This window comes from Lissotriton vulgaris, unplaced genomic scaffold (assembly GCF_964263255.1).
Source record: "Lissotriton vulgaris unplaced genomic scaffold, aLisVul1.2 SCAFFOLD_624, whole genome shotgun sequence".
NCBI classification, from domain to species: Eukaryota; Metazoa; Chordata; class Amphibia; order Caudata; family Salamandridae; genus Lissotriton; species Lissotriton vulgaris.
In genome coordinates this window covers 1-144,179 of record NW_028255427.1, presented here as the reverse complement: position 1 = coordinate 144,179, position 144,179 = coordinate 1, and the positions used below count along the sequence as shown (strand labels likewise).

General features: G+C 43.2%; 1 long non-coding RNA gene across 1 annotated transcript; it reads right to left on the bottom strand.

Annotated features, from left to right (window-relative positions):
- Positions 1-62,951: 62,951 nt before the first annotated feature.
- Positions 62,952-139,462, bottom strand: LOC147659129 (uncharacterized). The gene is made up of 2 exons (XR_015307312.1): positions 139,361-139,462; positions 62,952-65,014 (listed from the first exon to the last, which is right to left on the bottom strand). It is a non-coding gene; the product is annotated as an uncharacterized LOC147659129 (long non-coding RNA).
- Between the last annotated feature and the right edge of the window lie 4,717 nt (positions 139,463-144,179).

The following is a 144,179-nucleotide window of genomic DNA, read 5'->3' as shown; positions in this document are numbered from 1 at the left end:
TCTTCAGATTACCACTTTTCAGTAACAAAAGAAAGACAAGATAGAGAGAAGTAATCAGTTCTTGAATTTCAATGCTATGTTTACTGAGGGAATGCGCAATTAATAACACACAATTAATTTGAGGACAGATAATAGAATCCATTTTCATACTTTTAAGATCCCCTATAGGAAGAGAGTGGGTAGAAGCATCTATCAGGCGATTAAGCTTAAAAAAGCAGGAGGGGCAACTAACATTTATTTTCTTAAGTAAATCAGACCTAATACAGCCTGTAACCTCACCTCGATGTCAGACCTCAAGAAAATGCTCCCTAGGGTTGCTCACTAAGGAGGAAGTGCAATTTTCCAGGTGTGTATGAGTGCAGACGGTCTTGCCTTTGCCCACTGCACGTCCGCACACACATGGTCCTTAAGGGGTGGCTTTCAATTAAGAGCAAGTCCCTGGACCGCTAACCCTTTAAATGGTGGCTGGGAATCAACCAGGAAGGGAGGCAGAGTGAGAAACACTCTGCTCAAATGGCAACAGCCGCAGTGGAAAAGTGAGTAATGGCCCGGAAGAAGATCAAGTGCTTGTGCTTTGAACAAAAGATAACACCAATTAAAAACACACATACATCTATTAGCATAAAACAGCCAAGGTAAGTAAAGAAATCAATTAGGACGCTTGCCTGCTATCGGCACTGCATCTGCACATACATGGTCCTGAAGTAGGCAGCTCTCAATGAAGAGCAAGTAGTTGGACCGCTAACCTTTCAAAATGGCGGCCCACAATCAACTAGAAAGTGGGACAGAGCGAGAAACTCTCTCCACTCTAACTGCAACAGCCACAGTGGACCTGAGAGTAAAGTCCCTGAATAAATAAAGTGCTTGTGCTTTAAACAAAAGGAAGCATAAATTAACCACCACCCCCTAAAATGTATATAACAGGCTAAGCAGGTAGTGAAAACAAAATGTTTGCTTGCTTCCTATTTTATAAGTATGGGCGAAATTTGAGAATTTGCGATCCGCGAATTCGTGCGAAAGCGAACTCGCAATTCGCAAAATTCGCGAATTCGTGCGAATTTGCGAATTTGCTGTTTTTGCCAGTTCGCGAGGGTTTTTTACAAGTTCGGGAACGCGAACTTACTTTTGTGGTCGCAACGGTCGCGACCATGTTGTTTCTACGTGTCCAGCCTGTTTGCGACCCTGTGGTTCATCGCAGCCACCCTCCGGTTCATCACTGCCACCCTCTGGTTCACCAATGCCACACACTGGTTTGCCACTGCCACCCTCTGGTTCATCACTGCCACCCTCTGGTTTGCCACTGCCACCCTCTGGATCATCACTGCCACCCTCTGGTTCACCAGTGCCACCCTCTGGTTGATCACTGCCACCCTCTGGTTGATCACTGCCACCCTCTGATTCTAGGCTGCCACCCTCTGGTTGTTCACTGCCATCCTCTGGTTCATCCCTGCCACCCTCTAGTTCATCACTGCCACCCTCTGGTTCTGCACTGCCACCCTCTGGTTCACCAGTGCCACCCTCTGGATTATCACTGCCACCCTCTGGTTCATCACTGCCACCCTCTGGTTTGCCACTGCCACCCTCTGGATCATCACTGCCACCCTCTGGTTCACCAGTGCCACCCACTGGTTGATCACTGCCACCCTCTGGTTGATCACTGCCACCCTCTGGATCAAGGCTGCCACCCTCTGGTTCATAACTGCTATCCTCTGGTTCATCACCTTGTGGTTCATCACTGCCACCCTCTGGTTCATCACTGCCACCCTCTAGTTCATTATCTCCACCCTCTGGTTTCCCACTGCCACCCTCTGGATCATCACTGCCACCCTCTGGTTCATCACTGCCACCCTCTGGTTTGCCACTGCCAGTCTCTGGATCATCACTGCCACCCTCTGGTTCACCAGTGCCACCCTCTGGTTCATCACTGCCACCCTCTGGTTGATCACTGCCACCCTCTGGTTCCGCACTGCCACCCTCTGGATTATCACTGCCACCCTCTGGATCATCACTGCCACCCTCTGGTTCATCACTGCCTCCCTCTGGTTTGCCACTGCCACCCTCTGGATCATCACTGCCACCCTCTGGTTCATCACTGCCACCCTCTGGTTCATCACAGCACCCTCTAGTTCACGACTGCCACCCTCTGGTTGATCACTGCCACCCTCTGGTTCATCACTGCCACCCTCTGGTTTGCCACTGCCACCCTCTGAATCATCACTACCACCCTCTGGTTCACCAGTGCCACCCTCTAGTTCATCGCTGCCACCCTCTGGTTGATGAATGCCACCCTCTGATATAAGGCTGCCACCCTCTGGTTGATCACCGACATCCTCTGGTTCATCCCTGCCACCCTCTGTTTCATCACTGCCACCCTCTGGTTCCGCACTGCCACCCTCTGGCTCACCAGTGCCACCGTCTGGATTATCACTGCCACCCTCTGGATCATCACTGCCACCCTCTGGTTCATCACTGCCACCCTCTGGTTTGCCACTGCCACCCTCTGGATCATCACTGCCACCCTCTGGTTCACCAGTGCCACCCTCTGGTTCATCACTGCCACCCTCTGGTTGATGACTGCCACCCTCTGATTCAAGGCTACCACCCTCTGGATGATCACTGCCATCCTCTGGTTCATCCCTGCCACCCTCTGTTTCATCACTGCCACCCTCTGGTTTCGCACTGCCACCCTCTGGTTCACCAGTGCCACCCTCTGGATTATCACTGCCACCCTCTGGATCATCACTGCCACCCTCTGGTTTGCCACTGCCACCCTCTGGATCATCACTGCCACCCTCTGGTTCACCAGTGCCACCCTATGGTTCATCACTGCCACCCTCTGGTTGATGACTGCAACCCTCTGATTCAAGGCTGCCACCCTCTGGTTGATCACTGCCATCCTCTAGTTCATCCCTGCCACCCTCTGGTTCATCACTGCCACCCTCTGGTTTGCCACTGCCACCCTCTGGATCATCACTGCCACCCTCTGGTTCATCACTGCCACCCTCTGGTTTACCACTGCCACCCTCTGGATCATCACTGCCCCCCTCTGGTTTATCACAGCACCCTCTGGTTCACCACTACCACCCACTTGTTCACCACTGTAGATTATGGGGGGAAAGCAAAGCACACCTTCCCAGCCTCAACTGAGATGAATTCATTTGGGGCTGGTTAATGTGTCACTGAATTTGAGCTTCAAGTCTGGCACCTGCTTACTTAGCTGTAAGTGCTTCCTGTTGCAGTTTATTTTTTTTTACAGGAGCATTGTGCCATACTTGTAACTTTTCACTGACCCTGCTTTGAGGGTCAGAGCAGAGTCAGAGAATAGTTGCAAGTAGGCAACTGAACTCTGGAGGGGCCCCTCAGGAAGCACTACAGGGAATGGTTACAAATTAGCTTGAACTTTTGCACCTGCTAAGTGCTTTCAGTTTTCCAAAATTCGTTTTTCTGCCATTTCGCTAGATTCCCGGGGCGCAAATTTGTGCGAAATCGAACTTATAATCCGCAAGTTCTTGCGAATTTGCAGATTTTTTATTTTTTGCGTGTTCGCGCGTTTTTTTGCTTATTCCCGGACCTCTTGCAGCGCACCGACCCCGAGGTTGCCCATGCGGTTGTGTATGGGCGTGGCCATCTTTTTTGCGTGACGTGTTTCCGTTTCCGGGCGCTAGTTGCATGCTCGCTTCGTATGCGGCGCGCGATTACGTGTTCGTAGGCGTTTTTGCGTGCTCGCGAGGGAAATATCGCGCAAACTTCCCCACGGGCACGGCCATCTTGTTTTTCATTCACTGCTATGGTTTTGGGCATGCTACCTTTCTATCCATCTTACATCTTTGTAATCCTATGTTTTTCTGAATTTTTTTTGTTTTTTTTTGCTTATTATCTCTTTCTTCAATTTCCTACATCTATATTTTGTGTTTTTTTTACTTTTTGTTACTTTATTACCTACTTTATTTCTTTCGCTCTCTCTCTTATTTTTATTCACACCTATTCTTCTTTCCTTCTTCTTTTGACCAGGACCATGGCTAAGGGAGGCGACAAGGGCAAGGGGAAGGGCCCAGCACCCCGTACCCGGCTCCCTTGCGGGCATTTGACGGGGGAGGAAGTCCAGGCCAGGGAGATCTTCTCTGCGGTGGAGGTGGCCGCCTTGATCGTATTTGTCCAAGTACACCTCCCTAAGACCGTGGCAGCAGGTGGGCGGATTGCTTCCAGTTACGGCCTCCGGAAACGTCGCCAGCTGTGGGAGAAGGTGTGCCGGCGCATGTATAAGGAGTCTGGGGTCCAACGCACCTACCAGCAAGTGACGCACCGGTGGAGTGACATCCTGGACCGGGAACATGACATGCTCGACCTGCTAGGATTGGAGATCCCTTGCCTTGGTAAATAGTTATTTAATAACTACTTATTTTCCTTCTGCTCTGTTATATTGCTAATCAATTTTTTTCCTGAAGAGTACGAATGCTGCTGATTTGATTACATTGCAGTTAAATTAATGTTTAAATAGCTTCTGTCATGCAGGTGCTCGCCTGGTTATTGGCGTTGCAACTATGCTTACTTGTTTGCAACTTTTAAGTCATTTGAGAGCATTACTGCGTAATGCTAGAGACAGCAGACTCAAGTCTAGTCCTTCTGTGTACTCCTGCTGCTGCCACTTTGAAGAGATAGTGGTGGATTGATACGTTGAGTATATTATTTAATACTTGTTATAGGACATTTGTTAGTGGTCTGCAATCATGATGACGGACTGTGTCTGTCACGCGAGGTCTCGTGCTGCTGACTGATGGCAGCCGTAGTAGAACCTTTTTGTTGTTGGTGTAGTTAGTGAATTACATAACTGTCCTATTAGACGGTCTGCGAATCCTGCAATACTGTACTACTATCCTCCTAGTTGACCAGATCAGATGCAATTGTTGTTAATTGGTTTCCCCGACATAATTTTAGATTGTGTTCAAAGAAATCAAATATTTCCAAAAATCCATGTTGTGTTTCTTTATTTCATGTTCACCAGCAACTCCCAGGGGCAAGGCGCCGGCGGCGACTGAGACTCCAGTGGCAGAAGGTGGACAGGAGCAGTCCCTTGCAGGCTCTTCTGCTGGCCCCAGTAAGTTGTTCTATTGTTATATTAATACTTATACTTCCCTAACCTTTACAGCTCCTATTCATTACAAACTGGTTCCTAATAATTCTATGTTTTACAAAATAGTTTTTGATCTTCTTCTAATGTAGACTACTTTCTACATTCTTATCCTGCTTCTACCATCACTCTCTGTGCTACAACTATTTACAATTATGAGTCGGTCTGTGTAGGTATCTAAGCTTGCCCATTTGGCAAACAGTGTGAAACAAAACTCTGATACAGCAATAGCTCTAGACACTGAGTGCAGTCCTCTGGGTTGCCCTTGCTGTCTATTCCAGTCTTCTTAATGTAAGTGCTTTGACAATTTCCAACAACAAAATGTCATTGTTTATACCAAGTAAAAGGTAGCAGTTGCCTTTTTGATTTGAGAGGAGCACATCCCATACCGCTAGTGTTTCAGGGACTATTCTGCACACAAAGAAGTATGAACAAGATAAATAGGACATTGTTGATGATTGGTGCAGTTCGACTTTCGACATACCTCAGTCCGAACAGAAGTTGAACCCCCAATCCCCTGACCGACTATCTAGAATGTCTGACCAATGATTTTACGACCCAGAAGAACAGAAGAAGACTACCTCCGAGTCCCGGCCTATCTGAGTCACTGAAACATGACTGCCAAGTGCAGTAGTTCAAACCTTTCCGCTCACTCACTCGTAAACAAAAACCACACAGTGTTTGTTAGTTTTAAAATTTTATTTTCAATTAAGAAATGAAAACATTATTTCTTTATTTTTATTAGCGTAGTATTATGATGGATGAAGATGACGTTAAAGTTTAAACAACATTCCCATGAATGAAATTAGTATGACTCAAACTTAATGATAGTTAACAGATACATGAAATTATTAGAATAACTGTGCGGGAGCCCCCACCTTCTTTAAAGTACTTAAAGTACTGCTGGTGATGACTTAGTAGTAGTTGGTGAATCATCTGGCAGAAGGGCAATGGAATCTTCTTTCTCTAATGAGAAAAATTGTGCACGTTAAGCAAGCATTCATCAGTTGTCATAAGAAGGAGTGTAGCATTTAATGGGATAAGCATATAAAAGGTTAACACCCTCCCCAAAAGGGTTACTTTTTTTCAATCCCAGTAATAAAAAATGTGTTATGTAACATTTTCTTCCATTACAAGACAAAATAGGGGGATTTGTATGGCATCTGAACATATGACATGTTTTTCCTAGACGTCACAACATCTGATGAGGCACAGATGACCATAGTGCCAGGGCCAGCAGTGCGGAGGGGTCCACTCTGGATGCGGCGGCGCCAACAGGAGGAGCTGTGGGGGAAGACTCAGCGGCCACGGATGGTGGTAGGTTATTATACTCCTTACTTATTGAAATTTTTTTGAGTAGGCTCGCAAAGGAGTGTATAATGTACTGTGTAAGGTTAAACAGGGACCCCCTGAATATAATAAATTTCCTGGGTCAGGGCAAAGCAGTTTATGACAAAGGTATATACCCAGGAAAAAACAACGTAAATATCTGGCAAAAATACAATACAATAAGGTAATGCAAACACAAGAAGGGAGATAAAACAACAACGTGCTATGATGACATAAAATTTTGTATTATATTTATAAAAATTGATATGGACATGTTCAATTATACAAAAGAATTGTGTTTAAAATACATTAAAAGAAAATTAAATATTCAATCACAATAATATATAGTCTTCAGGTAAAGGTTAGAACATTGATAATTCCCAGAACTGATTAAAGAAGCTGATGTCTGTCAACGCGTTTCGACACATACAATGTGTCTTCATCAGGACAATTTCAGCATAGTTCTATAAACATATAAAAGAAAGGATTTATCAATCATTTGAAATTCAGATTCGTGGATTTAGATAATACCTACCTGCCTTTCGTATGCTTCGTAAAAATTATTTTATTCAGAATGTAAAATAATTGTGCACGATATCTTCAAATGTGGACAACTTGCTGTCTTGTAACCTTTGATTCGGCGGAAACGTATGCCTAGTTTTCAAATGCGAAGGACTTAATTGGTAGAAGAAACCCATCTTGTTTAAAGCATTCTTTAGAAAATACAATTTACTCATTTGGTGAAGGTACAGCACAACTTTCGGTTAAAATGGTCACATAGAAGCAAATCGGGCAGCAGGATTCACAATTTTGCTGTTCTGATAGCAAGGAAATGATTGAGTGCGCTGTCCGTTCACGTTTATATATCCTGTTAATTCGTGAAATCAGGAAAACTCCACCCGCATCAGCGCACGCTTATTTGAGTTACACGAGGGCTTTTTCCAAAGTTGTAAACCGGCGTCGTCAATGGCGTCTAATGAATCGTCTGAAAGGAAGGGTATGATGTACTGTACAGTAGTACACAGTACACTAGTATAAGTACACTGTACTGTCAAGAACATTTACTAATTTAGAACTAGTTTTTGGGCTATCACGGAGAAGACAGTCAACCTTGACTTTTAATAGCATTAGCGGCGGTACTTTTCTGGTAACCAATGGCCTCCTCTATTTCACGTCATCTCAGCTGGCAAATTTTTATTGTGAAGCCAATTCATATCAGTTGAAGTTTAGGGATGTGAAGAACAAAAAGTTAAAGAAGGGTGAAACGAAGGACGAGCGAGTCTTAATATTTGTGACTGTAAAGAATGGTTTCGTTGAATGCAATTTAACATAAGACGGCGGTTTCCAAAATATAATGAAAAGGGTGTTAGTTGGTTTTTGACAAAAAGAAATTTTGGTACATTTGAGACATTAGGAAGAATCATAGACGTACTTTGGAAGCCTGTGTGTTATCTTCTTTATCCTCCTCGTCGATAGCAGAAGTGTATGATGTAGTAGAGCAGACGCTGAGTGGATAAAGTATGGCCAGTGGCAGTGCCACCCCTATAGAAAAGTAAGACATTCAGATCCCCACTTGCATGTACTGCTTAAAGTACTGTGAGTCTGCATCATCATGGCCTGTGTCTTTATTTCTTGGGTGAAAGCTGAGTGAGCTGCCATTATGGCGGCTACCACAAGTTCACGTACCAGTAATTTCTTTTGTAACACAAGAGAAAAAAAGTAAAAAAGGCCTTTTTTTAGTACTCCCTGACTATGTATGTAGTAGTGAGATGAATCAGCAAGAACCTCTACAGTACCCGGTAGCTGGGTCGGAATTAGAAGCGGCTGAGAGCACCTAGCCATTGTGGCAATAGCTTTGGAACCGCTGCCCGCGGGAGCCCTGATGAAGTCGTGGGCTACTAGCCCTGACGAAACACGTGTTGGCTGGGCGTGGTGAATAAAATCTGAATTGAAGAAAAACTTCCATCAAGACTACTTCCACATTGTTTGTCTATTGGTTGTGTTGTTTGATTACCTACAGCATTTACTCTGTAAAAGGCGACGTGTGCACAGATACCTGTTGTATCAATTATTTTTGGATCTTGGTCCTAATTGGAGGTTTAATTTCTTCCTCCTATCTGGGACACCCCCAAAATAGTGGTTAGAAATTATAAATAACGTCACACACGGGAGGCGCCAGTTGTGGATCGACAATCAAAAAAAACCTGATCCGTTATCTTCAAAATGTTATACTGTGTTTGCTACTTGCTGGTGTTACTGATGCTGGTGTTACTGAGTGTCAACTTTCTGTTGAATTATTTTGACTTTATGTTAAAGACTATTGGCTACAGTATTTTTCTTTCTTTCTTCATAGATGCTACTCCAAAAAAGCTCACCCGTAAGGAGACGGCTGTCCATGCCAGGGCCCGTAAGCTGGAAGCTATTTGTGTCGAGTATCGCCGGTTGTGGGCTAGGGAGCACCACCTCCGAAAGCGAGTGGACTACCTGGAGCGGTTGTGCGAAAAACATCAGCGCCAGCTCCGGGACCTCCGCAAAGAGCAGCGGGACATGCAGCAACAGCTTGCCAAACTACGCCACCGGAGGAAGTGACTGTCCCTTGCCCCTTTTTTAAAGACTGTTGGGGGGGTGGGAATTGGGTGTTTGGGAAAGGGGACTTTTGGACTTTTTGATATTGGTTGGGTTAGGGAGGGGGGGTGAGTTCGGGTAATTTATTTTATTGTTGTGCTGAAAACAACACGAAGATATATTTCTTAATAATTATTTTCTTACAAAAAACACAGTATACGCGTTCATATATTATTTTGTGTGGGGGTTGGCGGTGGTTACTGGATGTTTGTTTTCTTCAAACTTACCAGCATGAATGAAACATCTAGTCCTGAAATCTACCAAAATGCAAGTAACCGAGTTAGTAAATTTAGTAGCCCTACTACTGTACTTTACTAGTAGTACTGTCAGTCTCTGCTCTCCTCCCAACTTAGTCCTCCTAGCCCATTATTCTACTACCTATCCAATATGCTTATCTTACCTGTGATTTGTGTTTGACAATTGGGGTAGCCCCAGGGCTGGCTGCATTGCAAATGGTGATTAAGGTTGGTTGTTGACTTGAATCCTCAACGGATGCAATATTTGTTGCGCTGGTAGCAGTAGTGGTACACATTGGCAGTATCACCATATGAAAAAAAGAGGAAATTAAACATTGAGTGGCCTGAGCGTAGCATTAGAAACAGTACAATAGATAATACGGTACAGAACAGTGCCCTTAATTGTAGCCTAAGCAGTGCCAACGTAAGGTAAGCATTAAGCATTTGATTGTTCATGTCGTGTAGGAGGAGGATGTTCTTATCAATCCACGATGGCGCACATGAACTTCTGGTTGCTTTGACCTTATCCTCCCCAGCAAGTGTGTAGAATTTATTGTTGTTGTCAGTCACACCTCAATGAAATACCACACAGCCCGGGGGAAGAGGGTTAGGGTTTGAAAATTGGATGGGAATGGGGGTTTTTGGGAAAGTTTGGTAGAGAGGAAAAAAAACACAGCATGGACAGTCAAACAACAAATGAAGAGAAACAAATCTTTGGATTAGAAGATATTGATAAATCTTTAAAGGGACATAAAGGAAGTGCCCTACTGCATGCCAGAAGTTGTTTACCAAATGGATGGTTAGGTTACTGAAAAGTAGTACTACTACTTACTGCAACTTACTAGTAACTACGAAGAAACAAGTTGACAGTACAGGGCTGCAGTAATTACGCAATTTCACTTGCCTCTCTGCCCTCAGAGAGAATAAACACTTAGAACATTAAATTAGTGTTAAACATAGCAAAGACGCATCAACTAGCTCGAGGGATGAATTTGAAGCAGAGATCAAACAAACGCATAGAGTCACACTCGTAGAAGTAAGTTCAAGTTCACAAGAATATCATTTTTTTTTTTTTTTTTTTTAAATATTTTTATTGATAAATTTTTTCCCCACATTTTATTCCCCCCCCTCCCCCATTACATGGACAAGGCACAATAAGTTTCATAAGGCAGCCACATACTCAACTACATATTCAAAAGAAAAATGGAAAGTGAAATATTACAATATACATACTACATACAGATCCTATCATAATATATACGGATACAAATAATATATGTTAACATTCCATAATACATACATTCCTCAAAATACCTTATTCAGTTCCAGCCTTCCATTGAATCAAAGGACCCCAGATTTGTATACCCAGCTTTTTACCCTTTCTCCCTTTCCTAGAGTAAATAGCTGTTTCCAATTTTTGTATTGACAAAGTTTTTCCTAGCCATTGATGATACGTGGGAGGATTTGGATCTAACCAAGTTGAGGCCACAAGCAGTCTAAAAATCGACATTGCTACAAACAGAAAATATTTACAATTAATTTGTCCGTTGGGGGATATTCCCAACAAAATAGTTGCTGAGTCCAACTCTATTGTTGTGTCTAAGGCATTCCGGAAAAAATTCCCGATATCTTGTTTTATCTTATCTAAGTGTGGACAAGTAGAGAAAATATGTAACAAATTGGCCTCCATACTGCCACATCTAAAACACGTGATGCCCGTCACAGCCCCCCATTGAGCAATTTTCCATGGCGTATAATACAGGTGATACAGGCTCTTGTAGTGCTGGGCCTGAAGAGACGCTGAGCATAGTAATTTACATCCCATCTCAAGTGATTCAGAGAAAATATCTCTTTCTCTAGCTATATCTAAATCTGAGGACCATTTAATTATCCATTTGTCAAGATCATCCTTTTTTAACTTTGTCATTTCTAAATAAAATCTTTTTATAGTACAGTCATTACCTTTTTGTATGAGATCCATCATTATACTCCTCCCAAAGCCTAGAGCTCCTCCTTTTTTATTTAATATACAACTCCTTATTTGAAGGTATTTAAAGAAATGATTTGTGTTTAACATATACTTGTTTTTCAAATCTATAAATTGTAAGATGCCATTATCATCCCACATATCACCAATCATTCTTATACCTTGACTCTCCCATTCCTCATATACCATTCCTGAGAACACAGCCCTAGGTAATGAGGGATTATTTTTGAATCTAGTATATACACTATATTTCCCTATTCCAACTTTTTTGGAAAATCCTTTCCATATGCTGTAGGCCGCCATAATTATCTTGAAACGTGTTCTTTTAAAGTAACTTCCATCAGTAAATCTTAAAAAAATATTTTCAGCATTTGTACCCAGAGCTAAACCATATATAGCCAGCGAGCCTGTCTTATCCCATCCATCCATCTCAGCCCCCCCAATTAATCCAACCATTCCTTGTATTGCTGCAGCCCAATAATATACCTTTAGATCCGGCAGTGACCACCCTCCTCTCTCCCTGGGAAGGGACATATACCTCAATGCCCTCCGGGTTTTACCTCTAGCCCAAATAAAACGATTTACCATACTTTCGCAAATTTTAAACCACTTATTTTCAATTAGAAGAGGGATTGCCCTAAAAAGATACAACAGTTTGGGTAAGATCAGCATTTTAATAATATTAACTCGCCCAACTAATGATAAATGTAAGTTCTCATAACGATCCAAATCTTTTCTTTGGAAGAAGAATATCATTTTAAAGATAAGGAGAATTGTGGATACTGTTACTGTTTTTTGTAGTTGTCCCGTTGAATTTGTGAAGTTGATGCATCCAGCCATTCCTCTTATTCGCGGTACTCCTTCATTCCATTGGATGCTCCGTCGATCAATCTTGGTGACCAGACACACTGTCCACTGCCTGCCTGATGCGGATTTGCAGATCGCTAATTGTAAGCCTGAGTAGTACATCGATGGCACAGGGTAAAAGCCTGCTTGTAGTTGATGATGGAAAAACACAACAGTAAGTGTTAAAGACACCTCGGAGAAAAAAATATATAAGGCACGCTGTGTAGTGCAAAAATTATACTTTCACTTTCAGAGATGACAATCCCCAAAATCTAGAACACCCCACATTACCCTCCCAAAAACGTGCAGAATACTGCTTCCACCCTGCAGAGGCCTAATTTAAAATCGTGCCAAAACGCACTCAGAAAGTATGCCCAAAACCCCCCTTTCCCACCATGGATTTTCTTCAAACTACTTGCAATCAAAATTAGACATTCCAACAAGTGTTCCAAGACCCCACCCAGTCGTAAAAATCTAAAACCCCAGCCCAAACACATGCAATACAATACTGCTAACCCTAACGAGCCCTAAGTTAAGAATAGTGGCAAACGCTGTCTTTAACTAGGCCGAATCCCCCCTTTCCCAACACGGATTTTCTTCAAACCACTTGCAACCAAAATTACACATTCCCACGAGTGCTCTAAGACCCCAGAACCCAGTTGCACAAATCTAGAACACCCCCAAACACATGCAATACTGCTGCTAACCCTAATGAGCCCTAACTTAAAAAAAGTGCCAAAACGCTTTTCAGCATGGATTTTCTCCAAACCACTTTTATTCGTTATTAGACCTTCCCAGCAATGCCCCAAGACCTGCCAACCCACCCGCAAAAAAACAGAACACCCCCAAGCAGGCAAAAGCAAAAATGGAAAATCTCATACTTAGAATATTTTCGGCCTTCTTTCAATTCTGTCCAAACGCACTGTGCAGCTAGGTCATAACTCCACTTTTCCACCATGGATTTCCTGAAAAACAAATGCAATCATAATTAGACTGTGCCAGCAGTGCTCAAAGACCCCAAAACCCACCTCCAAACACCAGGAACCCCCCAAACAGCACCCCAGAGACAAGCAAGTGAGCAACAAGGCAAAAACGTTTTCACCTCCTATTTTTTCCAAATCACTTTTATCCGGTATTAGACCTTCCCAGCAATGCCCCCAGACCCGTCAACCCAGGTGAAAACAAGTAGAAGACCCCCAAACAGCCAAAAAGCAAAAATACAAAAATGGGCACTTAGAATTATTTTGGCCTCATTCCAAAATCACTCCATGCGAGCTCTACAGCTAGGCCCTAACTCCCCTTTGCCACCATGGACTTGCTTCAAACCTCTTGCAATCAAAAGTATCCATACCCAGCGTTGCTCCAAGACCCCAAAACCTACCCACAAAAACCAGGAACCCCCCAAACAGCACCCCAAATACGCTAAAGTGAGCGAAATTCCTGAAAATGGAAAAACTTTTTCACCTCCGATTTTCTCCAAACCACTTTTATCCGGTATTAGACCTTCACAGCAATGCCCCCAGACCCGTCAACCCAGGTGGAAACAAGTTTAACACCCGCAAACAGGCAAATATAAAAAGTACAAAAACGGGGACTTAGAAATATTTTGCCCTACTTCCAAAATCACTCCGTGCGCGCTCTGCAGCTAGGCCCTAACTCCACTTTGCCACTATGGATTTTTTCCAAACTACTTGCAATCAAAAGTATCCATACCCAGCGTTGCTCCAAGACCCCAAAACCCACCCACAAACACCAGGAACCCCCCAAACAGCCCCCCGAAAACGCTAAAGTGAGCGAAATTCCTGAAAATGGAAAAACTTTTTCACCTCCGATTTTCTCCAAACCACTTTTATCCGGTATTAGACCATCACAGCAATGCCCCCAGACCCGTCAACCCAGGTGGAAACAAGTTTTACACCCCCAAACAGGCAAAAAGCAAAAGTACAAAAAAACGGGGACTTAGAAATATTTTGCCCTACTTCCAAAATTACTCCATGCGCGCTCTGCAGCTAGGCCCTAACTCTCCTTTGCCACCATGGATTTTCTCCAAACCACTTGCAATCAAAAGTATCCATACCCAGCGTTGCTCCAAGACCCCAAAACCCCCCCACAAACTCCAGGAACCCCCCAAACAGCCCCCCGAAAATGCTAAAGTGAGAAAAATTCCTGAAAATGGAAAAACTTTTTCACCTGATTTTCTCCAAACCACTTTTATCCCGTATTAGACCATCACAGCAATGCCCCCAGACCCGTCAACCCAGGCGGAAACAATTTTAACCCCCCGCACAGCCAAAAAGCAAAAACGGAAAAATGGTCACAGACAAATTTCTGCAAATTTCCCACATCACTCCGTGAGCGCTCTGCAGCTAGGCCCTAACTCCCCTTTGCCACAATGGATTTTCTCCAAACCACTTGCAATCAAAAGTATCCATACCCAGCGTTGCTCCGAGACCCCCCAACTCCCCCCAAACAACAGGAACCCCCCTAAGCAGGCCCCCGAAAACGCTAAAGTGAGCTAAATTCTTGAAAATGGAAAACATTTTTCACCTCCGATTTGGTCCAAAACACTTGATTCCGATATTAGACCTTCCGAGCTATGCTCCCAGACCCCTGCAGCCACCCGCTCAAAAGCAGAACACCCCCAAACAGGGAAAAAGCAAAAATGGGCCTACCTTCAATTCAGTCCAAATACGCTGTGCAGCTAGATCATAACTCCACTTTTCCACCATGGATTTCCTGAAAAACAAATGCAATAAACTTTAGACTGTGCCAGCAGTGCTCCCAGACCCCAAAACCCACCCACAAAAACCTAGAAGCCCCCCAAACAGACCCCCAAAGACAGGCAAGTGAGCAAAAACGCAAACACTTTTTCACCTCCGATTTGGACCAAAACACTTGATTTCGATATTAGACCTTCCGAGCTATGCCCCCAGACCCTGCAGCCACCCGCCCAAAAGCAGAACACCCCCAAAAAGGGAAAAAACAAAAATGGGCCTACCTTCAATTCAGTCCAAATACGCACTGCAGCTAGGCCCTAACTCCCCTTTTCCACCATGGATTGCATGAAAAACAAATGCAATCAACATTAGACTGTGCCAGCAGTGCTCCCAGACCCCAAAACCCACCCACAGAAACCTAGAAGCCCCCCAAACAGCCGACCAAAAACATGCAATACTGGTATATTCAAAACATGGCAAATTGCGCTGTTTACAAAACATTGCTGTTTTCAGCACTTCCACTACTTCGATCCTCCTGAAACTCACATGGACAGTCACTTGTTCCAGCGATTCACAAGAATCTCAGCAAGGCAGAAAAAAATCAAACCACTGCGCTCTTTGAAGAAGAAGAAGAAGGAGGAAGGTCTACGACTAGTTTTCACTTAGATTTCACCCAAACACACGCGCCCGCAAAACACCCAAAAACACCACAATTCTACCAATTCTGGACTAAAGAACACCAAACCCCCTAAAACATTGCCAACATCATTATGAACGAGACAGTGTTAGAAATGGGATCCTTGGCTGGCCAAGGCTTGCGCCAAAGTTAGTCAGAGACCACCACTTCCACGTCAGGGAAAGGGAATTACGCGCCAAGATACCCCCTGCTCACCCCCTTGGTAACGTAGCACGAGCAGTAAGGCTAAACTCGGAGGCAATGTGAGTTAAGTGTTTGCGCATGCACCCCCAGCAACAACACCCAAGGTCCACCACAAAGGAAACTCCACACAAGGTTATGTATAAAAATAGCCTTTGTATTACACCAAAAAACATTAGATAAAAACACACACTTCACAATGTGCCAACAGGCACAGGCAGAATTTACAGGGAATATGTACAAGAGAGGGCCACCTGTACCACTGTCAGGAATCAGCACTTTTATAATTAGAAATACTGTTAGAATTAGCACTTAGAACATAGTGTATAAATCACTTTAGCACACAACCAGTAACTACTGGTAACCGGTAAGTACTACCTACGCAACCCTAACCATCCTTAGGAGAATATTACGCAGGGAACCAGGACCTCACAGGGAACACCTGTAGTAGGAGAAAACAACCAACTAAATATGACCATACATTTAGGGGTATAGGCCTGGGAACAAAACACATGATGCATAAACATACATTCAGCGGTGTAAGAACAAGGCACATGATGCATAAAACACATTCAGAGGTGCAGCACAGGAGAACACATGATGCATAAACAGCACATTCAGAGGTGTAAGAACAAGGCACATGATGCATCAAAACACATTCAGAGGTGCAGCACAGGAGAATTCGCAGAAATGACCTTAGCACAGAACTTACATCAAAGTACAGGTTGTGCCACTGCACCAAAACCTAAGAGTAGCAGCTGGCCACTACTTGCTGGGCAGCTGAGGACAGGGACAGAGCAGGGCCTAAACGCTGAGGAAAATGGGTAGGGGGAGTCTGGAGGAGGAGTATAAAGGAGCATGATTGAGTTGTGAACTTGTGAACCTCAGGAATGCAGACTGAGGCACCTTCAAATCAATAAGGAATATAAGATGAAGACAGTGCTGCTGATGGACTTGTGAATAGGTGGTTATAGTTTTGTTGTGGTAAAAGTTGCAAAACAAATAAAGACACACAGCAATAAAAGTGAATAAGGACGAAATAAAGGAAGTAATTTTCAGGGCTCGGTGTCAGGGAAGTAGAGCTCCTCCTCCAACTCCATGATTTGAGATGGGAGTAGGTCAGGTAACAGAGAAGAACTTCCGTCACCCAAGTCGGTGTCCTCTTCTCCCTGTGTGCATTCCCGTACTTTGTAATCTGGTGGTATCAAGGGTTGATTCATCTTGATCAGTGTTAACCTCTCCACATTTTTGGCCGTGAGCCGGGACCTTTTTGAAGTTACAATGGCACCAGCAGCACTGAAAACACGTTCAGAAGACACGCTTGCGAGTGGGCAAGACAAATAATTTAGAGCCAGGTTGGCGATCAGTGGCCATAGAGCCATTTTCCTGTACCAATACAGCAATGGGTTCGTATGAACAAAGACCTGTGTTGGCTCATCCAGATAGGCCTGCACCATCAACTCAAGGTTCTCCACGGTTGCTCCACTTTGCGTACCATTTGTGGCCTTCTCAGCACTGGAACCAACAAACCCTTGATGAGTTAGCCAATCCCCTTCCGACAATATTATGTCTGGGCCTGGTGCAGGTGAGGATGATGATAGGATTGCTGCTGGTGTCGTTAACGGCTGTGAGGGAAAGTGACTCCCTTCGGCCACAGATTCAGAAGTGGAACTTGACGCTGGATCGCCTGCTGATTCAGTTGGACTTCTGACGACTCCTTGAATTCTCTGCCGATCTTTTTCAAACCGTCTGGCTGACACAGCTATCCAATGTTTGTACTTTGAAACATCTGCCTCATCAAAAGAAATTAATGCTTTGCTGGCCACTGCCTTTTTGTACTATGGATCCAGAATAGTGGTACAAATGTAATGTTGTTCTTTATGTACCTTTTGAAGCCTTTCATTGGCAACTAGGGGGCTTAATAAGTTCTCCGCCAACAGATATGCAGCTTGCTTTCCACCATCATCTCTCAACGTTGAAGACACCGCCTTCAGTTGGTGCTCTAGCATGCGCAACAATGGGATAGCTTTGCTCAAAGAACAGTCCTCCCTGCTGACTTCACACGTGAAGACCTCAAAAGGACGAAGCATGTCTGTCAGGCTTTTAACTAGCTGCCATGCCTCCAACTCTAGCCTCAGGTCAATAGAACCTACTATAAAGATATAGTCATTGATTACCATGCACTGCTCATACAGACGCTCAAGCATGTAAAAGGTTGAGTTCCAACGTGTTGCCACCTCCTGGATGAGTCCTTTGACTGGCACTTTACGTACATGTTGTATGCTCCTCAGCTGCTTCCGGGCCTTAAAAGAATGGCTGAAATGTGTGCAGATTCTTCGGCACATAGACAGTAACTTCTTGACTTGGGGTTCAGTTTTCAAGAAATCTTGAACAACCAGGTTTATACAGTGCGCCAAACACACCACTCTGAAATAGTCACCGTCCTGCTTGGCCCTAACTATATTACTGCCATTATCTGTGGAAACATAACCAACTATGCGATTTCTTGGTTCCAGCCATTCAGAGACCTTACTTTTGAACTCATCCAAAATGTTTTTTGCAGTATGACTTTTCTCCATGGCAAACATGGCTAATGTTGCATGTTTCCGAGAAGCTTGATAAACTGTGTCCAGGTCAGCAACTGCACTAGACTTGTCTCTAACCCCTGCAAAAGACCCTGCAAAAGAGACCCAGTGTGCAGTGATGCACATGTAATCAAGGTCTGTTGTCAAGTGGATAGTGTGAACAGCACTCTTCTGCAAAGCTGCCCCAATCACCTCCAGCACATCTTGATGTAGTGCTGGAACCGCAACTCTGGCAAAATAGGACCGGCTAGGAACCTTCCGTTTAGGGCAGACTGTTGCCACTAATTCTAGAAACCCCCCCCCCTTCCACGAAAGAAAAAGGGAGAAGGTCCAGCGCTAGCATTTTAGCCAGCTTTGGGTTATACAGACGTACCGTTAGGTGGTTGCGTTCAAATGGCGCCTCCGACCAAAGCATGCTTCTAACGGTGGGCTGGATCATTTTATGTGATGATGATGATGATGACCTCTTCAAACCAGTTAGGCCCATTGATGTAGTTTTTTGCATTGGTGTCTCTCCAAAACTCTTAGTGCGCCTCATAGATGTTGCAGGGGTAGAGTGTGTGGAGATACCACTGCAGTGCTGCTGCCAGGGGTACTGGGTGTACCAGAAAAATGTCTGTCGCTTCTTCACTTCCTTCCTGCACAATCAGATTCTCGTCATTATCAGATTCAACATCAAGGGATACATTTGGTTTTTTTTTACTTTTGGCTTCCTCGATCTTCCTCATGTGTGCTTCCCACTGGATAGGGTGGTGTTGTTTGAGATGACCTCTCTGGCCTCCGGTACCATAGTTGGTACCAAGCTTACCCCGACCAACTAATATTTTACAAATCGAACAAACAACTATGTTTTCCGCCTTTGCGCTAACAGTAAAGAAGTCCCCAACTGGGGATGGGTGATGTCTCCTGGTGGTGGAGGTGCTACTTTGACTTTCAATACCAGATGAAGTGGAGGATGGGCATGGCTGAATTTGTTTCTGTTGATCACTTACAGCACCACTACTTGAGGTCGAGCTGAATGGAGGTCCATGCCGGCCCTTCTGAATAAAAAAGATGGAAGCTGTAGGTCGTGTTTGTGTTGTAGTTAACGCTGGTGGTACCAGTGCCACGCCGCCCATATCCCGCTCAGCAGCCATTCGGGCTAGGGTTAAAATGTCTGTCTGCTGCATGCCTGCTGGGGCTGGAGTGACGACTGTGATGACTGGGTGATTGTCAGACTGTTCATCAGCAGCAGAAGATACCACTTCTTGTTCGTCGTCATCACCCATAAGTGGAAGCTTTGCGGGAGCCTTCCTTTAAGGCATAGCTACCTTGGTTGGCTCATCATGGGGTGACTCACTCTCAGACTGTATTGTTGGGTTCCAATCAACATCAGCATCATCAGAAGCAAGGGGGCTTGAAGAAGAACTTCTAGTATCCCTCCTTGACCTTTTTCTTGCTGGGGATCTGGAAGACAATGGATAATCATCATCAGGAGGAGTGGCTTCGTCGGATACCTTCTCTTGAATAGCAATTTCCTGATGTGCCCCTACTTCTGGAGGAACAAGCGTTGTAGGCAGTTGTGCCGCTCCATGAACCTCTAGTTGCACCTCTCCATGCACCTGTCCATGCGCCTCTCCTTGCGGCTCTCCTTGCGGCTGTACTTGCGCCTCTACTTGCGCCTCTCCTTGCGGCTGTACTTGCGCCTCTCCTTGCCCATGTACTTGCGCTTGTACTACTTGCACCTGTGTTTGTGGCTGTGGTTGTTGAACACTCGTCAGCTGAGTTACACCCGGCGTTGATTGGATGGTACTTTCTTGTGATAAGCCAAGATCACTGGTCGATGGTGATTCAACAACCAAAGTGGCTGCCGCAGCAGCACTCATGGTGGTTTTGGACCTAACTTGGCGTGATGGCACTGAGCCCAATGAAGCGGAGGTGCTGCTTCCAGCTTGGTCCCCGGCGGACACCGGTGCTGCTGCAGGCGTAGTTTTTTTTCTCCCAAAAAAGAGGTCGGTGGGCACACCAATCTCCTTGGTAGGTGATGCCACTTGCTTCTTCTGCTCCTTCTTACTGGCAGTGGCACTGGCGACTTTTTTCGCTGAGGCATTACGGCCAACTTTCTTTGGGGCCATCTTCTTGAGATGTCAGAACAGCAGGCCGCAGTTGCACGAGTTGCAGAGTTGTCTTGTCTGTGGCCACACGTGACGTCACGTGACGTTGTGCTGCACACACCGCTGCAGGACTTCCTCCTGGCACTGGTGGTTCTCTTGTGCACCTAAAAGCAATGGAAGCCAGACGAACATCAGTTATACACCCCAAAAAGTCGAAAAACACTCAAAAATCCCCACAATCCCATGCCATCCATGCCCTCAATGATGTTTAAATTCAAGATACCCCAGAGAAATACTAGGCCGATGCACCACTGAGTACCCCTGGGCATAATGGTTGAAAGCAAGGCAAACTGGGTACAGGCCTGAGCACACTGCCTGGCTTAACAATGGCCCCTTGACCCTCACCACATGGCCAGGCCCTGCCTGTCCCAGGCCTCAAAATGGCCCCCACCCACATGTCCAGGCCCCAACACCACCCCAAAAAGTAAAAAAACACTCAAAAATCACCACAATCCCATGCCATCCATGCCTTCAATGATGTTTAAATTCGAGACACCCCAGAGAAAGACTAGGCCCATGCACCACTGAGTACCCCTGGCATAATGGTTGAAAGCAAGGCAAACTGGGTACAGGCCCGAGCACACTGCCTGGCTTAAAAATGGCACCTTGACCCCCACCACATGGCCAGGCCCTGCCTGTCCCAGGCCTCAAACTGGCCCCCACCCACATGGCCAGGCCCCAACACCACCCCAAAAAGTCGAAAACCACTCAAAAATCACCACAATCCCATGCCATCCATGCCCTCAATGATATTTAAATTCAAGACACCCCAGAGAAAGACTAGGCCCATGCACCACTGAGTACCCCTGGGCATAATGGTTGAAAGCAAGGCAAACTGGGTGCAGGCCTGAGCGCACTGCCTGGCTTAAAAATGGCCCCTTGACCCCCACCACATGGCCAGGCCCTGCCTGTCTCAGGCCTCAAAATGGCCCCCACCAACATGGCCAGGCCCCAACACCACCCCAAAAAGTCGAAAAACACTCAAAAATCACCACAATCCCATGCCATCCATGCCCTCAATGATGTTTAAATTCAAGACACCCCTGAGAAAGACCAGGCCCCTGCACCACTGAGTACCCCTGGGCATAATGGTTGAAAGCAAGGCAAACTGGGTGCAGGCCTGATCACACTGCCTGGCTTAAAAATGGCCCCTTGACCCCCACCACATGGCCAGGCCCTGCCTGTCCCAGGCCTCAACATGGACCCCACCCACATGGCCAGGCCCCAACACCACCCCCAAAAGTTGAAAAACACTCAACAATCACCACAATCCCATGCCCTCAATGATGTTTAAATTCAAGACACCCCAGAGAAAAACTAGGCCCATGCACCACTGAATACCCCTGGGCATAGTGGTTATAAGCAAGGCAAACTGGGTGCAGGCCTGAGCACACTGCCTGGCTTAAAAATGGCCCCTTGACCCCCACCACATGGCCAGGTCCTGCCTCTACCAGGCCTCAAAATGGCCCCCACCCACATGGCCAGGCCCCCACACCACCCCCAAAAGTTGGAAAACACTCAAAAATCACCACAATCCCATGCCATCCATGCCCTCAATGATGTTTAAATTCAAGACACCCCACAGAAAGACTAGGCCCATGCACCACTCACTATACCTGGGCCTACTGGCTAGTGAGGCTTTACAAGCACCCCAATATTTTTTTAAAAAATCAACATATAACAGTGAGCTAAAATTCCATGACATAAATGAAAATTAAGTTAAAAAACAAATCACAGAAACAGTTGTATCATGCACCCATGACTAACCCTGGGCCTACTGGATACTGTGGCTACAGTACCCACCACAATATATATTTTGTTAAAGTTGTGAAAAAAGTTTTAGAACTGTAGTTGCCTCAACTGCAATGCCCCAAACAAACAACACAAACTTACTTGTAAAATCTCAAGTCCAAAAGTGATCCAAACTCCAAAGTCCAAAAAGTCCTCAAATACAAATCCAGCAGCAGTCACAGAAAGTAATCCTTCCAGCTCAACAGCCGAATGAAAAGTGACCAGGACATGCACAAAGCACTGGGAAGAGTCTGCTGGACAGGAACAGGAAGTTGGAGACTCTGAGGCACTTCCTTCATCCCACCCCACCCCAAAAAATTGACTCCTGCACCAAAAAGTGCAGTCAAATGTCAACCTGAGGAGTTATTTTGATCAAAATCATCATTTTCACAAGGTCCATGCTTCCTGAGGTGGATTTCTTGTGCAGAATTGCAATTTTTGCAATTTCGGGAACGCAAGCTGTTCGAATCTCCCGCCGGAAGTCAGCTGCGCGCCGTCGCAGGCTTTTATGTCGTACTCACGTTGTCAAACTCTCGTCGTGCAAGATGGCAAGCCGCGATAACATAATTGCGTTCGAAAAACTCTCGCTCGATCACGCACCAAGATCGAAAATAGCGCCGCACACGCAAAACGTGAAGAAAAACAACTCGGCGGACTCTGAATCACGGTAAGACAACGCGGCGAGCACGATATTGTAATTTTTCAAGCGGACAAAGCAAAATAATTCTTAGCTTGCGAATTTGCGGATTATTGGGTAAATTTGCACGATTCGCGGATCGTGAAATCGTCAAACATCAGCAAATTCGCCCGCGAAGCAGATTTTTTGCCCATGCTTACTATTTTACTAGACTTATTATTTATGAACTAGCTGTAAAATTCCACTATGCCCAGAAATGATACCACCTCCTCCTTATTGCTAGGAGAAGTGCAAATATGTTCTTACAAATTCTTTCTTAGGTTTAAACCTTAACTCATCAAAATGTGGCTTAGATATGAAATGTCATTGTTTCCAAATGTAAGTTTTTTTTAAATTCAGAGTAAACCCTGCAGATTTGAAGTTTTCTAAAACTGTAACAACCCATTCATTATCTGCTTTCCACGTTTTACCATAAATTAAAACATTGTTCTGGAAACAACAGACTCTATCCATGTTGTCTAGCATAGAATCCATAACCCTCTGTAAGACGGAGGTTGCCAATGCCAACCTGAGCTGCATTCTTAAAAACTTGTCAGCCCTCATAAGAGTTATGAAAGAAGTCAGTTTGTGTGATGATAGATGCAATCAAATCTGATGATAGGCAGATGCAGGATCAAGGGAGGTAACAAATCTTGCATCTACGAATGTGGCCATCAAATCAGAAATGTTGGGTTAGGATTTTTTGTCTACCACAATCTTTTGTTCAGCCCCCATAAGTCCACACATAATCTAATAACCTCAGATGGTTTGCGTGCTAATAAAATTGGCACAAGTTCCTTAGTAGGTTCAATGGGTCTGATAACACCCATTGACTCAAATGAGTTCAATTCCTTGCAGACCTCTTCTTGAACACTTTAAGATGTTTTCCTTACTTTAGCCATAAACAGGTTACCTCCTGGTTTAGTTTAATTAAGTGCACATATTTTTTCAGACAACCCAACTTTTCTGTATACACTTCTGGGAAAAAAACAAATAAAATCTGCATGTTTGTTCATCTTCTCTTATTATCACCTGTGCTTTTACATTTTGATCAAGTAAGATCACCAATTCCAACTAATGTGGCCACCCTAGCATATTATCTCTTTTAACAGCCACATAACATTTCCCAGGAATGATACAACTCCCATATTCCACCCTCCCCATGAAATACCCTCTCTTTCTATTTTCCTGACCACCATACCTACCAAACCTAATGTCCATGTGATAGAAAGGACTACTTCCCTGAAACAGTTTTTTATACACCATATCCTAACCAATGTGAGTTTGAAACATGAGTCAAACAACATCTGTATTTCTACTTCGTTCACTTTGACCTTCTACTCAGGGTAAATTATAGTCTTCTCTTCCACTTGTAGAATTTTGTTTTCTCCACTCTCCAACACAGAATCATTTACTTGTAATACCATCTCTTCCATAACTTCATACACTTCTTTTGTTTGATCTTTAGTGAGATTCTACCTGTTTATCAGTACTATGACACCAAATTGGATAATGTTGCTTGTACTCACATTGGTTACAAATGGACTTAAGAATGCGGTCAATGCTGTTGTTTGCCATGTGTCCAAACTGACCACATCAAAAACATTTTCCTTTTAATTTCACCATTTATTTATTTTGAGGATTACTCTCTATGGCTCCCACCATTTCTTTCACACTATTTTATTTCCACAATTCCTCAACACAATTCATTGTGTTGTCTACTCTTTTTGTTGTAGAAAGAGCGCCCTCCAGCGGCAGTTCATCCTTCTTCCATATCTCTTCTCTTATTTTGTCACTATTATAGCGTATCAAAAAATTTGTCTCTGATTCGTTCTTCTAGTAAAGTTCTAAATTTGCATGATGCAGCCAACTTTCTTAACTCTGTCACATACTCTTCAATGGATTCCTCATCTTTTTGTATGCATTTTCCAAAATGATAGAGTTCTAAAATAGTGCTTGTGCGAAGTAAACAATATAGGTCTATTCTTTTACTAGACAATCCCAAATTTATTGACATTGCGGGCATCCTCTTGTCACAATTCTGAAAGGTGCTCCACTAGATCTTTTCCCTCAGCCCTTAGAGTATGCATTATTAGTGCTAATTGTCAGTCAGTACTTAAACTCAAATCACATACCCTTGAATAATTAAAGAAAAAAGTTTTCAGTTTTTTCCACTTCTTTGGTGGCTCTCCTGGACTGTTAAAATGAAATTGGGGGTATTATGTTCTGCATGATATTTTTTATATATATCTTTAACTTCCCCCTTAAAACCTGAAATATTGATCAGTAGAAAGAAAAAAAAATACACACACACCACTCTCTCCTCCAAAGATTTTCCTAAGCTCTTCAAAATCTAATCTGTATTTCAACGCAAACTAGTCACTTGTAATATCCAGCACACCTTTAGTCACTTATGCTTCAGAGATGTATTCCAATGCTGAAGACAGAGGTAGCTTGTCGAATAGACAGACAATATTCTCTGAGGCAATTTAAAAAAAAAATAAACAGAGATGTTCTGAGTACTTTCCCACCTTACTGCGCTTTTCTGCCCAATTTGATACAATGTCTACTGGCTCACTGTGTGCATATTCTATTAAATAATCCCTATTGAGGTCTGTTGGGGACTTCCACCATTGAGTACACACTAATTCCTATTGACCACAATAGTTTTCTTTTCATTTACTCAAAATGGTTGATTGTGTGCTGTGAGAGGTTTTCAATGGATTTTTTGCCTTTTTTATTGATTTTTGTGCCCTGCCACTTATAGTGGATGCCAATGTGCTTCATGCAATTTTCTAAGGGTGCTAGGGCTTGGAGCATGCTTCTTTCCTCAGCATCTGCATGAACAATGAGGAAAGCTATTACACTCTCACCTCTATTTCTGAAAGGAGTGCGGCTCACCAATTGTCCCTACGCACAGTGTAAGTTGTTTTCCAAATGTGCTTTTCCCATACTAAGTTTTAATGCTTACATGTCAAAGTTTTCTTGTCAGAAACATTTTTTTCAGGCTGATAACTGAAATGATATGCACCAATCCTCCTGGCAACGGTCTCACTGACACCCTTAACTCTTGTGTCGAACTGCTCTGCTTGGTCTGCTGAGTGTATAGAGGCAATTTCACACATTGTCTTACATGAATCTGTGGTTGACCGTTGCCAGTGTAAACTGTGGTAATGACACCGACTTGAGAATGGAGGTAAGTGCAGTCTTTATTACTGCATCAGTGGCCTCCCAGCTCCAACTGCCAGCCTCATGACTTCACAACACATTCCAACTCCAGAATCCCATGAAGTCCTGAGCCCTGTGGAATGTTCATAGCATGCACAATGGCACTGTGTTCATAACAGGTAAATAAATGTAAGACAGGACATTATAGCAAGTCAGTAGCCCTCTGCAGGACATCCCTTTTGCTTCCCAATAGGATTGAATAGATGGGCATTCCCAAAGGTGTATTGAATGTCCTTTGGCATGACCACACCTCCAACATTAGCAATGGTAGCTAGCTTTGCTCTACAAAGCTTGCGGGCGACCAATGCCAATCATCTAACACCTTGATATTACAGAATCTTTGCCTAGCTTCTCATAGGCTTTTATCATGTGAGTGCAGAACGCCTTCCCAGTCCCTCTCATCCAGGGATGCTTGGAAATGGAGCTCCCATATTTTATAAAGATAGTTCATTGTGAACTTTGAGTATAAGTGATCAATGAGAGTTTCATAATGCCAGAAACAAGCCATCATTTGGACAGATAGCAGTGCGAAATGTAGTCCCCCACCTTTTGTGGACAACCACTCAGTATCTGGAGTGCAAAAAATTTCAGTTGTCGATAGCAAAGAAATTGCACAAGTTCCAAGTGGAATTCGAGTTTAAGATCCAGAAATGTTGCAAACATTAAATGGCCAAGTGCTAAGATACCCTTCCTTGACCATTGTGGATGAAATATTTTTAATTCCATCTTCCATCTTTAGAAAGGGCGCTGTTGCCTGATAGTTTACCAAAAGTATGTTTTCTGTCTGCTCATCAAAGACTCCAACAGAAACAGAAATCATGCCTCTTAATAGCATATATCATAAAAACCATGTTTTCAATGCAGTTCTAAGGCCCCCAACACATCGGGCCTGATTCCGATTCAGGAAAAAAAAAGGCCGTCCGAATCGTATCCGGAGCCCTCTCCGTACGAATCGTACACGTCCGTCCGAATCGCGTGGTACGGTCCGTATCTCGTCAATCCGTCCGAATCATCGTGACCATACGAATTGCAAGGGTGAAACCGTACAGCACGTACCCTCACAGTGAACTGTACGATTTGTAAACATGCTGTACGACCCGACGAGTACGATCCGGACCGGGGTATGATGAGGCGATTGGTACGGTCCACATCAGGTAAGTGCGATTCGTACGGACAACCACACAATCACATTCACACCGTAGGGTAAGTACACCCCATGTCTGCAGGGGTATGGTGCGTACCCCTGCGATCATGGGGTGTACGCACCGTACCCTATGATCACAGGGTATACGCACCATACACCCTGTGATCATGGGGTATGGTGCGTTCACCTCATGATCATGGGGTACGGTGCGTACACCCCATTATCGCAGGGGTACGCACCGTACCCCTGCAGACATGGGGTGTACGCACCATACCCGGGGAGGCGTTCTGTACCTGTTTCAAGGCCAACTCTGCTTCTCCGGACGGTTTGGGCTCCCGTAAAAAAAGCGGCGTACAGTGCGTACTCGACACGAATCGTACTTGCTGGGTCGGGAAAACCGGCTTCGGACCGTACGGATGTGGGTTAGGTGGGACAATTGTGCAGAGATTAGAGTTGTACGGACTTTGTACAAGTCATACGAAGTCCTGCTCCTGGTATGAATCGTACTTCATCGTACATACGGGGACGTTGCAGGGTTCGATTCGTATGGGAAAAACGCTCCGTACGGCTATTCGGAGTTGTTTTTCCCGAATCTGAATTGGCCCCATAATGTGTTGAATCCACAAAAATATTGATGTTGTTTATAAATCCTCCAGGGAAGATTTGCACCATAATATGCAACATTTGTTATAAATGTCTCCAGAATACCTTTGAGAAGTATGACCCTTTTTCTACAATGGTTTTTTCTAAACGTTGATATTAATTATAGCAATTAGACTTATATGGGTAGTGATAAGGACACCCTTGAATGGGGAACATCTAGATCCCGCCAGAGTATCGAGCGCAGGCAAAAACACACCAACTGTTGGGGGACCATCAGGGGACACGCAAGCAGGCCGGATGTTGGGGGAAGACCCGACAGCCTGGGAGCACCCTTCTGCTGGATGGCAATCTGATATAACAGGGGCAGCAGACTGGATCAGGCAAGTGCGTCTGCTTGGGAGCTTCCTTGTGGTGGGGAGGTGCCGAGGAGGGCTTTGAGCCCGCTCTGACCCGAAGTGCCCTATAGGGAGAACTCACGGCATGGAGCCTCCTGGGAGTGGCTGGTGGCGGGGAGGGCTGAGCACTTGTCAGTGACTGCATAGACCCTACAGTGCTCTAGCTCGCTTGCCTTCCTGATAGGTAAATCGTAGGCACCAGGTGCTGAGAGGAAGGCAGACATTTTAATACAGGGTGTCCCCAGAAGTGGGCTGTTGGAGTGTGGTTGGGGGCCTGGTCCTCTCAAAGCTTCCTTAGACTTGGTGGTGGTGCGCTATGTCCTCCTCCAGGGGACGCAAAGACAAGACCCTGAAGGATTTGTTTGCGAAAGCACAGGCAGGACAACCGGCTTCCAACATGGCGGCAGGTGCTTCTGGCCCAGCATCAGAGCGAGACGATTGTGCGGAGCCCATCACTTAAGCATTTATAGAGTCTATGTTTGTCACACTCAGAGAAGATATTTAAAGACTCAAGCAGGAGTTCACGGTGGACATTAAGGAGGTCCGCCGAGACATGGATGGCATCGGTGAAAGAGTCGCCGAGTTGGAGGACAAGAGCGACTGGAGGGACACAGAGTTGGTGGCACTTCAGCAGGAGGTCCTCAGGATACATGATCAGCAGCTCGATATCCAAACCCACGTCAAATATCTGGAGAACGGCTCCCGGCGCCATAATATACGGATCTGTGGAGTGAAGTTAGAGGACTACTCGAAAGACCTTTTTACCTACACGAGGGAGCTCTTCATCCGCATCCTGGGTAGACCTCTCGAGACGGAACTGCGTATAGATTGCGCACACAGAGTGGGCCCTTCGAGTGCCCTATTGGCTACGCTGTCGTACATCCTGGTATGCAGCCAAGACTACGGCACCAAAGAAGATATCCTCAAAAAGGCGCGTCAGATGCATCCCCTGAAGTTTCGCGACCAGATGCCGGTTCTGTACCAGGACTTATACGCACTCACCTTGCAAAAACGCAGAACCTTCAAGCCTGCTACTGCAAATCTTCAGCAACGCAATATTCCATACAGCTGGGGCCATCCATTCAGATTGGTGTTTCGCGTGGATAACAAACTGTTTCAGTTACGCTCCTTATCAGAGGCTTGTAGGCTGCTGGGCGTGGAAACCCCAACGGAAGAGAGCGGGGACGAGATCCGCAAAGCGGATGTGGATGATTCTAAGCCCCGATGGTGCCAACAAGGTCGTAGATGTCGTCCGAGAAAACCTCCTGCTGCGGAAATAACAAAAGGCCAACAGTCGACTCTTGAGACTGCATCCACGGAACTGTCCAAATCCTAACCTGGCTGACTCTAGTAACTGCAATTAGACGGCTGGCTGACTTGTTAGTGCCCAGGTCATGGGCGGGAGGGGGGCCTTTCAACTGTTGGTAGTTTTACAGCTAACTGCTTTATTTCCTATCACCGATGGATGATAGACAATATGTTACTGTTTATTCTCTTCAATTGTTATTAACTTTGCTTTTTTTGAGGGATTTTGAGGGGGGGACCCGATGCTCCATGATCCCTTTCCTCTCAGCCTTAGAGTAGCTCCATAAACCCACAGGGCCCGCTGTCAGCTGTTCACCCCGCAATCCGGAGGCACCGGATACAGCACTTTACCTATGCTTATGGTCCTCTTATGTACCGAACACGCCCGCTACTACGTCTCAATAATCTGGTGAAGCGCAGAGTAGTGCTGTCATGCCTAGAAAATTCCCAAGCAGATCTTTGCCTACTGCAAGAAACTCACCTCTTAGCCAGGGATTGTCACCGCCTCAGGTCCCGGAAATTTCCCACCCAATTTTTTTTCCTTAGGCCCTACTAAAGCAGCTGGGGTGGTGATCTTAGTGACTCAGCAGTTTAGGGGGGAGGTCCTATACAAAGAAGCCGAGATTAAGGGGAGGATCTTGACCTATAGATTCACGCTAGGTAGCTTAACATTCACTATTGGCTCCATATACGCCCCAAACGATGGCCAGGAACGGTTCCTACACTCTGCCTTCACGGAAGCCACAGCCACGACAGACCACAATGTTATTCTGGGGGGGGGGGGGCCTGAACCTAGTTTTTGACAACAACAAGGATAGATCTAGTCAGCGCACTCATCAATCGGGCGCACTCTCTGCGGAAGAACTGGCCCGACTGCACGATTTGGGGTTGTGTGACCTGTGGCGAAGCTTCCACCCTCAGGATCAGGAATACTCCTATTACTCCAACACACATAAGACTTACGCTAGGTTAGATAATTTTTTGGTATCTGCACCTGTACACACGCTCACAACAGAGGTAGAAATAGGACTTGCCTCCCTCTCAGACCACGCACCAGTACTCGCCTAGTAGCATGGCCCTCCAGGGTATGGCGTCTCAGAGACACTCTCCTGCACCGCAAGGAAGTAGTAAAGCATATACAGCGCTCCGTCACTGATTACCTCTCACATAATGTCAACACTGACACAACACTTGCAATACAGTGGGCAGCACTGAAGGCAGTTGTTAGGGAGGAATTCATAGCCATTTCGGCCGCAGATAACGTGGAGCGCAGGCGCAAATGGAGCCAGAGCAGATGAACCAGAGGACAGGTGCCCCCCTGGTGTGGCGACAGCTTAAGGCGGTGTGCCATCAACTCGCGGCGCTCGATCAGGATAGGGCAGAGTTTGCATCATTGTGATTGAGACATGCCTACTATACTGGGAGTGACAGGTGCGGGCGCCTCCTCACCCACAAGTTACGGGAAGCCCGACAAAAACAGGGGGTCCGGGAAATCTGCCGAGGAGATGGTAAACGCGTCTCGGAAGATGGAGACATTGCAGAGGCGTTTCGAGATTTCTATTCTACCCTTTACGCTAGCACCCCGTTAGAGAGCTCCGATGGAGCTACCTTCCTTGACTTTGTCACCCTGTCAGCTCTGAGTAAAGTCCAGGCTGACCACCTCGACAGAAACATTTAAACGGAGGAGGTCATTGCCGCCATATCTCAACTCAAGCCGGCAAAAGCCCCTGGACCGGATGGCTTTTCTGCTATTTTTTATAAGAAGTTTTGTGGCCTAATCGCCCCTCTTCTAACACAGCTTTTTAATTCGTTTGCCGAACCTAGAGCGATCCCGAGAGATCCCCTAGAGGCCACCATAGCGGGTATCCCTAAGCCCCGGGAAGGATAAGACCAAGTGTGGGGCATACCGCCCCATCTCTCTCCTTAATATAGATCTTAAACTGTATACAGGGATCCTAGCCACCTGCCTTGCCCCGCTTATGCCCGGTCTTATTGATTTGGACCAAGCGGGCTTTATTCCTGAGTGCCACACTACAGACAACACCAAATGTGCCCCACACCTCATCGAGAAAGCCACACGTCTGGGGGAGAGTATATTATGCTTGCTATTGATGCCGAAAAGGCTTTCGATCGAGTCCACTGGCCTTACTTAGAGCAGGTTTTAGAACGCATGGGGATAGGGGAATAATTTCGCACTTACATTCTGAATGGCTATAAGTTCCCAATAGTTATGGTCCGGGTGAACGGTTACACATCCTTCTAATTTCCCATAGAGAGAGGCAAGAGACAGGGGTACCCTCTGTCACCCCTTCTTTTTGCCATCTATATGGAAGCTCTGGCTCAGAGGATGCGACAGAACCCAGCGATTACCGGGATCAAATTTGGTGGCTATATACATACAATCAGCCTATATGCTGATGATGTTTTACTATCACTTTCTAACCTGAGGAGTGCGTTGCCGGCCTGCCTCTCTGACTTAGATATCTTCGCAAATGCTGCAGGGTTTAAGGTGAATGCAGTTAAATCGTGACCTCTCTCTGTCACGAACCACCCATGAATGAATATCTGCAAAGCAAAGGCGATGGACACGATCTGGTATTTGGGAATTCAGCTGGCTTCCTCTGAATCCTCCAAGGGATAAGAGTGCCATCTTCTCTGCTTTGCTTATATTGAACTTGGTGTAGGTTTTTTCTTCCACCGTCATGCGACATGAGTATTGTGAATTGTGGCACTATTAATGTTTACACACATTATACATAATTCCTTGCACCAGTTCAGGTCTTTTCCATGGCCTTTGACAGTACTCATTATGGTATTTTATTTACATTGGGCATATTTGTTATTTATGTGTATGTGGATAATATTTTTATTCTGCCGTCAATTTGAGCTTTATACAGCGCACAACTTACGCTTTTTCCCAAAAAAAAGGCATGCTGCAATTCAATTCATTCCGGGGAGCCCCACTGCCCGCCCTTCCAGTCTTTTTCCCTTTTCCATTGTTTAAGCTAGTCGTCAGCAGTCACGTGTTCCAGTTACCATGGTTATACAGTAATCAGGAAGAAGCCGGTCTCCATTGCTGACCGCGCTTCGTACATAGACGGATTACCTCCAGCCTCTCCTGGTATGTACACGTTCTCAGGTCTGCCTGCCTTCAGCTGTCTCAACCATCATTCCTCTTCAAAATTATGACCCTGGTAATTTATTTCACAGACGTTGTACCAATTCACGACGGTCTACGTTGCAGCGGTATCACCGCGATGTGCCCGACCTGCGGGCAGATTCTGAACGCTCCTGCCATTACTACCACAGTAAGCCTCCTCCAGTCCCTCTTTTGAAATCTCCTGTTAGGTGGCTCTTTTTAGACACAGAGCATGCACAGGAGTAATGTCTTGTTGATTTGCTTTCTTTCAGATCTGATGGCCGATCTACCATCATCAACTTTTATGAGTCTCTTTTTAAACCAACCACTCTCCCCTTCCTTTTGACCAAGTCACTCCAGTTGGGTCCTTATTCATAATTCCTCCTCTTCTTCACAGGATTTGAAGTTTCCTCTCTGAAAAGCGTTCCTCTCTTCCAACCTTACCTGAGACAAACAACCCTTCGGTATGTCTTGTCTAACACACTCATGTGCTTAATAGTTTAATTACTTTGATTCATGCAATATATTAAATTATATATTCGTTACTTACCAAATAGGTCTTCGGCCCCGTCACCGTCCTGATGAAGACCCCATTGCAAGGAAATAATTAGCGCCTGCCATTTTCAGGGGGTCGAAACGTCGACAGCTTTGTGTGTTTTCTCAGCTCTACCCCATGAATGTGACATTGATTGTATTATGTGGAGCATGATATGTACTTAATTAATTTTTGCACTGATGGTCTTTATGTCTATGTTTGACTGAAAATACATAGTACAGTGAGGCCGCTTGGCCGTTTTTTATGTCACTATCCTATACCCGCACTACCCTTCACTATACGAATTCCCTTCCTCCCAGGGGCACTTTTGAACATTTTTTGAATATATATTTATAAAACTTTTGTGGTAATCAATACATGTCTACATTGTAAATAAACAACAATGTACGTCAATTGATTGTTCTCTTACTAATTTTCTATTATTATTGCTATCTATTTTGATTATATTCTTCCTTTATTGCTGGGACCCCTCTACTCAGTACTACAGGCTTGGTACAGCAGATGCAATCAGATCTTGCTCAGTTAATCTGGAGCGGTCGAAAACCACTATTAAGGCAGACCCTGGCGACGCTCTCTCCCCAAGTGGGTGGACTTGGATCCCCAATCTCCAGCTCTACTTCCAGTCGGCACAGTTGCGGCACCTGGTTGAGTGGAGTCGCTTGGAATCAGAGAAACACTGGTTGTTTCAAGACCAGGCGGTTGCAGCAAGACCTTAGCAGGAAGTCCCCTTTTTGCGCAAGTGCCATAGACCCCCCAACTTATATGCCTCGTATATTACGTGAGTTCCCCTTGAAGTGTGGGACGCTACTAATCTTAAACATAAACTTACTACCTTCCCGTCTCTGATCACCCCATTGAGAGACAACCCCGACTTTACCCCAGATACGGACACGGTTGCCTTTCCAGGATGGAGGCCAGCCGGATGCCTATTCCTGTATCATATGTATGATACCGAAGTAGTCATCCCCTTTCAACAATTTAAGCAGAAATACGGGCTCCCAGAAACGTAGAGACTTCGGTATCTCCAAGCAAGGCACTGGGCACTCCAGGATCAGGTACGCTCCGAGGCAGAGAGGCGTCTTTCCCCTTACGAGTGGTGGCTTATTACGTGCATGTCAGAAAAAAAGCTCATATCTGACTTCTACAAGATGCTACAGGCCAGACATGCTCATGGATTACTACGAGTCTCAAGAATCCGTCTGACCCGAACGGCTGGTCGAGCATTCTCTCATTTAGCTCCCAGATACTGGAACCAACTTCCACAGGCCCTACGAGCTATCTCAAATTATGGTACCTTCAGGAAACAGCTGAAAGCCTTCCTCTTCAATGACTAGTTCTGCGCGACTCCCGCCATCTGTAGATAAACCTTCTAGTCAGTGCCGAGATGCCCCAGGGGGGTGATTTGAGCGCTTAATACAATTTTAACCTAACCTAACACATAAAATCCCGGCAAAGTGCGATGGGAGAGGGAACTGGGCAGGACACTCAGTCATAAAGAATGGGAGGGGATATATTATAGGGTCCGACACTCAGCATACCACATGAGGATCACTGAAACTCTTAAAAAGGTAGTAACATATTGGTATTATACCCCGGAAAGTCTTCATGCTATGGACTGCACTCAGGAGGCGACGTGTTGGCGGGGCTGCAACCAGGTAGGCACTTTGGTACACCTATTGTGGGAGTGTGAGCAAGTCCAACCTTACTGGACTCAGGTGATCCACAAGGTGGATAAGCATTTTAACACAGAAATTCCACGCTTTCCAGCATATATCCTGTTAGGTTTCCCCAACCCCCTGACATACCCACTGAGATACCGTAGAGGCCAACAGATGGCAATCGCGCTAGGGTCGGCTATACAAAATATACTCGCACACTGGCGCATCCCCACTATCCCAACTTTCACAGGCTGGCTATACCGCCTGTGGCATGTTCTCGGAATGGAGAAACTGACACTCACAATGGCAGGGGAGGAATCCAAATATATTGAGCTGTTGCAACCTTTTCTGTCACTCTTAGGCTCCGAATTTCGGGAGTTCACCTGTCCCCGATACCTTAGCTTACTGCGCCTCGTGGATACACGGCTGGCAGACTGACGAGGAAGGACACCTATGTTCACACTTAGCTCAGGTAGTGTACATGGAACACAGGGAGGGGGTGGGGATGGATGGGTGGGGGTGCTCAAGGATCCTTTCTCTTTGTTAAATTTTTATTTTTAGGTATGGGTTTTCCGCCTCACACACGCCCACTGCTCTTGAATTGCCTGTTAAGTCGTATGATCCACAGTAACAGTGGATTGATAGCTAAACATACATGATTGTATTTGTGTGTTGCAAATTTAATGAAGAAATTTAAACCATAAAAAACAATTGCTGTTTATTTGGCAATTCTCTGTGTTCACTTTAGCACTGTATACCATATGCTGGCAGATTCAAGGCACTAGGTCCAAAGCTAGATTAGAAACTAAGGGCCTCATTTAGGGTTTAGTGGAGCAGGAGCACTACCATAACTCTGTGGTGCCTCTGCCCTCACAAACGCGCTATTACACCGGTGGAGACTCTGCTGGCTCTACTGGTGTAACCTCTGACCCGGTTGCCCATCTGTCAAGGGATTGCCAAGTAACAATGATGGTTGTCCCAAACTTTTGAGGGCTGGGGAACGATCACCTATTTCCCTTGCCTGAGGAAAGTCGGATACAGACTAGAAGAGTTGGGGGACCTCCGTTGACACTTTCGGGGCCGAGGCAGGGTCGAGGCAGACCTACCTCTCTTCACTCGCTCCTGGGGCCCAGACGCTGCTTGTTCCTCCCGCCGCCATTGCTTGTCACCCTGCACGGCCGCTGAGGGGGGAACTACAGCTCCCAGCAAGCTCAGGGACATTGACCAGCACCGCCCACTTCCTAGCTCTGCGCGCCCGGAGGCGCTTATACTGCGGCAGCTCCCTCCGCGTCGCAGACGCGCGTGGGCGGCCCGTCTGTGGCCGTCCGGGGCCGGTAGAGGCCGGGCTGGGCCGCCCCCCCTGATCTTCCGGTAAAAGGAGGTAAAGAGATCTAACATTACACCTAGAGACTACTGGCACTGTGCACTTTGACTCTCCTTAGGGGACTTAACATTGGCTTTTAAGCTACACGCTCCAGATGTTTGTTGTGGTAATACGTCCTGTGCTAAACATATAAAAGCTAGCCACACTATGTCCTGCAAAGGGTTTCTTAAAAACACTATCTCTCAGGGGGCCTGCTTAAGGGAACATTGGACCACTACCTAACTAGGGCTACAATGGTAATTGATCAAGAAATAGAGAGAGCAGAACGACGTCTCTCTATAGAAATTACATCTAGCAAACGATCCCCTTTGATGCCAGCTGATGTAGTAGAACCTTTTTCTTTATTGGAGGAATTAAATAAGATATGTAACACCAGGTACGATCCTGTGGAACAGGGAAACGCGCAAAGTTGTGTTCCCACCTGCCCTAAGGGAAATATAAGTCCCCAGCCTAGCATACCATCTCAATTAAACGAAAGTCTCCTGGGTATTCCCCTCTCACCATCAGTTAAAGATATCACGCAAGCGATAGTGCAACCTCAGGCTTCTTCTGCTAAGAGAAAGCGAAAGGGTGTTAAACAGTCGGGGAGACTATCGAAACATCAAAAACTACATTCAATCCCCCCACTGGACTATGCCACCACCCCCAAAGCATCTAAGGCATGTCCAATACTGGAAATTCCTTTATCTCCCCCAGAGGCTACTATATTGGCGCAGATCGAACATTTGGTTAATTCGTTAATATCCCCATTGGAAGAAAGAATGAAGAGTATAGGGGAAACGCTGACGGGCATTGAGGAATCTACCAAGGCAAACGCGCTACTTATAAAAAGAATAGCAGAATATAAGTACACACAGACCCTAGCTCCTACTAATGCGCCAAAAACTTCTGCCCAAAATATTGCTGTCCAAAACCAACCAGTAGCTCTAAAAATGCCAGCCTCAAATACTCAGAAAGTAACCCCAAAACCTGCTATAGTACAGAGTCCCGCCCCTAGAGTAAATCCTAACAAAGAAGCTACGAGCCAGAATGGGATAGTCGTTAACAAATTTATGATTCAAAGGAAAACTAATAACATACACTTACCACCGGAGGCCGCACCATTTGTGTGCGTCCTCTCGGGAGTGCCTATGCTGACAAAGGGTAAAACTGAAGGCCAACAGGAACTAAAAGACAAGGTATCATTCTGGTTAACTAAAAACAGACCCCTTACACCAAACATCGACGGAAGAATATTAAACGTCAGAAGGGTGGGCTGGTTAGGATCTCTTCCAAAGGATATAGTTGGAGACCTGGTAATAGTAAACTTCAGGGATAACCACGTCGTCCCTTATCTCCAAAGCTGGCAGTCACAAATAGGAGACGGCCCTATTGTAACCTGGGAACTAGCTGACTTCTACCCTAGAACATCCTATCTCCCACCGCCAAGAACGAATGCAGAAAATAACTACTTGGTGGGTAGTAGAGCCCTCGTATCGAGCAGCTATAACATACTCACTTACAATCGCTTTGATTTATTTTCTGGTTTACATTAGTTGGATTGATTGGATATGGACACTACTTCGTAGGATATCTTTATTCTTTTATTTTGTCCCTAACAGTTAATGAACTATAAATTGTTGTTTTTTTAGAACTATTGAGATTGGATACAATTTTACTTGCTGTAATCAGTTTCATCATTTTTAAAGTATGTTTTTATTCGCGAAAATTGATTAGCTTTGGATGAATTGTAATTCTTTGATCACAAGGAAAATATGTTATATATACGAAACTCTGTCTAAATTTTCAATGTAAATGAAATTTTTATGTCTTATGCTTTTATGGTTATACTTTCTAACCGAATAAAGTACTTTGAACTGATCTGACTAGAAGAGTTGAGAATGGCCCTCACAAACATGAAGAAATATCCTTGTGTATTAGGCAACCTGTGTTTTTTACTGAGAACATAAATTCCTGCTTTGAGGTTTTTTTTTCAAGACAAAGAAGTTTGCTGAATGGCGTGCTTTAAAAATAGTGCCAGCCCGAGGCTGTAGTAATAGTATGCAGGGTAAGTAAGTAAGTTTACTATGCATGATTAATAACAACCGTGGCATATGTGTATCATTGTACAAATTAATTTACAGAAGTTAGACATGGTTTTAAAAGGGATAAAAACACCATATAATACAAACCCCTTAAGATAAAACTTTGAGCTTTCAAGCAATGAGTGAAAATCATTTTTTTTTAACAGATGATCCTCCATGGATTCATCTTGTGATGTCGTAAAAATCCAGGGCCTCATTTATGAGGCCTTGCGTCAGTTTTGCGCTGCTAATGCGTCACTTTTTGTGACGCATCGGAGGCGTAAAACATGCCTCCTGTTGCGCACTATTTACAAAGTGACGCATCTAAGCAGATGCGTCACTTTGTAAACCCCTGCGCTACATTATACCTGCGTCAGGTATAATGTATGCTGGGGGGGGCATTCCCCCGCAAAAAGCCTCGTAGAAGTAACGCAGTGAAATCTATGAGATTTCACTGCGTCACTTTTAGGACACCGTTGCGTCAAAATCTTGCGCCTGCCTCACAGCAGGCGTAAGACTGACGCAGGCCCTTTCACATGGGGCTTGCCCCATGTGAAAGTACGCATTGCTGGAGTTGCGTCACTTTTGTGGAACACTCCAGCAATGCGTCACTTTTGCGCTTACAGATGCGTCAGAAATACTAACCTATCTGTAACTCCTTGCGACATGATGCGTCATACAGTAAATATGACGCATCAGATATGTCGCAAGGAGTGCGCACTGAGAAGTGACGCACCGCTGCTTTCACGCAGCGATTCGTCATTTCTCATAAATGAGGCCCCCAGAGAGAAATGCATTTAAAACACGATTGTAAAAAGAATCCATTTTCTCATAAATGTGTGTTCAGTTCTCTAGGAGGGGGTTGTCAGTTAGACCGTAGATTGAATAAAGCTGCAGCTTTCTACTGGTTAAAGTGGCAGTGCATCAGGTGTAAACCTATGTACTACAATTTTCGCTGTGCAAAATTCACTATGCAAAGCAATCCTTTAAATGCATATGTATAGGTCTGTGTAAGATGTCGTGACCCGACAGTGTGGGCGACGGACAGTAGGGCGTTAGGACCCTGTGGGTCCTCAGGCAGAGTGACCAAGTCACCGGACACCAGATCCGGTGACGACACAGGAAAGGGGACAGACACTGACCGGGACATGGACGGGGACAAATATGCTGACCAGCAGCTGCACGAGATGCTACCCAGCAGTTGTGAGAGATGCAAATAAAGAAATGTGAAACTAACCTGCGTCCAATGTATGGTGTACTTCCCGGCGCACACGAAGAACACGACAACTGGCGACGAGGGAAAGTGACGAACGACGCGTGGAAAATAGAGCGAACAAGAGATGACTGGAGACACATCAGGAGCCCACCCTGGATGTGTAGGAGACACGAGAAAGACTGCCCGTTGAGCAGCGACGCGGGAGCTCACCCCGACTGCCACCGGTGAAGACGAGCGTGGATGCGGTAAGCGCTGAGGAATAAGGGAATGAGTTGGAAAGGCTGGCGCGAGCCATCGCGAGAACATCGAGAGTCTCGGCGGCCATATTAGAAGGAGGCGAGCTGAGCCAATGGGCATTGAGAACAGCGGTGGCGGCCATCTTAGCCAGAGAAGGCTAAATAAAAGACAGAAAAGAGAAACAACAAAGAAAAGAAAAGAAAACAAAAGGAAACAAAGCAGAACAACAAAGAGAAACAAAAGAACAAAGAAAAAGAGAGGACAAAGAAAGAGCAAAGGAGAAGTTACAAGGCAATAAAGAAAAGAAGATAGAAGAAAGAGGAGTAAAATAACGAGGAAAGAAGGGACCAAAGAAACAGAAAGAGGAAAGGAGAACACGACAGAAAAGAAAACAAAAAGGAAAGACATAACTATAAGAAATAAGTCGCAGGAAAGATGCAAACATGAGAAAACAAGGAAATAAAGAAGAAAAAGACTAGAAAAGCCCAGAAGAGGCCAAATAAGAATTTTGTAAAAATAAAGAAAAGAAAGGAAAAGCCAGAGATAAGGCTAAATAAAGGACAGAAAAGAGAAATAACAAAGAAGAAAAGGACAAAAGCCCACAAAGAAACGGGAAAGAGAAAAGGAGAACATAAAAGAAAAAGAAAAGAAAAGAAAAGCCACAAAGACAAAAGAAACAAAATGGGTAAAAAGGAGTAACACAAGAGGACTTTGGCGCAGGAGAAACAGCAGCAAAAAGAAAGGACAAAGACATACAATGAGCAGAGCGGACAGGCGCCACCAAGGAAATAAAGGCAAGAGGCACCGCATGGCCAGGACCAAAGGTGTTGAGACAGAAACAACATAGATAATAAGACAACAAGTTCTCCAAAGAGTCACTGGCGGTGACGAAAGTGAAAGGATCGATGACAACGGCTGCCTACGACCAACAACGAATAACAAGAAATAGATAGCAGTTCAAGGACAAAGAAGGCGGAGAAAAAAGAAATGGCAGCGACAACTGCAGCCACATGGAAGGTATAAGATAGAGGACAAGGAAGCGATGGAGGCACTAGATTCACGACGGACATGCAGTAAACAACAAAGACTCATTGAAGAAATGTAGAATGACAAATACTCTCTCCTCTCTCTCTCTCTCTCTTTCTCTCTCTCTCTCCATATCTCTCTCTCTCTCTCTCTCTCTCATTCGTTCACCTCCATCAATATAACTGTGAATGAGGACTATGATAAATGTGTCACGAACATTTGTTTGCAACAAGGGGGGAGATGTCGTGACCCGACAGTGTGGGCGACGGACAGTAGGGCGTTAGATCCCTGTGGGTCCTCAGGCAGAGTGACCAAGTCACCGGACACCAGATCCGGTGACGACACAGGAAAGGGGACAGACACTGACCGGGACATGGACGGGGACGAATATGCGGACCAGCAGCTGCACGAGATGCTACCCAGCAGTTGTGAGAGATGCAAATAAAGAAATGTGAAACTAACCTGCGTCCAATGTATGGTGTACTTCCCGGCGCACACGAAGAACACGGCATAAATAATAGTCGCATGTGCAGCTTGCCAATTGTAACAGAATGTTGTAGTACTCTGATTGAAAGTGCGATGTACATCTTGCATAAAAAAGCATGGTTTTCAGGGTTTTTGAAGTAGTTGTAACAGCTTGTTCAGGTTCAGCATAGTGGAATATATCTTGGTGTTAAGCTGTGCGTAGTGATGTTAAATTGTGTCAGTTTTTGTTAATTTACTCACCGGTTCTTTCATTGCAGGGAGGCAGCTGGGCCAGTCTCCATTCTACTGCATTAAGAAATTGTGTAAAACAGCAGTTTAATTACATGCTGTTCGATCAAAACAGGCCAGTCTGCAAGTCGGGATGCTTTTTTGATTGAAGGTGGGGCAGAGCATTGAGCGTCGAACATTCAGTAGGCCAGTAAGCTTGTGCAGGTGCAAATTATGTGAATAAGAGCTTCTTTTCCATTACCATATAGATGACAATTGTTGACTCCAGGTTTCCTCTTCCATGGTGGTAGGTGAGTAAGAAACAGAAGTATGCCCAGGTGGTGTCTTAGGAATTTCTCCTTCACCAATATGTTGAATTCAGCACTCAGATATAGTTGGGGTTTGAAAAAAACCCAGCTGTGCACCCTTTCTGCCAATGGAAGATTTGCCGTAAATTAAAGAAATCGTTTTGGGGGCTTTCAATCCTACTTTTGGAAGCTCAAGTGGATTCATGCCTAGCTTCGATAAGGAGTCTTGGAGATTCGCTCTGGCCTGTAAGTTTTCCCGAAGTGACAGTTCAGCCTAGAGATCAGAATTTAGTGTGCCCTGCTCGGCTCCTTTTATCTTATGCCACCTTTTTAAATCTGCCCCCTCTCTGGCCAAGACCAGTTTCTCTCAACCACATTCTAACTGTATTTGTGCAGGGTAAGTGTAGCTTGGGAGGTGAAAGATCATTCTGTAGGCCCTGGGGATGATTTTATCCAACTATTGCACCCCTCCCTCGCATTGGCTCACTTCCATAAGTTAATATTGAGAGGAGTATGTTTGGAGAACCTGAAGTATAGGGGCTGAAGCAGGGCCTCATAATGCCTTTTTTTTAAACTTTCTGAGTTTCAGGGCATGCGATGTGCATTTATCCAATATCCAATATCGTGGGTAAATCCACCATAAAGAGGATGAAAAGGTTGACAGCAAGGTCGCAACCTTGTTTTAGACCTTTAGTGGTGTTAATGCGCCTGGAGAGGTCTGTCCTGTCTCCCAGCTTGATTTTGACCCAAGTGTTAACTGTTTTAGGAGGGGTGGAGGATTGTTCCATCTTTTCAGCTTCTGCCATAGTCTTGCTCGGTCAACTTGATAAAATGCTGAGCTGAAATCGATGAAGCATAAACATACCAATTGCTTAGCTTCCTTTACAGCATAAATCAAAATTGATATGGCCATGATACTAGTTGTTGTTCCCATATGTTTGCAGAAGCCAGTTTGGTTTGTTGTTATGATGGATTTAGTTGTAGCTCAAATTGTGATTTCTTCCAGGATTACTCTGGGCAGTATTTCGTCTCATTGTCGATCAGGGCAACAAGGCAATTTTTTTTGTGTTGCCCTTGCCATTCTGCTCATAGATAGAAGAGATTGTTGATCCCTTTCAGGAACCCAGTATTGTTTCCTTCTTCAGTATCTGTTTGTAAGCCAGTGCCAAGACTTTGCTCCAATAGAAGGGGTCTTGCTTATACAGAATTGGTGGAATCCCATTGGGTCCTGGGGCACCTTTTAACCTCCCTTTGGCTATTTGCCTCTTGATTTGCTGTGGCGTGATGCTGAAAGGTTATTACCCAGTAATTTGAGGTGCACCGATTTCCGATGTTTCTTTTCCTGCATTAGTTCTAATATTGCTGCATGTAATACCTATATGTGCATCATCCCCTGATATTGCACAGATATCTTTCTTGTTATATTTTCCAGCTTGATCAGGGCTGTTGAAGTGGTCATGATAGAACTTTGCCCAGCCTTCCTCTGATATGTGGAAGTTTATTCCTTGATGGGATGGGTGCTTTAGGGTATTAATTGTTCACCAAAACTGCGCGTAGTTCCTTACTCTGAATCTTGTATCAGTCTTGCCCACAATGCTTCATTCTCTTGCTTCATTTTGTTCCATGTATCTTTTTTAGTCTTACCTTAAGTTTTCTCAGATCTCCTTACAAAGTTAGCTCTTGTTGGTTCGGGCGGAGATTCCTTAAGGTTTGATTTCAGAGGCGCTTAAGTCTTTGGTCTTGAGGAGTGTTAGTATTTGCTGATGATCTTCATGCTAGTAATCTCTTTTTGGTGCCTGCATCGGCAGCAAATGTATCTCTGATAGTCTTGGTAAAATGTTGCCAAGCAGCTAAGGGGGTTTGTCTTTGAGTTATGGTCTTGAAGGAGTAGGTTTTTAGCAATGTCTCGAAGTTTCTGTACTGAAGCAGAGCTGAACTTAAACCTTTTATAGTTTGTGGTGTATTGTGTGCCAATTGATTTAATAGATGGGATAAAAAAAAATGTAAAAAAACTTACCTGAACGTTGCTGCTGCCGTCAACACCGCCATCTCCTGTTGAATCGCGGTCTTTCTGCTTCTGGGCGCAGGCTCGCAGAATGCACTGCAGCCAATCCTGAAGCTGCATGAAAGTAGCATCAGGATTGGCCTGAGCTCTGGCATCTTGCGCTCACAGGCAGACTGGGAGCCTGTGCCCTCTCTCTCCAGCACCAGAAAGGCAGCTGGGGCATCGGAAAGCTTCATTGCGCATGAGGTTTTGGCCGCACACCAGTAGTGTTGTCACTTGGACCCACCCCAAGACTCATCAGAGTCCTGGGGGTGGGTCCCGGGGATTAAAATAAACTGGGTTTAAAGCCCATATTTCTGAGGATGGTGGCAGGGGAGGCAGCACTCCTTCACACTGATGGAAGGGCTGCTGCTGCATAGCATGTCTAAACAACAACACAACTGCCAGTACTGGGTATATTTTAAATGATTTTTAGAATAACCCCTAGGGGCAAAACATAAGGGTCCGGCGTTTCTTCCAGGAAAATCAAGGCAGATCCCGTAATAAGTTTGTGACATTCTCAGATACCTCTTCGTCTTCATCTGGGGGAGAGCCGGAAACGAACGACAATAGAGGCAATCAAAATCAAAATTCCAGGGGTAATCAACAAAATCAACCACAACCTTTTTTATCCAGAGGCCAACGGAGAGGCAGAGGCCGTACCCGCCCAAATTACCAACCATGGAAAATGCGGACACGGCATCAGTACTACAGGAGTTAGATCAATCACCTGTATTTAACTTATCAGACCGAATTTTAACAACATCTGAAACAGCTATCCTAAGAAAGGGATTATCCTACGTTCCAGTGCGACCTACTGATTTCATTAAAATTAAACTAGAAGCTTTGGAATTTTGCAGAAAAATTTGGTTAAAACATTTTTTTCTGATACAATGGTGCAAATACCGACTGAAGTAACAGGCCTCCGTAACAAGTCCTCATTTAGTCCACCTGGTTCAAAAATCCCCAGAGAAGTCATCACATTCGAAAAAACATTACTATCAGGGATAACGGCCTTAGAGAATAAAAAACAGTATGTAAATTACAATATATCGAGAGAAGAAAAGGATGCTATTTTTTCTTTAAAGAACGACCGGTCTCTAGTAAAAGGAGGCAGATAAAGGTGGTGCAATTTTCCTCTGGGATATAAATAAATACAAGGAGGAAGTCAAACGCCAATTGGATGATCCAAGATGCTACAGGGTGCTCAATAAAAATCCAACCGATGATCTCCAAAAGAAACTCTTTTCGATCCTCCAGGAAGGTTTTGAAATAGGTATCCTTGGCCCCAAGGAATTTTCATTCTTGCAAAATAAACATCCAAGAACACCTTTGTTCTACGTCCTACCTAAGTTACATAAGGACCAAAACAAACCCCCGGGCCGCCCGATTATTTCGGGATGTGCATCATTGATTGAGCCTGTCTCGAAATACATTGATTACTTCCTTAAACCGCTTGTTGCTAAGGTTCCGGCACATCTACGGGATACCACGGATTTCTTAAACCAAATAACATCGGTTGCTTTTGATGACTCAAGACAGCTATTGGTAACCATGGATGTGACCACATTATACACTCAAATACCGCAAGAACAAGCATTGGAAACCTTTACTTATTTTCTGGACCAAAGCTATACAAAAATAAATATAACATAACATAACATAACAAAAAGAACAGCCTACACAAGTCCCTACATCCTTCATCATTCAGTTAGACAAATTTGCTCTACAAAAGAATTATTTTATGTTTGACAAGGACTTTTATTTCCAGATCAAGGGGGTGGCCATGGGCTGCCCCTTTGCTCCGGAATTAGCTGTTTTGTTCATGGGGTTGTATGAAAACAAATTTATTTACAACAATAACTCTTACGCTGAGTACATCACAAAGTATCTTCGATACATTGATGACGTATTTATTATTTGGACAGGCACACAGGTGAAATTGGAGGAATTCATGACTTGGATAAACCATAGGATGGAAGACATAAAGTTTAGCCATTGTTCATCTAATAAGGCCATCACATTCCTGGATGTCAAAGTGTATGCTCTAGATGGTGGATTAAGTACCACGCTATTTAGGAAAGCCACTGATCGGAACAAGGCTTTACACTTCAACAGTCACCACCCAAGAAGCTTAAAGGAAAACCTCCCATTTGGGCAGTTTCTCCGCATCAGGAGGAATTGCTCAAACAGGGAGGAATATTTCTTTCATGCTAATGAATTATTATTGAGATTAACAACAAGAGGTTACCCAAAAAAACTTTTGAAGCATACCTTGAAACGTGTGTGGTGGATTCCACGTGAATCTTTGCTTCAGAAGAAAGTGCACCCAGAACAGAAAAGAATTGTTTGTGTGTCCACTTTTAGTCCTCATGCAAATTCATTACGCAGGCTGGTGACTCAAAATTGGCACTTTGTCAAGGACCTAAGCATCGAGCTTAATGCACCTCCGCTCTTTGCATTTAAGAAAGAGAAAAGCATCTCACACCACATTATTAGAGCGGCTTTGCCCCAGGATCCAAAAACATCACTAAGAGGCATGCTTGGCCTTCCTCCAATTCAAGGACACCACAAGTGTGGAAATTGTTCTTGTTGTCCGCAAACAAATGAAGGATCTGTATTTGTTTTTAATGGAATATATTGGAAACATAATACATTCACAAACTGTCTGACTAAAAATGTGGTCTATGGGGTCACATGTCCCTGCCCTAAGTTGTATATAGGGAAAACCACCCAAGAGATCCAACATCGGATCACACAACACAAGTCCAGGATCAGGAAGGAGACACTGAATTCACCCTTGGTTCACCATTGGTTGGCAAATCATCACAAGGAAGAAGACCTACAATGGACCATTATCTCAAAAATTGAGAATGATGCACGCGGAGGGGATGTGGAAGGCAGACTAAATCAACGTGAGGCTTTCCTCATAATGAAATTTAATACTGCAATTACAGGGCTCAATGAAATCTCTGAAATTCTGAGGATGGATACTTGAAGCCTATATCATACTTTAGACACTGTCAAGCCTCTAGAAGTAGTAAGCGTAGCTCACTCGCAAGTAACCTGTTAACTGACATGTTACAGGAATGAAATACATCGTTTGTGGCAACTGCTTGATACTGGTTCCGTTATCTGCCCCACAGATCTCTAATTGCTCCTTGACTAGTTGAGCCTTTGCATATTAAGTACCAACTTGGTATACCATTAGGGAGGGATGGAGCCTGAATATTGCCACATTGGTCCTAATAAGAAGGCTTCAGCTCGAACATTGCGTTTGATCGCATATGCAGTTGTCGTGTTAATTTATACATCCCTGAGACACTTTCAAACATGCACAGGTTCACTGTAATGAACCTGAATTGAAGCATTCAGACATTCCGAATTGTTTCTCCCAATAAAGTTTTGGTTACAAGTTGAACCTGCACTGTCCCTTTAAATCTCTACCAACAATCGGCATATCACGATCATGTGATATCGTCACTCACACTGGCCTTATTCACCGAGCTGCAGTGACATTATGGATTCATTAGGCTCACTCCAATATACCGGGACTTAAACATCACGACATTCTAACTGATGTTTTTCAACTTAAGCTTCGGTTCCTTACAGCATCTGCACTGCCCCTTTAACTTTTTAACAACAATCGGAGCATCGCGATCACGTGACGTCGTGAGCTTCCAATCAAATCACTTGGCTGTCCGGTGAGGCTCTGAACGCGGTTTCTCGAGGAAGTGAGTGAAGACGATTCAAATGGAATTGCTGGTGAGAATTTGTATCTCCCCCTCGGTCTGCCTTTTGAACTCTGGTACGTGGGCTTTACATTAATCGGGCGACGTTCTGCTCTTTAATTTTAGAACTTCAGCAGCACACCAGCGGCATAGGGGAGCCCTACCACAACCTGTTGAGGCTGATACAATTTAAAATACCGGTAAGCTGATTCAAACAGTTGATATAGCATGCTAAAATGCACATGTAATGTCCCTCCTTGGTTAGTTATACCTCATGCTTTCATTATCCTTTCCTTCAGATTAAATACATCATGAGTCTCCACAGAGGTAAGCGTCCCCTTTTGGACCCACTGGTTAACATATGTCTTCGGTGTAACATGTATGTGTTGTGGACTAATTACACACTGCTTGTCCTCATTTACAGTGGCTGTTTGGCTGCACGCCATCCTTTAGGAAGATTGATTTTGGTCTATTGATAAGGTATGGACAGAGGTGTTTGACTTGGTGTGTCACTGTTAGTAAGAGTTTTTAGGACAGAATTTCTTACTGTATTTTTTGTTTGTTCTTGTAGATTGTTGGTCCTGAGGAGAAATCCGCATTGGGGATTTCGAAACGCGTCAACCTGTTCTTTTGGGTCCTTGTGTCAAAACTAAAATTAATATACAAATAGTGTTTATTAAATAGGATCATTATTAATGCATAGGTGCCCAGTATATTGATTATTATTTGTATTCATTGCTTATAAACTTGTATGAAGCTATATTGTTTGACAATTGGCCCTTAGTATTTTTTACGTTGTAGTATGATTGTAGATGGATGAATGTGTTTGGCCAAAGTGAAAGTGTGGATGTGTTGTAAATATTGTATAAACTGTTTTGTAGAAGTATATTGTCATTGTAATGTTCTTCAACGCTTTTTGTATATACACATGCAAATCATTTTGTTTATGAAAAGAATTGTTTCTACTAGTGCTAAAACAAATGAATAAACTAGTGATGCAAATAAAAATCCGTACCCTTATGTTTTGCCCATAGGGGTTATCCAAAAAATCATTTAAAATATACCCAGTACTGGCAGTTGTGTTGTTGTTTAGGTAACTTGGACTCAGCCTTACTGGTTCGGAGTCACGACCCTGTGTCGTTTTCAGGCTGCATAGCATGTCGTCATCACTTTTGGTACCCAAAATGTGAAGATTAAAATCACCTGGTATCATAATGTTGTCTACTAGCTCTTCTTCGAAGATCCTCAATAGTTCTCTTGTCAGTAAACTTTCATAATTATGATTGGTAATTCTTCTTAGTTAAACCTGATTGTTGTACTTATTGCTTGAATTTAAACTAGGTTACCTAAATGCTTTGATGATTCTTGTTGTTAATATTGAGGCGTACATTCTCAAGCCACCCATTTGGTTGCTGTATCTGGCTCCCCTCCATTTGGGGACTAGTCAGGATGTGACCCCCTGTAACTCTGTAGCTTGTTCTTCCAAGGTTTCTTGGAGAAATATAAAACTGAAAGCCAGAAAGTAATCTAGGAGCTGTTGATCTGATGCTTTGCTAGCCAGTGCTTTAATGTTCCAGGTGCACATACAAATGAGTCTGGGCCCTTCCGGTTTAGAGCAAGTATGGCAATTTGTCTGTCATTGCATATTGCCAAAATTGATTGTTCGTGTTAGTCGACTCTAGTTCTTACCCATGCTTCTTCCCTTGGTTAATTTCTGCCCCATTGGTTGTTGTTATTTTTTGTGTTCGGAGGAGAGGAGCTTCTTGCACCCTTTAATACTGAGTGGGTGGTGTGTTGTGGTTGCGGCTAAGTTCTAGAAAGATTTCCAATTATCAGGGGGTAGGGTAGCCAAGTTGGAGATGGTTTATATTTAGGCTTTCCTGTTTTCAGGTTCTATTTTTGGTAAATTCTGGTGTTTTTTTTCCAGGTTTTTAAATACCTTAAAAAAAAGTGGTTATCAGTGGTTAAACATTTACGCGCCATTAAAAACAACAGAGACAGTGTTTTTCCCGGTGTCTATGGAATTTTAATTTAATTTTAATAGTTTGCTTTCTGCACTGATAGTGCATATGTATAGACAGCATATGCACAGGGTATATGAGGTGCAATAAATGTTTACTGCACCAGAATGGACTACAAAGTCAATAGCAATATTCATTAACTCTGAAGATTGTAAGCATGCTTTCAGCATACCATCTAGCAAATGACAAGGATCTCTTACAGAGAAGCACTTCAGCTAAGTTATCGATTTTGACAGACCATCATGTAACATTTTCACATACATAGCTCAATTACTGCAAATACAAACAATATCAGTCCAACCTTTATTGAACTTGGTAGGAAATTTCTGATGGCCGATCTACCATCATCAACTTTTGTCTTTTTTTAAACCAACCACTCTCCCCTTCCTTTTGACCTAGTCACTCCAGTTAGGTCCTTATTCATAATCCCTCCTCTTCTTCATAGGATTTGAAGTTTCCTCTCTGAAAAGCGTTCCTCTCTTCCAACCTTACCTGAGACAAACAACCCTTCGTATGTCTTGTCTAACACACTCATGTGCTTAATAGTTTAATTACTTTGTTTCATGCAATATATTAAATTATATATTCGTTACTTACCAAATAGGTCTTCTGCCCCGTCACCGTCCTGATGAAGACCCCATTGCAAGGAAATAATTAGCGCCTGCCATTTTCAGGGGGTCGAAACGTCCACAGCTTTGTGTGTTTTCTCAGCTCTACCCCATGAATGTGACATTGATTGTATTATGTGGAGCATGATATGTACTTAATGAATCAGGGACGTCAAAGCCCCCTGCTGCATCTGGCCTGATGAGTACATTCCACTGCAAACGTGGCTGTTTGCCCCCCCTCCAAACCAGTCTGATCATTTCTGACCGCGGTACCTTAAACAAATGCCTGCCTGGGTGGTATGGAACATTATGAAAGAGATATAACAGCAGCGGGAGTACAACCATCTTGATCAGAGAGACTCAACCTGCCATAGAAAGGGGCAGAGTGATCCATCTAGTCATGCTGCCAGCTATGCAGTCGAGGGCAGTGCCATAGTTGGCAGTGCCATTCCTCGCGATCTCTGGAGATACGTATCCCCAGGTACCTCAAGTCCGAGTCACACCACTTCAATGGGAAGTCCAGAGGGAATTGCCCAACAGCGGGTGTAAGGGGGAAGACTTCCGACTTATCCCAGTTTATCTGTACGCCAGAAAGCTTCCCAAATACAATAAATTCTCGCAGGAGGGGGTTTAAATTGGTTTGTGGGTCTCGAACATATATGGTAACATTGTCAGCCTAGAGGGATATCAGTTTTTTGCCCAAGTTGCAACATAGCGCCTTTTCTTGATGATGTTGATAAAGCTTAGTGGCCAGGGGTTCAATCACAAGGGCAAAAAGGGGGAAAGAGGGCATCCATGTCTGGTACCCCTGGTTAAATGGAAAGCCTTGTGTCCATTGAGCATAACCCTGGAGGAAGGGAGATTATAGAGCAAACGGTTCCATGAGAAAAACAATGGAGGGTAACCCATGCGTTGCAGAACCTCCAATAAAAAGCCCCATTCGACCGAGTCGAATGCCTTGGTGGCATCTACAAAGACCGCCGCCAGGGTCCACATTATTTAATATAGCATCCCAGGATGAATCCCGACTGGTCGGGGAGGATCAGCTTTTCCATAAGCAAGCTGAGTCGCAGGTGGTGGGCGGCTTTCCAGGTTTAAGTAGTGAGATAATAAGAGCCTCTCTCATGGAGGGGGGGAGACTTCCCTGCTCTAGGGCATCCTCATATACTTCCTGGAGAATGGGAACGAGGAGATCAATGTACGCTTTGCAGAATTCAATGAGGAGCCCATCCAACCCAGGGGCCTTCCCTGACCTCATTTGCATAAAAGCTTCTGTGTTCTCATCCAGCTCAAATGGGGTGCACAAGAATTCCCTCTGTGACTCTCCCAGCCATCCCAGAGCCACATCAGAAAGGTAAGTGTCAAGATCAAGAACATCCCCTCTACCCGCGGTGTATAAGCTGTAGTAGTGGGTGCGAAAAATGGTAGGATGTCAGTTGTATCACTGTATACCACCGTCCCAGGTCCCTCAACTTCCAGTATATATTTGGAAAATCTAGGTGTTCGTATGGTCTCTGCCAAAGTCTTGCCCGGTCTTTCTCCCTCACCATAGCGCCTAGCCGCCCAATACTTTCCCCTGAATTTTGCCTCCCTGTCTGTCATGTCTGCATAGTCCGAAAGTTTATACCTAAGTTCGCTCTGTAGTGTGCTATCAGTGCCGTGTGAAAGCTGAGTCCCTATGTCCTTAAGTTCCCTCTCCAGTGTCTGTAAGGTGTGCCGAATGTCCCATAAGACGCCACAACTCTTTGAGATGCAGAATCCCCGTATTGTAACTTTAAAAGCCTCCCAAACTGCCTCAACACTTTCTACAGAGCCCTGATTCCTCTGCAGGAAGTCAATAATTTCTTGACCTAATTCATCGGGAAACACGGCATCAAGCAGCGTAAGGGGTGACAACCTCCAGCGTGTGCGTGGTAGATCCCCTCCAAGAGGGGAAATCGCCATTCTTACAGGAGAGTGATCAGAGAAGGTGCGGGCCAATTGTGTAACCGAAAGCAGTGTGGGTACAAGGCCTCGGGATATGTGACAATAATCTAATCGAGCCCAGGAGGCAGAGTGTGCTGTGTAATGTGTGCCCTCCTCAGTGTGAGTATGCAGTTGACGCCACACATCTATCAACTCGACATCTGCCATGGTTTCTTGCAATACTTTTCGTGCTCTAGTATAGTGATGTGGTGCGGGATTAGACCTGTCTCTTCCAGGGTTCAGAGCAACGTTGAAATCCCCGCCCCATAGTATTTGAGTGGAGCCAATTTCTAGTATTTTTCCCCACAGCACAGTAAAGAACTCTGGGGCATCAATGTTGGGGCCATTACAGCACACCAGAGTGACCAATTCAGGGCCCAGTCTCCCTCACACTATGCAGTAGCATCCCTGTTGATCGCTTGCCGTGCAAGCAACCACAAAAGGAGTGTTCTTCTTTAGGAGTATGGCAATCCCCCTAGAGTAGGAGGCGTAGGATAAAATTGTTCAGTAATCCGCCCATTTGGATACAAAGGTGTGATTATGGTGAGGGTTAAAATGGGTTTCTTGGAGCATCACAATGTGTGCCTGGTGGCGGTCTAGATATGCCAAAACCCTCCCGCACTTTCCTGGGTCATCCAGCCCCCTAACATTCCAGGTGATGACATTTAGCCCATGGGGATGTGATGAGTTAAGCATTCAAAAACGTAAAAAATTAATTTTTGTCTCATTGAGATCTAAGCCTTGTCTGTCTGATGTAGCCTGTCTTATGTACTAACATAACCCCCATTAACAAACCTTTCCCCCCCTCCTCCCACTGCAGCATCCCAAACATGCCAGTAAGTACATTCCCTCCCCCCTTTCAACATCCCATAACCCGCAAGTAACTTTTGTAGATAAATCTGCGACAAGAGCCAAGGGGGTGTACTTCCAGGGGCAAGCACGATTCCTCCTCGCCTTTTGGGGTGTACTTCCAGGGGCAAGCACGATTCCTCCTCGCCCTCAGAGAGGTAGGACAGCCATATTTTCTTTCCTGTGAATAAAGATTTTCAATGTAGTAATGAACATGATGCTGAATATGATGGGCTATGTAGTGGGAGCTGGTGTTTGATTTTTTTCAGGTAGGAGTGAACAGTATCAATGGTTTTATCTTTTTGATTACTACTTATGCAAAAGGAGAGTCTTCTAAGTATCCACAATTATATCCCTCTATAATTGGCATATATCGAAAGAAAAATTGGCAGGTCAAATTTTGATTGTAGTGAAGTATTCAGGTTTATCCAGAAATATCACAAACAGCAACATCTGTTCAATATCAAATAGTCTTGATAGCCTAAGCGTTTCGTCCTTTGCCAGACGTCATCAGGGCTAGAATTATAATGCAAACAATCCCTTGTCTTGAATTGAATCTTCCTGAATATGTTCCTTAGTCTTGAGATTGAAATTCTAGTTAATTGCAAAATCCATTTAGTATTATGTATCTTGTAGATTTAATTTATCATTAGCCGATGATAAATTAAATCTACAAGATACATAATACTAAATGGATTTTGAAATTGACTAGAATTTGAATCTCAAGACTAAGGAACATATTCAGGAAGATTCAGTTCAAGACAAAGGATTATTTGCATTATAATTTTAGCTCTGAAGACTTCCGGCAAAGGACGAAATGCGTAGGCTGTCAAGACTATTTGATATTGAACAGCTGTTGCTGTTTGTGATATTTCTGGAATAAACCCGAATACTTCTCTACAATCAAAATTTGGTCTGCCGATTTTTCTTTGGATATATGTCAATTATGGATTGATATAATTGTGGATGCTTAGAAGACGCTTCTTTTCCATAAGAAGTAGTTGTTTTGTGAATAGTGGCCTTGAACGTTGGACCACGGAGAGCAGAGCGTCAACGCCGAACTGTGATTGAATAGTTTGAACAGTGACTAGTGCACACTGATGTATGCCCTCATTGCTTGTACTTTGTTGTGTCATTGTTTTATCTTTTTGGTTACAAATTATTTGTATTTTGTTATGAGTTAGTAATTTGTACTGTTTGCAACCTTCATCTCTAGATACACGTAAAACAAGGCAGGAAAAAGCAAAAACAAGGGTCGATGATTGATAATGTACATTGTAAACTGCAAAGAAGGAGGAGACAGTGTCTAATGTTTGAAGAATGCATTTACTGCCTACAAGAAGATACCCTATTTTTTGGGTTTAGATCCATAGTGTTAGTCACACAAAATAGTAACAGCTTCCTATGCCATGGCCTTGGAGACTTCACGTCCATTACACTTCTAATGAGGGGAAGAAACGTGGTGATTACTTTGGGGCAGGAGGAAAGACCACTGCCTGGCTTGCAGGAAGCAATGCTCAAAGACTTAAAGGGTGTCTCACAAGCCACATAACACACATGCAGAACTTATACAATAACACCAGGTGTGGTACGGGGGTAGTGTGATTGCCAGATTGACCCCTCAGCTCACCATCACTTATAATATTCCAGTTTATAGAAGCAGCATTCTGACAATGAACACATTCCCTGGGACTGCTTTGGGGTAACCCTTGTAAATCCCCTCCAGACAACTCTGGATACAGAGAACAACAGAGGAGAAGGAGAAGGAATGTGATCGAAACCACAACAAATTAAATGTGTGCAAATGCTCCAATGATTGCAATCAGTTATTAAAAAGGTTACACAAATATTGTTTGCAAACAACTTAAACTTTACAAAATAAGTATTAGGAAGTGGCCATTGTATGTCCTATTCCTCTGGGTACACTGTAGTACCAGGTATCTCCCTTGGGTCACGCTCCATTAATATTTCTTAACCAGAAAGGGATTTTACTGAGGGGATAATTAGGACACCTTGTTTACACAAAAGGGAAGGGAGACCAATTTAAGGTCTTTCCTCTTAGGGGCGCTCCAAAGGGGTAACCCCAAAGGCCAATAGGTTGCAATTGGAGGAACACAACATGTTTAGAGGTCTACCCTGATCTGTTTCCAAAAAGCACAAATAACAGGTTTAATGTGCATGTCTCCTGAAAATAGAACCTGGTATAGATGACTATTTTTTGTCTGATGACCCTATTTCGGACAAATACAGGTTCTCTTTTTTTAGTGTCTGTGAGAGAATGGGTTGTTGGTTGGGTGACGTGTTAAACTGCTCAAGTAACAACCACAATCCCTGTCAGAGTGAACCACAATGGTCACTAAATCATCCTATGCTTAACTCTCTGGTAGCTTAGCAAAGCAAAGCAGAAAGGCCTAAAATAGAGGTAATATGTAAAATATTTATTCATCACAAAAAAGTGAAATCACAACACCAGTTTAGAAAAATAGAGTAAAGTCAAATACATTATTTGACTGGAAAATGACAAAACTCCAATCAGTAGAACTAGAGATATGAACATTTAAAGTGTATTGTAAAAACTAGCACCTGAAAGATCAAAGAGCAAGCCCCGGACATCTAGTCACGTACGTCTGGGGCAAAGCAAAAAAATATGGCCGACTGTGACAGAGAGCGGTTCCGATAGAAAAAGTAGATTGGACCCAGTCTGTACTTATCTTCAGATTAAGAAGAAATTCCAGCACAAAGTCTCTAGGAAGATCAGCAGGGCAAGGCTGCAGACAGTGATTCATTGAGGAGGTGTCATTGTCGGGGAGCCACCGGACGATGTTGCTGTGAAGATTTCTTCATTCGGACTTAAGGCCTGCTTTCTATCTTAGCGGATGGATTACTTCGCCACAACTTCAACAGATATCCCATCCACTGAAATATAGATCCCATTATGTCCTATGGGATTTACATTTCAGAGGATGGGATATATGTCATCATTGTAATGGTAAGATCTAAATCAGGCCCTAAGTCTCTTTTTTGGAAGTTGAACATTTCTAGTGAGATAAGGCTGGAGGCTGTAGGTGATGAAAGTTCCACGAGGAAGGATACCCCTTTGGCAAATGACTGTTGAACTGAAAGTGCTACTATGGAGAAGTACATAACTGGAGCTACCGCGAAGACAGGCCGACCAGCAATCCACCATGGGCAGATAGCTGGACAGGTTGTTCCTGGTCTGCTCTTGGTTCTGAGAGCAGTTTTTTGCCAAAAATCTTATGTCCCAAAGTTTGGCTTTTGGCATTCTGGGCGACTTTTGCACAACCACCAAGGGTTCAGGATTAGAGGGGCATCTCTTGGAGGGTTAGGACTCACTCAGGCTGAGTCCCAGTTCATGGCTGGAGCCTTTCTATCCCTGAGGCTCTGATCAGGAGGCAGCCAGCTAGCCCTTGGAGTCACTCTAGTAGTCCTGGGTTCAGCAGTAGGACATGGCTCAAGCACCATGGTAGGCCTCTGAGGACTCAAGGCAGGCTTCAGGCAGCAAAGCAGTCTTTTGGAGTACACAGCAGGCCACAGCAGCAGTGAGTCCTCTGAAAGTCCTTCTGCTGGTCTCAAAAGTGAACTGAAGAGTGGTTCAGACCCTTCTTTGAAGTAGGAGTAGTTTCTAGGGAATCCCCTTAGAAGAGATTGAGGTTTCCTGCTTACCCTACCATTGCTATCAGCATGAACAATGCTGGGGTGACAAGTCCTTAGCATGAAGGCAGCGAACAGCCTATTGAGTTGCAAGTGGGGCTGTGTCCATCTCAACCCCCCATCCGGCCAGTTGATGGCTCATCCTGCCACAACTAACCCCACTATTCTGTGTTATCTGGATGAATAAACAAAGTCCAACTGCCACGTACACCCAGTCATGTGATTTAGGAGTAGGCTGCAGCTATCAAATAGTTTGTACAGAATAATGCTAGCTTTCTAAAAATAGCAATTTCTAAATGTTAACTCAAAATACTACTTTACAACTAAAAAGGGTTTTAAATGACATTTTTTCAGACACCAAACAGGAACTTTTCACCTGTTTCCAATCCAAAGTTAACACTTAATTAATGTAATAAGGCAACTCAATCTTATCCAATAGGAGACTTAGACCTCACGTTAGTAAAAAAATAAATTTACAATGTTTTTTTTACTACCAGGTTATATAAAACTCAAAAATACATGTCCAACCTTTTAATTAAAATGCACTCTGCCCCATGGGCTACCTAGGGCCTACCGTAGAGGTGACATCTATGTAATAAAAGGTGAGTTTAAAGCTTGGGAGTTATTCAGGCACATTGAATAGGCAATTCAAAACTGCATTCAGGCTGCAACGGCATAACTAGAACATGTTTTAAGGGGGTACTTAAGTGGGTGGCCCAATATGTGTTGCAGGCCCACTAGTAGCATTTAGTGTACAAGCTCTCGGTTTAAGGCAGGCCACTTAACTAGGGACTTATAGGTAAATTAATATACCAATCAGGTGTAGCCCAATTTTATCATATGTTAGGGAGTGAGCATAAACACTTTAGCACGGCTAGCAGTGTCCCATGGCCAACAAAAATGAATTCAGCAAAAATAGGAGGTTTAAAGACAAAATGTTTGGGGGTGACCCTGCAGTGAAGGCTAAGTCCAACATTGTCCCTTCAAACAATAGTTCATCGTGGTGTACATAATCATATTTGAATTCACAAGTGTTTATTGGACCATGTTCCAATCAATGTTTTATTCATTTTAACATAGAATTAGTCAGCTATATAATTAGATAGACAAGTATCCAATTTGTTCTGTTTCCTTTAGTTTGAATGTGTGCTTTCTCTCATGTTCTATAAGCATACTTAAGAAGTGCACTAATAATCTGCATAGAAGCCTCAACTAAGCCCACTATCATTCTTCCAATAGGTCTGAATTTTCACCAAGATCCTCTATCTCAAGAATTGATGCAATGGGCCTTGTGAGAAAAGAAGTGGGTTGGTCCAAAATAGCCGCTATCAAACCCTGCTTTCAATAGGGCTTGTGTACAACAAGGGCAGTATCTGGTAATGCTACATTAAAACTGATGGAATTAAAATGTCTTCACAGAGTGTACCTTACACCTGTGGTGCTGTATAAGATATATCTTACCGATGCAAACGGTTGACCGAGGAGCCACAACGATGCAGGAGGTTTCTTTCATGTGATGTGGTCCAGCTCGAAGAGCAATGCACACTTGGACAAAGCGGTAAATAAGGAGCACAAGGTGGTTGGGTTTATTGTGGAATGCTCTTTGGAATTATTTTTGCTGGGTTTACATTTTTTGCAGGAAAAACTATAATACAGATCCAGCATCAGCATTTTGCAACATCACCATACACTGCCTGTCTAACCAAACAAAATAGAATATGGGCTGTGTTGGCGCGGGGGGAGTAGAAGAACTGCATATCATACACCAAAATGGATAATGCTGCATGAAAAAATGTGAAGTGGGTCCCAGATTTACTATACTTTGATGCAAGGAAATGATGCACCAGAGTTGCAGCACTGCCTTGCGTCAAAGTAAGAGAGAAAGAATTATGCCATGAATACTAGGAAACAGTTCATCTTTTGTCCCCCATGCTTTGGCGGACAGTTGGAAGCCAAACGCCAATGCATGTAACATTTCCTGTAGTACATGGGTGTGCACATTCTCTGATGATTAATGAGCATATTTATCAAATTATGACACTGTGCAGAAAGCCACCTTGCTACTCCTTGATGATAGGGTAACGGTCACCTTATTCAACATTATATGGTGCATTCCTGACATTTCACAGTGCTGGTGCACAATGTGCTGCCTAACGCCAATGCAGGCACCCTTGCACTGTAAACAGGATTGTTTATGTGCAGAAAGGGACACCTTCTGCACATAAACAATCCCCTGAGGCACATACCTCTTTCTATGTGTGCTGCAGAATGCAGCACACATTGAAAGAGAAACAAATGACGAGATAAAGATATTTCATGTCATTATCTTACCCCTGGGTATACGTAGCATTTTGATGCATTGCCAGGTTTAACAGTAAGGGAAATCTAGGAATGTACCAAAATCCATGGATGGATGCATGGGAACACCCACTTTCCAGCCATGGAAGGCCTCCCTGGTGCAGAGTAATGCAATGCAGCAGTTTGCGCTGCGTTGTGTTACTCTACACGTATCAAGTCACACTGGGCCATGTAAGTTGGCCTTGTGTGGCATGATAACTCTTACTTAAGAGTTGCATCACTCATGCGCCCCAACGAAAGGCGCAATAGCCACGCAACTTGTTGACAAATTTGCTGCTAGGTTTTATACTGAAAGAGGTACCTTCCACTGCAAACCCTGTGCCTTAAGGCTTTTCACACTTTGTTTGTGAACCGTACAATGCAGCACCATGTAAAGTTGAAAAAACGAGGAGGAGTTAAACATTTCTCCTCATTACGCCTGCCTCAAAGAGACATAAGACTTGGTGCAAATGCCTGTCTGCCAATGTTTGTAGATAGGGGCTTGCATCAAAACCCATGGTGATTGCATCAGAACACCCATACACAAACCATGGACTGTTTACTTGACACAAAGGAAAGCAAAGCACGGCATCGTACAACTTTGTTTTACTTTGTGATACCATCCAACATAACTTCTGATTAGCGCTGGATAGTAAATTCCACCATAGCACTTTGTGGCAGATTTTGTATCACAAAAGTGACGCTAAGGTGGTGCAAAGCATTAGTAAATATGGGCGTTGGCGTATGTTGGTGCATGATCAGTATACTCAAATAATGCACCTTTCTCCATCATTACCCTCGATGTGTACATTACTTTGAAAAGTCAGCAGTTTTTTTTTTTAAATGTGCAGAATTTTTATTGACATTCATTTCAAATGTAATGGATGCATGTTATCCTAGGGATGATGTTAATGTCTACATAATTGACAAAGACGTTACTTCCCGCCATATCAAGATCTCAAAACATTATAATTTTTCTAACACTGAAAATTGGCTTTTCAAGTCCAATCTGTCATTTTTCTCAGCATACTGTGCCTCATTCACTTTGATGATATCAAACAGGCTTTTACTGAAATGCCACACAACCAAGAAGGTTGTCACAGATATTGTATGAGTTGTGCAATCCAATTTTGCAGTTACAAACACTGCGCTTCACAACATAGGCCCGTTTGCACCAGCAAAATGGGTTTTTACTGTGTACTCTCCCCATTATTTGTTTTTACTACATTATTCCCATTTTAGGAGTCAGCAAACTGTTACCGACTCCTAAATTGGGATTGTGAATGAATACCTATTCTCGATATGTCAATATGGAACGGGCGTGTTGAAGGGATCCCTTCCAAGTTGAGAATCAGTATATGATATATTAATGTTTTGTGACCGTAACCTAGTTTCCTGACTCCTGAGTTGTGGAGCTACTTATAAATTAAGTGGGTGCTGGGGAGTAGGCAGTGGTCCAGGGGACCACCGCCAAGTTTCAAACTTTTTTTTTAAATTAAACATTTTTTTAAACAACTCTATTTCCCTTAAGAAAAAAGGGCTGTGTTTAAAAATAAAAAGCTTACTTTATTTATATGCGATCACAGACATGGTAGCCTGCTGATTGAGATGGCATCCAGTTGGAGTAATTCACAATTTGTGAACTACCTCATTAATATTGGTGAATTAAGTAAGATTGAGACCCTGTCTGGGAATTTGCAAATTTTGTGAACTGACCTATTAGTACATAGATTGGTTCCCATAATTCAATATTGGTCGCAAAAATATTGATTTCAATTATTGACCAGTATATTGCAACCAGTGTTTTGTAATCAAGCCCATAATTCTTTAGCCCTTTGGGATCATTCAGCCACTTCACTCACTTTGACTTTCATCTGTGGTTCCAAGTCATTTCTCAGCATAGGAATAATGCTTTTTCATTGCCACCAATCTGGATTTTGGCAATTGATCAACAAGCCTATTAACGCAGAGTCTGATTCTCAGCCACACTTGGAGCTAGTTGCCTGCTCTGTGATAACCATAAGGAGAGCCCAAGTTAAAACTTTTTTATTAAGTACTATTTTGTGATTCTCAGACTCAGTAGGCCGGAATAAGAAACCTGGAAGGACAGTATGTCCTATATGACCTGCTGCTGTCTCTGGAAAGCGTCAACTGTCTCTTTCGCCCAGAATTCCCTAAGTCTCCCTATGCATTCCACTTAGACATTACAGCATATTGTCCACTTTGCTCCCAGTATAAACTAAATTATGAAAATTACCTATATGCAAACTGCAGGTAGTGCATGTTGCAAGGACACCAGCATTTCTATTCTAGATTCTAGTACAAATAACCACAGGATCTCCCGAAGAACATCTTCACGCCGGTCTCTGGGTGATCTTGGTAATCTCTATCTTAGTACTCGGTTGGCGGGATGACAATTTGGTATGTAACATCCAGTACGCATGTTCATGAGTGGATCTACTCTGATTCATCTGTAATTACACTGGGGGTATTTTATGTCTGTAATGATTGGGGACTATTGAGTCAAGGCAGATCAAGAAACTATAAGGTCAGCTTGGTGATCTGGAGGCACATGTTCAGTCCTCTATGAATTTTAGTCAGTGAGAGCGTTATTCCCCTTTACAGAGTTAATCATTGAAGTGCCTCAAATGTCACAGAATCCATTTTCTCTAATGTGTCACTACGAAATGACCTCTTTTCTACTCTGCCTCATGTAAGATTGGCCCTCTGCCTCATGTAAGATTGGCCCTGTTGCCCCATGAATAGTTAGTTTAGCAAAGCCACACGCCACGTCGCACGGTACACCATGTGCCAGATGGCTACATTGCCTCAAATTCTTCTTAGTCACTTTGAGCTATCCTCTTATTCAACTCCTAGCCCAGCATGCCCCACTTTCGTCCATTTTCCAATTGTTCATCCTGAAGCTTGCATTTATGAACTTCTTGCGTCATTGGGCCATCAGGCCATCCGCCATTTTAGTCTATGCGACCACTAGATTTTTAATTCCATGTATCCAGTAGTTTGGTTCTTCACTGGAGTGACGATGTAACACTGTTGAAAAAACTAAAAAAATCCTATTAAATCGAGATATGTCACTGTATATTCTCTTTACATAATAATAAAAAAACAATTTTTTTATCATTTTACATAAAATGGCACACTTTAATATACATAAACTCATGCGGTAATGCAGTACGATTTTAAAATGATGTAATATACCTCAAAAGCTCCCCTTTCTGTAACCAACGCCTCCACATCCCCAACGTCCTCTATTTTGCCACCTATTTCCCCCCTCATCTCTCCCATAAAAATGAAAGCACTACATTGTAGCTCATGCAAGCTTTGCCTTTTTCATGTTACATCTTGCAAACTCTATCGAAATTTAGACTTGATAGCGCATCTCGAATTGCCTGCTCACAGAAGATATTAAGCCATATATGATATCAGGCGCAAAGATCAAAAGAATAATCATTGATACAACAAAAAAATCTGTTTATGCAACTATTACCTATAAATCATTAGCTAGTCATGCCAAATTTGTCATGATAGTCAAGGAAGATACAGCCTGGAGCTACCAAAAGAAAAGAAGACCTCGCTGGGAATACAGATATTAGTGGTATGGCCATCAGGAAGAGTAAAATTGTGTACTTTTTCACACTTTCATGACAATTAAAAAAAATGCCCTTTTAGAATATGGTGACTTTTTCACACGAGGACACACCTCACATAAAAAGCCAAACACAACATGTTATGTGGCTCTAGCCTTCTACTGGCAAAAATTACCTGCAATTCCATAACACAGAATTACGAGGCACTTCATGCAACACGAAAATCTGAAATTTTACATTTGCAGACATAATTCAAATTAATCACAGGCCTAATCTCTATGTTTTAATTGTGTTAGTTTTCAGGTTTGTGTCAGTCAAACACACTGTTCTTCTCACCTTGGTGTGACGACAACTCTTTACACATTATTACTTAATGAGAAAGGTTTTACAAAAGGTTTGTAAAATTGCCTCAATGCACGTATACATGTGAAGAAATCCATAATAGGTCTCACATTGGCATACATGGAAGACTGAGTACACTAAGTAGTAGAAAAATATGTGCTTTTAACAGTAAGCCCGGAGGCAGTAATACATCTTGTTCAATAGGCTTGATTTTAGTTGAAGTCAATGTTGTTAGGTTTGAGTGTCCTCCAGGAGGACTCAGTCACCTTTTCAAATGTATGTTCTGTTTTTGTCCCTTTAGCAGTATTGACTTTACATTGGTTATTGTCCTCCTCAGATTTGAGTGAATAACGTACGTTTCAACCCTCAAATTCGACATTATTTGGTGCTTCATCCGGATGGATTTCTTAAAGAGTCTGGAAAGAGGTGAAGTTTATCACTGGTTGTAACCTAATGGATGAATTATAGTGCCAAAAGGAAAGGCACTTTTGTTCTTGGTACTTTTAAATGGTTACTGATGCCAAGTAGAATGAAGAAATGAGATAAAAAGTGAGAGAAAGTTGAAAATAAATTTAGTTTGATAACGTTTGAGAGTGCTCAGTGTAGAGATGCAATCGCATACAGAATCATTTCAAGCACACCATGCATGCAACGCTCTTACGTTTCCACGGAGCATGCTAACTCAATAATCCAAGGGGCATATTAACAAGGGCCTTATCTCCGCATTTTTTGGCTTTAAAAGCCAAAAAAGCGGAGATAATCTTATCGCCCTATTTGCAAGCCGGTGCTAACATTCATTAGCGCATGTTAGCAGCCGTTTTGCCGACGCCTCGCTTTACATCTGAAATGAGATGCAAAGTTGGCGTCACTGGGCATACCCCTGACGGACTACCTTGTAAATTATTGCGAAATGCACATCACAATATTTACAAGGTGGCCCTCAGGAATTTAGCAGACGTTAGTTTTTGGCGAAAACCTCGAGTTTTGCCAAAATCTAACGTCTGCTAAAATCCTGACTTACCTATTCACAACATAGGGGGTGAATTATGCTGATACGACCACAGGATTGTATCAGCAAGGTTATCGCCGTTTTCAATGGAACATCTCTGGAAAACCAGTGATATTCCAGGACAAAAACACAGCTATCGCAGGAATAGTTATCGTCATTGTTCTATGCGTTGTTGATACAGCGCTAGCATGGCAATAATTTTTTGTGGTAGCCTGCGATAAAAAATCTATCGCTAAGCGCGGCCAACAATAAATATCGCTGTCCGTTGATAATATGCCCTCAAGTTTTTCTTTGCACGTTTGGACTATAAATCCAAGAATGCAAGGAAAAGCATGTCCTGGATGAAATACTTCAATGGGGAACTGGAAATCTTGAGAGCTTTAGCCTGATGAAAAGTGGTGCAAAAGATCAGTGCATTGATTGTTTCAATAAATGATATTTTACGAAAAGTAATTTAGATTTAGTGATCGTTCTTCAAAAACAGAAATTCCCCAAAACCGGAAATTTCAATGAACCTTTTGTGAAATGAAGATTCAGTAAAATACAGCTCTGGTGCTCAGCAGATAAGGAAAACTAATGCTTGCAGTGTACCAAAGATGAACATATCATGAATTCAAGCGCTTAGAGACCCCTGGGTGATAAGGCGCTCTATAAATCCAAATCCAAATACAAATACAAAATGACTGCGCTGTGGGGCTGAAAGTGGACAATCTGTGGTGCTGCACTGTCCCGCATCAATTTTTAACGTGGGGTGATGTAGAGCTGGTATGCCTGCGGGAAATTTCCGAAGCCGCTTGTTACTGGTGTGATGTCAATTTCTTCCTGGTTAACAACAGGCTTGATGTCAAAGTTCTGCAGAAGGGCAGTGAGGAGGAGGAACAGTTCCATGCGTGCCAGTCCCTCTCCAATGCAAATCCGCTTACCTAAAATGCAGAGGGGAAAAGAATAGCCAATTATACAGTTGATTTATCAACTAAAGTATCACAACTGAATTACTCACGTTTTATAATGTTTTTTGGTAGTCCTGTTGCACACTGGGACATCTAGGGGCTTATTTACAAGCCCCTTGTGCCACTTATGCGTCATTTTCAAAGTGGGAAAAGTGACATACGGGTGGCCCAAGGGGCTTATAAATCTGCCCAGTAGTCCACAAAATTAGTGCAGGCAGTGCAGTGCTCAAAGGTGCAGTGATGTGAAACATTTACAGTGATACATATACACAGATAGGATGACTCAAAGTTCCATAAAAATGACAGTTCAATATGTATTCACTGATTTATGTGTTCAACTGATTGAATAACAGACTATCCCCTTTAAAAATATTGATGTTTCAACCCTACATACAATTTACGTGCGTCTCTTCAGGACGGTCTCCATGGTGGACGATGAGGGAGGAAGGGGTCCCTGCTAGGGGCCTCCAAAGTCACTTTTCGACATTCTTTCCATACCCATGGAAGGGCTGTGGGAAAGTGACATTGTAATCCCGACTGCAAAGCGGAGGCTGGCTCTGCCATCATTCATGGGATTACAATGCAACTCCTTTCCCAAGGGAAACGCTCGATGTCGGGCGGCAAGCCTCAGACAGTCTGTCAGATGGCTTTCAGCCCCACACCGAAATCAGGCCCTTAGTCTGACAATGTTGGTGTTGCATTAGTAGTTTTGCATTGTGTAATTGTATGTGTTCAATTATCTGTCTTCTGTTACATATGAGAAGTGTTTTTCCACATTTGTGAATACAAAATGTAATATTAGGTAGCAGGCGTGAAAATAATTTGCATGACATGCTTTCCTGCAAAGCTGTCAATGCCCCCCATGTGGGCATTGAGTACATTATACAGCAACACCTAAAAACACAGAGACATACATGCACACTCCTACATGCATTGTGCATTTGTGATTTTTATAGCTAGTGGAATTGTAATATTTTACAAAAATAAACACAAAGGAAAGATGTTTATATTGTCATTGAAGGTGTGGGAAGGTGGAATGTTAGTTGGGATGGCTTGGAGACCTCACCAAGTAATACTATCACTAGTGGGTATCAGGTCTAGTTAGTTTACATGCATGTAAACTTTAGCTCAGTCCTTGGTAACTGTGGCACAGAGCAGCCAGGCGTAAATCAAGAGAAACAATTGTAAAACGTGTACCTGTAACAAAAAAGTTAAAAAGTAGAAAGAACAAGACAATAAAAATCCCACTCTAATTTACAAAACTAGTATATATTTAACCCGTTCGACGCACATGACGAGCTCAGCTCGTAATGCACTGTGGCGCTGTGCTCATGACGAGCTGAGCTTGTCATAACAGCCGTGGAATGCCGACGCGGGGCTAATTTCCCTCCTGTGCGGGGCGTTCCATTGAGTGGGCGGAGTCCTTACGAGCTCAGCTCGTCATGAGCACAGCTCCACTGTGCAGCACGACGAGCTGAGCTCATCACGAGCACCACGCGCGGCCCCCCTCCCCCGCACCGCGGGGGAATTAGCCCCGCGTGGAAGGGGTTAAATCTTTATATAGACAACAAAATGACAAACATCTAGTGCATTGACCCGGAGTTATGATTTTTCAAAGGATTTCATAAATCACTGCATTTTCAATCAAAAAGTTTCATAAACTACTGCTTTTCAATCATAATGGTAGTCTGTGAGCCTTGAATGTGGGGGTCATGCCGACCGCGATGGAGCAACTTTGAATGCAGAGGTCAGGTTTGTCTCTGTCAAGCATTTACCTTTGCGAGTTGATGGAGCGAGCTTTTGAAATAAGCTCGCGAAATTAATCCCTGTAACATGAACTAATATATTAATGAGTTATTGCATGATTTATTGAATTAAATCAATCTAGATTAAGTTTTTACATTACACTACACGTGGGATTAACATTATTGTGCTCATGTTGCATTTGCGAGTATGTTTTATAACACGTAATTAATGTTGTTTGTCTGTCCTATTGTCTTTGTCAACACTAATGCGGCTGAATAAAGAATTGCATGTGCTCATTTATGTGCATTATGTGTGTGTCTATGTCTTCGTTTATGTTGTGTTTGTCATCTTTTTACCTCTTTCAGATTCATGAAGATTGATTCCTGCTGGACACTATGAAGAATGGTAGATTATAAATGTGCTGCTTTATTTGTGCGCTTCTGCTAGGTGACATATATTAATGGGTTAAGCATTAGCAATGGAGGGTGGGTAACAGAAGGGTTTACATTGCTTGAATTAATTACTCTTTTATGTTTGTTTAAACACTAGCCCGTGTGAAAGGCTTGAGGCCTAGTTTTGGAGAATCTCGGTTGACCTGACTGAAAGGAGCCAAGCACAGCTATGTTAAAGCATTTTCGTGGATTAATTTTTACTTTCTTGAAATGAACTGAAGCTCAAACAAAGACTTTGTGCAAAGCGTGCTCCAAAAGTATATATGTCAAGGTCGAGGAAGCGAGAAGAGGCGTTTTGGCTAAAGTCCTGGAGGACATCGTGAACTTTTAGTATACATGTTGCGATCTTGCGGAAACCGTGTCGCTGATGCCATAGTATTCTGATGCGGTGGCCTCTCGGTGGTCAGATGGACAGCAACCAATCAGGTTGCTGTATTTAGTAAAATTATATCGTATAGTTAGATTAGTGAGTCAGAAAAGGTATAAGAACCTAGCCCTTTGAGGGGAGCGGGGCTGACTGTTCCTGAGGGCGAAGTGCTGTCCGTTTTTCCTTGGACACGTAAGGGCTATGCAAAATTATGTCTTTTTCTTTACAGGTCAGAAAGCTTAATTTAGGGAACTAGGGTTATGTTTTCTTTAATTCATTGATTTTGAGCAATTATGATGTCTCAGACCTTTGTGCCAATAAACTAATTGATGATTCTGAAATAATGAAAATGTTTGCTTTAATAAAGAACTAATAAAGAATATGATACTGAAGCTTTAACTTTGAAATTTTAAAAATAAAGGACTTAAAACGTCAAGCTGGTCTTGATTAATTTAGTTGTTACCATTAGCAAAATTCATCGGCCATAGTGGTCTGATTAAATGTTTTCTTTATTATGTTTATGATTAAAATGTTATACTGCAGTTGTATATAATGTACATAATATTATTTAGCTAGTGTGATTAATTAGGCCACATGATTCAGCTCCATGATTTTCTGTCTCAGTCTCATGGGCCTTGGTATTAAATAGTTTGGTGAGTATTAGGTAGTGAATGGTGGTGTAGAGATAGAATTTCTTTAGTGACGCTGGATCAAATCTCTGGTAGCAGAGGATGGTTGCTATGGTAACTGACATGTTACAAGCTAATTACATAGGATTCATGTCTAAAAAATGTTGTTAGGTTTGTTCACTTGTTGTATGTAGTCGAAAGGATTTTTCCAGCAGTGTGAAAAATTCCTGGTTGTTTGCCGGCAAAAGAGTAGTGTGGCTAGAAAAGTTACACAGTGCATTTTTTCTGTTTCAAAATTGTGGTATAGAATATATCGCAAAGTGTTGCGGACGTACAACACAAGTTTAGGGACCTTAGATGTGACTGGTTAAATGTATAGTGAGGATTGTCTATGAAATCGTAGCATTAAGCATAGGGACCTGGTGAGCCCGTTTTAAAACTTTTTGTGAAAAGAGTAATAGATTTATTCTAGCTTGAGTGAAGGGTAAGATGGCGTCGTCTATTCTTATTAATGTCTGACGATTTCTGTGGTTGGTTAAAGTCCTGCCAAGACTTCGTGTGTGCATGGTTAGGGATTTCCGTTTGAATGCGTGAATAATTTGTGAAAATAGAGTCGTCTATTTCATGCGAAAAGAATTCTGAATGTTTGTAAAACTATAACTTTATTTAGCGAAACAGACAGGTGGTTTGTTTATTTGTAGTTACTAATTGAAATTCATTGGAAACGCATTGTTTAAAATGGGGCTGTGAAAATTTTTTGTAAAGGATGGATGAGTTTACGGAGTAACACACAGCAAAGCTGCAGCGGCAGTGTACGTCATTTTGGTTCGCGCTGTGATTGGCTAACATACGTCACAGCAAGCGCACTGATTGGTTCACATGACAGTGACGAGCTGATACCAGATTGGTCAGTTCTGAATACTGTATTTCTATTGGTTGAGCAAGGTGGTGACGTAGCTTAACCTGATTGGACTGTTGGTGTCTTTCGCGCACGGATTGGCTGGAGTAGCGGAACACCGAGAAAACATTTCGAACTTTTCGGAATAAACGATTTTGACGTAAATCATGAGTTATTGGTACGATTGTGAGAAAAAGAAGCCTTCATGGTTTCAGAAAATGAAAAATTTATTTAAACCTGACAAGAAAATTGAAACACGTGGTGGAAAATTACTTCATAAGTACAAAACACCCGCAGCCTATATGGAAGGCGAATATGGTTATCATACTGTAATTTGGTTTGAAAATTGGATGCATTATACACAAAAGGATGGTGTATTAGCATGGCCGGAGGATGGGTCATTTAATACCAAGGTTTTGAGAAACCTGAGAGAAAAAATTATGGATCTTGTGCCGAAGCCTAGACCTACACAATTTGAGGCTTTAGTTGAATGGGAAGTTGAGATGATGGAACTTGAACGTGAAAGCAAATGCTCAGCACCTAGAAATTCAAAGCAGATTCTAAATAGAGAAACACATGAGGACAAAGTGAGGCGCTGGAGGAAAGCAGACATGTATGATGGTCTGTACCCGGTGAGAATAATGATCACTGGAGATCCAGGTCAAAAGAAAAACGAAGAAAAAGGTGAACTTGATGAGGAATTAGATGATGCAATTTTAGAAGACATTTATGTTACTAAACGCAAACCGCCACCTTATCAGGCAAATTCTCAATCGACACTGAGGAGCGAGACCTGTGCTGACCTGAGCAGGAGAGGGAAACGCCATCGGGCGGTGCCGTGAGGGAAACGGCTGTGTGCCTGGCAGTAGCAGAGCCCCAGGAAGCGGAGCACCGGGAGACTCCCTCCCGTCACAAACTACATTGCCCAGCAGCCTTAGGGGCGCCCGTGACGCGAGGATAGCGCACGGAGGTGCTAGAAAAACCGACGCGCCCAGGAGCCCCTGGGGGAGCGAGACCTGTGCTGACCTGAGCAGGAGAGGGAAACGCCATCGGGCGGTGCCGTGAGGGAAACGGCTGTGTGCCTGGCAGTAGCGGAGCCCCAGGAAGCGGAGCGCCGGGAGACTCCCTCCCATCACAAACTACATTGCCCAGCAGCCTTAGGGGCGCCCATGACGCGAGGATAGCGCACGGAGGCGCTAGAAAAACCGACGCGCCCAGGAGCCACTGGGGGAGCGAGACCTGTGCTGACCTGAGCAGGAGAGGGAAACGCCATTGGGCGGTGCCGTGAGGGAAACGGCTGTGTGCCTGGCAGTAGCGGAGCCCCAGGAAGCGGAGCACCGGGAGACTCTCTCCCGTCACAAACTACATTGCCCAGCAGCCTTAGGGGCGCCCCTGACGCGAGTGGATAGCGCACAGAGGCGCTAGAAAAACCGACGCGCCCTATCGCCCCGCAAGTCGCGCGCGGGAAGCGCAAGGGAGAAACCCGGGACAAGGGCGGGGCCGTCTGTGGCCGTCCGGGGCAGGAAGAGGCAGGGCAGGGCCATGACCCCTGGCTGATTGGATAACGGACCCTGAACTGATTCATCCTGTAGTGAGTGCTTTATTTTCTTATACACCAGTGGTGATACTGATACTGTTAATCGATCAAATGGCCAAATTGCGCTCTGGTAAAACTCCTGTACTAGCTGGGACCTTGGATAAGTATATGGTTAAAATGGTCACAAAAATTAACTCTGACCGCCGCCAGTCTCTGAGTCGGATTAGTCCCCCCTCTTCTCCTTTGCCTGTAGTCGACCCTGTTGTTGTTGTCCTAGATAATCCTGAGGATATGGTCATGAATGAGGGAGCCCTATCTGTCGCCCCTTCTGCAGTGTCTGATTTGGATTTTGCTTCTACATTGGCGGATATTCCTGTCAACAATGATGTATCGCCACCTTCTCCCACTGTTGTTTCACCCGTTGTCCGCCGTTCAGTTAGGGCTTGTAGAAGACCGATCAACAAACGTGGGGGGCAACGTAAGACCAAGAATACTGTAAGCTCTCAGCCAGTCCGGGTGGAGGCAATGAATGACAATAGTATGAGGGGAATCAATGAAGTTGTAAATGGTGAACACCTTCAACTACTTGCAGACATGCTGTCCTCTAAATTGGAGTTAATGATCAAACCCTTAATGGCAAAAGTAGATATGGTGTCAAAAGAAGTAGCTAGACTAAGTTCACTCTTCTCCCCTCCAGCGCAAGTAGCTGCTGAAAATATCACAAATGCACATCAAAATGCCATTCCTGAGGGTGTTGTAGCGATGGGGGTTGACTATAAATTAGACCAAGTCTCAAAGGATGTTTCCAGACTCGGGTGTCTTTTGTCCACACATTTGTTAGGGACGAAGACGCCCCAGACTGTAGGCTCAGGTACATCTGCCAGAGCAGCTACAGCAGTGGCTTCTGGATCAAATAGTAGTAGGGGGGCAGTAAGCAGTAAAGGGGCCAAAGGTACACTCACAGGGCCATCTATCATTCCCGTAAGCTCCGCCCAACCTCTGTTAACACCTGATATTATAGCTCCTACCCCACTGAAGCCATTAGATGCTAACAAGACCTGCGTAAATAATACGGGGGGGGTCAATGGGGAGGAAAAAACCTGTAGTGAACCTACCTCCTGACTGTGCACCATATATTGTGGTCCTGACAAACGTCCCGACAGTAGACCCAAACTCATTTGAACCCCGGGATGAGTTAACCAGTTCTCTAGGAAACAAAGTCCTTGCTTGGCTAAACAAGTATTGTGGGTTTCCCATGGCTTTCTGCAATGACATCGTGTCAGTGCGCAGAGCTGAATGGATTGGCACCTCAAGAAAATCCTGCAGAGGCGACTGCGTTATTGTAAATTTAAGACACCCGCAGCACGTCGCAACTGTACTATTAAGGGCGGCCTCCTTACCGGTCACCGAGGATAATATAAGTGTACGCCCGTTGGGGTATTTCTATAATCACCTGAGCATGACCCCTACCTCTAACTCTCATGTCGGTCATCATACTCCTACTTATCCCCCAAATAGACAGGCCTTTCTTCCTGGATTACCACAAGTTCCTCAACCATCTATGAACATGGACTCATATTGTTATAACTTGTGTAGACCTAATCCTCAAGCATTGCCACTTGTGCCTTTGTTTAATCGGTTTGCACCTCTATCATCTTTAAGTGAAAACGATTGACTGCCTACTATTGAGGGTTCCCAAAGTGCATGTTGCCGAATAACGACTTGGAACATCGCCGGTATCAGGGCCAAGGCTGGGATTAATGATTGGATTAATTTCCTAAAGACCTTTGACGTTATTGCACTTCAGGAAACCTGGGACCCTTTGAATAGTTTCTCCTTGGATGGTTACACACATTTTTCTGTGCCTGCCTCCAGTGGAGGGGCTGGAAGACCAAAGGGGGGCTTGTTAATTTTGCTTAAAACGTCTTTAAAGGGGGTGTTAACACAACATAATTCTGGTTCTCAAAACTGTTTGATTGTCGAACTCAATCCCCCTTCTTTTTCGAATATTTTGTTTATTAATTTTTATAATTCTAGTCCTAATGAAGACACTAGGCAGAATTTAGATATTATTGATTCTTTTTTGTCAGTCTACAGAACCAAGGTTAAGGAGTTCGCAGTCATTCTTCCAGGTGACTTTAATATCCATCCCTGCATCCAGACATGTACAGGCTCTTTAGAAGAGGGGCCTCCGTACTTTTCATTAACACACTTTGAGCACTCTACTAGAGGGGAAACTCTTGAGACTTATCTGAATGCTTGGAACTTGTACGAGTCTGGTTGTGGGGAATTAGATAATAGAACTCCCACCTTCAAAGGTAACGATGACGGTACTGTAATCGATTATATATTTATGTCTTGTCAGATTTTAGAAAGGGTGGTTCACTACGGTGCCATGGTCTCAGTATTTAGCGACCATAACCCCGTTGTAGTGGAGGTATTGTCAACTGCCTTTTTAACCTATTGTGGGCCTGATGGGAATAGAGATCAGGATGTGGTGCTAAAGGATCAGGGTCGTAGACTCAAGTGGTCTTCTGTTGTTCCTGAGGACGTCCTTTATGCGGTCCTTGACAGTACTGGAAATGATGTTTTAACATGTCTGGACGCAAGGGCGTCAAATGACCAAGTAATGTCTGCCTTTGGGAACATCTGTAACTCCATTGACACTAGCCTGACAAACAATAAAAAACTGTCAAAGCCAAGAGAGAAAAAGTGGTTTGATCATGCGTGTTCAAGAGCTCACACCGACTTGCTTAAGGCCCTTAAAGCTGTCCCTAAAGACCGTCCATTAATAACCATATTAAGATCTTCGTATAAGAAAGCCATTGAGAATAGAAAGAAGGAGATCAGGGAATTAGCTTGGTCAGAATTGTCTGACCCTGAGATTGTTAAAAACAGTGCTGATTTTTGGAGGGTAGTTAATCAGCCTTTTTTCTCAGATAAGAATCAGGCCTCCCTTGAACTAAACATCTCGGATAGTGAATGGATTATTCATTTTGAGACGATATACTCGAGCAACTTAGTTGAAGATTTGGTAGATAGTCTTTCCTTTTCTCAGGAGATACAGGGTGTTGTTTTTGAGGCCTCTGAAGTTGAAACTGCTATTGACCAGACTCTAAAAAATAAGGCCCCTATGCCAGATGGAGTCCCAGCTGACTTTTTTAAAACTGACACAAAGCTTTGGTCGAGGGTGCTGTGTGGTGTTTTTAATGCTATAACAAGAAACAGTATACCAGCTTCCTGGAAGGAGTCCGTAATTATCCCCGTCTTTAAGAAGGGAAGTAGGGTAGACCCAGCATGTTATCGCCCAATATCCTTAATTGATTCTTCAGTAAAATTTTTGGGTAGGGTCATCCTACTTAGACTCCAGGCTTGGCTCGACGATAGAGGGGTCCTATCCAATCTGCAGTACGGTTTTAGAACTAAACGGGGTACTATGGACCAGTGCCTTAATCTGCAGATGTTAATAGATAAATACACTAGGGCGAAAGATGGGTCGTTATATTTAGGGTTCATGGACCTATCTTCGGCCTTTGACCTTGTGAACCGCACCAAACTGTGGCACATCCTTGCCGATCTGGGTCTCGATTGTGCGCTTGTTAATCTTTTAGCCGATCTTCACTCAGACCTTCAGACCTCTGTTAGGGTTGACTCAGGGGGACGACGCACTAGTCGATTCAAGTCCAAAAGAGGGGTGAGACAGGGGTGCATTTTGGCACCCCTGCTCTTTACAGTTTATATTAACGCCCTCGAATCCGAGCTGAAGACTGCAACGCTGGACACAATTGTTTCTGTCCTCCTGTACGCGGACGACGCAGTGCTTTTGTCCCGCACAGGCCTGGGTCTTCAGCGGTTATTGGATGCTTTTGGCCGTTTCATGACATCTTTAGACCTTAAGATAAATGCCAAAAAGTCTCAAGTAATGATGGTGGGTAAAGGTTCACGCTGCAAGAAAGCTAAAACTTTCTATTGTAGCAAGGCAGAAATGCATAGAGTATCAACATTCCCGTATCTAGGAGTTACGTTTGAAGATAAAGGGAGCTGGGGCCCTCAAATAAGAAACAGACACAGTTCCCTAGTAAGAACATCTTCTGCTATTTTGAGTTTCAGCAGAAGGTTGGGGGCTAGGCCAATCCCAGCCCTCATGACTATCTATAACGCCAAGTGCGTGTCTGTTGCAACTTATGGCTGCTCTTTATGGGGATATGGGTCGATAGACTGCCTCCAGGCTTCTGAAAATAAATTTTTTAGATCAGTCTTGTCTGTACCTCAGTCAACACCTTCTTATTCTGTTCACACTGAATTGGGGGCTGATTTTATAACAGACAAAATTCGAGTGGCCCCCCTAATTATGTGGCTTAATAGCGAACTATCTCTAAATCAGGCCATTTTGAGGGATTGTCTCCTACTTGACAACGTCCAAAAAATTAAGTGGCTAACTTATGTTAGAAATGGTTTTAGCGCTCTGGGACGACCTAACCTCTTTTCCTCACCGGAGTCTATATCCCGGGCTGACATCGTTAAAACTAAAAGCGACATGCTATTGAGGCTATCGCTAATAAGAGAGGAAAAGGAATTAATAAAACCTTTGGTCAGAGCACACCTTTTGGTCGCAAACCCACCGGGTCCTGAATTCTACCTCACTCTGGTTAACCGGCCCTTTCATAGGTTTTTATTAACTTGTTTTCGCCTGAACATGATTCACCTGATATTAGGCCAGTACACATCCTGGTGTAAACCTGATAAATTTCTTCCTTGTTCTTGTGATAGCTTTTCTATCCAAGATACTATGCATTTTACCATGTTTTGTGGGCATTTTATAGTGGAAAGGAGGAAGTATCTTGTGCCAATCTTAAAAAAGGCAGGGTTTCTGCAAGTTAGACCTGCACTTCTTTACTTGCAGCTGCTAAATGACCCTAGCATTGTCTTTCATTAGCCAATTATCTGGTATCTGCGGTGCGCACTAAGAAAGGACTTATGGTGAAAGAGAGATTGGACACATTATTATGATGTACTGCACCTTGCACTTTACTGGTCAAATATCATTTCAATTATATATCAGGATCACGGGGATGGCGGCACGACGCTTTTTAACCTTTTTATGACAAAGTTAACAGTGATGATTTTTAAAATTCCTGGAATTTTGTTTTTAATAAATCATGATATGTGGCTCTTAATTCTAAAATTTTATGTTTTTTAATATTGTATAATGTATGTTTCTTTATTATGAATGTATGTTTCTTTTTGTACCGTGCCTTTTTTTATATTGATTTATCGAATAAAAGATTTTTGACTGACTGACTGACACTGAGAGTTTCTACAGGAACTTCTCCAAGTGCACCTCCTAGGGAAGTTGATGAAGGTTCACCCAGATTTTTAAAATTACCTGAAAGAGTAGGGTCAATAAATAATTCTAGTACACCCAGAGAAAGTAGAATTCCAGAACAGAGAAATAATTTTCAAAGAAATCCAGAAAGAACCCTTGCTGATATGCAAGAAATTTCCAGTTATAATAGAGCAAAGGAAGATTTAATTCATCAATTAACAAAAAGCATGGAAGCCGTGACAGTGCCAGTAACAATTGGTCCTGTTGTACCAGTTTTTGATCAGGGAGAAAATAGACATTCTGCCTTGACAGTTCCATTAAATGCGGAAATTCAAAAAGTGGCTGAAAAATTTTATTCAGAACTTTCAGAGATTCATAGAGAAAAATCTATGATGGCAAATTTAACTTTAAATCGAAGCTTAACAGATTCTCAGACACCATCTGTTGCAAAATCAGATCCAGGCCCTTCAGAAAGAAGCCTGAATAGAATAGATTTAACGCAAAATGCATTGTCTCCAGAAGCTCCTGAATTTAAAAAGCTTGATGTTGCAAAATTAAAAGCTGATTTGGAGGAATTAATTATTGGCACAATTGGTACTGACAGTCTGAAGTTGTATCAGGATGATGAATTACTTTTTATTTGCAAGAGTATCCAGTGGAAAACGAAAAACAGGTATGAGCAATTGGAAGAAATGGCTGCTGAATTAGAAATTGATTTGAGCAAACAGAAACATTTGCAGAAACATTACAGAGTGGATTTTTCCGAGAAGGATATTGGTAATCTCAATATTTCTGGAAGAATGACCCATATTAAAGAATTGATTGCTTTCCTGAAAAGATTATTTGAATTAGGCAAATGGAGAATAAAATGGTCAAAGAATAAAGAACAGGACAAAAAGGTCAGAAGTGAAACAGTTTCAGAATTTCCAATGAGGGAAATAGCAGGTGGAGCGTATGTGCATGTCCCTTGGTCAAGACAAAATATACTATTGTTCACTAATGATTTTCCTCGCCTGAGAGAGAAACCAGTTGAGTTGTATCGACAGGTAGATAGGTTCATTAAGGTGTCAAAAGTTCTGTGGATTGATCTGGATGGATTCTTTGACTTTGTTGTCCCATCAGATCTTTGGACAGAATGCAAAATTTCTGTGGATTGGCCAAAAGAAGAACCTGCCCGAGACACAATTACAGGTGCCCCATCAAAAGATGTTACGGATTTATACAATAAAGTAAACTATTGGCTGAAAGGAAAAATTCCCCCGAAAGAAGGTGATTGGGTTAAAATTGACAGAACAAATCAGGAGCCGAAAGAATCAGTACATTCATTTTATGAAAGGTTACTGTTAGTCTTCAAACAGTACAGTGGCTATGAAAAATTAAGTGAAAAGGACATGAGCCACTTTATTTACAGATTTGTCTATGGCCTGAGACCTGAAATAGGTGAAATGATTAAAAATGGAATTGTGTGCTGGCAAGCACTTTCAGTTGATGACATCCTGAGAAAGGCAAAATACTGTAGTGACGAGATAGACGCCAAGCAAAAGAACCTTAAGGAGAAAGAAATGTGGGCACAAGTGAAAGTAGCTGAGCAACAGCAGATGACTTTTGAAAATAAAAATGTGCAGCAGAATCAAGGCAAATTTAAAAATAATTTTAATAATAAGTCTAAATTTAATGTAAATGTTGAAGAGCTGAAACAAAAGCTCCAATGTTTTAATTGCGGCGAGATTGGACACTGGAAGCGAGAGTGTAAAAACCCGCCCAGAAATTTTAAAAATACTTCATTGAATCCAGAGATGCAGAGTGAGTTAAATCAGCAGCAACAGCAACAGCTACAGCAGCAGTTAAACGAGTTAAGTGAGCAGCGACAGCTACAGCGACAAGTAGCGAATCAGCAAAGCCAGATTCAGCAAAGCCAGATTCAACAGAGCCAGATTCCACAAGCACCATTCCCAAATTGTGTAAATGCTCAAAGGTTTACACCTGAAACAGGTTTCTGTGGTGGTAATCAGGTAAATAATGTGTCAAAGGTAAATTTGTCAAATGCCTCACAACAGTTTTGGCTGAAAAATAAGGAAGAAAGTGATTCATCTGATGATTACTCATGACGGTGCCTGAGAGAGGAAGAAGAGTGTTTGCTTGGACCCACTCTTGAGGTAGATCAGTCGGGTCCATTTGTTAATGGTAAAGTGAATGATGTAGATGTCACTTTTCTTGTGGACACAGGTGCTACTCGCTCTACTGTTAGATCAACAGAAATAGAGAACCTTCCTCTCTCTGGAAAGAGAAAAGGAAACTCTTAAACAGAATAATATGTATAAAAGGTGCCACTGAGCAGCTTTGTCTGTGTCAGACAAATTGAACAAACAAGTTACTGATCTAACACAAAGGGTGAGATTCCTGGAGTACAGAGGGATACACTCAAGGGAAAGCAATAGACAAAATAATAGCAAAGTAGTGCGCCTGGATGCAGGTGCTGAGGTGTATGATTCGGTGGCCTTCTAGGAAAAATGGCTGAGAGAGGTGCTCGTTTCTACCGGACTGGCAAAGATCTCTGCTTTGGAAAGGATCATAGAATGCCAGCTCTGCAGCCCACATGCAGGTTGGCACCCAGACCAGACTTTTCTTGTGGACACAGGTGCTACTCGCTCTACTGTTAGATCAACAGAAATAGAGAACCTTCCTCTCTCTGGTGAGCCCATCCAAGTTGTAGGTGTGGCTAATCAGCAAATCAAGACAAATCTGACAGAGCCTGTAAAAGTTGAAATTGGGAATTACAAAGATAAACACAGGTTTCTAGTTTGTGACAGCAGGCCTGTAAATCTGTTGGGTCGTGATATATTGTGCAAGATGAATTGCAAAATATATTGCTCACCAGATGGCATTGAATTACAAACTTCAGAAGTAGATGGTCTTTACAAATTGACAATGTTGATGGTCGAAGAAGAAAGGAAATTATTAATTCCTGTCTTTGACAAAAATAATTTGCCAGAAGAGCTCAAAAAGCCAGTCAAACCAGAAATTTGGGACCTAACTGGTAATGATATGGGTCTTATGAAAAATGTGGATCCAGTGAAAATTACTGTGAAACAAGGAATAGATTTCCCGAATGTTCCTCAATACAAAATGAAAGCTGAGACAATTGAAGGTGTCATTCCAGTGATTGAAAAATTCATAAGTCAAGGTGTGCTAAAAGAGATTGAGAGTAGCCCATGTAACTCACCGATTATGGGTATCAAAAAGCCAAACGGAACTTACAGAATTGTTCAGGATTTAAGAAAAATTAACCAAATTGTTGTTCCATGTTGCCCAATGGTTCCAAACCCTGCGGTAATTCTTTATCAGATTCCGCATGATGCAGAATGGTATACGGTCATTGACCTATGTAACGCCTTCTTTACAGTTCCACTGCATCCAAAGAGCCAACAAATTTTTGCATTCAGGTTCCAGAACCGTATTTTAGCATGGTGTCGTATCCCACAGGGGTATACTGAGAGTCCATCTATCTTTAATCAGTTATTAAAGAAATCCCTGGAAGATTTGATTTTGCCTGGAAATTCAACATTGGTGCAGTATATTGATGACTTGCTCGTGGCAGCAAAGACACGAGAAAACTGTGTAACTGACACCATTACTCTTTTAAATAGTTTGGCAGATGAGGGTCATAAAGTGTCACCTGCAAAATTACAGTTTTGCAAACAAGAGGTAAAGTACCTTGGTCACAGAATTGCAAAGGGAATCAGACAAGTGACTATTGAGAGAATTAAAATGATTAGAGCAATACAGCCCCCGACAACACAAAGACACGTCAGAATGTTTCTGGGTATGGTTGGATACTGTCGTCAGTGGATTAGTGGATTTTCAGTAATTGCAAAACCACCGCAGAAATTAACAAAAGCAGACATAAAAGATCCGATTAAATTGTCAGAAACTGAGTTAGAAGCTTTTGAACAGTTAAAAAGAAGTTTGTGTGAAGCACCTGCTTTAGGTATGCCAGATTATGAAAGGGAAGGTTGTGCACTGTCAGTCCTGATCCAGAGACATGGGAAACTGAGAAAGCCAATTGCCTATTTCTCAGCTGTTTTAGATCCTGTTGCAAAAGCTTTGCCAGGTTGCTTAAAAGCAGTGGCTGCAACAAGTGTAAGTCTTGAACAGAGTGAGGGTATCAATATGGGATTTCCTGTAAAAGTATATGTACCTCATTCAGTTGAAATTCTACTTACCGGAAGCAAAACCCAGCATCTAACCAGTAACAGATTGACAAAATATGAGAAAACAATTCTGGGATCAGATAATGTTTCAATTGCAAGATGTGTGAATTTAAATCCTTCTACATTATTGCCGCATGGTGTTGTTACTGAGGTAAGTAACAAAATTGATATTGATCATGAGTGTCTGGATGTTGTAGATTATTGCACCAAACCTCGACAGGACATAAAAGATGTTCCTTTACCTGAATCTGATTTGGTCTACTTTGTTGATGGTTCCTGTCTAAGAACAGACGAGGGAATTCTGAGGGCAGCATACTCAGTATGCACAGTTTCAGATGTTGTAGAGGGTTCACCTCTTGACGGAAATCGATCAGCCCAGATAGCTGAATTACTTGGTTTAATTCGAGCTTGTGAAAGAACAGCTGGTAAAAAGGTAACCATAGTGACTGATAGTCAATATGGATATGGCGTAGTTCATGACTATGGTCAACTCTGGTCTCAAAGGGGTTATTTAACCTCTGCGGGAACGCCAATCAGAAATGCAAAATTGATCAAGAGATTGATCGATGGCATTCATTTACCAGAACAAATTGCTTTCGTGAAATGTGCAGCTCATAAAAAGGGAGAGGATTACATTACCAAAGGAAACGCATACGCAGATGAGATTGCAAGGTATTGCGCAAAGAACAATTATTCAATCAATCGGGAAAAAGACAAAAGTCACATGTTGAACTCTCTCATGCTAATATCTGTAGTGGAAACATGGCAAGGAGTAAAAGAATTACAAGATGAGGCGAATGATGAAGAGAAAAACACATGGTTAAAAGCAGAATGTAGACAGCGAGAGAAAGATGGAGTTTGGGTCTACAAAGATGGCAGACCTGTTTTACCAAATAGCATGATTGCTGACATGGCACGGATGTACCATGGTCCAGGGCAGTTAGGGAGAGATTCCATGATTAGAGTATTCAGAGAAACATGGTAAAGTCCAAAATTCAGAATCATTGCAGAGTCACTTTGCCAAAGATGTTTGATCTGTCAACAAATGAATCCAAACAGGAGAACTGTTGTAAGCACGGGAACCATAGGTCGGGAGGGTGGTCCTTTTACAAGGTTGCAAATGGATTTCATTGACATGCCAAAGCACAACAAGCTGAAATATGTGCTTGTGTTTGTTTGTCTGTTTTCAAGATGGGTGGAAGCTTTCCCAACTCGTCATAATGACTCAGTCACTGTGGCAAAATTGCTTTTGAGGGAGATCATACCTAGGTACGGATTTCCAGTAACTATTGAAAGTGATCGCGGAACGCATTTTGAAAACAGATTGTTAAAAATGATTTGTGAAGCTCTGAACATTGAACAAAAACTACACTGTGCATACAGACCAGAAGCATCAGGTGTTGTAGAACAAATAAATGGAACAATCAAGAACAGAATTTCAAAAATGTGTCTAGCCACAGGAGTGAAGTGGACAGATGCTCTTCCACTTGTTCTGATGTCTTTGAGAAGTACACCAGAGAAAAAGACAGGACTTAGTCCTCATGATATCTTAATGGGTAGAGTAATGAGGCAAGCATTTGTTCCTGTTGGCAAACTTTTGAGTATTAATGATAGTGCAATCATTGAATACTGCCAGAATCTCTCTGATGTAGTTAATTCTGTATTTCACCAGGTGGGAACAGATGTTATAACAAAAGAGAAAGAACAAGCACATGATCTGTTGCCTGGAGACTGGGTAAGAACAAAGGTACATCGAAGGAGAAACTGTTTAGTACCTAGATGGCAAAAGCCCAGACGAGTATTTCTTGTCACAACGAATGCTGTCAAATGTAGAGGCTTGAAAAGGTGGGTGCATGCAAGTCATACCATTCGTGTACCACCTCCTGATACTTCTGATGAAGAAAGCGAGACAACAACTGATTCTGATTCAGAAGGAGATCCTGAAGATCCAGAATCTGATGATCAGCAAGAAAATCAACATCTGGAGAGTCTAGATGCAAATCAGAACTTGAATAAAGAAGATCTGGAAATTGTGACTGAAGAACAAGATGTTGATGAAGATCTGCTAGAAAAAGAATCTCAAAAAGAAAAAGAAGATTCTGAAGCAGAAGACTCTGAGCAAGACAGAAATCTAATCCAGGAGAGTATTGAAAGGCAAAGGAGTAGCTCTGTGTGCGGGAGCAAGAATTCTGAAACTAGGAAGCTAAAGGTGATTCCGGAAGAAGAGGAAGAATTGCCAAGTACCAGCAGTAGGGATGATGTTCCTAATGGAGTGAAGCTGCCGAGTAAAGGAGTTCCTAGGTACAGATTTGAAGTCTCAGAAACAGATACAGATGGAAGTGATGAAGAATCTGAAGTGAGAAAATTCAGAAAAAGATCTTGGAAAAGTGAATCCAATGAAACAGTGCCAAAGGAAAAGGTCTTGAGAAGAGGAGACATTTGGCCAGAAGATAATCTGAAGTTCAGATTAGTTAAGAAATCAAAAGAGCAAATTAATGAGATTTGTAGTCAGGGAGGAGACTCTGATAAGAAAGACGAGAAAAATAAGAAAATTGAAGTAATCACTCGCAAGACAAGAAGAGTGATAAAGCCGAACCAAAAGTATAAGTCCCCAGAGTGGACATACATCATCATTCCACCAACTGTTGAGGTATGGAGTAGCAGTCAAGAAGATTTGGAAGAAGCTAGTGACACTGATTGAAGTTGTTTAATTTTTAGATTAGGATTCTAATTTCCTGGCATAAGGCTGAAGAAAATGTGTTAGGGTGACACAAGGTTGAAGAAATTGTGTTAGCTGGAAAATACACATTCTTGTGACGCAAGGTCGAAGAAAAGCTGTTATAGGGTTTATAAAAAAAAAAAAAAAAGGAGGGAGTATTTACATTTGTAGTAACATTTACTTACACATTAATTTTTGATTTTGTTTTTGTTTTTTGGATTATCTAAAAATGCCTAGCTCTGATACTTCAAGGTGTTCTATCTTGAAGAGGTGTTGCAAAATGTCTATAATTTGTGTGGTTCTTTTGATATTAATTTGGTTGATATTAGCTGTAGTATACCCTTTTGGTATTGATAAACAGAAACAAAAGACTAATATAACAAGCAAGGGAGAGACTAAACATGAAAAACATGCTGACAAGTTTAGCAGAGTTATTGAGCATGATCCAAGGATCCATCAAGATAGATCTGTTGATGAATTTTCCAGCAATTCATTTTCGAGGCTTTTATCAGAATATGTTAAAGTAATGAATGTCAAGGATTGCTATGTCTGTGTGAAGCTGCCTGCTTCTGTCTCAGAGGGGGTTACTTATAACATGTTACCTCTCACTTATGGCATCACCTGCAGTGTAATTGCTAGCCTGTTTTATCAAACTGGTCGGCTGGAGTACTATTACTCAGACTTTGATGAGGTTTTTGAAAACCTCAAAGTTGTAAATAGCTTAAATAAAGTAAAACCTGCAAAGCAGATGAGGGAATTCTTTTTGGTAACTAATGAGCTTAATTACGAATACGCTTATAGAAATAATTTAACATGCAAAATGAGAGCTGAGGAAAAGACTTTCCTGAACATGGTTGAGGAGAGAAGGGCAGTCTATAAGAGAAATGAAGTACTTAGACATGCTAAGTCCAAATACTGGCAGATGGAGGACGCAAAGCTTAATGGAGTTAACACAAATGCTGCTATAAATATAGATGAACCAGTTAGTGGTAAATTTTGCATCAGAAGAGACAATACATTGTATGATAACTTCTTTGTTGGCGCAAGTCAATGTGAGGATACATATCGTATCATAGGGGAATGGGGATTCAAGGGTGGAAGAGATACAATTTTTCCTGGGATTTATTTTATCTGTGGTAACAAGGCATATTTTAGCCTCCCAGACCATTGGTATGGGACGTGTTATCTTGGATTAGTTTTTCCAAAGATTTTTCATGTTGACAGAAATGAAAAGGGAACCTTTGAATTTGGTGAACACCTTAACAGGTTCATGAGAGAAAGCTTTACAGAAGTCATGGGAGACATTTTCGGTGCAATTATTCCTATGGTTGGAATAACAATGAATTCGATTAAAATCAGAAAGGTTTCCACAATTGTAGACAGATTGTCTACAGATACAGAAAGTGGTTTTCAATTGGTCAATACAGAACTTGTTGCTACCAGAAGCATGGTTATGCAGAATCGTCTTGCATTAGACATTCTACTTGCAAAAGAGGGAGGGGTCTGTGGGGTCTTACATGTCCAGCATTGTTGTACATATATTCCTGACAAGAGTCGGAATATAGAGTCGCTTATTAAAAATATAACAGAATTTCATGAGGAGATAGAACCCCTGGAGGAAGAAAATTTCACTGAACGTTTAGGCAAAAGACTGGAGGCAATCAAGGAATGGTTTTCAGAAATTGGTGGCTCAATCATCGGCAAAGTGCTCTGTCCAGTAATTATCATCATTATGGTGATATTGCTGCTAAAAATCATTTGCATGATTCACAAGAGAAAGAAGCATCAGAGGGAGAAAAGGAGGATTTTTAAACTCAGAAAGGAACAAGAGAAGGACTATGAGTTAGAAGAGATGTGAAGGGCTCAGTTTCAGAGTGTTGAGCAAACAGCGGAAACAGGGGTTTAGGGAGACTAATACTGAAAGAACTCAAAATGTGACGTCTCTAAATTGGGTTCAAAATTTTCTAAATTTTGGGTGTTGTTTGGTGATTTTGTAATCACCAGATGAGGGAGTTGATGGAGCGAGCTTTTGAAATAAGCTCGTGAAATTAATCCCTGTAACAAGAACTAATATATTAATGAGTTATTGCATGATTTATTGAATTAAATCAATCTAGATTAAGTTTTTACATTACACTAGACGTGGGATTAACATTATTGTGCTCATGTTGCATTTGCGAGTATGTTTTATAACACGTAATTAATTTTGTTTGTCTGTCCTTTTGTCTTTGTCAACACTAATGCGGCTGAATAAAGAATGGCATGTGCTCATTTATGTGCATTATGTGTGTGTCTATGTCTTCGTTTATGTTGTGTTTGTCATCTTTTTACCTCTTTCAGATTTATGAAGATTGATTCCTGCTGGACACTATGAAGAATGGTAGATTATAAATGTGCTGCTTTATTTGTGCGCTTCTGCTAGGTGACATATATTAATGGGTTAAGCATTAGCAATGGAGGGTGGGTAACAGAAGGATTTACATTGCTTGAATTAATTACTCTTTTATGTTTGTTTAAACACTAGCCCGTGTGAAAGGCTTGAGGCCTAGTTTTGGAGAATCTCGGTTGACCTGACTGAAAGGAGCCAAGCACAGCTATGTTAAAGCATTTTCGTGGATTAATTTCTACTTTCTTGAAATGAACTGAAGCTCAAACAAAGACTTTGTGCAAAGCGTGCTCCAAAAGTATATATGTCAAGGTCGAGGAAGCGAGAAGAGGCATTTTGGCTAAAGTCCTGGAGGAAATAGTGAACTTTTAGTATAAATGTTGCGATCTTGTGGAAACCGTGTTGCTTCATGTCAATGGACAATGACAAGCTGATGTCATAGTATTCTGATGCGGTGGCCTCTCGATGGTCTGATGGACAGCAACCAATCAGGTTGCTGTATTTAGTAAAATTATATCGTATAGTTAGATTAGTGAGTCAGAAAAGGTATAAGAACCTAGCCCTTTGAGGGGAGCGGGGCTGACTGTTCCTGAGGGCGAAGTGCTGTCCGTTTTTCCTTGGACACGTAAGGGCTATGCAAAATTATATGTCTTTTTCTTTACAGGTCAGAAAGCTTAATTTAGGGAACTAGGGTTATGTTTTCTTTAATTCATTGATTTTGAGCAATTATGATGTGTCAGACCTTTGTGCCAATAAACTAATTGATGATTCTGAAATAATAAAAATGTTTGCTTTAATAAAGAACTAATAAAGAATATGATACTGAAGCTTTAACTTTGAAATTTTAAAAATAAAAGACTTAAAACGTCAAGCTGGTCTTGATTAATTTAGTCGTTACCATTAGCAAAATTCATCGGCCATAGTGGTCTGATTAAATGTTTTCTTTATTATGTTTATGATTAAAATGTTATACTGCAGTTGTATATAAAGTACATAATATTATTTAGCTAGTGTGATTAATTAGGCCACATGATTCAGCTTCATGATTTTCTGTCTCAGTCTCATGGGCCTTGGTATTAAATAGTTTGGTGAGTATTAGGTAGTGAATGGTGGTGTAGAGACAGAATTTCTTTAGTGACGCTGGATCAGAATACAAACTTTTCTGGTTCTTTTCTTAGTTGGCAGGGCTTGTCAGAGGGGTATTTTGCAGCTTGGATCTAGCATTGGGCTTGATATCAGAAGAAAGGTGTCACGGGGGGCGACTCAGTTCTCGACGATGAGTTTGAGGTAATCCACAACCCGGAAAAACTTTTCAGAATCTGACTTTGACTGCCCAGGGAGGACTCAACAATAACAGAGACCTGTGTAGTTGCTGTGTGGTAGTTTTTGGTTCCTTCTGAAAAACCACAATCTTTGAGCTCTAGGCTCACAAGTTGCAGTCCTTTCCAGGGAAGGAGTACACTCTGCTGTCAGAGGGCCAGTCAAGGGTACAGGAGCTGGGGGCACCTCTTGGGGTCTAGAACCCGATCTCCCAGAATGTACCAGTGGGGTACAGGGCAAATTTGTGGGTGGGGAGGAATCTCTAACTAATGAAGATAACATTCCCATGGGCAACCCTTCCCTTCCTGAGGAATTGGCAATAAACATTCCCACAGTGCATCTTTTTAACCAAATCTATTGTATCAGAATTTTTCTTCCATTGGTCAGAGCCCTGGGAACACTCCTGTTGTATGTCCAGTCTAATTAGCAACTTCCCCTGGATAGCCAGTTCAGCAACAGGTTTTCCCTCTCTGGTAGATGCCCATCATCTTACATAGACAAAAGAGAGGGCAGAATAAAAATGTGACTTGCATTTGGCTGGGACAGTCAGCTGCCCCTCTGAAGTTGTACCAAAGGGAATGATGGACGGAGCGTTTGAGCAAATCAAACACTCACCCCCAGTCGACTGATCTGGGTTTAATCCATCATCATTCTTTAGCTCACTTCACCACCCCAGTTCAGACATGGCCATATGCAAATCAGTCTGACCCTGTGCCTCATAGGAACAGTCCAGCCCGAACTGCCAAGCCATGTCTTCCCTGGACAGGAAACAAGCATCCTGGGACATGTTTCTGGCTATTCAGCTGTCATCAGCCAGGCTAGCATGAATCCAGTGGCAAAGTGAGCAAAGGACCCACAGCTGGGCATACCCTGCCAACTTAGGGCGAACAAAGCAATACCAAAGGGGATGATGGACGGAGAGCTTGAGCAAATCAAACACTCACCTCTAGTCAACTGATCTGGGTTTAATACATCATAATTTTTTCCGCCAATCCTGCATGCACAGAGCTCAGATTAAACTTATAGAACTTTACAGGAAACTTCTAAGCATTGGACCCTCACATGTGTTTCAGAGTTTTATTGTCCAGTTTTCTACCTCCCTATGCATAAACAATATCTGTTTAGGGGGCAAGACTAGGTGCAAATGGAGTGAGACACTTATAACCGTGCTCCTGCCAAGCCATATGTCACCCCTCGTAATCCACCTCAAAAGATCCCCTGATTTGCACCCTAAATGTGAGGTAAACAACAGGAAAAAATGTGGGATGGGAGTGATGAGAGGAGCTCTGAAATAGCAAAAAAGAATAGGCCAATATGAGGCCAAGAGACTTAGGGGTCTATTACGATGGCAGGCAGACAAAGTCTGCCGGCAACCGCAAGGGCAAAACAGACCGCCTGGCATAGGTATGGTGGTCCTACCATGTCAATAAGGATGTGACCGCCACCATGGCGGTCGCATCCTGCATTTTTTACATTGCGGCGGTCGGTGCTGTCAGCAGCACCCGCTGCAATGTGAAAAATGCATGTTGTACATTTGCATGCACAACGTGGCAGGCACCGCGTGGTGACTGCCACCTTGTACATGCAAATGTAGGGGGGTACCCCCCATGTGCACCCCCTACCCCCCTGACACCTGGGGGCCGTCAACGGGCCCCCAACAACAAGGACCAGCTGCAATTTCCACCATCATCATAATATGAATGGCGATGTCTTGCAGACACTGCCAACATATATCATACCCCTTTTCCGCCCGGTCGACAAGGCGGATGGTCTTTCCATCCGCCACGGACCCGCCAGCCATGCTAATATGGCGGGGGTCAATCAGGCATGGATGGCGGGAGGATCGCCCCCACCGGGCCAGCGGTGGATACTACTGGCCGGGCGGGGGCGATCCGCACGCCTTCCTAATAGACCCCTTAGTGTCTTGAATTCTAGGATTGAGACCAGGGCCACAGCTGCTATCAGGGACGTAACAATTGGAATGCGGCATGAATAGCACAGCCCTAAGAAGCTTCACATCTTCTTGAACATCTGGCTAATGTAGAAGATAAACATTGAAAGGCGAACTGCATCACAAGCAGAACTAAAGTAATGTGGCAACTGGTGAACTGGGCCTGGGGTGGAAATGCCACACCTTCGACAGCCCAGATGTGGGTGGATTAGGGACTGATCTAGACAACGCTATGCTGACGTGCCCAGTGTATTGAGGAGCATGAAAGGAAAAATGCCCTGGTGGAGCTGGGCTGTGTTCCTCCCTTGTGAAGCAATGCTCTAAACCTTGATAGGGGATGGCTGATTCCACAGCATGAGGGAAATGAAAGACCATTTGAACAGTTACATAAAACTGCGAGGACATAAACATCTAACTGGCAAGGCTTGACCTTCAAGGGCCTACTGAGACCTAATGACCAGGATTCTGGGGTGTGGCGGCCTGTTCCATAGACATAGTGCATTTTTTTTGCAACAGTGAAGGTGTTTGGCTAATCTGGTGACAGTTGCTGTGAGACAGGTAGGACAGACTGACACGCAGGATGGACATGTGAAGACCATCTACCATATAGTATATTGATTCCACATGTGCAGGCTCAGAGGTAAAACTGCCAATCCAGCAATTCAAATAGCAGAAGTTACACTCTCGGGGTACAAAGAAGGAGGCTTTAGCACTTCTTCAGACATCCACTGTTCCAGTGTTGGGGAAACTTCAACCCAGAGTCTGGCATTGTTGCTCACAAACAATAATATCCTGTGATCCAGACAATGAATCGTGAGCCCCAAACAGGTGTTAGGCCAGGAAAGAGGACTCAGATGTGGATGCTGTCTACAAACCCTGGACAAATCATGGAGCCTACTGGCACTGTTCATAAGCCAACTTATGGTGACCAAGGATCATTGAAAACTACTAATGCAGTAGCAATCAATGTGAGGCTACTCAGGAAAGAGAAAAGGAAACTCTTAAACAGAATAATATGTATAAAAGGTGCCACTGAGCAGCTTTGTCTGTGTCAGACAAATTGAACAAACAAGTTACTGATCTAACACAAAGGGTGAGATTCCTGGAGTACAGAGGGATACACTCAAGGGAAAGCAATAGACAAAATAATAGCAAAGTAGTGCGCCTGGATGCAGGTGCTGAGGTGTATGATTCGGTGGCCTTCTAGGAAAAATGGCTGAGAGAGGTGCTCGTTTCTACCGGACTGGCAAAGATCTCTGCTTTGGAAAGGATCATAGAATGCCAGCTCTGCAGCCCACATGCAGGTTGGCACCCAGACCAGACTTTTCTTGTGGACACAGGTGCTACTCGCTCTACTGTTAGATCAACAGAAATAGAGAACCTTCCTCTCTCTGGTGAGCCCATCCAAGTTGTAGGTGTGGCTAATCAGCAAATCAAGACAAATCTGACAGAGCCTGTAAAAGTTGAAATTGGGAATTACAAAGATAAACACAGGTTTCTAGTTTGTGACAGCAGGCCTGTAAATCTGTTGGGTCGTGATATATTGTGCAAGATGAATTGCAAAATATATTGCTCACCAGATGGCATTGAATTACAAACTTCAGAAGTAGATGGTCTTTACAAATTGACAATGTTGATGGTCGAAGAAGAAAGGAAATTATTAATTCCTGTCTTTGACAAAAATAATTTGCCAGAAGAGCTCAAAAAGCCAGTCAAACCAGAAATTTGGGACCTAACTGGTAATGATATGGGTCTTATGAAAAATGTGGATCCAGTGAAAATTACTGTGAAACAAGGAATAGATTTCCCGAATGTTCCTCAATACAAAATGAAAGCTGAGACAATTGAAGGTGTCATTCCAGTGATTGAAAAATTCATAAGTCAAGGTGTGCTAAAAGAGATTGAGAGTAGCCCATGTAACTCACCGATTATGGGTATCAAAAAGCCAAACGGAACTTACAGAATTGTTCAGGATTTAAGAAAAATTAACCAAATTGTTGTTCCATGTTGCCCAATGGTTCCAAACCCTGCGGTAATTCTTTATCAGATTCCGCATGATGCAGAATGGTATACGGTCATTGACCTATGTAACGCCTTCTTTACAGTTCCACTGCATCCAAAGAGCCAACAAATTTTTGCATTCAGGTTCCAGAACCGTATTTTAGCATGGTGTCGTATCCCACAGGGGTATACTGAGAGTCCATCTATCTTTAATCAGTTATTAAAGAAATCCCTGGAAGATTTGATTTTGCCTGGAAATTCAACATTGGTGCAGTATATTGATGACTTGCTCGTGGCAGCAAAGACACGAGAAAACTGTGTAACTGACACCATTACTCTTTTAAATAGTTTGGCAGATGAGGGTCATAAAGTGTCACCTGCAAAATTACAGTTTTGCAAACAAGAGGTAAAGTACCTTGGTCACAGAATTGCAAAGGGAATCAGACAAGTGACTATTGAGAGAATTAAAATGATTAGAGCAATACAGCCCCCGACAACACAAAGACACGTCAGAATGTTTCTGGGTATGGTTGGATACTGTCGTCAGTGGATTAGTGGATTTTCAGTAATTGCAAAACCACCGCAGAAATTAACAAAAGCAGACATAAAAGATCCGATTAAATTGTCAGAAACTGAGTTAGAAGCTTTTGAACAGTTAAAAAGAAGTTTGTGTGAAGCACCTGCTTTAGGTATGCCAGATTATGAAAGGGAAGGTTGTGCACTGTCAGTCCTGATCCAGAGACATGGGAAACTGAGAAAGCCAATTGCCTATTTCTCAGCTGTTTTAGATCCTGTTGCAAAAGCTTTGCCAGGTTGCTTAAAAGCAGTGGCTGCAACATGTGTAAGTCTTGAACAGAGTGAGGGTATCAATATGGGATTTCCTGTAAAAGTATATGTACCTCATTCAGTTGAAATTCTACTTACCGGAAGCAAAACCCAGCATCTAACCAGTAACAGATTGACAAAATATGAGAAAACAATTCTGGGATCAGATAATGTTTCAATTGCAAGATGTGTGAATTTAAATCCTTCTACATTATTGCCGGATGGTGTTGTTACTGAGGTAAGTAACTAAATTGATATTGATCATGAGTGTCTGGATGTTGTAGATTATTGCACCAAACCTCAACAGGACATAAAAGATGTTCCTTTACCTGAATCTGATTTGGTCTACTTTGTTGATGGTTCCTGTCTAAGAACAGACGAGGGAATTCTGAGGGCAGCATACTCAGTATGCACAGTTTCAGATGTTGTAGAGGGTTCACCTCTTGACGGAAATCGATCAGCCCAGATAGCTGAATTACTTGGTTTAATTCGAGCTTGTGAAAGAGCAGCTGGTAAAAAGGTAACCATAGTGACTGATAGTCAATATGGATATGGCGTAGTTCATGACTATGGTCAACTCTGGTCTCAAAGGGGTTATTTAACCTCTGCGGGAACGCCAATCAGAAATGCAAAATTGATCAAGAGATTGATCGATGGCATTCATTTACCAGAACAAATTGCTTTCGTGAAATGTGCAGCTCATAAAAAGGGAGAGGATTACATTACCAAAGGAAACGCATACGCAGATGAGATTGCAAGGTATTGCGCAAAGAACAATTATTCAATCAATCGGGAAAAAGACAAAAGTCACATGTTGAACTCTCTCATGCTAATATCTGTAGTGGAAACATGGCAAGGAGTAAAAGAATTACAATATGAGGCGAATGATGAAGAGAAAAACACATGGTTAAAAGCAGAATGTAGACAGCGAGAGAAAGATGGAGTTTGGGTCTACAAAGATGGCAGACCTGTTTTACCAAATAGCATGATTGCTGACATGGCACGGATGTACCATGGTCCAGGGCAGTTAGAGAGATATTCCATGATTAGAGTATTCAGAGAAACATGGTAAAGTCCAAAATTCAGAATCATTGCAGAGTCACTTTGCCAAAGATGTTTGATCTGTCAACAAATGAATCCAAACAGGAGAACTGTTGTAAGCACGGGAACCATAGGTCGGGAGGGTGGTCCTTTTACAAGGTTGCAAATGGATTTCATTGACATGCCAAAGCACAACAAGCTGAAATATGTGCTTGTGTTTGTTTGTCTGTTTTCAAGATGGGTGGAAGCTTTCCCAACTCGTCATAATGACTCAGTCACTGTGGCAAAATTGCTTTTGAGGGAGATCATACCTAGGTACGGATTTCCAGTAACTATTGAAAGTGATCGCGGAACGCATTTTGAAAACAGATTGTTAAAAATGATTTGTGAAGCTCTGAACATTGAACAAAAACTACACTGTGCATACAGACCAGAAGCATCAGGTGTTGTAGAACAAATAAATGGAACAATCAAGAACAGAATTTCAAAAATGTGTCTAGCCACAGGAGTGAAGTGGACAGATGCTCTTCCACTTGTTCTGATGTCTTTGAGAAGTACACCAGAGAAAAAGACAGGACTTAGTCCTCATGATATCTTAATGGGTAGAGTAATGAGGCAAGCATTTGTTCCTGTTGGCAAACTTTTGAGTATTAATGATAGTGCAATCATTGAATACTGCCAGAATCTCTCTGATGTAGTTAATTCTGTATTTCACCAGGTGGGAACAGATGTTATAACAAAAGAGAAAGAACAAGCACATGATCTGTTGCCTGGAGACTGGGTAAGAACAAAGGTACATCAAAGGAGAAACTGTTTAGTACCTAGATGGCAAAAGCCCAGACGAGTATTTCTTGTCACAACGAATGCTGTCAAATGTAGAGGCTTGAAAAGGTGGGTGCATGCAAGTCATACCATTCGTGTACCACCTCCTGATACTTCTGATGAAGAAAGCGAGACAACAACTGATTCTGATTCAGAAGGAGATCCTGAAGATCCAGAATCTGATGATCAGCAAGAAAATCAACATCTGGAGAGTCTAGATGCAAATCAGAACTTGAATAAAGAAGATCTGGAAATTGTGACTGAAGAACAAGATGTTGATGAAGATCTGCTAGAAAAAGAATCTCAAAAAGAAAAAGAAGATTCTGAAGCAGAAGACTCTGAGCAAGACAGAAATCTAATCCAGGAGAGTATTGAAAGGCAAAGGAGTAGCTCTGTGTGCGGGAGCAAGAATTCTGAAACTAGGAAGCTAAAGGTGATTCCGGAAGAAGAGGAAGAATTGCCAAGTACCAGCAGTAGGGATGATGTTCCTAATGGAGTGAAGCTGCCGAGTAAAGGAGTTCCTAGGTACAGATTTGAAGTCTCAGAAACAGATACAGATGGAAGTGATGAAGAATCTGAAGTGAGAAAATTCAGAAAAAGATCTTGGAAAAGTGAATCCAATGAAACAGTGCCAAAGGAAAAGGTCTTGAGAAGAGGAGACATTTGGCCAGAAGATAATCTGAAGTTCAGATTAGTTAAGAAATCAAAAGAGCAAATTAATGAGATTTGTAGTCAGGGAGGAGACTCTGATAAGAAAGACGAGAAAAATAAGAAAATTGAAGTAATCACTCGCAAGACAAGAAGAGTGATAAAGCCGAACCAAAAGTATAAGTCCCCAGAGTGGACATACATCATCATTCCACCAACTGTTGAGGTATGGAGTAGCAGTCAAGAAGATTTGGAAGAAGCTAGTGACACTGATTGAAGTTGTTTAATTTTTAGATTAGGATTCTAATTTCCTGGCATAAGGCTGAAGAAAATGTGTTAGGGTGACACAAGGTTGAAGAAATTGTGTTAGCTGGAAAATACACATTCTTGTGACGCAAGGTCGAAGAAAAGCTGTTATAGGGTTTATAAAAAAAAAAAAAAAAGGAGGGAGTATTTACATTTGTAGTAACATTTACTTACACATTAATTTTTGATTTTGTTTTTGTTTTTTGGATTATCTAAAAATGCCTAGCTCTGATACTTCAAGGTGTTCTATCTTGAAGAGGTGTTGCAAAATGTCTATAATTTGTGTGGTTCTTTTGATATTAATTTGGTTGATATTAGCTGTAGTATACCCTTTTGGTATTGATAAACAGAAACAAAAGACTAATATAACAAGCAAGGGAGAGACTAAACATGAAAAACATGCTGACAAGTTTAGCAGAGTTATTGAGCATGATCCAAGGATCCATCAAGATAGATCTGTTGATGAATTTTCCAGCAATTCATTTTCGAGGCTTTTATCAGAATATGTTAAAGTAATGAATGTCAAGGATTGCTATGTCTGTGTGAAGCTGCCTGCTTCTGTCTCAGAGGGGGTTACTTATAACATGTTACCTCTCACTTATGGCATCACCTGCAGTGTAATTGCTAGCCTGTTTTATCAAACTGGTCGGCTGGAGTACTATTACTCAGACTTTGATGAGGTTTTTGAAAACCTCAAAGTTGTAAATAGCTTAAATAAAGTAAAACCTGCAAAGCAGATGAGGGAATTCTTTTTGGTAACTAATGAGCTTAATTACGAATACGCTTATAGAAATAATTTAACATGCAAAATGAGAGCTGAGGAAAAGACTTTCCTGAACATGGTTGAGGAGAGAAGGGCAGTCTATAAGAGAAATGAAGTACTTAGACATGCTAAGTCCAAATACTGGCAGATGGAGGACGCAAAGCTTAATGGAGTTAACACAAATGCTGCTATAAATATAGATGAACCAGTTAGTGGTAAATTTTGCATCAGAAGAGACAATACATTGTATGATAACTTCTTTGTTGGTGCAAGTCAATGTGAGGATACATATCGTATCATAGGGGAATGGGGATTCAAGGGTGGAAGAGATACAATTTTTCCTGGGATTTATTTTATCTGTGGTAACAAGGCATATTTTAGCCTCCCAGACCATTGGTATGGGACGTGTTATCTTGGATTAGTTTTTCCAAAGATTTTTCATGTTGACAGAAATGAAAAGGGAACCTTTGAATTTGGTGAACACCTTAACAGGTTCATGAGAGAAAGCTTTACAGAAGTCATGGGAGACATTTTCGGTGCAATTATTCCTATGGTTGGAATAACAATGAATTCGATTAAAATCAGAAAGGTTTCCACAATTGTAGACAGATTGTCTACAGATACAGAAAGTGGTTTTCAATTGGTCAATACAGAACTTGTTGCTACCAGAAGCATGGTTATGCAGAATCGTCTTGCATTAGACATTCTACTTGCAAAAGAGGGAGGGGTCTGTGGGGTCTTACATGTCCAGCATTGTTGTACATATATTCCTGACAAGAGTCGGAATATAGAGTCGCTTATTAAAAATATAACAGAATTTCATGAGGAGATAGAACCCCTGGAGGAAGAAAATTTCACTGAACGTTTAGGCAAAAGACTGGAGGCAATCAAGGAATGGTTTTCAGAAATTGGTGGCTCAATCATCGGCAAAGTGCTCTGTCCAGTAATTATCATCATTATGGTGATATTGCTGCTAAAAATCATTTGCATGATTCACAAGAGAAAGAAGCATCAGAGGGAGAAAAGGAGGATTTTTAAACTCAGAAAGGAACAAGAGAAGGACTATGAGTTAGAAGAGATGTGAAGGGCTCAGTTTCAGAGTGTTGAGCAAACAGCGGAAACAGGGGTTTAGGGAGACTAATACTGAAAGAACTCAAAATGTGACGTCTCTAAATTGGGTTCAAAATTTTCTAAATTTTGGGTGTTGTTTGGTGATTTTGTAATCACCAGATGAGGGAGTTGATGGAGCGAGCTTTTGAAATAAGCTCGTGAAATTAATCCCTGTAACAAGAACTAATATATTAATGAGTTATTGCATGATTTATTGAATTAAATCAATCTAGATTAAGTTTTTACATTACACTAGACGTGGGATTAACATTATTGTGCTCATGTTGCATTTGCGAGTATGTTTTATAACACGTAATTAATTTTGTTTGTCTGTCCTTTTGTCTTTGTCAACACTAATGCGGCTGAATAAAGAATGGCATGTGCTCATTTATGTGCATTATGTGTGTGTCTATGTCTTCGTTTATGTTGTGTTTGTCATCTTTTTACCTCTTTCAGATTTATGAAGATTGATTCCTGCTGGACACTATGAAGAATGGTAGATTATAAATGTGCTGCTTTATTTGTGCGCTTCTGCTAGGTGACATATATTAATGGGTTAAGCATTAGCAATGGAGGGTGGGTAACAGAAGGATTTACATTGCTTGAATTAATTACTCTTTTATGTTTGTTTAAACACTAGCCCGTGTGAAAGGCTTGAGGCCTAGTTTTGGAGAATCTCGGTTGACCTGACTGAAAGGAGCCAAGCACAGCTATGTTAAAGCATTTTCGTGGATTAATTTCTACTTTCTTGAAATGAACTGAAGCTCAAACAAAGACTTTGTGCAAAGCGTGCTCCAAAAGTATATATGTCAAGGTCGAGGAAGCGAGAAGAGGCATTTTGGCTAAAGTCCTGGAGGAAATAGTGAACTTTTAGTATAAATGTTGCGATCTTGTGGAAACCGTGTTGCTTCATGTCAATGGACAATGACAAGCTGATGTCATAGTATTCTGATGCGGTGGCCTCTCGATGGTCTGATGGACAGCAACCAATCAGGTTGCTGTATTTAGTAAAATTATATCGTATAGTTAGATTAGTGAGTCAGAAAAGGTATAAGAACCTAGCCCTTTGAGGGGAGCGGGGCTGACTGTTCCTGAGGGCGAAGTGCTGTCCGTTTTTCCTTGGACACGTAAGGGCTATGCAAAATTATATGTCTTTTTCTTTACAGGTCAGAAAGCTTAATTTAGGGAACTAGGGTTATGTTTTCTTTAATTCATTGATTTTGAGCAATTATGATGTGTCAGACCTTTGTGCCAATAAACTAATTGATGATTCTGAAATAATAAAAATGTTTGCTTTAATAAAGAACTAATAAAGAATATGATACTGAAGCTTTAACTTTGAAATTGTAAAAATAAAAGACTTAAAACGTCAAGCTGGTCTTGATTAATTTAGTCGTTACCATTAGCAAAATTCATCGGCCATAGTGGTCTGATTAAATGTTTTCTTTATTATGTTTATGATTAAAATGTTATACTGCAGTTGTATATAAAGTACATAATATTATTTAGCTAGTGTGATTAATTAGGCCACATGATTCAGCTTCATGATTTTCTGTCTCAGTCTCATGGGCCTTGGTATTAAATAGTTTGGTGAGTATTAGGTAGTGAATGGTGGTGTAGAGACAGAATTTCTTTAGTGACGCTGGATCAGAATACAAACTTTTCTGGTTCTTTTCTTAGTTGGCAGGGCTTGTCAGAGGGGTATTTTGCAGCTTGGATCTAGCATTGGGCTTGATATCAGAAGAAAGGTGTCACGGGGGGCGACTCAGTTCTCGACGATGAGTTTGAGGTAATCCACAACCCGGAAAAACTTTTCAGAATCTGACTTTGACTGCCCAGGGAGGACTCAACAATAACAGAGACCTGTGTAGTTGCTGTGTGGTAGTTTTTGGTTCCTTCTGAAAAACCACAATCTTTGAGCTCTAGGCTCACAAGTTGCAGTCCTTTCCAGGGAAGGAGTACACTCTGCTGTCAGAGGGCCAGTCAAGGGTACAGGAGCTGGGGGCACCTCTTGGGGTCTAGAACCCGATCTCCCAGAATGTACCAGTGGGGTACAGGGCAAATTTGTGGGTGGGGAGGAATCTCTAACTAATGAAGATAACATTCCCATGGGCAACCCTTCACTTCCTGAGGAATTGGCAATAAACATTCCCACAGTGCATCTTTTTAACCAAATCTATTGTATCAGAATTTTTCTTCCATTGGTCAGAGCCCTGGGAACACTCCTGTTGTATGTCCAGTCTAATTAGCAACTTCCCCTGGATAGCCAGTTCAGCAACAGGTTTTCCCTCTCTGGTAGATGCCCATCATCTTACATAGACAAAAGAGAGGGCAGAATAAAAATGTGACTTGCATTTGGCTGGGACAGTCAGCTGCCCCTCTGAAGTTGTACCAAAGGGAATGATGGACGGAGCGTTTGAGCAAATCAAACACTCACCCCCAGTCGACTGATCTGGGTTTAATCCATCATCATTCTTTAGCTCACTTCACCACCCCAGTTCAGACATGGCCATATGCAAATCAGTCTGACCCTGTGCCTCATAGGAACAGTCCAGCCCGAACTGCCAAGCCATGTCTTCCCTGGACAGGAAACAAGCATCCTGGGACATGTTTCTGGCTATTCAGCTGTCATCAGCCAGGCTAGCATGAATCCAGTGGCAAAGTGAGCAAAGGACCCACAGCTGGGCATACCCTGCCAACTTAGGGCGAACAAAGCAATACCAAAGGGGATGATGGACGGAGAGCTTGAGCAAATCAAACACTCACCTCTAGTCAACTGATCTGGGTTTAATACATCATAATTTTTTCCGCCAATCCTGCATGCACAGAGCTCAGATTAAACTTATAGAACTTTACAGGAAACTTCTAAGCATTGGACCCTCACATGTGTTTCAGAGTTTTATTGTCCAGTTTTCTACCTCCCTATGCATAAACAATATCTGTTTAGGGGGCAAGACTAGGTGCAAATGGAGTGAGACACTTATAACCGTGCTCCTGCCAAGCCATGTGTCACCCCTCGTAATCCACCTCAAAAGATCCCCTGATTTGCACCCTAAATGTGAGGTAAACAACAGGAAAAAATGTGGGATGGGAGTGATGAGAGGAGCTCTGAAATAGCAAAAAAGAATAGGCCAATATGAGGCCAAGAGACTTAGGGGTCTATTACGATGGCAGGCAGACAAAGTCTGCCGGCAACCGCAAGGGCAAAACAGACCGCCTGGCATAGGTATGGTGGTCCTACCATGTCAATAAGGATGTGACCGCCACCATGGCGGTCGCATCCTGCATTTTTTACCTTGCGGCGGTCGGTGCTGTCAGCAGCACCCGCTGCAATGTGAAAAATGCATGTTGTGCATTTGCATGCACAACGTGGCAGGCACCGCATGGTGACTGCCACCTTGTACATGCAAATGTAGGGGGGTACCCCCCATGTGCACCCCATACCCCCCTGACACCTGGGGGCCGTCAACGGGCCCCCAACAACAAGGACCAGCTGCAATTTCCACCATCATCATAATATGAATGGCGATGTCTTGCAGACACTGCCAACATATATCATACCCCTTTTCCGCCCGGTTGACAAGGCGGATGGTCTTTCCATCCGCCACGGACCCGCCAGCCATGCTAATATGGCGGGGGTCAATCAGGCATGGATGGCCGGAGGATCGCCCCCACCGGGCCAGCGGTGGATACTACTGGCCAGGCGGGGGCGATCCGCACGCCTTCCTAATAGACCCCTTAGTGTCTTGAATTCTAGGATTGAGACCAGGGCCACAGCTGCTATCAGGGACGTAACAATTGGAATGCGGCATGAATAGCACAGCCCTAAGAAGCTTCACATCTTCTTGAACATCTGGCTAATGTAGAAGATAAACATTGAAAGGCGAACTGCATCACATGCAGAACTAAAGTAATGTGGCAACTGGTGAACTGGGCCTGGGGTGGAAATGGCACACCTTCGACAGCCCAGATGTGGGTGGATTAGGGACTGATCTAGACAACGCTATGCTGACGTGCCCAGTGTATTGAGGAGCATGAAAGGAAAAATGCCCTGGTGGAGCTGGGCTGTGTTCCTCCCTTGTGAAGCAATGCTCTAAACCTTGATAGGGGATGGCTGATTCCACAGCATGAGGGAAATGAAAGACCATTTGAACAGTTACATAAAACTGCGAGGACATAAACATCTAACTGGCAAGGCTTGACCTTCAAGGGCCTACTGAGACCTAATGACCAGGATTCTGGGGTGTGGCGGCCTGTTCCATAGACATAGTGCATTTTTTTGCAACAGTGAAGGTGTTTGGCTAATCTGGTGACAGTTGCTGTGAGACAGGTAGGACAGACTGACACGCAGGATGGACATGTGAAGACAATCTACCATATAGTATATTGATTCCACATGTGCAGGCTCAGAGGTAAAACTGCCAATCCAGCAATTCAAATAGCAGAAGTTACACTCTCGGGGTACAAATAAGGAGGCTTTAGCACTTCTTCAGACATCCACTGTTCCAGTGTTGGGGAAACTTCAACCCAGAGTCTGGCATTGTTGCTCACAAACAATAATATCCTGTGATCCAGACAATGAATCGTGAGCCCCAAACAGGTGTTAGGCCAGGAAAGAGGACTCAGATGTGGATGCTGTCTACAAACCCTGGACAAATCATGGAGCCTACTGGCACTGTTCATAAGCCAACTTATGGTGACCAAGGATCATTGAAAACTACTAATGCAGTAGCAATCAATGTGAGGCTACTCAGGAAAGAGAAAAGGAAACTCTTAAACAGAATAATATGTATAAAAGGTGCCACTGAGCAGCTTTGTCTGTGTCAGACAAATTGAACAAACAAGTTACTGATCTAACACAAAGGGTGAGATTCCTGGAGTACAGAGGGATACACTCAAGGGAAAGCAATAGACAAAATAATAGCAAAGTAGTGCGCCTGGATGCAGGTGCTGAGGTGTATGATTCGGTGGCCTTCTAGGAAAAATGGCTGAGAGAGGTGCTCGTTTCTACCGGACTGGCAAAGATCTCTGCTTTGGAAAGGATCATAGAATGCCAGCTCTGCAGCCCACATGCAGGTTGGCACCCAGACCAGTGCATGCAAGATTGCTACACTTCTGATATTGTGATCTAATCGCACAATAGTCAAGAACCTAAGCCATTTTTTAAAATCAGTCAATGACCGTTTTCCCTGATTATACAGTTCAACAACGAAGAGCTTCATTCAATGAAGTAAATAAAATTGTGATAGAAAATCGCTCTTCTTTACTGAGCCCTCCAAGGCATGGAGAAATGCAAAAAGGAGACAGGCACCAAAACTTACAACAACAAGACACTCACCAAAGAGGCAATGAAGGTTGAGAGTCAGCCACAAGTACATCAAGAGACCTAGAAAAAAATCAGAGCACAGTAGAAAGAATGACTGCAGTACAGGCTGCTGTGCAAGTCAAGCCCAGAATGAGAGCATGGAAGTAGGAAGCACTGCATCTGGGTTTTCAGTGTACAACTGTGACTCTGACCACACCCTGAAAGAGAAAGATGACTTACCCAAGATCAATTTTAATCAATCAAGGGAGAAAGAAAATGAGATCCATCCAGTTTCCTGTAATTCTAATGATTTATGAGATTACCCAAGATCAATCCAAGAGCTGAAGAAGTATTTTTTTGCATGTATGACGGTGCACTTCAGTAGATGAGTAAGACGCATGTATAATTGACTGGGTCATTTTTAGAATAGGTGCTATCCCACACTGCAGAAACATGCAGTAGCTCTGACTTTAGAAGCACATGTAGTGGAATATATACAAAGAAGATTGGATAAAGGGCGAGCAGGACGGCGGGATAATGACAACGATCCCCATGTTCTCTGCATCTCTTCTCTTCAGCCATCTAATAGAATATAACATGTTTTCATTATTGAAGCATACAACTGGTGTGTAGTTCTAGGTATGGGGAGTTAGGTAATGTTTTAGTTGTTGGGCTTGGATGAAGGTGTGCATAATTGCAAAGGGAAAAACTGGCTGTGTGGGGTGGTCCGGGAGAACAAGAGTCAGTAATTACTTGACATGCATCAGGAAGGATCTCAAAGAACCTCACATTTACGAATGACTCTTCTAAAAATATACTTTTCTCGTTTGGAATGTTAGTGAAATGGGTTATCTAATTAGGATTAACAAGATCTATTTCTAGCTGATATTGAGAGGAGCACTGATCATTTTCCTCTTAGAGACGAATCAGAATAGACAAAATGTCAAAAAGTACAATATAGATGGAGGAGGAGGCTCTATGCAACAAGCTTTTCTACATTTGTGAGGGTGGTTCTTATCTAGGGTAAACCTGGGTTACCATTTGAGGAGCCTCAAGCTGAATTGGATAAGGATGGTAGATTTGTGTTTGTAAATGGCAAACAAGGTGGATACAATATTATACTGAACTGTCTGGAATGTTCAGAATTTCAATCAATTAGAATTTTTGTTACCTTATCTACTAAATTGGCATGCTGAAATATTATACTTACCCTGTTAGGGAGAGACACTAAGTACTACATGTTGAGACTGATAGATCCTACCCTCCACTCTCTGGAAACCTCCCATCTAAAATAGTTAAGGGGGCCTGCACATTGATAATTTACTCGGGTTTCATTTATATGTCCAAGAGAGAACAAGGTTAGGATATTCAACGTACAACCAATCCATGATGTATTTTCAGGATTAGACAGGTTTATGGAATTTGGAGATTTGGTGGAGCTGCAACATACACAGAATACTAAGGACATACCTCAGCTGCCATAATGGACATTAGATTAGGTGATCAGAAATTAGAGAGTGTGAAGCACCAAAGTCTCATTAGGGGCACTGTATTGGTAAAATAGTAGGTATAAGACAGGCATTAAAGGAGGCATTGCTGAAGTTTAATGCTACCTCACATCAGCTTGAAACACAGGATGTAAATCCCCCACAAGCTAGGATTATGTTTATATGGAGACAGCTAAGAAGTATAGATCACAATGTTAATTTTACTTGATACCACAGTGAGGTCAACAGGACTGGTAGATTGCTTGAATGGTTGATCAATTCAGATCAATTTACTGCTCCAAGCTTTCCAATAAACCACATTACTTAGGGACTATTGGCTATGCATTTTGCCAAAATGTGTATGTTGGAAAGAGAGAAGGGATGCCTACTGGTGATAAACCAGAGAGGCTGTCATTGTATCTCTGCCCAAATCCCACAAAGATCAATCGGAGAGAGGATCTTATAGGGCCCTTTCAGTGTTGAATTTGGACAAAATCCTGAGCAAGATTTTAACTTGGATGCTATGCTCTGCCTGTGATGTACTTTCATCGGAGCTTGCACAAACATCTTTGGAGTCCACCTCCAGGCACTACCAATTCTGATGCGTTTTAGACAAAAAGGAAGAGAGTGGCCAATTGAGGGAAAGGGTTGTTGGAGAAAGGAACACCTGAGAGGGAGATCTGTCCATGGCTTAAGTAGTAGGACAGGGTTCAGTCACCCTGGTTCAATGGAGACAATATGCAGACACAGAACGACTGTTTCACACCAAGACAATCATATATTCTCAAAGGAAATAAAGCACTTTCCTCTAAACCTTTGGTTTCAGTTTTTATCTTTGAGTTAACATATCTTTCATTCCAGAACCTCCTTGATACCTTTGCTTTGAAAGTTTAATTGAGAATTTGTCACACTGTTTACATTGAAAACGGTGTTTCTATAATAAGTCAAATGGCAAACAAGGCCATTGCTGCTTGAGCCTCGTTTGGTCTTCTAGAGTGAATGCCATCTGCTCCACTATGCAGAATCCAGATAGATGCCACTAAATATTCAACAGAAGATTCTAACAGCAAATGTCTCCTAAGACAGATTTGTCTTGTAAGTGCTCCTGAACCAAGTTGCCTGAAAACAGAGGATCAGAAGACACACCCTGCTCCAGACTTCCTGAAGAGTGAGCGCGAGCGCTCAGGTGGGGCTGGATTTTATACTTGATCCCTGCCCAATGAATCAGCACACTGAAGGGAGGACCAGGAAACCTGGGAAGAGTGCCCCACCTATTAGGCAGTAGTTTGGAGGGAGTACCGGGGAACCTGCGAGTTGTGATTACCAATCACTGTGAAAATTCCCCTATTAAAGATAGATTCACAATTTAACAGGTCTTAACATTTCTTATATTTTAACATGCCCTTATATATAGGCTTCTCAATTATACGTTTTGTCATCGTAACAACCATGGTCCATTTCTCCTTTGAATGTGAACTTTTCCACAAGGCATAGCACCACATATTCCATTACACCAGCTGTGAACTGGATGTGTGTGTGAGTGTGGTTGTGGCCCTAAACTGTGCACTGCTGTGCTCTTGACACACACAATAAGAAAACCTCCTTAAAGATGAGGAGATTATTCCATGACTTAGAAGAGACACCAGATGTTGTTAGGAGCAGGGCAATTATTAAGAATAGTGACCTAGATAAAGTGTTTGAGCCATCAAGCTGGAAGGTCTCACTAGTGCTCTTAAAGATGACTAGCATTAAAGAGAGCTAGGTCACATGGATAAGGATATTTCACACAGATCTGGTAGCCAGAGTAAGATAGGATGAATTAATATCAAACCTCTATAAGATTTATCGTGGCACCAGACAGGGTTGTCCCCTATTTTCCAAGTTCTACACCCTGCCTATTGAACCTTTTTCTAAAATCATGAAGATGGAGAACAAAAATAGAGCAATCACCATTGTGGATAACATACGTTCAGAGTCAGAGTCAAAAACACTTTATTCGATTAAATTAAAATCACAAAAGTATGCTATACATTCATAGTTAATTATTGGAGTATATAAAATTTTTATATACAACTTAAAAACAAAACACATTATATACAAATCCAAATTTCATATTTACAAAATTCATATTTACAAAAGTTATAGAAAAAATTGAAATTTTTGTCCTCATACTGCACTATCTGTGGTTTACTACAGAATTTCATTTATACGGTTTGTGATATGGAGTATGTTCGCTGATCTATTTACAATAATATTAACAAACCTATAATACAATCATTTACAGTGCTACCCCGACTGGGCATACAGTTTTTAACAAAGGCTAGGACAATTAATCGGTAACTTCACTCTATTTCGACGAGACCTGATGGACATAGTGAGAAAGTTTGCTACCCCATACATGATTAGTGGTGTTTCCATTAGTTGTAAAAACAGAAAAGCCGGTTTCACTTGGGTAAACACATACGTGTTTTGCCCTCTATACTGTTTTCTATCTAGGGTTGGGTATTACTGGTAGGCTTGGTGGTACGATTCCTTGAAGATTTTGGAAATATATCTGTTCTTAAGGTGAACTGGGCCGAAACCTGTGCATAAGCTATAGACCCACACTATACTGCACCAATTATAGAATTTGAATATTGATTGGGAAGGCCAAATGTTCATATATTTTATGGAAAATATCTATAACTGGGGGCATGATCATATGGATGGGAATCTGAAGTGAGTGCCACATTTATTGTGAGTGAATATGACCTTGTGGAGATGCTAAATTTGTCAGTATTGGAATAAATAATCCTACATAAGATGTGATTTTACCCAGATTGCTATAAATTTCTTTGGCCTACTGATTTGAATAACACTCAGGTGGTTCAGGGAACTGGAAGCTGTTTTGAGCGATTTCATTTGGGGATAGAGTAGGCACAGAGTAAACATGAAAATCCTGAAATTGCCAATCCTAAAAAGAGGTTTGGGAACTCTTGGATACAAACGCTATTACTTAGCTGTCTAGATCTAATGGATCGCAAGATGGGTGGATGGGGTGGCCTACTAGATGATATAGGGAACCTGGGAAGGTGACACCCTTAAAAGCAGGTCATGACCCTATTGAACAAAGAGGAAATACATTAGACATACCCTAGGCTAGTGATAATGGCTCTGAAGAGCTGGATGAGGTGCTTAACAAAGCAATGCACAACCCACCATACTCCCCACCCTTCCATAGAACTACTTCCTGCAGAGGTATGGGTTGGCCGAAACTGTACAATTGGCCACCTTGGAGAGAAGCATTAATACATACGGTGGGCAATCGTTATCAGGGCGGGGAAATGATACCCCTGAAGACAGTAATAGATAAGTATGGCCTCCAAGCCAACTAGTTCCTGACTTATTGTGGTTTTAATGATGAATAGGGCATACAGAACTACAGACGTCATGTTTGTGATGGAGTATCTCATCCGCCAAACTCGTAATAGATATTGGCAGGCGGGTTACTCTGCCATAATGGTAACGGATAACCCATCTGCCAAAATATAAATCTCATAGCATATAAAGGGATTTATATTTTTGCGGACATGATATACGGCACTGTTGTGACTAAGTAACCGGTCCGCCATGGTCTAAATCATGCCCTGTGTTTTATAAGGTGCTATTGAACATGACCAAATGTAACAGACACAATATTAGGGCAAAATTGTAAAAGTGGGTGGACATCATTGCCAGGGAATGAAGAGATTGAAAATGGATGAGGGTATTAGTGTGCATCCAAACTATCCAGGAATGCAAGGCTGAAGTACACTCAGATCAATTATTTAGATAACGCCTACATGGCACCCAAGAAAATAAATATGATTCTTGGTACTGATGCAATAAGTTGCCCTCAAAGTGATTAGTACACTGGTCAAAAGTTCTATCATTTGGTCTGAAACTGTCACATTATTACTTTTTCATTGGAAGGAGGTCACTGAATCGGTAGAGAAGATTCTTGCTGGTAAAGGACTTTGTACACCTGAGGATTCTTTGCTAGACCTGTTCCCGAAACCATAACCAAAAGATCAATCCTAGCAAAAAGAGGCACAACACTTTATTAGAGATCAGCAAATTCACCCCCTAACGAGAGATGAAGAAAATATGTTATCAGATTGCGAAAGGTGAGAGCACTGCACAGCAAAGAAAAGAGGGAACCTGCACCAGATCAATACCTCTTTGTGAGTTGAGATACTTTCAACCTTTGGAGCATCTACATACCAGTAACGTAGTGTGGTATTAAGTAAGTTACCTCCTGCTAGACAAAAAATGTTTCTATTTTTTTTATTGAGCCTGTAAGGTGCTCTGCTGCCTTATGTCTAGGTCTGTGCTTCAGATATACCCCATACATACAGTAGAGCTATAGGGCCAGATGTATCCAGAATTGATTTTGCGATTATTAAAGAGGGAGTTTTACCGATTCGCTATTTTAGAATCGCAAATTGCAATGTATGTAGGATTTTCAATTTTTTTGCAAATCCATAACATTCCCTATTAGGGAATCACAAATTGTGATTCGCTATCAAGGAATGCCTTCCCATTCATTCCAATGGGCCTAGAGGCCCATAGAAATGAATGGGAAAACATTCGCAATTTGTGATTACTAAATAGGTAATGCAAATTGCAAATGCAATTGCAAGGGTGCCAGGGGGAAATAAGGCCCCCTCGATGCTTCCCCCCAAAAAGTAAGTGTGCACACGTGGAGCACACACATGCCCTAAGGGCATGTGTATGCACTACATGGCACCTAGAAAAATGCAATTTTGTGCATTTTTCTAAGGATTTGCAAATTACCCCCAACTTGAATTTGGTGCTAATTTGCGATTCCTTAATGCAAAGTTGCATTGTGAGAATGCTTCTTGCATTGCATTTAGGGAATAGCAAATTACGATTTCCTGACTGCATTCGCAAAATAGCTAATCGGAAAAATGGCAATTACCTATTTTGCAAATGCCTTTTGGGTTGATACATCCCAAAAGGTTTTTTATCTTTTGCAAATGGGCCGAATCCGCTCGTTTGCGAATGGTAGCACCCTTGATACATCTGGCCCATAGAGAGCTAAACCCAGCCATGATGTAAGAATTGTAGGCGAAATATATTTCTTTTTGCATTGTTTTATTGGGTATGTTTACGACAAATCTCTATGTAAGTTTATGCTAGTCTGCTGCTATATAATTTGTATGAATTGTTAAATGTTGCCAACTGTGCATCTGTAGCAACATGATAACAATGCTAAAAGGTACTGAAAAATGTATGTAATTTGAAAATCAATAAACAGATTAAAAAACGCCAGTCTCTGGTTAGCACCACTTTATACAGAGGAGCGTAATATATGCCTCTACATTTGAGGTCATGCTGATGGGGTGGATGTGTTGCAGTATAGCTACTGCATCGCATTGATCTTGACATTTATTGTCATGTTATGTCATTTTATAACCTTACAATTTTTATTTTAGTATTTTTTGTTCTTGCATCATTTATAGCATTCACATTTGAATATATACATTCATTATATTGAACAGTTAATGAAATATACAATCGTATGTACTTTTTAATGGTACATGAGAATTGTTTGCAGTTTTTGCAGCCACGATTACATATTGAGGTTAGTAGACAAGGGTAAATCCCTGGAAAGATAAGTATTATTCATGTTTGCTATATAGGAGTAGCCTAAATAAGTATTTGTTGTATTATTTGTACCCGTGTGAATAGAACTTGCGGTTGTATTAGCATTATTCTTTGTAATATGGATCAGATCTCAGTATATGTCACCTCTAAATGTCTCATTATCCTTATTGTTTAGTATTGAGAATTAGTTTAGTCCCATGATATATTGATAAAGTACCTTGTTATGGATAAGTAATTTGGAACTTTTTTATGTTAAATTTTTGGGGGACTATTTTGAAGATACAATACGGTTAGCAACAAACTAAAACAATGTAGTCAGAAGGATTTATTTTTCTTATTGACAAGTATGACAGGCATCCTTTGTTACATCGGTCAAAGATGAACAGGTTACTTACCTTCTGTAATGTCTATTCTGATAGAGACTCTGTCTAACTGCAAATTCCTCACCTTTTGAATTTCCCCAGGTGCCAGACTGGATCTGGAACCTTGGTAGCAATTAACTTGTGCATCGGTAGCTGGTATCTTGTGGCTCTGCATAATGTTTGTTAGTGCCGGATGTGACAGGCTACTCTAAGATTGACATCTCTATGCGCTCAAATCAATTAATTCTGATCTTTTTCTGCACTGTTGATAGCAATTTACTGGTGTCTCTGGGATGCAAAAATGAAAAGCAGTGCAAAAGAGGTCCATCTCAAGATGGATTATGCTATGCACAAAAATCTGCTGTGGCCTAGCTAAGACACAGCTCCAGAGAAGGCTTGCATGCTCATTTTACCAGAGCAGAGGCTGCAACCACTGCGCTTATGTATGCTGTGCCAGTCATAGACATTTGCCAAGCTGCTACATTGACGTCCCACCATACATTCACAAAGCAAAATTCCCCGAGTAATGAGGTCCAAAAGGATGGGCATTTTGCATGTTCTGTCCTGCAGGATCTCCTGGCCCGAATGATTCCACATACCCACCACCTGAAGAGGTACTGCTTTGGTATCTATTCACAAGGTGAGGAATCAGCAATTAGAAGCCTCTATCAGAGGAAAAAGTTACCTTCGGTAACGCCTTTTTAGTACTCTATCTAACTATGGATTGCTCATTGGCTCACCCTCGTCCCTGCTCTGTGGAATGGGCTCATATAGTCCATTAGGAAGATCCTACATTTAAAACATTTGCACATTGCACAAACATCTGTACATTGCACTTTTGATTTCAATAGCTGTGCAGAAGAAGATCTGAAACAAACTAATGTGAGGCACAGCGGTAGCACTCCTCTAGAGGCCCTGACATCACATCTGTCATGGGCAGACCTGACACAGAGCTGCATGGCGCTACCGATGGACGTGCAAGGAAATTTCTATCAAAGATTCCGGATCTAGTCTATTACTTGGGGAAATTAACAAAGTCAGGAATCTTCAGTTAGTCCCTGGCAGAAACAATGATCATGTATTAACAATACAGCATGGGAGGGTCATTCAATAATGGAATTAAACCCTTTGTATGTGTTAATTAAACATTATGAATATAGCAACACGGTATAGACCATGGGGCAAATCCCTTTAGGGACCATCATAATCCCAGGTTGTCTCATTTATGTGCACCATGTACTCATGGAACAGCCCCACAAAACCTTTTCCTTGCTGGTTGGAGGGATACAAAAAATTCTGCCTTATCGTTGCAGTGTACAACATGCTTGAACCAGTCCCTGGGCTTGGGGTCATTTATCCAAGTCCTCTTTATCCTATACTTAGCAATTAAAATCTGTAACCCTGCTAGTTGTCTGGAGGATTGTGGAATATAAGCAACAAACCTCATCGATAATGGGATTGGCGTGCACAACAGATGAACATTAGCTAAGCCATTGATTACTTGTGTGACCTCGAATTAAAACTCATGTGGTGGAATGCAAAACCACACAATGTGTATAAAATAGGCTGGGTCGGAGGAGCATCTAGACCAACTGGAGGTCTGTGTTAGATCAGCCATGTGCATAAGTTGGGAGGTATAGTACAATCAGTTCAGAAAATATAAGTGTGTGGATCTATGTCTTAGATTAATGGATATCCGCCTGTTTGGTTCACAGCAAATTCTCCACGTTTTACTCTTGAGTGGCACTCTAAATTCTACCTCCCATTGTGTCTTAGTAGTGTGCCCTACTAGACAATTATTAAGGGGTTCTGCCCAAATTACCCTCCCATACCTGGGCAAGGAGCATCACAAGGATGAGAAAGTAGAGAAGAAAGGTACTGAGAAATCAATTCAACATTTATTTTTCAACAATATATATTTAATTATCCTGTTTTTCACAATTATTTGTATCAGAATCAACTTTATACAGAAAATTTTTAAGGACATGTATACGTGTCACAAGACAAAGTGATACAAAACAACAAGGCAATCAGAATATTACAAAAATTCACTATATATACAGCCTACATATACAATATATACACTACATATGCAACAGTGTACCCTACAATGAAAAAAACTAAATTTTTACAATACCCACTCCTACGTTTAGAGTGATATATCACAACAGAGGAAGTCCTTGCAGCGCCTAGGTTGTAAATTCTCCTTAACAAAGAAATATATATTTATCAGGGCGCCAGAAATTAAACACAAAATCCAAATATATGGGGACTCCTTATCACACAGGTGTCTTAGTAGTGTGCCCTGTCACATGTACCAAGTCACTGGTCATGTTATAAAGGGGAATATCCTTTACCACACTGATCCCTGTGAGGGGCTTACTAGAGGTACCAGGTGGGTTAGTTGGCCCCTAAGGACCCTTAGCAGCATAGGGGACTTCATCAATCAACAAAGAGTGCACCAGGAGGCGTGCTTGCAGAGCAGTGGAGAAAGGGGGCTGGGCCTCTGGCAAGTTGCCGGCTTCATTTTTTATTTTATTTAAGGAAGGGGGGCTATGTGGCACTCTTTCCTTTCACCGTTTTGGGCCCCAGGAAACCCATCTCCCGGGGCCTGACCCATTTTTTAAAATAGACCGATTTTGGCACTGGGGACCCCATCCCCGAGGGCTAGGCCTATGTTTCTATTTTAATGCAAAAGGCCAAGCTGATTTCAGCCCCGAGGACTCCGTCCCCCGAGGCCCGGCCAATTCATTTTCTTTTTATAAGGGGGGGCCATTTTCGGCCCCAGGGACCCCATCCCCGGGCATGGCCAGGTCTTTGGGGGATCAAAGGGAAGCCTCAAGTCCACCGCGGACCCTGCCGGCTCCCTCACATTGCTTTTTGGCAGAGGGAGCTGCAAACATGTAGCGCCCTATGCCCAAATGCAATTCTACTTGGCTTCATGGATGCGGAGGAATTTTTCCTGTTCTTGTATCCGTGAAGTGAAGCAGAGTTTGCTATGGCATGATGGGAGCTGTGCCTCAGCCATGCCATAGCAAACTGCAATGTACCGGGGTGGGCAACCCAGGACATTGCTGGACCCAGCCCTGGGGGGGTGGCGGTCCCCAGGGCCATGGAGGGCTCCAGGAGGGGGGCCCGACTCCCATCTACATTGTAGCCCTGGGGAGGTGGTGGTCCCTGGGGAAGTGGTGGTCCCCAGGGAGGTGGCAGTCCCTGGGGTTGTGGGGTGCACGTAACCCCTCACATTACATTAAATTAGCCCCAGGAAGGTGGGGTTCTTCAGGGCTCTGTGGGGGGTCTGAAGCCTCCCCACACATCTTTTGAATTTGAGCCTTGGGGAAGTGGCAGTCCCAAGAGCTGTGCCCCCCACATTTACCATAATTAGCCCTGGGGAGGTGGCATCCCCGGGGCTTCGCGGGAGGCTGGCTCCCCCACATGCAGTCATTTAATAAACATAGCCCTGGGTAGGTGGTGGTCCCTGCGGCTGCAGGGCCAATGCGGGTCCCTGTATCTATTTTAATGATTGCCCCTGGGACCTGGCCCACCCGGGGCCTTAACGGAAACAAAATGCTTTTTAGGGACCCCCTGAGCAGGCCTAGGGTGTTAGGGTGTTTCTACCCTGCCACCTTTTCTTAATGTTTAACGTTTGTTGACCTTTTGTCAGTGACTCAATTCAACCGAGTCACAAGATGGCTGGCAAAAGACACAGGCTCGAGATCGGGATGCTTTGAGATCCTCTGCGGCCATATTTATATATCTAAGAAATATTTAAATTTCTCAGGAACTACTGAACGGTTTTACACCATTTAACAAAAAGAGTGCACTCTGGACCCAGAGCTACATTTCTGCCAATTTTAGTGTAATTCCATTCAGCAGTTCGGGCTGTAGCTGTGTCAATAGTTTCCTATGGAAATTAACATGGATAAAAAGTGCTTTAGGACACACCCTTTTTCTCGGCCGAATCACACTGAAACTTTAATCACAGCAGCTGAAGTGAGTGGGCCATTAGTTTTGAAAATTTCATGAAGATTCGTCAAACGGCACTAAAGATATCGGCAAAAGAAAAACACTTTTTGAATAGAAACAAGGTCCTAACTATAAGTGCTTACTGGTATATATGCTATACAGGGGCTCTACTTACCTACTTGCCTTGCATATAATGACCATGCGCTGTAAAAGCAGCATGGCAAAGGCTTGCGTGGTAAAGACATCCATTGTAATGTAATGTCATACATTTTCATGTAAATCTTGGAAGCCCAACCCCTTCTTGACATCAATAAGTACATCTGTGTCAGTGGAGGGATTGCTGTGTGGCACATACTGTAATAGGCAAATTAATTCAGAGCATTGACTTAGGCTGCTACTTGGAATTATTTCAAGGAGAGAAACAGGTCGTCAGGGAAATACTGTCTGAGCTTCTTGTGAGAGTGAGTCCGACTGAATTTTCAGCAGTTGAGGGCAGCTCCAAGTTATTAGCCAAGGGCTTTTCGAAGAAGTAGACCTGCTGTAGACAAGCGAGCCTGGCAAGTGATCGTAGAGCTCAATGTGTACACCTGATCGTTTTGACATAGTAACCAGGCTTGGGCATTTTAAGGGCCAAGATAGTGTTCAGTAAACCCGGTTCTAGCAAATTCCTTTTATTTGGTATATGTGGTGCTGTGTTCTGTGAGTTAAACTATTATATAGTATAGTCTTATTGTACTGCCAGTTTTTGTGTGCTGGAAGGGACACCTTCCAGCACATAAATAATCTTTACCAGCATTTTGCTCTTTCTATATGAGCTGCAGAATGAAGCTCACGTAAAAATAGCAATAATGAGCATAAATAAAAGCATTTCTCCTTGTTGTATCAATCTAATGCCTGCTTTTGAATGCTGTAAGTTTTTGGCGCTGCCTCAGATTTACATATCCTTGTATATCTGGTGCAGCATTAAAACGCAATGGATGCTTCAGTGGAAGGCCCGCAGCAACATCCATTGCACTCTACTTTCATGCAGATATCTGTGTGAAGGTGTACCATATTTACAAAGTGGCATTAAGCCATGCAAAGTGTGTCAGAGCCACTTTGTAAATATGGATCAGGGCATTGCGCCACCGGAGCATCTGTAAAAGTGACGTTCCAGTGGGGCAATCCCTTTGTTAATATGTCTCATAGCATATTAGGCAGTACAAGCATCTTGATGAGGGCAATCCTGCCCACTGTGTGAAAAGGAAGCAGAACCCAGCACTCTATATAGGCCACCAGCTTTTCAATTTCTGGCTGATAGTTATCCATCAGGATAGATTCACACTCCTGGCTAATGTAAATGCGTAGGTAGCGGACATTGTCCTTCCTCCATTTCAGGGGAAATTTTCAGTTAGGCCTTTGAGTGCTTTCAGTTAGGGGAAACACTTCAGACGTTTCCCAATTAATTTGAAGACCTGAGTAATCACAATGATAATAGGATTCTTTGCATCCGGAACGTATTACCTCTATGAGTATAGTGGTCCTGAAGCATGAAGGCTAAGGTTTCTATAGCCAGTGCACACTGCAGAGGCGCCAGAGGACAATTCTGCTTCATGTCCCTGCTGACGCGACAGGAGTTGGAGAGATAACCATTCACCTGAGCGATAGCTGGTTGCCCTGTGTACAGTAATTGGACCAATCACATGAAGTATTGTCCTAGACCCATCCGACGCAGAATTGTAAACCAAAAAGGCCATTCAAGGGAGTCAAAGACATTCTTGGCGTCAAGGAACACCGAGACCACCCATGTCTCCAGCCAAATAAAATGGAGCATTACGAGAAGTGTATTAAGGTTATTAGAAGAAGCCTAACTGGTATAAAACTATATTGGCCCAGAAATAATAGACTGGTCATAAATGGATTAAATCTGTTGCCCAAAACACTAACCTGGAATTTTGTTATCTGCATTTAACATAGATAATGGCCTACATGATCTAACATCGCTGGGGTCCTTACAGGATTTAAGAATGATAGAAATCAGGTGCTCTCCGTTGGTAGGGTACACAGTGCTTGAGCAACCAGAGTGCAAATTTCCTCAATCGCAATGTTCACTGTGAATACTTAGTCTTTCAGGGTGGCTGATTTAAAACAACAGGGCCTGTGCTACTGCAAAGGAGCATCCAGGGTTATGGTCAAGATGACCGGGGAAGGATCAGTTGATGTTCGGGGGAGAAACTCAAGAAATTTTACTCACTGAACGGTCTGGGTAGCATTGTATGATTGTCAGATGTGTTGGTTTGTCCCAGGATTTGACAAAAACATCAATTTAAATGCAACTATTTTTTTGTATTTGTTTTATAGCACTGCTCTTCCCAATCCAGGGTTTTGGTGCACTTTACATCTTATGTACACATTATATATTGACAATAAATCACTATGTGTTTAAAATAAATGTACAGGATGTGTTACATAAGGCAGTGAGGGTTACAAGGTGTATGAGTCACGTATCCTTCATTTCTCACTGTGCTGTATTATAAGGATTACAATTTATGAACTGCAAGTAACAATAGGATCTGTGTTAAAAGCAGTAACCCACTTACCCGTCTACACAAAATAGAATCTGTCTTCTGTGTGTCAAATGATGTGCTTTGCAAGAGACAAATTAACCCTCTATGCTACTTTGATTCAAAACTGACACTAGCCAACACATAGATATCTCCAGCAAGTGCATTAACCTCCAGAGTTATCTTACAATTGATATTATTTCCTGAGATTCACTGGGCACAGGAGGGCCGGGGGAAGCAAGATGGTGGCTGCTTAGGAGGCTGACTGCGGCACACTGACCATGGCAGAGTTTTTTCATGAATAAAGGACCTTAGAGGCAGATGACCCTCAATGCAGAGCGTTGGTGCCTTGGTGCTACAAGAGGCTGCCCATGGCTGAAGTGGATCTTCGGGAGACTTACGGTACTAAGACGGCTTGCTGCGGCAGTGGCAGAACATTTGGATTGTTCTGCCTGCTGCATCGCAACCACTGAGGCAATTTCTGCGGCTTCAGTGATGGGGCCGAAATCTGCAGCTGGAAACCCGAAGGCAAAGAGTGCCTGCCATTCCGCGCAAACTGCCCCGAGGCTCAGCTGAGTAGGGAGGCGAGAGCATGGGGGACCTCACCACTGCTCTGCCGCCGAGCACCAGCTTTACAGAAACAGGAGCCTCAATAGAGAAAAGGAAGATGTAGGGCTGCCGGGAATCCTAGTCCAGCCAGCCCTATGGTGGCTGCTCTCCTCTGGGGGTCAGCTGCTAAGCAGGAGTAGCACCTCTGCGGGAAGGAGTGGTGGAAAACAGGGAAACAGCTCATCCCAATGCCGGCTCCAAACAGTTGGCAGGAGACGCTCATGAGTCTGGTTCTCCAGGAAAAAGGTTCCCAGCTGGGTCCTCCACACAGGAAGAAGGTATGCCGGTAACGCTGGGCTCTTTCCCCCCAGCTCTCAGTAGTGGGGAGGACAAAAATGAAAGGGACTTAGTAGCAGCAGACAGGTCGATGCGCAAAGTATTAAGAGAGAATAATGAAGCAGGAATGGGGGATGGGTTTGGGGCACCCCAGGTCCCCTTAGGTGGGGAGCAAGACATAGCAAGCCTGGCGGCAAGGACGGCTTCATTGACTCTGTTAAGCCTGATCCCACCTGATGCTATTAACCCTTGTAATCAGGAAGTGGCAAGGCAGGGGAGCGTCAATCATCCCTAGGCTCCATACTGTCAGAACTGCACCGGGCGCGGGAGGAGATTGATAAATGTGACCTTGATAAAGAACCAAGTCACTGTTTCTTCTCATTATCGGATGGGGCTGAATGGTCAGTGGATGGGTCCGGTACCTCCTCTGAGCTCAGTGACAGTGATATTGATCCAAAGGAGGGCAAAGGGGCCCGGGCCCTGACTGCTCGCAAGATAGGGGAAAAAAATAGACAGCGCCCTTCAAGGGGGTAAAGATCTTACCTGAGATTATACACCCACTGATCAATTCATCGTCTCTCCCCCGGGGGGGGGGGGCTACCAGGCACAGGCACAGTCTCCCCAGATCCCCCCATAATGGAGGCCACTTATCAAGCGATCTTAATGCACCGGGAAGAGACGCTCCAAGATCGCCGTAAAGCTCAGGCTGCCCTAGGGAAGGTTCAAGGGGTGGTCAGGAAGCTGATTAAGGCATGTAATTCAATTGAGGAATGTCTGACAGACCTCGAGATGAGAATTACCTCAACAGAGACCAATCTAGTAGGTACTCAGGTGCAAACGGAGGCACATGAATCCCAGCTGGTTGACAGTGGAAGCTGGAGGAGCATGAAAACCATGATTATGCAATATTATGCGCTTGCTAGGGGTCCCCGAAGGAGTCAATGGGTCAGATACCCGAACCTATGTTGTGGGATTATTACGAGCTTCCCTCCCGAAGTTGACAGGCTGGAACTGGGAACAAGAATTGCTGCAGGTTCTCAGAGTTCCTTCTACACTGAGGCATCCGCTGATAGAAGATTCTATACCATTGGCCACCTTGTGTACTTTGGGAACTTTTTACTGAGACAGGCACTTTTTGAGAAATCCAGGCCCAAAGCAAAGCGGTCTAGTGGGGGAGTCTCGTTTTTTGTGTGGCCAGTTTCTGCCACACCACAGTTGAGAGGTGCTGGCGGTTAAGGCAGCTGATAAAGTCTTTTCAGGATATGAGTATGCAAGCCATCCTGGTTAACCCAGCACGTTCAAAGTGATTTGGGGAGGGGGGCAAATACTATTTTTTGTGTCAGAGATTAAAGCGAAGGAATATTTGGAAGGTTTAAAGCCATAGAAAATTATAAGAAATGTTCAAATTATGATTAATTTTAAGTTGGCCTAGGAAAATATTTAGGAATCTGTTGTTAGAGTGAGGGCAGGAATCAGATCAAGCTCTCCTTTTCCCTCTTTATATTTGTCTTTCAGTAGCCTTTTTTTTCAGGTCAGTAGAAATACGGCTGTATAAACTGTATAACTCACAGGTCATGTGTGCCGCACCCATCTCGTGCAGACCACGTAGTCTGATTGCTTCTCGGGGTTAGAAGGGATGGATTGGGCAGGGGGACGCGAGGTGGGGGTTGCATTGGTGGAGTGCGGAGGAAGGTGAGGGCTCAAATCCCAAACTTCTTTTACCTAAAGATGGAATAGAGTTTGATACAGAATAGCCACTTCTCTCATTGATACAATTACAAGTAGAAACACCAAGTTGGGACACAAGAGCCAAATGGGTAAAATAAACATTTGTTCAATAAATTTGGGTGGGTTGAACGATAGATGCAAGTGATCAAGGGTGGCTGATATGTGAGGATGAATGCTCCTGTTATCGTGTGTCTGCAAGAGACACATATTCCTTGGGGAAAAAGTGAGCTGATGGGTATAAGGGGGGCATGTTGACTTGTACATGTCAGAGCTCCAATATCCGGGGTGTTGCGATCCTCGCGAAAGTCCCCACAGGACCAGCCAAACACAAACTGTCAGATGCGCTGGGAAGGTGGACATTAGTAGATTTGGAGGCAGGCCTCACAGTTTGTGCAATATACGGGTCAAATCAAGATGACCCTAATATTTTGTGAGGACCTTGAGTTGGAGTTAGCAACCTGGCCACGCCTCTTGGTTATCTGCGGTGACTTTCATATACATCAACCAGCTGAGATCCTACCGTGCTGAGCTGTACAGGGGAAAAAGCCTAGAGTTTACAGGACGCTGCTTTCTTTTATTTATGACAGGGTCAGACTGATTTGCATATGGCAATGTCTGAACTGGGGTGGCAGAGTGGGCTAAAGAACGGTGATGGATTAAACCCAGATCTGTTGACTGGGTGTGAGTGTTTGATTGGTTCAGATGCTCCGTCCATCACCAACCCCTTTTGTACCGCTTTGTTCGCCATATGTTGGCAGGGTATGCTCAGACATGAGTCCCTTGCTCACTTTGCCACTGGATTCAAGCAAGCCTGGCTGAAGACGGCTGGAATGCCAGAAACCGGTCCTAGGAAGCTTGTTTCCAGTCCAGGGAAGGCATGGATTGGCAGTTCGGGCTGGACTGTTCCCATGAGGCACAGGGTCGGACTGATTTGCATTTGGCCATGTCTGAACTGGGGTGGCAGAGTAGGCTAAAGAATGGGTGTTGCAGGGGCTATATCGTTTTGTGATTCTGAGTGCTGCAACCCGCAAATGAGTGGTACTATCCATTTGTTTAGTAGGATATAGTCTTCTCACTCCCTATGGAGTGTCTTGCAAATTCATTGTTCTATTTCATGAATACTCTGCAATTTAAATCGAGATACACTCAGAGGAGTTGTGTGATGGGTGCCTTTAACTGCTTGACCTAGATGTACTTATTGGCCCCCTGGTTTACAAAGATATAAGGATTGAGTGTAGGTGGTGTATAGATTTCTGACACCTTTGACACTTTCTTTTCCTCCCGCAGAGCGGGGCTTCCTTCCTGAGCAGCCTGTCAGGTAGAGGTGAGGCAGGGCTATCCTACAATTGAGGGTAAGTCCATAATGATTGTGACTAAAAATCACGTGATTCATTGTTTGTGCCCTTTTCTCTCTCTCGATCTCTCTTCCCCCTCCCTTTTCCCCAACTTCCTGTTCCTTGTCTTTTATCCATAGATACCTTGGGTATAACCTGACAAAAGAAGTTTAAACAGGAATACCGGTGTTGTATAAACTTTATTATTTTCACATTTTGCAGCAGCAATAGCACGATTATATCTGGTCCAGAAGAAAGCCACTGATACAAAGGTTTGATCAACAGGCTGAAACATGTTGACCACAAAGTGACAGTGGTTGTATATCCATACCACTGTGCTGTCTCATTTTAACCCTGTCAGGTAGAACACATTGATAAAACAAATGTCAGTGATTTATATCTAGGCAGTTTTAACTCACTTTCTATTCTTTTTTCACACAGCGCTGCAAACCTCACTACACTCATCATCTCACATATGGGATTAGTATCCATCCCCTTACCAACAAAACATCTCTGAGCTCCTTCCTTAAACTCAGAAGTACTAGCTCCCAGTGTTGACTAGGTTTTCTACACTGGTAAGGAGGACCCATATGATGAAGCATGTCACCCTCGGGTGAGTGAGGGTTCTAATCCTTAAGGGATGTCTCCCCCTTAATGATAAACATCACTTAAGTCAGTTTCGAGAGAGGTAGGGCTTTACTGCATATGATGCTTTCTAGCACATGAATGAGACTATAGGTGTGTCTTTTGGTATATATAGTTATTAATGAGGGAACACAAACCTACTGGTCTATAAACTTTCCTCTTTGACCCCTAATCTATGGTAGTGATATTACTTTTTAACTACAACTGATCTTGTTAATAAGGCTGACATTAGGAAGCTTCCAAAGGTGATCTCAGACCGTAACCCATTGATTCTGGAGGTCAAGGTACCTAAGGCTAGTAAACCCCGTAATAAAGGGACATTTGATAGGAAAATTCTGGTGAACGTAGCTTATGTCAAACATAATAAGAACTGGGTGCAGGAGTGCTTTTTATACCAACAGATGTAGCACTAGTAGGGGTATAGTCTGGGATGCCTTCAAGGCTTGCCTAAAGGGCAAAACTATCAGCTTTTTTGACTTTGCAAGGAGACAACACCTGGTAGAGAATGAGTGGCTATTAAGGGAGCTGGCCGAGGCTGAGGAAGAACATGTGACTCTGATAACACAGGAGCAAGTGGTGGCACAAACTCAGTTTTGGATTATCGCTTTAATAGCTCAAGTTAATAGCTGATTCACTCAGAAATCGCCTGAAGAATATCAGTCACAGAAAAAAGAATCATATGAGTATGGAGAATTAGTTGGGAAGAGGTTAACTGTTGGACTTGGCACTTTTTGCAGGGTCATCCCTGAACTTTTTTTGCCTTCCTCCTGTCTTTTGTCTGACCTGTTTTTGTTGATTTTATGACTCTGGGCACTCTACAACTGCTGATCAGTGCTAAAGTGCATATGCTCTCCCTATTATAAATAAGATGTATGGATTAGTGACTCCATGATTGGCTTGTTTGGTTTACTTGTCAGACCCTAGTACAGTGCACTGCATGTGCCCAGGGCTTGTAAATCAAATGCTGCTGGTGGGCTTGCAGCACTGGTTGTGCCAACCACCGCAGCAGCTTGTAAAGTGTGTCTCAGGTTTGCCATTTCAGAGCCTGTGTGCAGTCTGGTACTTCCATGTTGACTGGGCAAGTGCACCCACTTGCCAGTCTCTGAACCTTCCCTTTTATACATGTTAGTCACCCCTAAGGTAGGCCCAATGGCAGGGTGCATTGTGGGTAAAAGGTAGGACATGTCCTGATGTGTGTGGCATGTCCTAATAGTGAATTACAGCCATTTTCGTTTTTCACTATTGCAAGGCTACCTGTTCCCCATAGGCCAGAATGGTCAGTTTGATTATACCATCTTATAATCTTAGGTGACTCAAGGAACTGGGTAGAAATTCGAGTTTAGTATGCCTGAACTCAGAATGATAAAATACATCTTTTAGTGAAGTTGATGTTAACATTCTGTGTTTGAAAATACCACTTTTAGAAAGTAGGTATTTTCTTGCCTAACTATCCAAGCCTGCCTCTGCTATGTTGTGTATTCCTTGTCTGGAGTTTGAGTGACAGGGGCTAGGGGATTCCAGGAGACAGGGTGAGTCAGCACAATGCTGAATAGAGAAATCTACATGCAGATGGGTGGGAGGAGTTGTACCTGGGACCTGAATAGGGCTGTACCTTACCTCTACAATGTTGGCTCCACCTCCTGTGGTGCGTCTGTGAAACGAAAGAAGGAGTCTTGCCAACAAAGTGCTCCAGGACTGACAAGAACTGGTTTGGACTAGGCAAAGGCCTCCCTGCCTTCAGAGAACAAAGGGAAAAGTAGTATAAATATTGGGACCCAGACCCAAGAACTTTAGATCACTTCTAGGAATCAAGACAAACCTTTGCTGAGGAGAAGAACCAGGAAGCTGACGGAGGAAACTACCCCTGTGCTGTGTGTTTGGGAGTTGGCCTGCAGTTGTTGTTTCATTGCCAAAGACAGAAGAAAAGGACTGAATGTGCTTTTTATCAACTTGAATAAGAATCTCCAAGGGTTTGAACTAGAGCTTGCCTCCTGCCTGAAGGCTCAGGGATACAAGACTTCACCAACCAGCTCCACCCTGAATTCCCATGCTGAGAATTGAAGTGCCTGCTGTTGTGCTGGGCCTTCTGAGAGACTGCGTGTCCTGGGAGCTAGAAGCGCGACGCAGCGAGGAGAAGCGCGTCGCCGCTGCAGCTGCTGTCGTCGTATCGCCGAAGAAGCGAGCCACCGCTGCCGCTTTCATCATCGCATCGCCGAAGCGCGGCACATCACCGGAGAAGCGGGACGCCACCACAGAGGTCGCCATCGCATCACAGGAGAAGCGCATCGCAGAGCCTGTCGCGGCTCCAGAGATCATCAAGTTGCCGCACGGCCATCCGGAGTGCATGCATCGCCCCAACGTTGTTGCATCGTAACCAAGAGACCATTTTGCCGCATCGCACCAGAGAAAAGTATCACATTGAGGTGCCATCTTGTCTCATCACACCGGAGAGCAGTAAGAAACAGATGCATTACCTCCCCACACAGTAAGGAGGCGAGCATCAACTCCCCTACGCAGCAGTAAGGAACCGACGCATCCACTCCACTCCGTGTAAGGAACCAACGCACCACCTTCCCTGCAACCCTTTTGTTTTTTTTGCGTTACGCATTCAAGGTACATTGAGAGTAAAGTGTCACATTTACAACTTGAGAGAACTGAGCTATTTTATAACCTTTTAGAGTCACTGTATTACTGTATGTGGTCACAAATGCTTTACACACTGCCTCTGAGATAGGCCTGCCTGCTCGTGCCAAGCTACCAAGGGGTGATTTTAGGAGTATAGCCCCTTAACCTGACTAGATGCAAGGGTCCCTATTTGGTCAAAGGTACCTACCTCTGCCAACTATAGACCCCCAGATCTAACATTAGGGCTATGAACTCGGCAAAAAAATTATTGAAATTCGATATCCTCCATTAAGAGGTATGGTCAAACTTCTACAGTGACCATTGATATTCCAGGGGTATTTAAAAAATATTACCAGCTATTGTACAGGCAAAAAAGTAGGGGCGCCCTTGGAAATTTCTCAAGTAGTAACTGAAGTGGAACTTGGGGATTCCCTGGATCAACTTGGTAGGAATGAGTTAGAAGAGGATTTTACACTTGGGAAGGTTCTAGTAGCTCTGCATGCCTTACCATCAGGGATGGCTGCTGGCCTTGATAAGATACCTTCAGAAATATACAAGGTCCTTAAATCTTTTATAGCCCCCATACTAATGGATTTGTTCTTTGGAGTATAACATAGCGGTCGTCCACCAGAGTCTTGGAAAGAGATGGATATTATTATTTTTCCTAAGACTTGGAGCTGCAGAGCCGGAGCCTAGCCGGAGCCGAGTAAACCTATTATCCTGAAGTCCGCAGTCCGCACGCCCGCCTGCCTGCCTGTTTGCCTGCCTGCCTCCCTGCGTTTCCCTACATGAGAACTAGCTCCGCAGGGGCTGACAGAGGCGGTCAGTGAGCCGTGCACCTGTGCACTGCTCCAGCTGCCTGAAGCTGCCTGTACTCGACCCAGCCCACCCTGGCCCTGGAAAAGTGATACCCGGGCTGCCGTGGTTCCAGCGCGACCTCAAAACTGCCGCTGTGCAGGCTCCGGCGGTGGTGGTGCGGGGGGGGGCGGCCACAGGTGACGAAAGACAAGAGAAGGCAAGAGGAGAGAGAGAGCCGAGTGAGGAGCTGCTGCAGAGAAGCCGCAAAGTGGAAGAGAGAGGCCGGGAGCCTGCGGACAAAATCGGCACTTAGACAAGCTGAGCTGCTGATCCTACCAGGCTAGGTGGGACCGAGAGCATACTGGGGCTGACCTCGAGCCTTCTCTTGAGATCCGGATACCCGGTATTGTGGAGACCCAGAGACCCTGCCCTGCCCGAAGCTACTGTGACCACGCGAACTGCACGCACCTGATTTGAGGAGGTGAGGAACTGGAGGGGGGGTTGCTGGGTGCTGCACACTGGTACAGGGGAAGAGACGACAGGGAGATGGAAGCACTGCCAGTCTCAGCGCCTGTTTCTTCCAATAGTGACTGGCGGTTACTGGCAGTAGGGACAGTGTAAGGCATGTGGCTGACCCCTTATTTCCCTGTATAGACCCTGCACAGCCCAGGAGTGACCCCCCTGCCTCGCGAAGCACATTGGGGGTCGATCACGTGCCGATACACACACCGCAAGAGAGCAGATAGATAACAGTGGGAGAGACCACAGAGAGTAGCGGGGGACCTGAAGCCCCAGAAGCATTAGAAAGCCCGAGGCCATCCCTGTAATTAGCCCTCACCTAAGCCGGCAGCAGAGGAGACAAAGCAACTTTGCTGCACTAACTATCACAAGGCGTTACCATCTGAGCAAACAACCCGCAGAGCTAGAGGCTCCGAAAAAAAAGGGAGATGAGGTCAGGGAAAGTACGAACAAATCCACCAAAAAATGCAAAGAAGAAAGTCAAGACCAAATCTTCTGCTCATCCCCTAGAGGGTAGTGCAACTCCCACATTAATTCCCCCCATTTATTCAATTTTTGGAACAATGAACTCTACTGGCAAATTTTCATTTCTGAAAGATCCTATGTCAGCCATATACTCAATGCCGGCAACACCAAAGGGATTGCAAAAACCAATGTCGCCAGATATAATAAGTATAAAGTCGACGGATACAAAGACCCTTTTGCCCGCTCCAAGCACCATTGCAGAAAGGGCCAACGGAACAGAAGGGACCCTCAACTGTACGGAAGCTACCCACTGTAAAAGTAAACATATGATGCAAATTCAGGTCCAAGTGCATAAGGAAAATAAAAGACATAACCCAGTACAAGGTGTGGGACTAGAGGAATCACTAACGTCAACTCAATTATTAAATAAGTCTTTGGACCGTTCCATCGAAGGACATACAACTAAATGTATATCAAACAAAAGCGACACAAACTTACCTACGATTGGAAGCAAACAACCTACAAGTAAAAGTGATAAACAACACAATATCAGTACGCATGACTCATCACACAAGGCTTATCCAAACAACCACTCAACCCCAAAATCGGCCCCATATTCAAGTCAAGTACAAATATCTCGTACAGAAAAAGCAAAGGAGTGCAACCCCGGGGGGGCACTCCAAAAACCCACAAATAATCACGAAAAAACCTTAATATACAAGGATCACTCGGACAACAATACAACTGAAAGTAACACCGAGCAAATAAACCCCCTTGATAAATCAATAATCATTATAAAGGAGGTACAGGATATACCGATAAAGGATTCATACTTAAAAAACTCTGTAATCAAGGATTCATTAAGCAAAAATATAATAGAGATATCCAGTGAAATGAATCAGGAACTGGATAATGGAATACTTATAGATTCATTAAATGGTCTTGACGTAGATGGTCAAAAGGAAATATCAATAATAGAAATCCAAAGTATTTCTGCAATGGCTGATTCACTAATAACAAAAAGTCCAGGAAATAGGCGACAAATAACTCAGGGGTGGAAAAATGTTACAACACACAAAGAACAAACACAACCGGAAGTCATCATTAATTATAATAAAGTTCACCAGTGCCAACAAGAAGTAGGACAGGATGTTAAAAACAATCTGGAATCCATATTCATGCTACACAGTGCACTGGGGTGTATATTGGAAACCTCCATCAAAACTCTTAATATGCAGTCAGATAAACTCGACATACAAATACATCTTATGAGTACAATGGCGGAACACATAGCCGGCATAAATAAAAAACTAGACATCTTGGCCAGCACATTCAATTACATTGAGGACCAGATTCACCCATGTACACCATCTAAGGTATGTACCTGCCACCCAATATTGGAAAAATTGCAGGATTTGGCATCTATACTCAATGATATCCTAAAGGAATGTAAGCTTGCCAACCAAACCAATAACAGTACCACAATTGACGGTGATCTCATTTCTTTCAACCCCTGTCAAAACATACAAACAAGCAACGTAATTAAACCCAGGAGTACTAATATAGATAACAATATTGCACCGCTGCAGCAAATCGCACATCAAAAAAACAAACAAAATAATTCAATAACAACATCTGACGAAATAATGGAGGAACCAAAAGCAACATGCGTCATTCCATCAATCAGACAAAATAACTACTCTAACCTACTAGAAACAGAACAACCTGCCCAGGATGGGGAAAAAAATCATTCCAACGAGAAAAGCCTAACTAAACGGCAGAAAAAAAGGGCAAGAAAAAATAGAAATCATCTCTCAAAGCACGTACCTGCTGATAAGCGGTTGATAATTAATTTCCCCGTCTTTGATCGGGCCAAAATAAAATCAAAACATGAACCTAATACCAAAGAGGGGACTTCCCAGTCGACAATAAAGAGAGAAAACGATTGTAAAGATCGGAAGACCTCGACCAAAGATGAGGGACATAATCTCATGTCAAAAACCTCCAATGATCGTGCACACATAAAATCATCAAAAAAAAACATACATATAGAGGGGGTTGTCCAAGCTAAAGCCCTTGAAGAGGGGAATTCTACCTATATTGATCATATGAGTTCATCTACTGCCATTAGTTGCACAGATATTAGTCATGATCCAGAGGACAGTATCGATGCACAACTAAATAAAACTTTAGCGAGTCTGCAATGCAAGCCGCAAAAAACAGAACTCGCCCCACGCCAAAAGGCCAGCACGTTGCATGAGGATAAGCAGCATCCCACAAATGATCACGAACAAAAAAAGTATGAGGCAAGCAATTGCAGGCTACAGTTTTGTCGCCAAAGGCGTAGACAAAAAACAGAAAGCGCCTTCAATCTTGATCACAACCACAAGTGTTAATCCCACAATTGGGAAAAGTGATATGGAAAAGAATAGACAAATAACAACAAAGATGGATAGAAAAACCCACGATAATATTCAAGTAACGCTTCCCAAGGATAACAAAGTAGAGCAGCAAAGTCCAGAAAAAACAAACCTAGAAAGAACAGGACGACGCCCGGTGATCCACGAAAAGGAAAATGGGTGTCTTTCGGAAATGGTCGGTGCAAAACGTGCAGACAGAGAAGTGAAACCTTCACCTAGCATGTCACCCATGCAAATTCAAAATGACGTATACAATCAAATAGTAAAATATCTGCACGTCAATGCAAAGGATACAGAAAGTTATAAATCAACGAAAACATGCCAAAACGGTAAAACATGCCTCGCCTCTGACCAAGTCACTGAGGTAAAATCAGCCAACACAGGAAAACTACTCTTTGTCCCTAACTACGAACCACAAGGCTCTCAAGACTTTTTAGATCGCGGGAATATACTCCACCTGACATCTACAATTTCAAGTCTTGGCGATCTAACTATAACTGACCTATTCTCAATTGAATTTATTGCCCCAAAAAATAACGAAACAAGGGAAAGCACACTTACAACCTGGAGGGATGTAGGAATAGTTAAACGCATTCTTTCTGAAATGGCTAAATTTGAAGAGTGGGGAATCACCCTGAAAGAAGTGGTAAACTCAGGTTATCCGTCTCCTCTATTAAGAAAGTATACTAAAAGAGAAAATCAAGTTCGGATAAATCGACCAACGTACTCAGTGCTCCAAGGTGCCAGGGGGGCTGAATCGGCTGACAATGAACATCTGAAACAGAAATCGTCAACTAATATCAACTGAACCCACTGTCAGCCAGGCGATACCGAAGGAAATACCATAAAACTCCTCTCTTGGAATATCGCTGGCGCAAAAGACATTTTAAAGAAGCACAGTAAATCAGCCTCCTGGGATCAATATGACATCATAGCCTTACAGGAAACGTGGCTAACAGAACCAATTGATGTACCAGGTAGATTATGTTTCCATGTAAGTGCGCTTCGCCCCCAGCGATACGGGCGTGCAAGCGGGGGGCTCTCAGTTTATATCACAACTGCCCTGATGATCAATGCTATTCAATTGGCCACATCAACACCAGACATGCAAATAATCAAATTGGAGAGCATAGCAAAGGGCAAAACTGGACCTATCATTTTGATCAACATATATGCCCACCCGAAAAAAGCACTTAAAAAAGCTCTCTTTCAACGAGTCGCAACTGTTGTATCAAACATCCGCCTTGAACAACCAAGTTGGGAGATTATTCTCACTGGCGATTTTAACTCCAATCTCCTACACGAACCAGAAGATGAAGATAATATCAATGTAGCGAATGATATGTGGAATGTTGTACCCCAGGAGATTCCACTGGTCAAGAAGACAGATAAAGAGGGCAGACAGCTGATGTGGGATCTTGAACACCTTGGGGTAAGGGTAATAAATGGCAGATCTAACCAGGATAAACCCCCTGCTATCACCTATACAGGCCACAATGCAAGTTCCATCCTGGATTATACAATAGTAACATTACCCTTGCTTAATCTAATAAAAAACTTTCAAATAATCTGTACTTTAGATAGTGACCACTCCATGCAACACTTTGAGATAACGCTGACTACAACCAGGTACTTACAAGCACCCATGAAAGCAGGTAATACTTCAACAATCAACCTGAAGCGTTTAAAATGGACGAGCGAATCAATCCCTCAAATAGCTCTGGACGCCAAGAAACTATTTCAAACGCTCACCCAGGAGAATGCCCTGTGCTCGGAAATTTGGTTTGATTATTTGGAAAAGCTTCCTAGGACCAGCATTAATTTTAAAAAGAAGAACTCTTTTAAAAGTAATACCAAATTCAATAAAACAACACTCTCATTGAGGAAACGCTTGCAAAAACTAACACGACGAGCATATGGCCACAGCATAAATCCCAGTATCTGGCAAGCAGTCCGGGTAATAAGGAAACAATACAAGAAATTAATTTGGACAGAAAAACAAAACCAAGCAAATGATTTCTGGTCTAAACTGTTGTATAATGTAAAAAAATCGGATTCAAGGGCTTTCTGGTCACAAGTCAACTCCTTACATCAAACAGTGCAACCAACAAGTATGACCTGCATTAGTGAAACTGTATGGGTCCAACATATAGTCGCCACATTTTCAATTAAGTCATCAACGCATTTAATAACAACCACAATATTTGCAGGCAAAACATCCGGAATACTGGAGCAGGAAGATATCACCTCTGCCCAGCCAACCAACACGATCAACCATCATGAAAGTATGGCTCAATCGTCACGGCAAGATGAGGAGTTTCTCATACTACAAATAATCAAGAAAAGCAGGCAAGACAGTGCACCAGGTCCGAACGGCATCCCGCATGCCATTTTTAAAGAGGACCCCCAGTACTGGGCCAGCAATTTCAATCTCCTCTTTCGATCAATAAACAACACCGGTCGTGTCCCAGATAGCTGGAGGGGAGCTATCATAAACCCAATCTACAAAGGTGGAGATCGCAAAGATCCAAATAATTATCGCCTGATAGCCCTCATTGATGCCGAAGCTAAATACTATGCATCTCTTGTTCTAGCTGATCTGGCTCAATGGTCTGAAACGAACAACAAAATACCGCTGAACCAGACTGGATTTTGCTGCGGTATGGGAACCATGGCAAATGCAATGTCACTATGCCTGATTGCTGAAAAAAGTCTACAAAACCACTTGGAACTCTACACCTGTTTCGTGGACTTTAAGGCGGCATTTGACCGTGTCAGCAGGCAAACACTTTGGGCCAAACTGAAACACCAGGGCTTACCGGACTCAATCCTCACACCAATCATTGACCTGTATACCAATACCTGGATGCAGGTAAAAATTGACAACGGGCAGCGGTTAACGCGAAAGATCGGCACCGTAGACGGCCTAAAACAAGGCTGTGTGTTGGCCCCTCACCTTTTTAATCTGTTTATGGCAGACTTGACAGTAAGCCTAGACCAGATTAATGCCCATCCTCCCCGGCTAGGTAATTTACGTGTAACACATCTATCCTATGCCGACGATGTGGTGCTATTAAGTCAAACGAGAATAGGCTTACAACGTCTACTGCAAGAACTGACCAGTTACACCAAACAGAATCTGCTAGAAATAAACAGCAAGAAAACCAAGATAATGGTTATAACACGACGCCACAAAGCCCCACCAACTTTCCTAATAGAGAATGTTAAGCTGGAAGTGGTGGATAGCTACAGGTATCTGGGGATACAACTAGATAAGCGCCTCAACTTCTCTACTCACTTTAAAGACATTGAAAAAAAGGTTCTACCCTACTACATGCCTTCACCAACTTAGTGATCGAGCTCAAAGGCCCATTGGTCTCCCCTTTGCCAACCACAATGAAAGCAAAGTTACTGCCAACAATAGCATACGGGAGTGTGCTACATCATGGCAAAAGTGCGATACTCATTGACAAAATACAAACCAAAGTCTACAAGCGTGTATTTGCCTTACCAAGCAACACATCACCGGCACAAGTAAGACTTGAATTTGGTTTGCAATCGCAAGTGCTTTTGAAAAAGTATGAGACCATCACATTTTGGTATGATGTCTGGAGGAATCAGGAAAATGAAGTCTACAGCGCCATGTGGGAAGCAATCCAAAAGAGTCTGAACTCCGAGTACACTAAGTACTTAAGACAATCGCAAGAAACAACTGAGTTGGCAACTCTCTGGGAAACTAAGCTTCCAGTAATGTCATTTAAACAAGTGGTTAAGAAGACTGCCAAAAGACACTCGCTCCTTAACGATAACCTAACCTTTAGTCATCGAACCCACGCCTGGATGACTATCAACTCATATAAAAAGCCTATACCAGCAGCCTATTTAGACCTTGCTTTCTCGCCATTTATTAAGCGCAAATACCTCAATTTAAGGTTGAGTAACTTTCCAACAAGTGCTGATCAACCGAAATGGAGGCCCCAAGAAAGTAAAGAATGCGAACTTTGTGGTGCAGGTAAACAAGACTTCATTCACTTGATTTGTATCTGTTCAGCCATGAATCAAGCTCGTCGGTGTTGGCTAAAATCTAAGTTCAATGAACATGGAGTACGCACCTGTCGGTCAGCGATTGTTCAAATCCTATGTTCAATGGATCCACAATTGATATGCAGAACAGTCAAATTCATCACCCATTTCGAGAAAAAACGAGGCCCATGGGAAAGACTTGATCTTGAAACAAGAACTCCTTTCATTGTGGCAGAGCCAAGGCCCTCAACAAGCATATCGTTAAGCTAGATTGACATCTGATTTTATAGACTTTATCTTTTATACAGTAATGTCAATATCCTGCTTTTTAAATACTGTGGTATTTTATATATTGTAATGGTTTTATTTAACTACACAATAAAGAATTACTTACTTGAACACCTCCTAAGACGTACGAACCACTGGATAACCCAGCTTCATACATGCCAATATGCTTGATTAATTCTGATACCAAGATATATTCCAAAATTTTGGCCAGTTGACTAGGGAGGGTCATAGGTCATCTGGTGTTGCCCTAGCAGCATGGTTTCATTCCCGTTAAAGGGACAGTTTATCACATAAGGCGGGTTATACGTTGTTTGACATCAAGGTTGATAGCTAGCTAGCTATATAGATAGATAGATATATAGATTTATAGACAGATAGATAGATAGATAGATAGATAGATAGATAGATAGATAGATAGATAGATAGATAGATAGATAGATAGATAGATAGATAGATAGATAGATAGATAGATAGATAGATAGATAGATAGATAGATAGATAGGATAGTTTTTTATTGCACAATTAAGTTAAATCATTGCAATGAGGCCATATATAAAAACAGTATTAAGTGCATATGTTCCAATATTATAAAAAAGTGTAAAATGTTATTTCAGTCGCTTGCTCAAAATAAATTAAAACGTTTAAACACCGCTTAAGCAACTATAAACATGAAGCCTTCAAAAATGCTTAGGCACAGCATTATGAATGTATAGTTCTGTGCAATGGTCAGAATACAAAACTGCCTTTACTGCCATGAGATATTTCAAAAAGCGTGCCGCCAGCTGCACTGATTCGCCTTTCAAGCACTCGACTAGGGCAGCTTGACATGTCAAGATATTTAATATACGCCAAAGTGGGGGAAGTGAATATATTCTCAGAGCCTAGTATCTCTCAAATGCACATTATGTGAGTTTGGGATTCCTTTACTGCTCCGCATGCTTGGCACTTAGTATCTGCAAGCTCTTTGTACCCACGCCCATATTTGTATGCCACCAGTGGGATCAATCCGAACTGCAATTTCATTAATTGACACTTCATCATTGATTTTAAGGGGGAGGACAGGGAGAGTGGCAAGGTCTCACTGTTATAGAGCTTTGAAGCCCAGCTTCCATGACTGAAGTTTTTCAATGTTTTCATATCACTGTTTACGGACAGTAACTTTTCTTGTTTTGTTAAAAGACTTGCGGTCGCTGATATGGGAAACCATATAGTCTTTGCTTTCAATACCTCGACACAATGAGCTAGAAATTGACACCATTTGGGCCCTCTGGTGTCTATCATTGTACAGATGTTTTTAGGACGAGCCTAAGGCATTGCTTTAGCAATGCTTGTTGGCGAGATTATAGTAGGGGACCTAAAAAGTCTGACAAAACTGCGATCGGACACAGTGCATGTGAGCACAACCATGCGCTTGTGCGCGCGCGCCGTGCTCCACCTCTGCTGCCACTTCAACTCACCAGGCTGCACACCCCCTCGCCCCTCCCTCGCCAATGTCCCTCCCACCCTTCCTTTGATCTGATGCGTGAGCACATCGCCAGCCAAATCACACACCACCATTTGTCTGTGCCTTGGCATCAGACTTCAAAGGCTGCCGCTCCCCCGCCCACCCCCCGCATGCACATTGCATACCACCATTTGTCTGTGCCTCGGCATCAGACTTCAAAGGCTGCCGCTCCTGCACCCCAACCCCGCCTCAGCAATGCCGAAAGCTTGTTTTTTTTGCATCCTTTTCGCGGGGAAGCCGTGTTTTGTTCGGCGTTCTCTGCACCTTTCTCGGTTTTTTTCTGAACGAAAGTGAAAGCCTACCGTGCTTGTTTACAGTAGCCTTGCTCCTCAAATGCTGTTGCTGTGTTGCCATCTCTCTAGGGACACTCAGCAGAAAACACTCGACTTGCTAGCTGCAAGGCTACATTAGCTATGCTTTGCCTCTAGACACATTGATCCCTCGCAGACTGTGCTGACTCTGCCCCTCCTGATTCTGAAACTGACCAACTCAGTCACCGCGCAATCTCTTTTCTTTGTCTTATGATGTCTGCCCGCCATTTACTTCAGACCATCACACCTCCTAACCCTCACACACCCTCACACACCCTCACACACCCTCACTCACCCTCACACCCTCACCCACCCTCACATACCCTCACTCACCCTCACATTCTCACCCTCACACCCTTACACCCTCTCACACTCACATCCCCACACACCCTCACCCTCATACCCCCTCACCCTCACCCCACACACCTCCTCACCCTCACACCCCCTTACTCTCACAAACCCTCACCCTCACACCTCCTCATCCTCACCCTCACACACCCTCACCCTCACACACCATCACCCTCACTCACCCCCTCACCCTCATACACCCTCTCACCCTCACACACCCTCTCACCCCCTCACATCCCCTCACCCTCACATCCCCTCACCCTCCCTCCCTCACACCCACTCACCCTCACACCCCCTCACCCTCACACCCCTCCCCCTCACCTTCACACCCCCTCACCCTCACACCCCCCTCACCCTCACACACCCCCTCACCCTCACCCACCCTCTCACCATCACCCACCATCTAACCCTCTCACACCCTCTCACCCTCACACACCTCCTCACCCTCACACCCCCTTACTCTCACACCCCCTTACTCTCACAAACCCTCACCCTCACACCTCCTCATCATCACCCTCACACACCCTCACCCTCACACACCATCACCCTCACTCACCCCCTCACCCTCACACACCCTCTCACCCTCACACACCCTCTCACCCTCACACCCCCTCACATCCCCTCACCCTCACATCCCCTCACCCTCCCTCCCTCACACCCACTCACCCTCACACCCCCTCCCCCTCACACCCCCTCACCCTCACACCCCCACACCCCCTCACCCTCACACCCCCCTCACCCTCACCCACCCTCTCACCGTCACCCACCATCTAACCCTCACACACCCTCTCACCCTCACACACCCTCACTCACCCTCACACTCCCTCTCACCCTCACTCACTGTATGGCCCTCACTCACTCTATACAGCCCTCACTCACTCTATTGCCCTCACTCACTCTATTGCCCTCACTCACTCTATCTATCTATCTCTATCGCCCTCACTCACTCTATCTATCTCTCTATCGCCCTCCCTCACTCACTTTATCTATCTCTCTATCGCCCTCCCTCTATCTATCTATCTATCTATCTATCTATCTATCTATCTATCTATCTATCTATCTATCTATCTATCTATCTATCTATCTATCTATCTATTTATCTATCTATCTATCTATCTATCTATCTATCTATCTATCGCCCTCCCTCACTCTATCTATCTATATATTGCCCTCCCTCACTCTATCTATCTATCTATCTATCTATTGCCCTCCCTCACTCTATCTATCGCCCTCCCTCTATATATCTATCGCCCTCCCACTATCTATCCATCCCCTCCCTCTATCTATCTATCGCCCTCCCTCTATCTATCTATCGCCCTCCCTCTATCGCCCTCACTCTATCTATCGCCCTCCCTCCCTCTATCTATCGCCCTCCCTCTCTTCCACACACCTCCTTCTCTAACTCCCTGTTCTCTTCTCTTCTCCCGTGCTGATTTGCTGCTCTCTTCCACCCTGCCTCCTTCTCTAACTCCCTGTTCTCTTCTCTTCTCCTGTGCTAATCTGCTGCTCTCTTCCAACCCGCCTCCTTCTTTAACTCCCTGTTTTCTTCTCCTGCGCTAATCTGCTGTTCTCTTCCACTCGCCTCTTTCTCTAACTCCCCGTTGTCTTCTCCTGTGCTGATCTGCTGCTCTCTACCACCGCCTCCTTCTTTAACTCCATGTTCTCTTCTGCTGTGCTGTTATGCTGCTCTCCTCCACCCACCTCCTTCTCTAACTCCCTGTTTGCTTCTGTTCTCCAGAGCTGATCTGCTAATCTCTTCAACCCGCCTTCTTTTCCACCACTCTGTTTTCTTCTCCCGCGCTGTTCTGCTGCTCTCTTCAACCCCACCTCCTTCTTTAACTCCCTGTTCTCTTCTGCTGTGCTGATCTGCTGCTCTCTTCCACCCACTTCCTTCTCTAACTCCCTGTTCTCTTATTTTTTCCCTCTGCTTATTGCTGCTCTCTTTCACCATACCTCCTTCTTTAACTCCCTGTTCTCTTCTGCTGATCTGCTGCTCTCTTCCACCTCACCTCCTTCTCTAACTCCCTGTTCTCTTCTCCTGTGCTAATCTGCTGCTCTCTTCCACCCCACCTCCTTCTTTAACTCCCGTTCTCTTCTGCTGTGCTGATCTGCTCCTCTCTTCCACCCACCTCCTTCTCTAACTCCATTTTCTCTTCTCTTCGCCCGTGCTGATCTGCTGCTCTCTTCCACTCTGCCTCCTTCTCCAACTCCCTGTTCTCTTCTCTTCTCCTGTGCTGCTCTGCTGCTCTCTTCCACCCCACCTCCTTCTTTAACTCCCTGTTTTCTTCTCCTGTGCTAATCTGCTGTTCTCTCCCACCCGCCTCTTTCTCTAACTCCCTGTTCTCTTCTCCTGTGCTGATCTGCTACTCTCTTCCACCCCACCTCCTTCTTTAACTCCCTGTTCTCTTTTCCTGTGCTGATCTGCTGCTCTCTTCCACCCACCTCCTTCTTTAACTCCATGTTCTCTTCTGCTGTGCTGTCATGCTGCTCTCTTCCACCCACCTCCTTCTCCAACTCCCTGTTCTCTTCTCTTCTCCCGAGCTGATCTGCTTCTCCCTTCCACCCGCCTTCTTCTCTACCTCCCTGTTCTCTTTTCTTCTCCTGTGCTGATCTGCTGCTCTCTTCCACCGCCTCCTTCTTTAACTCCCTGTTCTCTTCTCCTGTGCTAATCTGCTGCTCTCTTCCACCCGCCTCCTTCTTTAACTCCCTGGTCTTTTCTCCTGTGCTGATCTGCTGCTCTCATCCACGCCACCTCCTTCTTTAACTCCCTGGTCTCTTCTCTTCTCCTGTGCTGAACTGCTGTTCTCTTCCAACCGCCTCCTTCTTTAACTTGCTGTTATCTTCTCTTGTGCTGTTCTGCTGCTCTCGTCCACCCCAACTCCTTTTTTAACTCCCTGTTCACTTCTCTTCTCCTGTGATGATCTGCTGTTCTCTTTCACCCTGCCTCCTTCTCTAACTCCCTGTTCTCTTCTCCTGTGCTAATATGGTGTTCTCTTGCACCCACTTCCTTCCTTATCTCCCTGTTCTTTTCTCCTGTGCTGATCTGCTGCTCTCTTCCACCCACCTCCTTCTTTAACTCCCTGTTCTCTTCTCCTGTGCTGATCTGCTGCTCTCTTCCACCCCACCTCCTTCTTTAACTCCCGGTTCTCTTCTCCTGTGCTGATCTGCTGCTCTCTTCCACCCGCTTCCTTCTTTAACTCCCTGTTCTCTTCTCCTGCGCTAATCTGCTGCTCTCTTCCACATACATCCTTCTCTAACTGCACACACACATACATCCACGCACACACACACATACAACCACACACAAACAACCACACAAACACACACAACCACACACACAACCACACAAACACACACAACCACACACACAACCACACACACACACAACCACACACACACAATCACACAACCACACACGCAACCACACACACAACCCCACACATCACCTCACACACACAACTACACACACAACCACACACACAACCACAAACACACACCCACACATACAACCACACACACAACCACACAACCATACACCTAACCACACACACAACCACAAACACAACATACACACAACCACACACACAACCACACACACACCCACAACCACACACCCAACCACACACCCAACCACACCCAACCACACACACAACCACAACCACACACACAGCCACACATACAACCACACACACACACAACCATACACACACAACCACACCCAACCACACACAACCACACACACAACCACACACAGATACAACCACACACAATCACACACACAACCACACACACACACACCACACACACACAACCACACACACACACACAACCACACACACACACAAATCTATCGCCCTCACTCTATCTATCTGTCACCCTCACTCTATCTATCTATCGCCCTCACTCTATCTATCTATTGCCCTCACTCTATCTATCGCCCTCACTCTATCTATTTATCGCCATCACTCTATCTATCTTTGGCCCTCCCTTTAGCTATCTATCGCTCTCACTCTATCTATCTATCGCACCACCACAGCATCACTCAGGGTCACAACAGCATCACTCAGGGGCACCACAACATCACTATGCGCTACCACAGCATCACTGAACACCACAGCATCACTCGTCACCACCACATCACTCTTCGCCACCACAGTATCAATCTGTGCAACCATTCAACAACAACTGGTTCAAATATATTGTCTCAAAGTTTCAAGCTTTATTACAAATGTCTCAAAAACATGTTAATATTTCACTTCTGTTCTTGGATTTTCGTCACAATAAAATACACTGAACATAATCTTCACAAAAGTTATTTACAAAAGTTTAAGCTAATGCCATTATAAATTACAATAACTTTTATTTAAGTATTAATTATTTAAAAAAATTAAAAGACATTGTTATTTGTAATATCAATACATCTAAGTCACGTAAATACAAAACATGTTGCATTACAAATCCTACAAACCAACACATAAATAAAAAATGTGTCATTTACAAGACCAATAGCTCAAACTTTAGCAATGCTTGTTGGTGAGATTATAGTAGGCGACCTAAAAAGTCTGACAAAACTGCGGATAGGACACAGTGCATGTGAGCACAACCACGCGCTCGTGCGCGCGCCATGCTCCACCTCTGCCGGCACTTCAGCTCACCAGGCTGTACACCCCCTCACCCCTCGCTCACCAATGTCCCTCCCACCCTTCCTTTTATCTCCGCCGCAAGTTTCACAGTCTCCTCACCGCCCCCTTCCTTTAATGTCCCTCCCCCAGCACAGAGTGCACATCGCTTGATTTCGGGATGGCTCCCCTTTCAAAAGCCTCTTACAGTATCGATACGTATTCATATACGCTAAGGTGAATTGTTAGTAAGTGAAAAAGCTCTCCTACTCTAATTTGCTGCATTTTTGATAGATCATTTTTTCCTGACCTTCTGCAGCTTCCAGCGATCTCTTCACGTGATACTCTGTGAACCTTACTATCACGTGCTGTGCTCCAAAGCCTGCTTTCCTGGTTGGTTTACACCCTTGTCTTTGGGATGGCTCCCCTTTAAAAAGCTGCTTACAGTACGGATACGTATTCATATACGCTAAGGTGAATTGTTAGTAAGTGAAAAAGTGCTCCTACTCTAATTTGCTGCGTTTTTGATAGATCATTTTTTCCCCGACCTTCTGCAGCTTCCAGCGATCTCTTCACGTGATCCTCTGTGAACCTTTCTATCGCGTGCTGTGCTCCAAAGCCTGCTTTCCAGGTAGGTTTACACCCATTTAAGTAGATGCTGTATGATATCACGCACTGCACAAATGTTGCTCCGCTCTCAATAACAGAGGCTTGAATAACAGAGAAAATGAATACAAACCTTTCTATCGCGTGCTGTGCTCCAAAGCCTGCTTTCCTGATTGGTTTACACCCTTATTTTCGGGATGGCTCCCCTTTGAAAAGCCACTTACAGTATCGATACGTATTCATATACGCTAAGGTGAATTGTTAGTAAGTGAAAAAGCTATCCTACTCTAATTTGCTGCGTTTTCGATAGATAATTTTTTCCCGACCTTCTGCAGCTTCCAGCAATCTCTTCACGTGATCCTCTGTGAACCTTTCTATCGCGTGCTGTGCTCCAAAGCCTGCTTTCCTGGTTGGTTTACACCCTTGTTTTCGGGATGGCTCCCCTTTAAAAAGCCGCTTACAGTACGGATACGTATTCATATACGCTAAGGTGAATTGTTAGTAAGTGAAAAAGTGCTCCTACTCTAATTTGCTGCGTTTTTGATAGATCATTTTTTTCCCGACCTTCTGCAGCTTCCAGCGATCTCTTCACGTGATCCTCTGTGAACCTTTCTATCACGTGCTGTGCTCCAAAGCCTGCTTTCCAGGTAGGTTTACACCCATTTAAGTAGATGATGTATGATAACACGCACTGCACAAATGTTGCTCCGCTCTCAATAACAGAGGCTTGAACAACAGAGAAAACGAATACAAATCCGAAACTGGAGTCACAACTGAACACATCCATTGCAAGCGAAGGTGTTTAAAGACAAACTATCACATCGTACTCACTTCCTGTGGATATATGGGCGTGCGAGGAGGCACTCACTTCCTAAGCAGACAAATCCCCCTCCAGATGCCAGGCAGTGACTCCCTCACGCACGGCTGCAGGCTAAGGTGTCCACACCGGAGTACTACAAATTATTTGCGCGCACACACACACAACTGGATCGCATACATGGGAACATTCACGGAGAAAAGCAAACACTCCAAAGGTCGAGTGTTTAAATGGCTATTCCACATCAGCAGCGGTCATTGTTGCAGTGACACACCAACACCGCACTCACAGGAACAGAAACTCGAAATACCCTTGGCGTTATACCTAGAAACGAGCACACACACACTCTACCTCACCTCTAAGAAAATAATACACTGGGGTGCTGTCCATTCATAGCACTGGATGTTGAAATGTAGACCCCCATCAGCAGCGGTCATTGTTGCAGTGACGCACCAACACCGCACTCACAGGAACAGAAACTCAAAATACCCTCGGCGTTATTCCTAGAAATGAGCACATTCACTCTACCTCACCACTAAGAAAATAATACACCGTGCTGTCCATTCATGTTGAAATGTGCGTACTCACACACTGCACACTCACACACTGCGCACTCACACTACTTTGGGCCACGTACGCTCTGCGCACTCACACTCTGAGGTCTCACACTACTTTAGGCCACACACTCTGCTCCCTCACATTACTTTAGGCCACACACTCTGCGCCCTCACACTACTTTAGGCCACACATGGCGCCCTCACACTACTTTAGGCCACACACTCTGCACCCTCACACACTCAGTGCCACATAATAATATGCTACATAATTACACTGCACTCATTGCAACATACACTCCAATCAATACCACTCAGGGCCACATAATTACATGCCACACAATTACACTCTACTGAATACAACATACACTCCACACAATACCACTCAGTGCCACATAATTATATGCTACATAATTACACTGCGCTTAACGCAACATACACTCCAAATACCACTCAGTGCCACATAATTACACACCACATAATTACTCCACCGAATGCAACACACATTCCACACAATACCACTCAGTGCCACATAATTATATGCTACATAATTACAATGCAACATACACTCCAAACAATACCACTGAGTGCCACAAATAATACACGCCACATAATTACACTGCACTCAATGCAACATACACTCCAAATACCACTCAGTGCCACATAGTTACACGCCACATAATTACACTGCACTCAATGCAACATACACTCCAAATACCACTCAGTGCCACATAGTTACACGCCACATAATTACACTGCACGCAATGCAAGATTCACTCCAAATACCACTCAGTGCCACATAATTACACGCCACATAATTACTCTCAACTGAATACACTATACACTCCAGACAATACCACTCTGTGCCACATAATTACACTGCAATCAACGCAACATACACTCCAAACACCACTCAGTGCCACCTAATTACATGCCACATAATTACACTGCACTAAATGCAACGTACACTACAAATACCACTCAGTGCCACATAATTACACGCCACATAATTGCACTACACTCAATGCAACATACACTCCAAATACCACTCAGTGCCACATAATTACACACCACATAATTACACTGCACTCAATGCAACATACACTCTAAATACCACTCAGTGCCACATAGTTACACGCCACATAACTACACTGCACTCAATGCAACATACACTCCAAATACCACTCAGTGCCGCATAGTTACATGCCACATAATTACACTGCACTCAATGCAACATACACTCCAAATACCACTCAGTGCCACATAATTACATGCCACTGAATGCAACATACACTCCAAATACCACTCAGTGCCACATAATTATATGCTATATATTCACATCCTCTCAACGCAACATACTCTCCAAATACCACTCAGTGCCACATTACACACCACATAATGACACTGCACTCAATGCAACATACACTCCTAATACCACTCAGTGCCACATAATTACACGCCACATAATTACACTGCACTCAATGCAACATACACTCCAAATACCACTCAGTGCCACATATTTACATGCCACATAATTACACTGCACTGAATGCAACATACACTCCAAATGCCACATAATTACACGCCACATAATTACACTGCGCTCAATGCAACATAGACTCCAAATACCACTCAGTGCCACATAATTACACTCCACATAATTACACTGCACTCAATGCAACATACACTCCAAATATCACTTTGTGCCACAATATTATATGCTACATATTTACACTGCGCTCAACGCAACATACACTCCAAATACCACTCAGTGCCACATAATTACACGCCACATAATTACACTATCTATCTATCGCCCTCACTCTATCTATCTATCTATCGCCCCTCACTCTATCTATCTATCTATCGCTCCTCACTCTATCTATCGCCACTCACTCTATCTATCTCACTCACTCTATCGCACTCACTCTATCTATCGCATCACCACAGCATCACTCATCACTACCACTGCATCACTCGGGAGCACCACAACATTACTATGCACTACCACAGCATCACTGAACGCCACAGCATCACTCATCATCACCACAATATCACTCAGCGCCACCATAGCATCAATCTGTGCAACCATTCAACAAAAACTGGTTCAAAAGCTTTACTACAAATGTCACAAAAGGATGTTAATATTTCACTTCTGTTCTTGGATTTTCGTCACAATAAAATACACTGAACATAGTTTTCACAAAAGTTATTCACAAAAGTTTAAGCTATTGCCATTATAAATTACAATAACTTATGTAAGTATTCATTATTTAAAAAAAATAAAAGCCATTGTTATTTGTAATATCAATACATCTAAGTAACGTAAATACAACACATATTGCAGTACAAATGCTATAGGTGTCACATTTGCGAAAGTTATATATATTGGCATTGTAAATGACAAAGCTATTAATTTCGCTATTTTCAAAACCAACACATAAATAAAACATTTGTCATTTACAATACCAATAGCTCAAACTTTCCTAATGCGAGACCTATTGCATTGCAAATGCTTGTTCTTTAGTGTTTTGTCCCAGGCTTGTTTTACTTTTAGACAATACACTATAAATCTAGCCTTTGAGATCCACTTTTGGGATGAAAGGTTGAATTTCCTACGTATTTGCGTATGAGAGGTAGCGGTCCGCAGAAAAAAGACTTTACGAAAACAGGCCGACTGTGCTCTGTCCAGTCATGTTGTCATCTTGTCTTTGAAGGCTATTGCACCATGGGCTACAGATGGTAAAAATGTTGCCCTCATTTTTCTGATTAAGGGAGTGAGATAAGGTGAACTTATGGCTTTCCTTGCTCTACAGAAAATGCCTTCCAAGGATTGAACTGTTCCTTGCATTGCAGTGATGTGAACGGAGGGTCGTCCTTTACGATCGATCCATACTCCTAAGTACTTGTAGGTGGTCACTATCTCAATAGGTTTACCATCAATGTCCCATGCACCTTTCCTTTTTGTTTTTCGCAAGATTATCATTGCCTTTGTTTTTGTCATGTTTATTTTTAAATTGTTCTCTCTGCAGTATAAAGACAGTGCCGTTAGCAGCCGCTGTAGACCAATCAAGGTTTGATTGAGCAATATCGTGTCGTCCGCATAATGGAGCAATTGAATTTTGGTTTCAGCTAGTTTGGGAGGATACGCTCGTGCATCAGCCAACCATTCAGGTAAATCGGCGAAGTATAGATTAAAAAGCATTGGGGCTAATAAGCATCCTTGCTTTAAGCCTTTGTTGGTTTGTAATTTTTTGGTGGTGGACAAGGCTGTAGTAACTCTAATCTTGACCCAAGTGTCAGAGTATAGAGCAATCAGTGCTGTTAAGGGTGTATTATCAATGTCCCAATTGTATCAGTTTTGTCCATAGTCGTTGGCGGGACACACTGTCAAAGGCAATTTGGAAATTGATGTACGCAAGGTACAGAGCCCTGCCTTTTTTGCCAGTGTTGTTTCGATCAGGTTGGAAATACAAGGCTGAGATTGGGGGACAGATGGCTATGATCCTCCTTGATGTGAAGAAGGCATTTGATTAGGTGGCTGGAGATTCTTGTGGGGGATGCTAGATCTAAAAGGCTTTGGCCCCCGAATCATCACTGCCATTCAGGCCATGTACTCCAAACCACGAGCACAGCTACATCTAATGGGGGAGGAATCGGAAAATATAATAATATCAAGGAGAACTAGACAGCAATGCCCCTGTTCTCTCATTCTGTTTGCTCTATATATAAACCCTCTGATAGAGAAGATCTTGAACAATCAGGGGATAAAGCCGATAATCTGAAAAGGGTTTGAGACAAAGGTGCTATCATATGCTGATGATATCGCCATTGTCACCACCAACCCAGCAGAAGCAATCAGGGAAGCTGTAGCCATTGCAAAGTATTTGGTCAAGCTTCAGGGTATTCCCTGGATGAAGGGAAAATGCAAGTAATTTGCACAGATAACCTTGCCTTTAAAGATACTTGGCGAGTAGAAACTGCAGTGTATCTGGGTATTCGTATAAGTCCAATGGCAGGCACAATAGATACGATTAATTGTAATCCTTTGATAGAGACAATATCTATGGACCTGAAGGGAATAAATGGGTTACATTTATCTATTATCAGCTGGGGCAATGTTTTAAAGATAACAATGCTTCCTAAAATGTTATACTTTTTTCGGTCAATCCCAGTGGCAACAGACGTATCAATTTTAAAAACACTAGAATCCATTTTTGCAAACTTTATTTGGCAATATGGGAAGGTAAGACAGTCATTAAAATATCTGACTCTACCT